Below are 140,359 nucleotides of genomic sequence, written 5' to 3'. Positions count from 1 at the left end.
GCTACAGGTGCATGCCACCATGTCTGGCTAATTTTATTTTATTTTACTTTATTTTTGTAGAGATAGAGTCTCACTTAGTTGTCCAGGCTGGTCTCAAACTGCTGGCCTCAAACAATCCTCCTGTCTTAGCCTCCCAAAATGCAGGGATTACAGGCCATTTCAACAATTTTTAAGTGTACAATTCAGTGGCAATAATTATATCACAATGTTGTGCAAACAGCACTACCATCTATTTCCAAAACTTTTCACCACCTCAAACAGAAACTAACTATTAAGCAATAACTCCTTCTATTAATTTCTTAGGTCCGTCATGACAAAGTATCAAAAACTGGGTGGCATAAACTGGTAGCAATTTATTATTGTTTGATAGAGTTGGAGGCTAGAAGTTCAAAATGAAACTGTGAACAGGGCCGTGCTCTCCCTGACAGCTCTGGGGGAGAGGACTTCCTTGTGTCTCCTAGCTTCTGGGGCTTGCCAGCACTCCTTGAATCTCCTCGGTTTGTGGATGCATTGCTCCAGTCACACGGCTGTCTCTTCCTGTGTGTCCTCACATCAGTGTCCCTCTATATATGTCCGTGTCTGAGTCCACATTTTTTTTTTTTTTTGAGATGGGGTCTCTCTCTGTCGCCCAGGTTGGGGTGCAGTGGTGTGATTTCCACTCACTGCAACCTCTCTGCCTACCAGGCTCAAGTGATCCTTCCACCTCAGCCTCCCAAGCAGTTGGGATTGCAAGCGTGCACCACCACGCCCGGCTAACTTTTGTATTTTTAGTAGAGACGGGGTTTTGCCATGCTGCCCGGGCTGGTCTCGAACTCCTGAGCTCAGGAGATCTACCTGCCTCAGCCTCCCAAAGTGCTGGGGTTACAGGTGTGAGCCACGGTGCCCGGCGTGTCCAGATTTTTATAAGGACACCAGTCATATTGAATTACGGATTATACTAACCTGGTTAAATCTGCAAGGACTCTATTTCCAAATAAGGTCACATTCTGAAGTACTGGGAGGTAGGACTTAAGCATATCTTTTGGATTTTTATACATATTGCAGGAAATTACACAATTCAATCCGTAACACTCCCCAGAAAAAGCTGGATCAAAGTAGAAAAGTAAAGAAGTGAGATAAAAAGTAAGTGTAAATGAACCTAACATAAATAAAAGTAAATGTAAATATACGTTTCTTCCTAAACCCCACTATGGAGACAATGATGTGCTACTCTTCCTGAAGGAATATATGTATTTGACAAACAGGCTTGCCTTACCCTACTGGTTAAGCTTTTTCTGGAGCCCACATTTCTTTGACAATCTGATGAAAGCTATAAGCACTCTCTCCAAAAACCTCCCCCTTAAGTAAATGTAGCATTTCCAATACAAGCTGGGGAGATTCCTGGACACCCCAGAAAGCCCCATTGAAGATTATTTGCCTTAATTAGAAGGACTGCTCCAGGGGTGGAAACTCAGGCATCTGTGGAGTGGTGTTGGGGATGGGAAGAGAGAACTGTATCCACCTCTGTGGTCCTGTTTCCAGTCTGTAGGTGTTTTATTATTATTTATTTATGTATTTATTTATTTTTTGAGACGGAGTCTCGCTCTGTCGTCCAGGCTGGAGTGCGGTGGCGCGATCTTGCTTCACTGCAAGCTCTGCCTCCCCGGTTCAAACGATTCTCCTGCCTCAGCCTCCCCAGCCTCCCCAGTCACTGGGATTACAGGTGCCTGCCACCATGCCCAGCTAATTTTTTTTTTTTTTTTTTTTGAGACAGAGTCTCTCTCTGTCGCCCAGGCTGGAGCGCAGTGGTGCGATCTCGCTTCACTGTAAGCTCTGCCTTCCAGGTTCACACCATTGTCCTGCCTCAGCCTCCCGAGTAGCTGGGACTACAGGTGCCTGCCACCACGCCTGGCTAATTTTTTTGTATTTTTAGTAGAGACGGGGTTTCACTGTGTTAGCCAGGATAGTCTTGATCTCCTGACCTCGAGATCTGCCCACCTCGGCCTCCTAAAGTGCTGGGATTACAGGTGTGAGCCACCGTGCCCAGCCTCAGGTCTATGGGTATTTTAGGGTAATCTAACGTTATTGAAGACAATAAATAAGGCAAAATCGATGGGAAGTATAGAAAGTGAATTGAGTCAGATAATCAGAAAGCACTTCCTAGTAGCCAAGAGAATAAGAGGACTGTGGGTGAGGAGGGAGGTGGAGAATGGAGGAGAGCGTTGGGTGGGTTTTTTTTGTGTATCCTGGTCTCTGAAGATGCCCATGAACTCTAGTTGGGGTGACAGGTGGCCTGGCCTAAAGCAGTCAAGCTGATGGGTGGAATGATATCAGATTTCCACTAAGGGGGAATCACTGAGAGTTTGGGTTTGGAGTTTCCTTTCTGCTCTGGCCCTTGCAATAAGAAGAAGCATATAAGTTTCACATTAATTACCCCATTTATTGCCCTCTATATCAATTAGAGCCCAATCAGAAAAATAGAAGGCAGTCTAGGCACCTCAAGGAGAAGACTGTTTAATTTAGGGAATTGGTTACAAATGGCTTGGAAAAATGAATGCGCAAAGGGAGAAGGCGATGCTCTTGAGTTGAGGGAGCTGCTACCGCCCGTGGGCTGGAACCAGAAGCGCACACTTGCTGGTGAGCAGCTGGAAGCACTGCCACTGCCAAGACAGGACGCTGCCACTGCCGCCACTGCCGCTGCCGAGACAGGACGCTGCCACTGAGCCACAACCAAGGAGCCTGCACTCCCAGGGATGCTGCTGCAACGCCTACCCTAGGGCCGCCATGGCTGCTGCCACTGCAGAAGTCCCTCCAGAAGCAGAGAAAGCTGCTTTTCCCTTCCTCATGCCTTCCCATCTCTCACCACTTTATCCCATTGGCTGAACCTAACTGGAGTTCAGGAGGTGTCATTTGCAGGCTCCCAGGCCCTGCAAAAGAAAGAAGGGAAAGAATGAATCTCAGAGCCAACAGGCAAAGAACCAGCACACCGTAGTAGCTAAAGCAGACCCCAGCCTCTTTCTCTCCTCCCTCCCCCAGATTATTGTCTTTCAACCTAACTGCTTCACAGCCTTTACACTAGAAGTAAGTGCATTGTTTGCAAGTGTGTTTTGTGTCTCCCCTCACTAGAATATGATCGCCTTGAGGACGGGATTCTATCTTGTCTTCTATACTTTCTCCAACACTTAGAACAGGTGCCTGAGCCAGTGCTCAAAGAAATGTTCTCCCTGACTACTTTTGTCCTCTCTCAAGTAGAGAGAAGACAGAGTCTAACCCTGTCACCCAGGCTAGAGTGCAGTGGCACGATCACAGCTCACTGCAGCCTCAACCTCCGAAGCTCAAGTGATCATCCTACCTTGACCTCGCAAGTAGCTGGGACTACAGGTGCACGCCACCATGCCCAGATAATTTTTTTTTTTTTTTTGTAGAGAGGGAGTTTCGCCATGTTGCCGAGGCTGATCGTGGACTCCTGAGCTCAAGCTCAGCCTCCCAAAGTGCTGGGATTACAGGAATGAGCCCATCCCACTCTCTACTTTTAATATACAAAGAAACCAAGGTCTAGAAAGCTCTGACTTGCCCAAAGGCATGCAGCTGCCATGACATGTCCTGCTGGCCAGCCTCAGAAAGGTCTTGGGTGAGGACAGGGCTGACTTGGCAGCTGCCCGCTCCCTGCCATACCTCTGGGATCTGGCTGCCCCAAGCAAGCTATGAGCCATGATGTTGATGCCTTTTTCATGTTTCCATGTGCTCTTGGAGCTGAGGGCAAGAAGGGGTGACTCAGCCGTGACCTCCTACGGGCTGGTAACTTCCTTCTCCCCCAAGAAATAGGGCATCCCGGTGGCTCTGCCAAAAGGGCCATAATGGAAGTCAGGGTGTAGCAACTGAGGCAGGGACTGAGAGACAGGCGCGAGGCCCGTGCTGGCGCCTCCCTCCTCAGTTCCCCAGGGTGGAGCGCTCAATGGCAGAGTCACTGCTATACATATACTTATGGCGACCGTATTTCCCAAACCAAAAATTCTTACATGTAGTTAGACACATATGACTGTCCCTATGAGGGAAACGGGAGAGAGAATTAGGCATAGGGTCTATCCTAGGGTTTTTCAACCTCAGCACTATTGACATTTTCGGGCTAGATGATTCTTTGTTGAGGGCTGTCCTGCTCATTGTAGGATATTTAGCAGCATTCATGGCTGCTACCCACCAGATGCCAGTAACATCGCCAACCCCCAGTCATGAAACCAAAAATGCCTCCACTAGACATTGCCAAATGTCACCTGGCCTTGGGGGAAGGCAGGGGTTCAAAAGCACTCCTGATTGAGAAGTACTGGTCTGTTCTTGAAACACAGTGTGTATTCTATTCTGGACTGTTTAGGGGCCTGGAGATGGTGCCCAGTCTGATAGAGAAATATGGCCCTTGTCCCTCAAGGGAGACAGGCACAGCCCTGTCCCTATTCTAAGGGTAGAGGTAGAGTCCTGCCCTTGGGGAACTCCTGGGCTAACGAGGGAGATTGGACAGTAGTCCCTAGACAGGTTGAAAACACAGTGGTCAAGAGCACGGACTTTGGTGCCAGAATGCCTGAATTCAAATCCTGGGTCTGCCATTTATAGCATAAGTTACCTCTTTGTGCCTCATTTTCCTTATCTGTAAAATGGGCATAGTGATAGCATCTTTTTTTATTTTTGAGCCGGAGTGTCTCTCTGTTGCCTGGGCTGGAGTGCAATGGCGTGATCTCGGCTCACTGCAACCTCCGCCTCCTGGGCTCAAGCGATTCTCCTGCCTCAACCTCCTGAGTAGCTGGGATTACAGGCGTGCGCCACCACGCCTGGCTAATTTTTGTATTTTTAGTAGAGACGGGGTTTCACCATGTTGGTCAGGCTGGTCTTGAACTCCTGACCTTGTGATCCGTCCACTTCGGCCTCCCAAAGTGCTGGGATTACAGGCGTGAGCCACCCTGCCCAGCCGATAGCATCTGTTTTTAGAATTTTATTACATTTAAAAGTTTTTGTAACAAACTTTATTTTTTAGGACACTTTTAGATTTACAGAAAAATTAAGAAGTACAGAGAGTTCCCATCTATGTCACCGCCAGTTTTCCCAATTATTGACATTTGTTGCAATTAATGAACCAATATTGATACATTATTAGTATTGTTTTAAAGCCCCTAGTTAATTCATATTTCCTTAGTTTTTACTTGATGTTCTTTTTCTGTGTCAGGCTCCCATTCAGGACATCACATCATATTTAGTTGTCATGTCTCCTTACGCTGCTGTTGGCTGTGACAGCTTCTTAGACTTTTCTTACTTTTGATGACCTTGAGAGCTTTGAGGAGCACTGGGCAAGTATACTTCAGGATGTCCTTCTGTTGGAATTTGCCTGATGCGTTTCTCATGATTAGACTGGGCTTATGGGTTTCTGGGAGGAAGACCACAGAGGTAAAGTGCAATAGTCATGGGCCAGGCACGGTGACTCACACCTGTAATCCCAGCACTTTGGGAGGCTGAGGCGGGCGGATCACGAGGTCAGGAGTTCGAGACCAGCCTGAACAACATAGCCGGGTGTGGTGGCATGGACCTGTAGTCCCAGCTACTTAGGAGGCTGAAGCGGGAGAATCGCTTGAACCGGGAGGCAGAGGTTGCAGTGAGCTGAGATTGCGCTACTGCACTCCAGCCTGGGTGACAGAGTGAGACTCTGCCTCAAAAACAGCAACAGAAAAGAATATTCATCAATAGCGCATCCTACGAACATTACTTATAACCACTGATGTTAACCTTGGTCACTTGGCTGAGATTGTGTTTATCAGGTTTCTCCACAGTCAAGTTACCCCTCTCCCCTCCAAACTGTACTCTTTGGAAGGAAGTCACTATGTGCAGCCTATGCTTAAGGAGTGGGGAGCTCAGAGGGTTTTGGGGCATGTTGAATAAGGTTAGAAATGTAAAGTCCTTAGGGCAGTGCCTGGCATGTGGCAAGCCCTATATAATGATTTACTGTTAGTGTGAGGATGCCGAGACAGTCTGGAGGGGAGATCAGTGTCCACATAGAAAACCTGCTTAGGACAACTTGATAGATAGTGGACTGCGTTAGGCCGAACAAGGGTCCCCCCAAAGCTGCCCCAGGAGTTTATGAGTCTGTTACCATATAATAGGGCAAGAGGGACTTTGTAGATGTGATGAAGGGCGTGGAACCTTGAAACGGGAAGATTAGCCTGGATTATCCAGGTAGGCCAATCTCATCACATAGATCTTTAAAAGTGGAGAGCCTTGCTGGGCATGGTGGCTCACGCCTGTAATCCCAGCACTTTGGGAGGCTGAAGCGGGCGGATCACGAGGTTAGGAGATCGAGACCATCCTGGCTAACATGGTGAAACCCCGTCTCTACCAAAAAATAGAAAAAATTAGCCAGGCGTGGTGGCGGGTGCCTGTAGTCCCAGCTACTCGGGAGGCTGAGGCAGGAGAATGGCGTGAACCCAGGAGGTGGAGCTTGCAGTGAGCCGAGATTGCTCCACTGAACTCCAGCCTGGGAGACAGAGCGAGACTCCATCTCAAAAAAGAAAAATAAAACAGTGGAGAGCGTTTTCTGGCAGAGATCAGAGAGAGTATGACAGCCTAGCAGAGGGCAGAGGCAGGCAGCAAGTGGGGGACTGTACCCCTCTTGGCCACCTTAGAGGGTGGAGAGAGGGAACCAGGCCCCAGAAAGGCAGGCACCCTGCCAACACTTCAGCGTAGCCCCATGAAACGTGTGATGGGCCTCTGACCTGCAGAACTGCGGTAAGACAGGAAACTCACATTGTTTAAAACCGCTGATGGAATGACGGCAGCGATAGGAAACGAATTCTTGTACTGACAAGCACAAGGCTGGAAGTGGAACCATAGTCCTAAAGCAAAAATGACTACTTACCAACTACGAATGAATCAGCCCTCCATCCCTGCAAGCTCAGTTCTTCCTAACAATAACAACCACCCCAAAAAATCAATGAGTCTACCATCTCTTGAGGGACAACTTCAGGCTAAGTGCTCCGCTAGGCGTTTTAAAATGTTGTGTCATTTGTTCTTCACACCATGTAATACGGTTTCTATATTAATAGTGTAGACAGAGGGAGAGACTTCTTGTCCTTCCTTCTTCTCTCCCAGGTTAGCTCCTTGCTGATAATTAACTCTCAACAAGTCAAAATAAGCTCTTCAGTAAGCCAAAGTCCCTTTAAATCCAAAGAATTAGTTAGAGAGGTGTTTTTACTATCTTAGAGGCGTCAGTTCAAGAGTATCTAAAAGACAGTCTCGTAGGTTTGACAGAAACATCACTAGAATATCTGGAATACCCTGGAACCATTCATTCATTCAATATGCATCTGTTGAGCACCGACTCTTGAGCTCCTGCCCTCAAGAAGCTCAGACTCTGTGGGGACAGTGAGGTGTGGACAGGCATAACCACAGCCTGGAGCAGTGTGGGTTGTAGCCGCCTTCAGGAAGCATACCATGATTGTTTAACTGGGGAGGAGGCATAAGGCTGTGGCAATCTGGGAAGGCTTCAAGGACGTGGTGCATTTAACTTGGGCCTTTAAGAACAGGTAGGCTTCACTAAGCAGAGATAGTGCCAGAGGCATTCCAGGTAGGACAAGCAAAGGCACAGAGGCAGGGGAAGAGAGGCCTATGGATCTTCTGTGTCTCATCCTTATTGAGTAGGTACCAGTATTATCCCCATTTTGCGGAAGAATAAACTGAGGCACAGAGCAGTTGAATGACCTGCCCTAGAGAACATTCAGCTGATAAATGGCGAGCTGGGTTTACAGCTGCAGTCTGACTACAGAACTCCCACTCTTAATCTTTTCTTCACATCTGCTGGGGAAATGCAAGTTTAGCAGGGTGAATTCAGATCATGGGTGCAAATAAGTGAAATGCATTTAACCATTCCCTTCGTCATTCAATAAATATTGATCACATACCCATTGGGTGCTAGCTCTGTGCTAGGGGACTTAGCAGTGCCCCTCCACCAGGAGCTCCCATCTGGAGGAGGAAGGAGATGTGTGGATGGAGACCTGCCTCACTATTCAGTGAGTGCCCCAAGAGAGGGGGACAGAGGAAGGAAATTGTGGATATGAAAAGCTGGCTCTGGAGGAATCCTTTTTTAGGAAGATACGCGAGGGAGCCAAGTCAGTGGAGTCAGGGAAAAGCAGTCCAAGAGCCAGAAGGCAAGCCAAGAGGGCAGAACCACGCCCATCTCTAACATCTGCAGGACCCAGGAAACCCCACGAACCACCCCTGGCTCACAGCTAGCCTCTTTCTGTTCACACTCCTGGCTTGTCTTGCAGAGTGAGGAGCATCATGTGAATGAGCATGCGAGTGCCAGCATTGCCTTCAAGCTCTGGCCTATAAACAGCTCCACCTATAAACAGCTGCCCCTGGTTACTCCCCAGGCCAGGGGACATGTACCAGAATCACACTTCAGCCTCATAAGGACAAAGTGAGGAAAAGGAGGAAAATAAAACAAAACCAAAAACAAAGGGGCATGAAGAAGCTTTTGGAGGTAATGGCTGTGTTTATTACCTTGATTGCAGTGATGTTTTCACAGGGTATATGCATATGTCCAAATGCATCAAATTGTATATAGGAGATGGGTGCAGTTTTTTGTATATCAACAACAAAGAAGAAAAAGGAGGAGCAAGAGGAGGAAGAAAAAAAGAAAACAGACATATAAAAAGAAAATAGATGACGGGGCTGGGGGAGGGGAGGAAGGGGAAGTGATGCTAATGGGTGCAGGATTTCTTTTTGGGGAGATGAAAAGGATCTAAACTTGACTGTGGGGATGGTTCACAATGCTGAATAAATGAAAAACCGTTGAGTAGTATTTAAATGGGTGAACTGTATGATACATAAATTACATCTCAATAAAGCTGTTACAAAAAATAGCTATATGCTGGGGCACATGGAAGCTTCAATAAGCTTCAAGGAATTGAGATAATTTTTTAGAAAATAAAAAGAATAATAGGCTAGGCACGGTGGCTCACGCCTGTAATCCCAGTACTTTGGGAGGCCGAAGTGGGTGGATCGCGAGGTCAAGAGATCGAGACCTTCCTGTCCAACATGGTGAAACCCCGACTCTACCAAAAATACAAAAATCAGCTGGGTGTGGTGGCGCCTACCTGTAGTCCCAGCTACTCGGGAGGCTGCGGGGGAATCGCTTGAACCTGGGAGGTGGAGGTTGCAGTGAGCCGAGATCACGCCACTGCACTCCAGCCTGGTGACAGAGCAAGACTCTGTCTCAAAAAAAAAAAAGAATAATAGGGCAGGCCAGGTTCAGTGGCTCACGCCTATAATCCCACACTTTGGGAGGCTGAGGCAGGTGGATCACTTGAGGTCAGGAGTTCGAGACCAGCCTGGCCAACATGGTGAAATCCTGTCTCTACTAAAAATACAAAAAATTAGCTGGGTGTGGTGGCACGTGCCTGTGGTCCCAGCGACTCAGGAGGCTGAGGCAGGAGAATCACTTGAGCCCAGGAGGCGGAGGTTGCAGCAGTGAGCCAAGATCGTACCACTGCACTCCAGCCTGGGTGACAGAGCAAGACTCCATCTCAAAAAAAAAAAAAAAAAAAGAAGAAGAATAGGACAAACTGAGGGAAGAAGCCCTTGCAGGCTCTAGAAGAGAGCCTAGGGCTATTGGGGCAAATAATGTCCAAACATTGGTTACCTGGCCCATGGCCCAGCGACAAGTTACACATTACAGGGAGGTGCGTTTCTTTGACCCTGTGAGCTCCCTGCTCTATCAGGGACCCTGGTTGTCCAGGTCTAAAGGCCATTTTGGATAGAATCATGGAAGCCCTAAGAACAGGTTTCAGCCTTTCTCCCTCTTCTCCAGGGAGGCTGAGTGGAGCAAGGATAAATAAGAGGCCACTGACTGGACGCGGTGGCTCACGCCTGTAATCCCATCACTTTGGGAGGCCAAGGCGGGTGGATCACCTGAGGTCAGGAATTCGAAACCAGCCTGACCAACATGGTGAAACACAGTCTCTACTAAAAATAGAAAATTAGCCGGGCGTGGTGGCGCATGCCTGTAATCCCAGCTACTAGGGAGGCTGAGGCAGGAGAATCGTTTGAACCCGGGAGGTGGAGGTTGTGGTTAGCTGAGATCATGCCACTGCACTCCAGCCTAGGCAACAAGACTGAAACTCTGTCTCAAAAAAAAAAAAAAAAGAGAGAGAGAGAGAGAGAGGCCACAAGGTGCCCGGGGCTTGGTGAGAGAGCAGTGTCTGTGTTGCAGGGGCTTGTGGAGACGTCCCAGGGCATTAGGTGGGGAGTGGAAGGTGGAAGGCACAGAGCACTCTTTCAAGAAATTTGGCAGTGAGAGGAAATAAAGCAAGAGGAAAAGAGCTGTAGAGGGAGGGAGGACAGAGGGAATGTTTTTGTTTGTTTGCATTTAGAGGGCAGTAGACAGGAGTATGTTTTCGTCTGAGGGAAAAGGAGTGTGGAGAGAGAGAGGGATTGAAAAATCAGAGGTAGAGGGAAGGGAATGAAAAGGAAATATGACCAAAAAGGATCTTTTTTTTTTTTTTGAGATGGAGTTTCGCTCTTGTTGCCCAGGCTGGAGTGCAATGGTGCGTTCTCGCCTTACCGCAACCTCCGCTTCCCAGGTTCAAGCAATTCTCCTGCCTCAGCTGGGATTACAGGCATGCGCCACCACGCCCGGCTAATTTTGTATTTTTAGTAGAGACTGTGTTTCACCATGTTGGTCAGGCTGGTTTCTAACTCCTGACCTCAGGTGATCTGCCTGCCTCAGCCTCCCAAAGTGCTAGGATTACAGGTGTGAGCCACCCTGCCCGGCCCCCCAAAAGTATCTTTTTACCTCATCAGCCAGGGGATTTGACAGCCTTATGAAAAAAGCAGGACTTCTCTTTCTCTGAGGGAAGGTAGGGGGTAGATTGCGGGAGCCCCAGCCAGGCGGTCTTGATTGTCCCTGAAATAATTACACGTATTGAACATTCACTCACTGTGTGCCAGGCACTGTTTTAGGTGTTAAGCATGTCATATCTTGCTCATTTCTCACAACCACCCTCAAGGTCAATACAATCATTGTTCCCTTCATTTGACAGTAGGGAAAACTCCGGCACAGAGAGGACTGGTAACTGGCCCAGAGTAATGCACTGAGTTAGCAATGCTCTTAGACATAGGCAGAGAGGCCTCTGACCTGAGGTCTGAATGTTTGAAGGCTCTGCACGTTATAGTCACCCAGAAAATAAACTTATTAACAAAGCAAGACTTCAGCTACTGGCCATAGTGAAGTTACAGAGACGAGATTTACTGTCCTGCCTTAAAAAACTAGGGCTCCAGATAAAGTAGATGAAACAATGATTTTTCAGACTTTGAACAAAGGCAACTCAGGACTATGATCTCCGAGAAAAGGGAAACAAAAATGGTGAGCCCTGTAATTACCTCCAGCTCACGGCCTGAGGCAGTTTGCAGGCTTCAGTACAGGGACAGGGAATCCAAACAGAGTTGGGAGTCTTGCTGATTGAGAAAACAGAGTTCAAGAGGCCAACGGGCTAGAATTTGCAGGGCGGAACACCAGAGAGGAGGGAGCTGAGCATATATCCAAAGATCTGCAGAGATGTCTTCTTAAATCTTTGGCTGAGTACTGATTTGCACATGCATGAAAGGAAAGGCCTGGGAAAGAACCACAGAAGGCAGAGCAGTGCCTGGAGCTCACACAGGGTTGGGATTAGTTTCTGTTCCCAAAAGGCAGGACGAAAAGACCTTGTAATACATGGGATATCAGATACAATTCTCAAATGGGTATTGCCTTAGTAGAGGTCTAAATTAACCTTAGACTAACAGCTCCTCTGTATCTGTCCTAACAAATCTTAAAAGTAAGCATCAGAAGTAAAAATATGATTCCAAATGTGTTAAGTGTGTGGCCAGAACCAAGTCTGACACTACTTAAAGGAATGCAACAAAATACAGCCCCAAACAATGTAAAGTTCACAATGTTCAGAGTCCTGTCAAACTACAGATCAATTACCTTATAAACATAAATGCAAAAATTCTAAACAAAATTTTAGCAAATCAAGTCCAACAACATACAAAAAGTATAATACATCATGGCTAAGTGGGGTTTATCTCAGGAACACAAAGTTGGTTTAATGTTTGAAAATCAATCAAATTTAATTCACTATATTAACAAACTAAAAATGAAAACCATGTGATCATTACAATATATGCAGAAAAAACATTTAGTAAATCCAATATTTATTCCTGATAAACACTCTCAGAAAACTAGGAATAGAAAGAAATTTCCTCAATCTGATAAAGAGCATCTAAAAACAAACAAAGAAACAAACAAACACAACAAAAGGCATACAAAGAAATAGAAAGTGTGACCCACAACCAATGGAAAAATCAATCAGTAGAAACAGACCCTGAAATGAAGAGATGAAGAAATTAGCAGAAAAGGACATTGAAAGAGATTACATAAATATGACTCATATATTCAAGAAGGTAGAGAAAATCATGAATATAGTAATGAAAATGTGATTTCCAGGAACAAAAATACAGCATCTCAAATAAATAAAAAAATACAGTATATTAAATAAAAAATACACTAGAGTGGATAAAAAGCAGGTTAGATACTATAAAATAAATTATTTTGAAGATATAGCAATAAAAAATCTAAATAAAATGCAGAGAGAAAATGAGAGCGGGGGGAATAAACAGAGCATCAGTAACATTTGAGGTAATATCAGACAATCTAACACATGTGTAACTGGAGACCCAGATAGGGTGAGGAGATAAAAAATTATATTTGAAGAAATAATGGTTAAAATTTTTCTAAATTTGCCGGACACAGTGGCTCATACTCATAATCCCAGCGCTTTGGAAGGCAGAGGTGGGCAGATCTCTTGAGGCCAGGAGTTCGAGGCCAGGCTGGCCAACATGGCAAAACTCTGTCTCCACTAAAAATACAAAAATTAGCTGGGTGTGGTGGCATGCGCCTATATTCCCAGCTACTTGGGAGGCTGAGGCAGGAGGATTGCTTGAACCTGGGAGGCAGAGGTTGCAGTGAGCCAAGATTTTGCCACTGCACTCTAGCCTGGGTGACAGAGTGAAACCCTGTCCTCCCACTGCCACCCCCCAAAAAGTCCAAATTTGACGGAAACTAAAAACAGCAGATTCAAGAGGCTCATGAACCCAGGCAGAAGAAACATGAAGAAAGCCACACAAAGACAAAGATACATCATAATCAAGTTGCTGAAAACCTGGCTGGGCACAGTGGCCTGTAATTCCAGCACTTTGGGAGGCCAAGGTGGGCGGATCGCTTGAGCTCAGGAGTTCTAGAGCAGCCTGGGCTACAAAGAAAAAAAATTCATCTCTACAAAGAAAAAAAATTCTGAAAACCAGTGTATTTGGTATTGAATTGTATTTGGAAAACCTCTGTATTTCAACTTGCATAAGGAGCCAAAGAGAAAAGAAGCATTTCACACAGAGAAACAAAGAAAAAGAATGACAATATATTTCTCACAAGAAACTATGCAAGACATAGGACGATGGGAAGATATCTTTAAAGTACCAAAAGAAAAAATAAATTCTCAAGCTATACTCAGTGAAAACACCTTTCAAAAATGGGCTGGGCACGGTTGCTGATGCTAATCCCAGCACTTTGGAAGGTGGAGGTGGGAGGATCACTTGAACCCAGGACTTTGAAATAAGGCAACATAGTGAGGCCCTGTTTCTATTAAATATATATATAGGAGGACTAATACTAACTGATTTCAGGACTTACCATAAAATTACAGTGTGGTATTCATGTACAGACAAATAATTAACTGGTATTCACCAATTATAATTTGTATTTTTTCCTTTTTAATTGTAATAGATAATGTTGAATATTTTAAAATAAAAAATTTAAATTTTAAAGTAAATGATTTTAATTTTTGATTTTATTACATTTACTTTAAATGCATTCATAATAATACATTTAAATGTATATTTTGAACACAATTATTTTATTTTTAATCTTTATATTATTACTATTAATAAATTACATGAAAATCTCGATTATAAAAACATACCTGATTTTATTGAAATGAGAGCATGAAAAAGAAATGTTACAGAATACAATATTATACCCCGTGAATTATAGATGTTTTATTGATTTTTTCATCCAAACATTGCCAGCCCATCAAGAGGACCCACAGACATGCAGTATTAATTAAATTCAGTGATTTTAGGCTAGGAACAGTGGCTTATACCTGTAATCCCAGCACTTTGGGAGACCAAGGCGGGCAGATCACTTGAGGCCAGGAGTTTGAGACCAGCCTGGCCAACATGATAAAACCCCATCTCTGTTAAAAATACAAAAATTAGCTGGGTGTGGGGGCACATGCCTGTAGTCCCAGCTACTTGGGAGGCTGAGGCACGAGAATTGCTTGAACCAAGGAGGCAGAGGTTGCAGTGAGCTGAGATCACACCACTGTACTCCAGCCTGGCACAACAGAGTGAGACCCTGTCTCAATAAATAAACAAATAAATAAATACATTCAATTACTGTTATATTTTGCTATCTTTTATCATATAAAAACCTAGCTCTGCAGGTGCATGTGAACACACACACGTATTTTTTGGTTACTAGGAAGATATGTTTGCCAGCTAGGAAACTGGGACATAGTTTATGTAATGGGTGGACAGCTTTATTTGTAACCCTTAACTATCAAGACACCTCCTTTGGGAGGCTCCTTTGCACTCTTGCCCTGGGCTGCAAATGTGAGGGGTGGGGTGTGTCTGGCAGGTGATAGACCCAGGACTTTACCCAGGTGATCTGGCCCCAGGACCCACTGCACCATCCTCCATGGGAAGAGAGAGTGGGGAGAGTGTTTGGGAAGAGTACAGCATGGAGAAGTTTCTGGAAGAGGCTTGCAAATATGCCACAAAAGCTCTGTGGGGCTGGAATTTAATATTGAGGAGGAAATGTTTGATGGGTGAGGGTGGTAAAGAGGACAGATTAAGGGTGTGAGGTCTGTGGGTATTGACTATTTCTCTGGGGACAAAGGGGTGTTATCAGAAGACAGCTTGTAGCCTGAAGCTGAGCAGCCCCTGGGCTCTGATGCCTGTGTTGAAATGGCTCTCTTTATTTAGCCAACTCCCTATTGCCTTCAGGAATGGAAAGCCAGTGTCACTTGGCAATCTCAAAAATACATGCTGGGGAAACAAAGCAAGGTGCTACATTTTAATACTGTTGCTGCCAGATGCTGCTAAATTCTGACCCAGCGATTCACTGGTGCTTGAGAGCCGTTGCAGACAGGTTGCACTAAGCTGAGATGATTCTCTTTGATGGTGTCAGAAGAACTGAAAGAGAATTCAAAATGCAAATTTGCTGCTTCCCAAGGTCCACCAAATCATCTTCAGGACCCCAGTGATACAGTCACCGTGGTCTGGGGAAGTCTGGGAGAGGGTGCCAGTCCAGTTGGGCAAGCCAGACTGCCACCACTTGTCCAAACTTACGTGCCAGGTACACTGTTTTCAAAGACAGCCACAATTTCTCCTATCCCTAGGTCGTGTCACTCCTCCTACCAGGAGGTAGAGGCTGTTTCCTCTCCCCTTGATTCTGGACTGGCCTTGGAATTGGCTTTGACCAACAGAATGCACCAGAAGTGTTGCAGTGTCAGTTCCAGCCTGGGCTTTAAGAGGCCTGGCTGCTTCTGCCTGCATTCTCTTGGAGCCTTGGGCCACCATACAAGAAGTCAGTCCACCCTGCTCGAGAAAGAAGATCAGCCAGCCTCCACCCCTTCCAGCCACCCCAGCTGAACGGCCAGCTGAATGCAAACAAATGAGCAATGCCAGCCAAAACATAATGGGTAGCTGCTGTTTTTTTTGTTTTTGTTTTTGTTTTTAGATGGATCTCCCTCTGTCATCCAGGCTGGAGTGCAGTGGCGCTATCTCGGCTTACTGCAGCCTCCGCCTCCCGGGTTCAAGGGATTCTCCTGCTTCAGCCTACTGAGTAGCTGGGATTACAGGCGCCCGCCACCACGCCCGGCTAATTTTTGTATTTTTAGTAGAGATGGGATTTCACCATGTTGGCCAGGCTGGTCTCAAACTCCTGGCCTCAGGTGATCCTCTCAACTTGTCCTCCCAAAGTGCTGGGATTACAAGCGTGAGCCACCACGCCGAGCCTAGCTGCTGTTTTAAGTCACCACATTTGAAAGTGATTTTTGCACTGTGTAGAGCTTTCCATGTGTCATTTTTTTTACAACACAGTGTTCCCCACAACATTCCTATGAGAGTGTTATCTTTTTTTAATATGAAAATTTTATAATAAAATTATTTTAAGCATCCCCCACCCCAGCAATTTGCTAAATTAAATCCATTGCCTCATTCTGCTCTAAAAATAAGGGAGACTGTTTGATATGATCATATAAAATTGGTCATGTTCTTGTTTGAAGTTTGAGGAGTTTTTGGCATAGAAACTGCACAAATAAACATTTCTTTGTTGTAGTTTTTTAATTTTAGTTTACGTGTAATAATTGTACATATTTACTGGATACAGAGTGATATTTTGATACATGCATATGATGTGTAGTGATCAAATCAGAATAATTAGCATATCCATCATCTCAATCATTTATCATTTCTTTGTGTTATGAGAGTGTTATCTCCAGCTCCACTTTACAGATGAGAAAACCAAGGCTCAGAAGGGTAACCGCTGGATTCCATGAGCTGAGGGATCACGTCAGATTCCCTTTGGGGAGAGCGTCATCTGCTTCCTTTCTCTTGAACTCTCGGCTCCCCTCAGCCTTATCCGTCTCAGACTCAGGCATCCTGCCCAACATTCTTCTCGGGTCACCAAGCTAACCCTGAAATCCCTCCTCCCTCTGGATTAGCTGGATGCTCTCTCTGGTGGGTGAGAGGGGAGGGATAAGTTTGACCGTGCAGCATGCTAATATGTCCCCAAGCAAGTCAAGCAGGGTGTCCTCGCTCAGCCACACTGGGACTCGAGTTGAGCTATATGCAGAGCTGGTTGACTAGGGGCCCCTCTGGGCATCTTTTTGCATGAGTTTACCAATGTGCTGGCGGGCATTCCTTTGGAGGCCTCAGAAGAAAAGGGAAGTTTCTGGAGCAGTTGCCTGGGACAGAGGTTCAGATGGAAGGGAAGGCATGAATACAACAGAGGGTGCGGTAGAATCTGAAGTGTCATTCAATCTCTGGTCCATACTTCCTTGGAAATGTTGGAACGCTGAAAGCAGCATTGTTCAAAACTTCCTTTCCATAAGGATTTAGGTGGAAACTAGTTTCCACCTAATGTCATACCTTTGGTGGTGTTTTGAAGGCAGAAGCGAGGCGGAGGCCACTTTCCTTGCCCCTTTGGCGGCTTTTTGTTCCCAGGTGAGGTGGTGGAGATGTGAAGTGTTTCTGCAACAACATTCCAGGATCCATTCTGGAGTTTGCTGGGTGCCAACAGGAGGGTTTGGGAGAGCAGTAGCAGCTTCCTGAGCCCTGGATTGCAGCCATGGGGTGTGTTCTTAAACTTTTAGCTCCAGTGGGGCCTCAGAGAGAGGAGTTCCCTGGTGGGCCCCAGGTGGCTACCTCCTCTTCCGTGGAATGCTGTTCTCTTGAGAGGCTTGGGCGATGTTACACAATTCCGCTAGGAGCCACCTGAGCCTCTCTAATACTTCCTCCTTCTGGATGGCTTTGTCTTCCCTCCTCTTGTTCCCTCTGTTCTCTCTCTTTAAGTCCTCTCCCCAAGAGAGCTGCTTGCCTAACTCACCACCTGAGCATTGGGGAACATGTCATTTCTACTCTGTGGCCTCAGTTTTCTAACCTGTAAAATGATAGGGTTGCAATGAAAGTTCTCTTCTAGCTTGAACCTGCAATGATTCATTCCACAAATGTGTAATTGCAGTCTGCCAGGTTCTGGGCTAGGTGGTGGGCCACAGGATGAAGGGGTCTGGTCCCTGTCCTAGTGGCTCTCACCTTCTGGAGGACACACAGATGAGTAAGCATGGAGTGACAAGACAGAGGGCTCCGGACCGGGGTTGAGAGTATCAGTTGGTTCCACTGGGCTTGCTAAGAAAGGCAGGAGTCTCCTGACTGCCCCTGCCTCTCCTGCCTGCTCCTTAGACACAGCCACTTTCAGTTCTTCTGGAGGATTCTTTTGATTTTCAGCATCATGTGAGTCGAAAAGAGACTTGCATTGCTACTTTTTGATTTTTCAGTTTCAGGTACTCATTAAGCCCACACTTTATGAGATGTGGATTCAATCCCTTTCACCCGCTCACCCCCTTGTAACCTTCCTCCAGCAATCCCTGCCTGTCTCCCCTTCTCCCAATATGGTTACACCATCCTTTTGGTTAGATTAGGATTCTGTGTTTTCATTATTAGGACTAACTGTCATGTACAGCTAAACCACGTAGTATGTTATTATTACTTTTCTTTCAACATTTTGCTTAGTTCTCTTTATTATCATATTAGGGGTTCAACCCCAAATCGTCCCCCATAGTACACTAGATCTCACCAGTGTGTTCACATGTCAGGCATTCTGTGAGTTTCATCTTCTGCGGGAACTCCCTTCCAGAGCCTTTGCCTTCTTTGATCTGGTCTGGTAGCTCTTTCCTCCCGGGATGTGGTCCTCTAACCTCTTCCTTATGCCTACCCTCTGCTTCTCTTTTCTTGTTTTTGGTGGAACACATCCTTCACCCTCCTATTGTGAGAAGTGGTGAGTGGAGCTGCATTTTGGGAATCTGCATGTCTTGACATGTTTTTATCCTGCACTTAATTAATAGTTTGGCAGAGCATGGCATTTTAGTTTGGAAACAGTTTTCTCTTAGAGCTTCAAAGGCAATGTTCCATTATTTTCTATGACAGTGTTGTACATTCCAATACTGTTTTTAATGTGCTCCAGGTGTTTGTAGGATCTTCTCTTGTCTGCCATGTTCTGAAATTCCGTGATGATGTGCTTTGGTGAAGGCACATTTTTACACACACTTTGACCCATTCAATTAGACATGATAGCAACTCATGTCGATCAATTCTGGGGCATGCTTTTAAGTTACTTATGAGTTTTCTCTTCCCTGATTCTCTCTTTCTAGGCCTCCTGTTATTTAGATGTTGGACCTCCTGAACTGGTCCTCTAATTTTATTTTTTCTCTTCTGTTTCCCTTTGCTGCTGTTTTATTTGCTATACTTTGTGGAAAATCTCTTTGACTTCCAGCCTTCCTGATGTAGTTTTCATTTCTGCTATCATGTTTTTAATTTCTAAGACCCATTTTGTTCTTGGAATGTACATTTTTGTAACATCTTAATCTTATTTCATGAATGCAATATCACATCTCCTTGAGAATAAATGATTTTTAAGTTTTCGTCTGTCTGCCTAGTAATATCCTCTGTGTTGCTTTTTGTCTGTTTTGATTTCTGTTTTTCATATTAGGTGTTCTACTCATATCTCTGTTGGTCCTTGCATTTTTACTGAAAAATAGGATTCTAAAAGCTCTGTGTCTGTGAGTGGGCCTTGCTGACCTGACCTTTGGGAACCCTTGATGTCTATGGCTCTCAATCCCCCTGGAGTGTCCCTGCTTCAACCACATCAGTGTCTCCCAGCCCAAAGACCCTCTATCCCTCCAGAAAATTCATCTCCCATCATCTGCCATGGTATGGGGAGGAGAAGAGGGCTGCCCATACAGAGTGGCAGAGTGGGGTAGGGGATCTGGAGGACTCACTACTCCCTAAACTGACTTTCAACCAGTTTGCCTGATTTTTCTTTTTTTCTTTAAAAAAATTGGCTTGTCAGGGCACGGTGGCTCACGCCTGTAATCCCAGCACTTTGGGAGGCTGAGGCAGGTGGATCACCTGAGGTCAGGAGTTTGAGACCAGCCTGACCAACATGGTGAAACCCCGTCTCTACTAAAAATACAAAAATCAGCCGGGCGTGGTGGTGCGTGACTGTAATCCCAGCTACTTGGGAGGCTGAGGCAGGAGAATCGCTTGAGCCCAGGAAGCGGAGGTTGCAGTGAGCCGAGATCACGCCACTGTACTCCAGCCTGGGTGACAGAGTGAGATTCTGTCTCAAAAAAAAAAAAAAAAAAAAAAAGACTTTTTTTTTTTTTTTTTTTTTTAAGAGCAGTTTTAGGTTCACAGCAAAATTGAGTGGAAAGTACAGAGAATTCCCATACACTCTCTACCCCACACATGCACAGCCTCTTCCATGATTAATGTCCCCACTGGAGTGGTACGTTTGTTACAATCTATCGGCCTACACTGACCATTGTTGTCACCCAAAGTCCACAGCGGTTCATTCTTGGTGTACATTCGGTGGGTGTGGACAAATGCATAATGGCAGGTACCCACCATTATAGTATCACCCAGGGTAGTTTCCCTGTCCTATAATCCTCTGTGCTCTGCCCATTCATCCCTCCCTCCCCTCCAGTCCCTGGCAACCACTTGTCATTTACTTGGTTACAGATTTGCCATTACTCCCACTTCTTTTCCTTTTTTTTCTTTTTGAGACAGAGTCTTGCTCTGTCACCCAGGCTGGAGTGCAGTGGCACGATTTTGGCTCACTGCAACCTCCACCTCTTGGGTTCAAGCGATTCTCTTGCCTCAGCCTCCCAAGTAGCTGGGACTATAGGCGTGCACCACCACACCCAACTAATGTTTGTAGTTTTAGTAGAGATGGGGTCTCACCATGTTGGACAGGCTGGTCTTGAACTCCTGACCTTAAGTGATCTGCCCGCCTTGGCCTCCCAAAGTGCTGGGATTACAGGTGTGAGCCACTGTGCCTGGCCATTACCTCCACTTCTAGAAGTACCCAGTGCTAGCCAACAGTCCCTGAGCCTTGGTGGGGAGGTCCACATGCAGGGTGGGCTGCCTCTCAGCTCTTCTCATGCTGCCTTAGGACTCAGCTGTCTCTGCCCATCCTCTCCAAGGGCTCTAAAACGTGTTGCTGTTGTCTCCTGTCTGGTTCTATTTGTCTCTTTGAGGCTATTCCTTAAAAGAAAAATCCATCTACTGTAGTTCAGCAGGGCTCCAGGAGGGCATGAAGGAAAGTGCATTAGCTCAATCCGCCATGTTTATTAGAGGCTGCTCCCATTGGGTTTTCTGATGTCACCTCAAATTCAACTTGACCCAGACCAATCCTCTCATCATGTACTACAAATCGAGCTCCTGCTCCATATATCCTGACTTCCGCCAGTGGCTTCTGCCACTCTGTTACCTAAGACTGAAAGCCATAGGGTCCCCGTATGTGTTTGCTTTTTTTGCCTCCCACTTGTGGAACCAGTCTCACCTCTTCTTTTCCTTTGTGGGTGGGGCGTCCCTTCCATTTCCCTTCCTCTCTGTTCACAGCCACCACCCCCATCCAGCTTCTCACACCCAGGTCTGAATGAATGGCCTGTTGATTTTCAAGCTTGTCTCCCTCATATCTAATCTACAAGTGCCTGTTATAAAAAAAAAAATGCCATGATTATATCATTCCTCCACTCAAAAATATAGTTTTTATTTTTATTTATTTATTTATTTATTTTTTGAGATGGAGTCTTGCTCTGTCGCCCAGGCTGGAGTACAGTGGCGTGATCTCAGTTCACTGCAAACTCTGTCTCCTGGGTTCAAGCGATTCTCCTACCCCAGCCTACCGAGTAACTAGGATTACAGGCACCCGCCACCATGCCCGGCTAGTTTTTGCATTTTTAGTAGAGACGGGGCTTTACCACGTTGGCCAGGCCAGTCTCGAACTCCTGACCTCGGGCAATCCACCCACCTTGATCCCTCAAAGTGTTGGGATTACAGGCGTGAGCCACTGTGCCCTGCCAAATATTGTATTTTGTCTAGAGTAAAAAGTCCAAAGTTCTGAGTCAGGCCAGTGATTTTCCATAATCTGACTCCAATCTACGTCTCCGGGCCTAATTCTCCTACCATGACTGCTGGGCACACTCTGAACAGATCAGCTCCTTTCAGACGCTGTGCCCTTCACGTGCTGTCCTCGCTGCTCAGGCACCTCTCAACACCCAGCTCAAGTGCTTCCCTGGTGTGAAGTTTCCCAGGTTACCCCAGGGAAGTTGCACATATCCTTTTCTGGGTTCCCAGCCCCAAACTGAATGTTGTATTGTCATTCTTCTGCTTATATATCTGTCTATATCTATAAGCTTCATATATATACGTCATTCTTCTGCTTATATACGTATCTGTTTGGAATTCTTTGAGGAGACAGACTGTGTCTTATTCATCTTGTACTTTCAGAGCTCAGCTTGATGCCTTGTACGCAGAAAGTTCTCAATAAATTTTGAATGTATGAATGATTAACCTCAGAGTTATACTTCATAATTTGTTGCTTTCTATTCTTTTCTGTGCAGCTGCCTTCTCTGTCACCATATTAATAACAATTTTTATAGGAAGGCCTTTTGTAAAATTAAACTCCTTGGAAGTGCCGTAAGAAGACCCTTTGCTATATGAGGAGTGCTTACAGCAGAAGGGAGTTGAGCATATTCTTTTGCCTGGGGCCTTATCTTGACTTATTTTACTTCTTTGCATATCGGTGTTATTTTCTTTCTTTCTTTCTTTTTTTAGTTTTTTAGACGGAGTCTTGCTCTGTCGGCCAGGCGATTCTCCTGCCTCAGCCTCCCCACTAGCTGGGATTACAGGTGTCTGCCACAACATCTAATTTTTTAAATTTTTTTTTTTTGTAGAGATAGGGTTTGGTCATGTTGGTCAGGCTGGTTTTGAACTCCTGACTTCAAGTGATCCGCCCGCCTCGGCCTCCCAGTGTGCTAGGATTACATGTGTGAGCCACTGCGCCTGGCCAACGTATCAGTGTTCTTTTTCCAGCTGCTCTGGGAGCCCCTCAGGGTAGGGCCTGTGCCTACTCATTGCTTTCCGTATTCCCTGTAATACCCAGCCCCGGGCTGGGTGTAGAATCGATGCTCAGTAAAGGTTTGTGGATTGACTGGGTGCGCTCTGGGATAAGGAAAGATACACACGTCAGTTTGGGGTGATTCTCCAATGCGGAAGCAAAGTCAGGAAGCTGGGGGTGGGTCATGGCAAAGGTGTGACAGCTGAGGACCAGAGCGGGTTGTGGGAGAGGGCACCTGGGAACAGCCAGTGACAGCTGAGCATTCTCTGCAAAGCAGGAGGCAAGAGAAGGATGAGGAAGGAATTCCACGGAAGAAGTAGGAGAGAAACTTGTGTGAATGGTGTAGTGGTTGGGTGGGGGTGGCGACTGCAATAGAGGAGGGGTGCAGGGAGGTGAGAAGGCTCCCGGGGTGAAGGCCTTAGCAGGTCTAACAGGCAGGCCCGCCCTGTCTTCCCTGCCACCTCCCTTGCCTCCTGTTCACACAGGTGCTCCACACTGCAGCCCATCTGCCAGAGCCGCCTTTGTCTTAACTATTGAGGAGCCCCTGAACCGCCCCACACCCTCCTTCAGTGTCATCAGGCCCAGGCCTCTGCTTGGGGATGGGATTCCCACCCGCTCTTGACTTCCCACTGCCAGCTGTGAGTCCCATGACTGTTTCTAGGCTGCCCTTCCCAGAAGGGGTCCCCACCCCTGTTCCTGAGTTCTCGGGGAGATAACAAGGAAGGAGACATGAGAACCAGGGGCACTGCTGAGTCTGCTGGAGAAGGGCCGGCTCATGTATGCACTCATAAAGAGGTATACAATCTGAGCCCATTCTGCCTTTTCCCTTGCTCCGTTTTTTTTTTTTTTTTTTTTAATTGAGACAGAGTCTCCCTCTGTCTGCAACCTATGCTGCCTGAGTTCAAGTTATTCTCATGCCTCAGCCTCCCGAGTAGCTGGGACTAGAGGCGCACGCCACCATGCCAGGCTTTTTTTTTTTGTATTTTTAGTAGAGACAGGGTTTCGCCATGTTGGCCAGACTGGTCTTGAACTCCTCAAGTGATCCACCCGCCTCAGCCTCCCAAAGTGCTGGGATTACAGGCATGAGCCATCATACCCGGCCCCATGCTCCTTAAAAATACACTGAGGCACATATAACCATCACTGCTGAGAAAATTAATAATAAAACATTTTCTTGACATTCCTTGGCTATGTCCCACCTCCTCTCAACCTCTGGGGGTCTCCTCTCTCTCTCCCTTTGCTACTTACTAAACTCATTGAAAGAGAGACCTACACCTGTGCCTCTACTTCCTCTCCACATACAGACTCCCTAACCCAGGGGTCCCCAACCCCCAGGCCGTGGACCTGGTCCGTGGCCTGTTAGGAACCGGGCTGCACAGCAGGAGAGGAGCTGCTGACAAGGGAGCATAACCACCCGAGCTCCGCCTCTGTCAGCTCAGCGGTGGCACTAGATTCTCACAGGAGTGTGAAATCTATTGTGACCTGTGCATGCAAGGCATCTAGATTGTGTGCTCCTTATGAGAATCTAATGGCTGATGATCCGAAGTGGAACAGTTTCATCCCGAAACTATCCCTCCACCCCCACCCTGGTCCATGGAAAAATTGTCTTCCACGAAACCAGTCCCTGGTGCCAAAAAGGTTGGGGACCGCCGCCCTAACCCACCATTCTGCCCTCACTTTTCTTAGAAACTATTCTGTTCTAGGGCATCAGAAGCTTCCAGTTGCCAAGTCCATGGAAGCAGCTCCCAGGCCTCCAATTTTGGGAACCCTTTGGCCTCTGTCACAGTGAACTCTCAGGACTGCCCTCTCTTGTGGTTCTCCTTCCTTGCCATCCCCAGACTATCCCCACCTTCCTTTGTGGCCACATCTCCTGCCCCACGACCAGATGTGGGCCCAGATGTGCTTTGCCAATTTCCATCTGTCCAGTCCTGGGCATGGGAACCACTTGATGTCCTGCCACCCCTGCAAACCCCTTTAACATTTTATCTTTTCCCTTGCTTGTGTTGCGCCCACAGGGGCTGAAAAGATAAGAATTCTTCCTGTGGCATGGACCCCAAACCTTGGAGCCATTCTTCTTTTATTTATTGATTGATTTATTAAATCCCCCTTTATTTATTTATTTATTTATTTATTTATTTATTTAAAGGCAGGGTCTCACTCTGTTGCCCAGGCTGGAGTGCAGTAGTGGCACAATCTCAGCTCACTGGAGCCTCCACCTCCCAGGTTCAAGCAATTCTCCCACCTCAGCCTCCCGAGTAGCTGGGATTACAGGTGCGCCCGGCTAATTTTTGCATTTTTAGTAGAGATGGGTTTCACCACGTTAGGCTGGGCAGTCTCGAGCTCCTGACCTCAGGTGATCTGCCCGCCTCAGCCTCCCAAAGTGCTGGGATTACAGGCATGAGCCACTGCACCTGGCCCATTCTTTTTTTATTTTTAAGTGAAATATTCCAGCCACAAAAAGGTACAGAGAGGAACAGATTTAACCTCTGTGTTCCTACCACCCAGCTCCAATACTAACCATTACCAACAGACTTGAAGCCCCTTGAATACTCCTCCCCATTGTATCCCCCTCCCCAGAGTGACAGCCACCATCTTGAATTTGTTATCATTCCTACAAATTATTTAAATGTTTGCTACATGTATGTGTGCCCATACATGATATATAGAATTATTACACGTTTTCAAACATTATACAAATGAGAACAGTCTCTATGTATCTTTCTTCAACTTACTTTTTTTTTTGCTCAAATTTACCCTGCTGATGGGAGCTCTTTATTTACTCTCTTTGCAGTATAATATTCTATTGTCAAATGTGCCACACTTGATTTCCCTCTCTCCTGTGAATAGAGATTTAGGAAGACCCTGTTGAGCTCATTCCTGACCTCCTTTCTCTCAGGTAGCCAACAGCCCCTCTTTTACTGTTGTTTTGCAAAAAGCCTCCTGACACTATTTTCCAAAGCAACCCCCCACCCTACTTAGGCCTTCGTCATCTGTCACCTGGACAATCCCAAGAGTCACCTAATTGGCTCCTGTCACCCTATATGGTTCCACCTGGCCTACTCCCCAAATCTCAGATCAATCCTGTTACTTCTCTGCTCTAAATGCCCCTGTGGGCACAGCTCCCCCAAGCCCCAGCTTGGTCCCCAGCTTGACCTGCGGGGCCCTCCCCTGTCTGGTGCCTGCCTTTCCACTATCACCTCCCAGTAACCCAGTCTCCCTGTCCGGCCTTCCTGGCTGTCCCCAGGTGTCCCGCCCAGTCCACCTGTGTGTTTTCAGCTATCCCCTGCCTTGCAAAGTTTTCTGCTAAGTCGAATCTGTATGGCTCTGCTCTGCACACCTCTGAAGGTCACAGCACCACTCACTGGTCCCTGCCACGCCTGTGAAGTACCCATTTAAGTCCAACGCAGTCCCTCTGTGGATGGAAACTCCCCAGTGGCATCAACAGCAGCAGCAGCAGCATCGCCACTTACTGGCGTCAGCAGGTGTGGGCATGCTCATGCCACCAAGCCGGGTAATTCTCCCCTTAACCTTCTGAGTAGTCAGGGAGTCTTAGAGCCACTTTATAGGAAACCACACCCCAATTCACCCGCCCAAAGCCCAGGGCCAGTCAGTTGATAATGACAGGGATGGGGCCAGGTTCCTTTTTTTTTTTTAGATGGAGTCTCTCTCTGTCGCCCAGGCTGGAGTGCAGTGGCACGATCTCGGCTCACTGCAAGCTCTGCCTCCCCGGTTCATGCCATTCGCCTGCCTCAGCCTCTGAGTAGCTGGGACTACAGGCGCCCGCCTAATTTTTTGTATTTTTTTGTATTTTTTGTATTTTGTATTTTTTGTATTTTTTGTATTTTTAGTAGAGACGGGGGTTTCACCGTATTAGCCAGGATGGTCTCGATCTCCTGACCTCGTGATCCGCCCCCCTCGGCCTCCCAAAGTGCTCGGATTACAGGCGTGAGCCACTGCGCCTGGCCCCGGGGCCAGGTTTCTAAGACCGTGTTGGCCTCCCTGCCTCGGCCTCTGTCTCTGCTGCCTCCATTTAATTTTTTGTTTTCTTCCACATTAACCTTCCCTAAGCTCCATCTCAGTTCCCCTGCAGGCCTAGAATGTTCTCTCTTCTCCCTTCTTTCTACCCAAATTTCCCCTCCTCAGCTCCAGAACTCTTCCAGGGAGTCTTCCAGAATACACTGGTCCCCAGTGAGCACTTGGGTTCCCCTGAGCCCCTATGGTGACTGGCACCCAGGACTCCATTTTATTAACAGCCATTATGTATTGAGGGCATATTATGCACCAGACATCTTTTCATATATCATTAGTCTTCTCAACAAGCCAGTGATGTAGAGATTATTACCCCACTCCATTCTACAAATGAGAACTCTGAGGCCCAGAGAGGTCCAGTGGCTTTCCCAACGCCACAGAGCTGGCAAGCAGCAGAGCCAGGATTCGAACCCTTGTGTTTACTCCCTCACAGCACATGACACTCGGCTGATCTCCATCTGTTTCCCAGCCAGAGAAGCAGCTCTCAGAGAACAGAGACCCACCCTATGTTTCTCTGGTGACCACCCACCCTTACCCCCTGCACCTGGCCCACTGCTGGAGCCCAAGCATGGTGGCCTTGTATAGACAGGCCTGCATTCCAGGTCCCAGAACAGGAGAGGCCCTCGTGGGAGGGCCAGGGCCAGAAGCCCAGAGTGCCGGCTTGGTTACCCAGCCCACCACTGCACTGTCCCTGTTAATTCAGCCAGTCTTCTGAAGGTTGCCAGCCCCCACGCCCTGTCCCTGGCCCCTCCTGGCTAGGACAGAGGGCCTTTCAGCCTGGGCTGCCACCATGACCGCCTTCTCAGGAGGGGCTGTTTTTCTAAACTTTTGATCCTGAGGCGGATGCAGACTGCAGGCCAGTGAGGTGTTGGGGGTTCTGTGTGGTGGGATGTCCCACCCTGGGGGTCCGTGGCTGGTCACCTAGAGATGACTGCAGATGGAAGGGACCTCTGGTGTCAGCATATTGGGTAGTAGCATGTGCATGTTTGTGTGAAGGTGTGTGCTGTGCGTGAGGGGTGTCATTTTAAACTCCCCACCACAGACAAGGGGATCTTTGTCTGCACTGCTCTGCCTCGCCGTCCCATCAGAAGGGCCCCGTCTGATTATTTTTATAGGGTAATTCAGACTTCTTTCTCTGCTTCACTCTGTCCTTCAGTGACTGCTACAAGATCAATTTACCTTATTCTGCTTAGAGGAGAATGGCAGCTGGGGAACTCAGAAGCCAGGGCCTAATTCCCGGCTTCGAGGTGCTCAGAGCCTCATTTCCCCACTCAGAGCCTCCAGAGAAGCAGGGAAGCAGCAAACACCAAAGTAAATCGTGTCACTAGAAAGCAGGGGCAAACCACAGGGTCTCCCTCTTCTCTTTCCCCACCGTCAGCCACAGGTTCATTTTTTTTTTTTTAAACCCAGAACCCGGATTGCTCATCTGCAAAGATTCTTTATTCTTATGCTTTATCTGCTCATCTCTTTGACTCTGCCTCAGTTTCTTCATCTATAAAATGGGGATAATAATACCTAACTCAGAGTTGTTTTGGGGATGAAATGAAATACAAAGCTTCTAGGATAGTGCCTGGCACATAATGAGGGCTCATTAAATGTTAATAATTATTACTATTAAAAACAGGTACTGAGCCCTCCGCTGTGCGGTGGCTGGCATTCTCAGGGAAGTTGTTCTGTGCCCCCGAGACAGGCAAGTTTGTCCAGAGGAGCCGGTCCGCTTTGTTTAAAGCGCCCTCTGCTGACCATCAGCAAGAAGGCCTTGGGCAAGGTGGTGAGTTCTCGGTGGGGGAGCCAAGTGCTGAGTGCCAAGGGGAAGGGGGACTTCTGTCGGATACAGAGCACAGAGCGCTACTTATCCCACCCCTAAAATGTCCGGCTTGGAGTATTTCTCTCTTTTTTTTTCCCCAGCCTGAAAACAGGTTCCAAAGATAGTTTCCCCAACACGGCTCAGCAATGCTAAGACCAGGACAGGGTGCCAGCCGCAGCTAACAACAGCCTGCTCCCTGTCTGTGAGTTAACAGTAGGAAGGAAAGAAGCTACATACCCAGCATGCAGGGCTTCCTGACGGCAAAGCGTGATGGGGGTTGGGGGGGTGGACGTGTTAGTTCTTACTTCGAATAAGGTAATAATTGTGGGAGGGCTGCCCCATGTAGGATGTCAGATCAGGAAGAAAATAAATTATTGTCTATAAGCCCAATGCACCCGGAAGGTGGTGGTTCATAACAGCTCTTGTTTCTTATATTGCAAGACCCTCTCCTGTACCAGTGTCCAAAACAGATCATCACCCCACCTGCAAATGCACTGACCATTCGCTATATCCCTGTGAGAGCAATAAAAAGAGGACTCTAGTTGAAGCAGGAGAAACTGAAGTTAGACTGCGGGAAGGATGGTCCTGAGAATAAAGCTAGGTGCAGTCTTGTCCCTCCAGAGTCTGGCATAGGAAGAATGTCCCCGGGGCTGGTCCACAGAACTGACCCTCTTCTTCAAGGGGGCAGAGTAAGGGGGCTGGGAGACTGGCAGCCAACACCTAAGGATTCTCTGGGGCATTCTGGTAGGTCCCGGCTGGGATGGGAAGAAGGGGAAGGGGGAAGCGGCCGCAGCAAAATCATGGGTAATCGTTTTTATTGCATTGTAGAGAATGCCATTGTCCACAGATTACATGCAGCTAGGTTTACCGTACAAGGCCCTGGCAACCTCCACGGAGGGCTGGGAGGGGCAGATTACAATACACATCAGTGCTACTTCTTTAAACAGTGTCCGGTAGGGAGACTCTGAGACCAAGCTGAGCTCCCCAGCCCCTCTCGAGGTACCATGGGGGACAGGGAATTCACCCCAGGCCCTACACAAGCATCCAGAGGATTAGGGCTGTGGTGGAGCAGGCCTGCAGAGTGGATGAAGGTGAGACAGAGAAAGCGGGGTGAGTGAGCGACAGACAGAAATAGATGGAGGAAAAGGACAAAAGACATGCCTGAGAGTAGAGAGAGGTCAGCAAAGACTCACCCTCCAGGTCCTTCTCCCAGCATTTGGCTGGAGAGTTCCAGCAGTTTGGTGATTTGTTGGAAGGGTGATTGACTCCAGTTCAGCTTTCTCAACACCCTCCCCTCCCCTGCTCCCCAAATACACTCTTCCCTGGGCCTTGTCCCTAGGGACAGGCCTGGGACTCCTTTCTGCCCTCAAGGAGGGAGTGTCCAGAAGGTGGCCTAAGACCAATGAGGGCCAGGTGCAGTGGCTCACGCCTGTAGTCCCAGCACTTTGGGAGGCCGAGGCTGGCGGATCACCTGAGGTCGGGAGTTCGAGATCAGCCTGACCAACATGGAGAAACCCCATCACTACTAAAAATACAAAAAAAAACCAGCCCGGCGTGGTGGTGCATGCCTGTAATCCCAGCTACTTGGGAGGCTGAGGCAGGAGAATCGCTTGAATCTGGGAGGCAAAGGTTGCAGTGAGCCGATATAGCATCACTGCATTCCAGTCTGGGCAACAAGAGTGAAACTCCATCTTAAAAAAAAAAAAAATAATAAAGAAGACCAATGAGACGGCTGAGGCCCTGGGGATGTGCACGGGGGTCTGAGGTGGCGGGAGGGGCTCTGTGTTGAGGAGGGGCAGCAGGTGGGGAACCAGGACTTAACACGGGATAAGAGGTGCAGGCTGGTGTGCTGGGGCTGGGGGAGGTGTCAGGGGCCATCTTTGGCTTAGCAGCATGGCCCTTGGCCTCTTTCCTTGCGGTCTATCCAGGGACCCCTTTGTACAGGTTGAATGATCCCGTTTCCGCCATGAGCCCACTATGACTATGATGACTATGGTCACCGCACAGTGTGCCACGTGGGTGTGCATGCACACTAATGGTCCTACTGCTTCAGGATGCCACCACACCTGGGCACGACTACACACACACGCCTATCCAGGCAGCCCCCTCGAAGATGTGGAAAATGGGCCCGGAAGGACACCTGGGCATGGGGGCGGACGTCTCCAGAGCTGGTGGCACAGGTAAAGGAACCCTGAGGCAGTGGTCCTCTCCATCCCTGCAGCAAATCAGCTGCCTTGCTCCAACACTCTGGCAAGAACTTGGATTTCAAACTAGTGAAAGAACTAGGGCAAAGGATTGGGACTCTGGAAGAAAACAGGAAAATGACAGAGAACCCTGTTTAACCGTGGAAGGGACAGGAGGCACAGGGGAACTGGAGGTGGGTGGGCCCTGTCCACAGTGAGGGCACATGCCCAGCGCCCCTGCAGGGCTGCTCATTCCATCCACTCACAGAAACCACCACCACCACAGCGACCCTCACGTTGCTGCTGCTCTGCCCAGGCTCCCTGAGCAGAGCGATCTTTCAGCTTTAATGCTCCTCCCCTCCCAAACCTCGGTGACACACACAGGGCCCGGTGAATAGAGGACGTTTAATATTTCAGCGCTGGTCAAACGGAACACAGGTGGGGAATACATAGGAAGGGGGCGGAGGGCCCCCTGCCTCTCAGGAGGGGTGGCTTGAGGGGTTCTTGGGAAATATCCAAGGAGTCTTCTCAGTAAAGGGGCCAGGCCAGGGGTGTTATGAGCATCCGATACGCCCAGTCCTTGGCCTTGAGTTGGGGTCCCCCATAGGGGGTCTGTGGAGAGTCTCACTTTTTTCCAGCTCTTTTGCTAGAATCCACACTCCCAGCATGACGGGTGACTTGGTCCTAGAGAGGGGTCTGGAGAGCCCCCAGGAAGCAGCCCAGGGTCGGGGAGGAGGGCTCCCCTGCCCACTCCTGAGGGGGTGAGAGCCCACTTCCTTCCCTCCTTTCTCCTTCCCCCAGGCTGGGCAGGAGCGGAGGGGAGGGGGGCAGGGCCCTGCCTCCACTGAGCCCCAGGGTCCTCGGGGTGGATGGAGGAGGGGTGGAGAGAGAGGGTCTTGGCCACCAACAGACACTGTAAACTTTGGTTTAAAACAATAACTTAAGTGGAGGGAGGGCTTCCAGCCTGGGGCCGGGGTGGGACACTGGGAGGGCAGGTGCTGGGGAGGCGACAAAGGAAAAAGCCAACAAAAAGTTTTGGTTTTTGCTTCCGGCATAAGAAAGGTCTTTGGTCATCCGTTTAACTGGGGGGGCGGCGGGGGCAAGGAAGGGGAGCTGAGGGTGACTGCAGAGGAAGGGGAGCTGAGAGAGGGTGAGGACTGCAGAGAGGCCTGCAGGCTGGATGTGGGTGTGGAGCTGGGGTCCAGCCTGGCCTTCCCCTGGGCTCCCGGCCCAGGCCCCGCCTCTGGCCTCATGGGGAGCTTGGCTCCACCTGCAGAAGTGCACCTGGCACAGACCTCTGTGGGTGAGGCAGTACCAGGCCTCTTCCCATGGGGGCGGCTGGAGGAGCCCCCAGCAAACGGGGGTGGGGGTGGAGGTGGAGGCCTGGCTCAGCCTGGTTCTGTCTCAGGTTGGGGGCGGGGCTGGAGCCAGGTGGGCCTGCTCACATGGACCCCCACAGGGCACACAGACAGTCCCACCCCAGCAGCAGAGGGGGCTGTTTCTTCTGGGGATGGAGGAACAGTTCCTCCACCCAGGCCAGGGCAGGGTGGGAGCTGGGGGTGGAGAGTTCTTTCTTCACAGTACGGAAAAGAAGGCAGAAGGGAGCACGAGTTAGGAAAGTGGGGGCCTCTGGCCAGAAAACATGGCCAGAGCCAGGTGCCAGGGGGCCCTGGGTTTGAGAGGGGTGGCTAAGCCCCGCCTGCGGGTCTCCATGGTGCTGAGGGGCCCTGTGGGGAGAGCTGGTGGGGGAGGAGGGCCCTGCTGCTGCTGGTGGTTGAGGGGAGGCGGTTTCAGATGTGGGGAGGGTCTGAGGAGGGGTCTGAACCCTCCGTGTCCTCTACTGGTCCAAGACCAGGGGTTGTATCCCTGGGGGTGGGGACCGTCCCTGCCCCTACGTGTTTTTGTCAGGTCACACTGGGAGCTGCTGGCCCGGGCCTCCCCCGTCTGAGTCCTGGACTTGCCTTGAGGCTCGGGAGGGGCTGTGGAGTAGGGGAAGATGGGGCCTGGATTCTGGAAGGGAGGGGTCTCACCCCAGCCCTGCCGGTCCCTACAGGCCCTTAGGACAGTTCTTCTCCCGGCAGCTCCTCCTCCAGGTCCCTGTCTTCCGGAGGCCCCGAGGCGCTGGGGTTAGGGGTGCCCAGGGGAGGCCCGGGCTGCCTGTCTTCCTCCGCCTCTGCTGGCTCCTCCTTCACCTGCACCTGGTGGCTGAGGCAAAAGTATGGCATGGGAACCAGGCGGCTGTCGTCCGATGCCCTCTGCCCCTGCCCCACAAACTCACCCAGAACTCTGGGGCACAGTGGGGAGCCCACAGCCCCCTCCCCAGGAACCCCTCAGACCTGAGGGCTGATCTCCCCTAGGGCTCTCTTTTAAGAAAAGCTGGTGCTGGGGCAGAGACTGCTCTGGGTTGGGGAGAAGAGGGGAGCAGAGGGGAGATGAGCGAACGGAGGAAGGAGAAGAAAGAGAGAAGAGAGGCCAGGTGAGGTGGCTCACACATGTAATCCCAGCATTTTGGGAGGGAGAGGCCAGTGGATCACCTGAAATCAGGAGTTCGAGACCAGCCTGGCCAGCATGGTAAAACCCCATTCTCTACTAAATACAAAATAATTAGTCGGGCGTGGTGGCAGGCGCCTGTAATTCCAGCTACTTGGGAGGCTGAGGCAGGAGAATCACGTGAACCCAGGAGGCAGAGGTTGCAGTGAGCCAAGATCTTGCCATTACACTCCAGCCTGGGTAATAGAGCGAGACTCCGTCTTAAGAAAAAAAAAAAAAAAAAGAAGAGAGGAGGAGGAAAAGTAAGAAAGGGGGAAAAGGGGAAAGAGAAGGTAGGGAGGTGGGGAGGGGTTGTAAGAAGAACAGGCAAGTGGGACAAGGGAGGGCTGAGAGGGCTGATGAAGGAAGGAAGAGAGAAGCCACTCGTCCTGGGGAGAGGTGTGGTGGGGGTGGGATGGGGAACCCCACCCAGGGTGGGGGATGACGCCTCCTCCCTGGTGGTTGAGGGGCACTGGGGTGGGTGGGGGTCCGTGTTATGTGCTCACCTGTACTGGGGTGGGGAGAGGCGAGGAGGGCTGCTGCTGCCGTTGCTGGGCAGCGGCTCTACGGGGGCACCCATGTCATCGTGGCTGAGGGGCAGCAGGCTGCTGGCGGAGCCAGGGTTCAGCATGCCAGGGCTGTTGAGGAGGGGGAAGCTGCTCTCGGCCAGGGCGGCCTGGAGGGGCACAGGGTTGGGCCTCGTCAGTGGCTCCACAGGACGGGGCACACTCAGTCAAGTGCTGGGCCTTCCCCACCCACTAGAGAGCCGCCTGTGTGTCTGCCTACTGGCCCCACGGGCGGATCTGTCTGGGCAACCCCCAAGCCCCAACTCAGCCTTTGAATGTATCACCCCTCCCCCATGGCTGGAACTCTGACTCCCTGACCTCCTCCTACCTCCCAGCTTTCCTGGAACCTGGGCCTGGCTTATCCCCTCTCCCAGGGAACAGAGAACCCCCAGATTGACAAACCAGGAAAGGGGATGCTATAGGTATGCCATCCTCCCAGCTGCCTGCCTTGTCTGAACCCAGCCTTGAAAGCAGAGGTGGAGGCTGGCCCCGAGTTGGGGTGGGGCAGAGAGGTGGGGTCTTGGAGAGTTTGGGTCTTCACCCTCCTTCCCTCCTCTGGTGAGTCCTCTGCAGGGGAGGATGGGGGTCTCTTGTATGAGAAAGCAAGGGAGCGGGAGGTAGAGGTGAGTGGGTGGGCTCTGGGCCAGTCACCTGGTAGCTGGCATTAAGTGCTCCATAGCTGAGGCCCGAGATCATGTTCTTCACCAGGGTGGGGCTCCTGGAGGACAGAGAAGGCCATCTTTGGCTCACTCATTCACTTAGCTCTTCATTCGCATCTCTTTACTAAGTAAGGGTCTGTGCTGGGAATGGGGCCCATTCCCTATTCCAGGAGGCCAGGGCGGATCAGCCACTGTCTTGGAGCAGCTGTGTGTGTACTTGGTCTGATTCGGTCTTCACACTCAACTGGCCCTGCAGGAGCAGCCCCTTCACAGGTGGGTGCAAGGGGCTTGGTTCAGGGACCTGTCCAGGTCTCGGAGCTGGGAAGTAGGAACTGGCATCCCCCCAGTGTCTGCCTTCACAGCATGCTGCCCCCCCCACCCGTTTTCTCTCTCTGGTCTAGATTTTCCAGTGATTGGCAAGGTCCAATCTATAGTCTCAGTAGTTACACACCTGGTCTGCCCACACTGTCTTGCCATCCTAGATTCTGGAACATGTCAGGCATATGCCCAGCCTGTCCCACATGCTCCATACAGAAGGCTTCTCTGCACGGGAAGGTGTTCGGGAGTTGGGACAGGAAAAGCAGTGGCTGGGGGCTGTCCCTCTTCCAGTGATGACACCATCACAGAGCTCTCACAGAGCTTAAGGGAACGGCCAAAGGTCACCAAACTGGTGAGAAGCAGAGGTGCAAGCGCAGCCAGGCCTGGAGACTGGCCCCTGGGCATTCACCGGGGATGGCTTCCTTCCATTCTCCAGGCTCCCACACTGCCTGGGGTGCAAAGGCTCCTGCCTGGACAGCAGGCATCTTTGAGGGGAGCAGACACCCCACACCTCAGAGACATCCATCTAACTTGCTCTCCTCTCCTTACCCAGGGGCTCTGGCCCAAGGGGCACAGCAAGCAGGTGGCTGGGGTGGGGGTGTTTGAGGTGGGGTGAAGGCCACTGCTGCTACGTGGAAGCCAAAGGGAGGTCCTGACCCTGTCCCAGGCTCCTCAGTTTCTGTTTAAACTGCCAGGTGGAGGCCAGGTGCGGTAGCTCACGCCTGTAATCCCAGCATCTTGGGAGGCTGATGCGGGCAGATCACCTGAGGTCAGGAGTTCGAGATCAGCCTGGTCAACAGGGTGAAACCCCGTCTCTACCAAAAGTAAAATAATTAGCTGGGTGTGGTGGCGGGTGCCTGTAATTCCAGCTTCTCAGGAGGCTGAGGCGGGAGAATCGCTTGAACCCAGGAGGTGGAGGTTGCAGTAAGCCAAAATCGTGCCACTGCACTCCAGCCTGGGCAACAGAGCAAGACTCCGTCTCAAAAAAATAATAGGCCGGCTGCGCTGGTGCACGCCTGTAATCCTAGCACTTTGGGAGGCCAAGGCAGGTGGATAACCTTAAGTTGGGAATTCGAGACCAGCCTGACCAATGTGGTGAAACCACATTTCTACTAAATACAAAAAAAATTAGCGGGGCGTGGTGGTGGGCACCTGTAATTCTAGTTACTCGAAAGGTTAGGGCAGGAGAATTGCTTGAACCCAGGAGGTGGAGGTTCCAGTTAGCTGAGATCGTGCCATTGCACTCTAGCCTGGGCAACAAGAATGAAACTCCTTCTCAAAAAATAAATAAATAAATAAATAAAATAATAAAATTTAAAAAATAATAAATAAATCAGTAAATAAATAAAATGCCAGGTGGTGAAGCTAAGCACAAAAGACCAGGAGGGCAGAGACCTGGTCCTGGAACCAGCTCTGCCACAAATCTGCTCTGGGGCCTCCTGCCAGCCCCTAGCCCTCACTGGCTCTCCTCTGCCGTAAGATGAATTGGTGGGGTCCCGGGACCTCAGAGGTCTAGTCATCCTGATAAGTTGAGAGAGCGGGTGCTCTGGGGGTGGCAGCCCCTCACCCATGGCCCGTTGGCCGGCATCTGCCTGTGTGCCAGCTCTGGCCAGAGCTACTTGGGGCCCCTGTTTCTCTTTGCTACCAGGCCTCCTGCTTGGCCCCTTCCCTCAGTCAGAGTGAGGACAGAAGAGGACATAAATGTCTGCCTTCTGATTATCCATCACTTCCAGATTCCAGCCCCCTGTCCCCAAGCACTATCTCCTCTGCTCCTTTCTCCCCACACCCCTTCCCCCAGCCAGGAAGGATCTGGTGCACATGTGTACCCTGGAGAGGTAGGGGGTGGCGGTGCGTTGGCTCCTGCCCCCTGGACAGGTACACCCCATCCAGCTCTGGACCCACATACCCTGTCATCTTTGGCGGTCTCCGCTTCTGATACTCCCGCTCGTCCACAGTCCACACGGCACCCTTGACGTTCTCCACGCGGACGAAGCACTTGTGCAGGCTGAGGTTGTGGCGCACGGCGTTCTGTGGGTGCAGTGAAGAGGAGCTCAGAGGCAGCTTGTTTGGCCAAGCACAAACATGATAGTCGTCATCCCATCCCACGTCCCATGCAGCAGCGGCCCACCTTCCCCAGCTCAGGGATGAGCAGGGGAGGGGGATGGGCTGGGAGGAGACCTAGCCTAAAGGGAAGGCGGGCCCCTACCCTTTCCTTAGAGCCAGGGGCTCCCAGCCTCTTCACCATGGATGACCCATTTTATTAGCTGCCTCCTCTCTCCCTGCCACATCTTGGAAAGTTCCATCTACTAACTAAATGCTAACTAGTTAGTAATAATCTGTTTCATCATCTTTGTTAATCAAAGACACATGTAATTGTTACTCAGGGCTTTGGATCAGCAGCAGATCACATTCCGGCCCCGGCATCTCTGCAAGCCCAGGATGCTTCATCTCAGGTGCATGCAGAATTTCCACTAAGCTTTTACAAGTTTGGGAAAGAGCTCATAAACCCTCACTGCCACCTCCACTGACCCACAGGAGCCTGGGAGCCATGCTTTGGGCTGTGGCTCAGAACAGGCAGCTTATATTTTGAGAGCACAAGGTATACAGTAAAGGCCTCATACATACTTGTTGAAATAAACAGGGAGAGAGGAGAGTGTGGGTTGACAGCTGAGAGGCAGAAAGAGGAGAGAAAGAAGATAAGTCACCTTGTCTGTCCCACCTCCTCTTGGCACGATAACTTCAATAATTGAGGTCATCTGGTTTGTAGGACGCTTGGGTGAGGGCGGGGTGCTTGGCCCAATTCCCCCCCTCACTACCATGGGAGCCCGGACTAGGGCCCTAGTCTGCCCCACCTCATCGTGTCCCTCAGTCCTGTCCCTGCACCCTCCTCTCTCAGCTGTGCTGCCCCCACGGCCAGCTCCCAGGTATCACCATCCCTGCCTGCATCCCTGTCCCTGTTACCTGTCCTCCCTTAGCCTCCCCCGCCTCGTCCCCATCCTTGTCTCCTCTTTACATTTCTAAACGGGGAAGAAAGCGGGTAGGGCAGGCAGCCCGTGCCCCTGGAGATCCCTCTCCCTCTCTCCCTTCCAACTCTTGCCACTTGCAACTGGCCCGATTTCATTACCAATTTTAATTTGCCTCTAATTAAATCCTGTGTATTTTTCCGACTCGCTTGCTAATCCACGAGGGAGGCGGGCGGCTGGAGTGGAATCTCTTGGAGCGATAATTACAAAGGGCCTAATCACGCCGGGGCTCCTGCCTTGGAATAAATTTGCCCGCATTACGGGGCTCCGATCCTCCGCTTTGCAAATGAGAATGACCCCAATTTCCGAGGATGGCCTCACCGGGGCTTTTTTCCCTCATTTCGAAGCCTGATTCGTGATGAGAGACTAATTCGTTACGCTGAAACATTAACGGCAATTTAAGGGGTCTGGCGGGGGCTTCGTAAACAAAAGGACGGGCCCACAACACCGGCCTTGGGAGGGGATGGACATGGGGAGGGCCAGCAAGGACCATCAGCTTGGCAGATGGCAGCTCTGTCCCCGGATGAACGGCAGCTGGCTGGGCCCACACCATGCCTGCTCCCAATCCTTCTGCCCTGGTCTGAGGTGGAAAGTATCTCAGGGTGGGAGCCAGCAAAGGTGAAGAAGGCAAAGAAGGAAGCACAAATAATTCGGGAGAGGAGCAGAGATGACCTGAGGGGCTGAGAAATGAGTGGAAAGTAGAGGTGGAAGGGAAGCAGAGTTAGGTGTAGACGGCATATTTCCCAAGTAACATGAATGGACTTGGCTGAAAAAAACCAGAAGGTCAAAGTGGACCTCAAGCTGGATGGATTCTGCTGTGCCACCATGAGGAAGGCTCAGGCAGTGGCCTCAGGCACAGAGGCAGCAGCAGAGCACTGCTAACTGGGAAAGTCACCCACTTAGTCGTTCACCTTCCCCAGCCCAGATGCTTCTTACTGGACCCTAGACTAGGTGAGGGGAGATGGGGGTGAAGAACTAGGAGGAACACACCACAGAGATGTCAAAGGCTGGGCTGGGCTGGGCAAGGGCGGCAGGGTTAGAATATCAGGGGGGTGGCTTCAGGATGGTCACTGAGTAGTTTAAGAAGTCACCTAAACCAGGTCACCTAACCTGACCTCAAGAGAAGAGAGAATTAGAAAACTGCAGCAAGGCATAACAGGTAAGAGAGAAGGAAGGAAGGAAGGTAGGTGGCTTAGCAGTACTTTGCCCCTAAAGAGGAGGCTGTCTTATGGAAAGGAAGCTCTATATTGCTACCCCTAAAGGCAAAGGATTAATATGCATTATTAAACATCAGGTAATAATTATAATCATCCCTTACGTTTGTAGGACTCTATCATTTATAAAAACCTGGTATCTGAACTGACTTGGAAGCTGGAGACTGGACCAGGTGGTCCCAAGCAAGCCCTGCTGGCTCAGAAAGAGGGCAGGAATGTGGTTGGCAGAAAATGACATCACTCACAGCCAATTAGAGCAGCTGTCCCAACAGCCTCCCAGCTTCTCTCCCAAGCTTTGGGAATTGGGTATGGGGATATGAAAGTCATGATGCAGTCCCTTCTGCTGCACTTAGCATAATCCCAGGGCAAAGGGTAGGCAGGCACTGTGCAGACCCCACCAAGTCCTGGGCGCCGGTGGGGAGGAGGGGCTCAGTAACACTTGTTGAAACCTAGTAGGATTGGGGGAGGTAGCCCGTTTAACTGCAGTTTCTTCAGTGGCCAGCAGGGGGACTCAAGAGCCAGGGATCCAATTAAGGTTCTGAGAGGGTGTCCTTCCCTGCGTCTAACCTTCCCTGCAGGGGCCAACACTCTCTCCTTCTTCCCCCCGCCCCGCCCACTCTCCCAATTTAGATATCGCCTTCCCACCTTGAGACAGACAGACAGACAGACACACACACACACACACCCCTTTTGGCTATAGAAAAATAAATGGCCTAGTGCCCCAGCATCTCTGTGTCCCATTTTTCTAGAGTCCCCCCTCTTGCCTGCTTCTGCTCTCCCAGGAAAACTTACGGCTGAAGGTGTTGAAATGACTAATTGGATGGAGACAATTATCTTCCTGCCAGGGATGGCAGAGCTGGGGAGGGCTGTGAGTGCCGTCAGTGCCCCAGTGTGTGGTCCATGGCTCTTGGTCCATCCGTGTGTCTACACCTGCACTTTCCTAGCCTCACCTCAGGCTTCAGAACATGTACCTTAAGCCAAGGTATCCAGACCCTTAGGGTCTCTGTGAAATTCGGCCCAGGCCTCTGTACCAAGCTTGGGCATTAGCAATTCCTAGGGGCCCTACCTCATGGGGCTGATGTCTTTGGGGCCCTTGGGGGTGTACCCTAGAGAAGAGAAGGATTGCTTCCCAGAAAGGAGGCAGCACCAGGCTGGAGGGAAGGGATCATTAAAAGGTTATGGAACAATCCACAGCTCCTGCTGAGGTGGGCGTGGGCACGCAGCCCTGGCTGGGCCCTTGGGTGGCTGTTTCTGCAGGACTAATGGTTTAGGGAACTAATTGTTAGGCAGCCTTGGTCTCCAAGGGATATGGCAGGTCCAAGGGTGACTGGGGCCCAGAAGGTGGAAGGGGCCTGCTTCACCTTCCAGGTGGCAGTGTTTCTGCGGAAATAGGCGAACATCCTGGTGAACCAGTTATAGATCTCATTCAGGGTCAGCTGCCTGTCAGGGGTTTCCAGGATGGCCTGCAGGGAAGGAACAAGCAAAGGGATCGTCAGCCTGGGCCTCGAAGGGTCACAGCCCTGGGTTCCCTCCCCCAGTATCTCTCTCTTCTGCCTAGCCCCGAGCTCACCTTGTGAGAAGACCTGCTCAGAAATGTGTGGATAACAAGATGGGTGGTGGCTGGTGGGTCCCCTCAGAGGGACAGGCTGGTTACAGCCCGGCCAAAGATAAAGAGGGCAGGAGCCTCCAAGGGCTATGTATTTGTACAAGGATTGGAGCTGCTTCTGGAGAGAAAATGCCTTTAGTACCGGCCCTGGACCGAGGGTGAAAGCAGTCAGTCCTGTCTTTCTTGGAAGAGATGTCCACGGGGTGGAGGCTGTTTGGAATTTATCCTGATTTTGGCAAAAGGCACCCTAAGCACAGTGTGTGTGTGACAGAAAACATGTGTGTGAGGGTGTACATGCCTGTGTGGGTATCAGGGAGGACATATGTGTCCATCTAAGTTCATGCTTGAGTGTGAATACTATGTGAACACTGGTGACATGAAGATCATGGGCTCAAGGGAAGAAAGAGGAAGGAGACAGACGAAGAGTGACCCTGAGTCTATTATGGGGGGCTGTGTATGTCGAAATGAGCACATGAATGCCACGCTGGTGTCAGTAGGAAGAGCAGTGTGTGCACCTCCAGAGACACATAACCCTATGCAGCAGGCTGACAGGGCCCAGCCTGCAGGAGAGCCCCGCACAGCAGAGAGGGAAGACTGCCATGTGAGAGGGAGCGGGACAGCTCCACTGCTTGGCCCCAGGACCTTCCCGGAGGCAGGGGTGTGGCGGGGGCTGAGGGAGCAGCCTGTGTGCCATTCCCCACCCTCCTCCTACCTGCCCTGCTCACCTGGCGGATGAGGGAGGCGTAGGTGAAGGGGGGCCGGACGTCGGCGTTCTTGTAGAACTCATGATTCTGGGCCAGCTCTGGGGAGACAGGCAGAGGATGAGGTAGCCAGATATGGGGCTCAGATGGGAAAAACAGCCTCACGCTGCTGTCGCCCTGCAGCCCCCAGCCCACCCTCACCTGAGGAGATGGGGGAGCAGAACTTGTCGCTGCTTCTCCGACGGGCTGGGCCCCCACCATGCAGGGAGGCAGAGCCCAGGCCAGGGGGCCGTAGGGGGGTGACAGGGGCTGCGGCCGAGGTCGGGGGGTGCACGAGACCATCTGGGAACGAGTCTGCTGCAGAGACGGTCACCTTGGAGAATGAGGAGGAGCCGGGGACCGGGTTCAGCTGTGAGCAACGGGGAGGGTACTGAGACCAGTGCCCGAGGGTGGGGGTCCCGAGGCTCCAGGGTCTGTGGAAGGCTCTGGGAGGGGCGGGGAGGGGAGCAGCACTCACTGGCTGGCTGAAGGGCTTGGGTTCCGAGGGCCGCATGTGCAGGTGGGCCATCATGGCCTGCAGCCGCTCGCTCTCCTTGGCGAGCTGTGGAGGGTGGCAAAGCAGGAGGTGAGTGGGAGGCTGAACCCTGGAGGCAGTATTGTCCCACCCCTCCACTGCCAGGCCCTTCAGAAGGCCGCAGATTCCCACCCCCATTCGCCTCCTTGCCTCAGCATCCACGCTCCCTCTGTGACCAGCTCCAGGGAGGCCTCAGCAATGCTCTACCCCTCAGGGGCTGCCAGCTCCACGAAGCCTCTCCCTTTCTCCCCCGGACAGTGACCATTTGAGCCCCCCCAGTGCGTCCTGGCTGGAGCTTCTCTCTGCCTCTACATGTTGGGGGGCTTCTTCCTACCCACCCACGGGGGGCGGCCACTGTGCCTTGCGCAGTGACACTTGTGTGTGAGGGCCTCGCATACTGAATGCAGATGCAGGAACGGATGAATGGCTCAGACACCCCGTTCATAAACTCAATGGGTCTCTCATGACCACCCTCTCACGGCAGGACGCTCTGCTAGGTGCTGGAGGGAGATGGGTAAGCACAGAGGAGCTGCCCTGAGTCACTTCCTGGGAACCCTGTGCTGCCGAGTGTCCCCTCTCAAGTAGCTGGGATACTCCCTTGGGAAAGCCAGGCTGCCTGGGTTCTAATCCCAGCTCTGCTGCTCACAGGTAAGTTACTTTAGCTCTGTGTGCCTGTTTTCTCTATCTGGAAAATGGGGAGAATAATGGTACCCACCACATAAGGTTGTTGAGAGGATTCCTTGAGCTATATAAAGTATTTAGTACAGCACAAAGTAAGTGCTCCATATGTTAGCTGCTAATGATTATTTTTGATGTTTCTATGTAGCATGAGTCTCTTCTGGACCTCCCAGCAGAGACGCCCCCAACCTTGGTTTACCCCTCAGAATCCAGCTGTCCTCACCTCACAACCATGGTCATTAGGACCTAGAAAGCATAAGATGGTGGCTTTGACCATAGGACCCTTCCATGAGACCCTCCCAACAGAGCCCACCTAGCAAGTCCCTGCTGTGGGTAGGCAGGGGCTGGAGCCCGCCATGTCCCTTCCCAGCATCTTCCGGGCCACACCTGGATCTCCAGCTGCTGCACCACCTGCATCTGTACCCGGCACTGGGCTGTACTCCGGTCATCCAGGGCGTGCTCTGTGTTGAGGTGTCTTCAAGGGGAAGAGAGGAGGAGAGAAAGTTGGCTCTGGTTTCCCTGCTGCCACCATCCTCCCATCCTATCCTCTAATCCCACCCATGGCCTGAAAAGCAGACAGACCAAGAGATACAAAGAAGAGAAAGAGGTGGAAAAACGGGGCAATGAAGGAAGGCTTCTCCCTTCTCGTCAGCCTCCTTTGATGTCTTTGCTAAAATCCCAGCTACAGAGAGATCTAATTGCAAATGAACTAATTAAGTAAACCTCTGACGAAGCGTGAAAACAATTTGTTTGACCCTGATGCTGCAAGGGTCTGGGAGACAGCGGAGTTAATCAGTCAGTGACAGAGCCTGGCACGGCTGTGGCAGCTGGCTGCCTGCTGCCAGCCGCCTGTCCACCTCCCGCCCTGCCTGTCTGCGGCCCTCAGCCTGTCACTCGCCATCACTCCCCGGGGCTGAGGCTGGAGGGGAGCTGGGTATGGTGGGGGGAGGAGAATGCTTATGTTTGTCCTCTCCTTCTCCTACTCGCACCCTGTGCTGGGGATGGAGTCGGGGGAATGCAGGCCCAGAAATATAGACAGGGTAGGGAGTGGGTGATCAGGGAGTCCGTGGGGGGCAGAGAAAGAACTAGAACCCTCTGGAGTGAGGACAGTAGTACAGCTAGTGAGGAGGGCTCCCAGAAGGGGCAAGCTAGTGGGCAGGGTTGGGGGAGGGGCCCTGTGGGGAAAGGCTGCTGGGGGAGGGGCTGGGGGTGACACCTACTTGATAAACTGGCCCAGGTCTTCACACAGGGTCTCACAGCCTGGCCACTTGCACTCTCCATGTCCGTACAGGGGGTGGGAGCTGGGGGTCTCCTCGTGGGAAGAGCTGGGAGGACAGCAGGGAGGTGGCCGATCAGGGACCCTGAAGACCCCAGCGGCCCTGTAGTCAGCTGAGCACCAGCTCCCCTGCTGGTGACATTTCTGCCCCAATACAGGTTTCCCAGCGGCCAAGCACCATCTGTACACCCCGGGAGAGGGAGTGGAGAGGGAGTGAACCTCCGGTCCCTGGGCTCCACCCCCTCCCTCACAGTCCCCATCACAGGGCCAGCCCTCGGGGGTGGGGGGCCAGGTCTACCCCCAGGCAGGCCTTTGATGCCCCTCCCAGCCTGGACCCCTGTACCTGTCTCTCCGAGATGTGAGCACAGTGGGCTGTCCGTTGGGCAGGGTATGGTGGGAGAGGGGGGGTGAGACCTTGGGGGGAACGGCGAACGAGGTAGCGGTGGCGGCCGTGCCAGTGAGGTCCAGCCCCTCCTGCTTGACGCTGTCCTCGGCAGGCTGCCCGGGGGCACCCTCGCCCTTCCACAGCTGGGGCAGGTCTGTTGGGCAAACAGCTGCTGTGGGAGAGACAGGGGAGGCTGGCAGGGCCCCACGAACACTCGGCTTTCTACCTGGCCCCAAGAACAGGGGCTGCCAGCTCTTGCGTACAGGCAGGGCTGTGGGGTTGGGGCTGGGAGGGGAGGAGTGGCGAGTGCTCACCTTGCGGAAGGGTCTGGAGGGGCCCCGAGGCTTGGTTGGGCTGCAGGCTGACCAGCCCCTGCCTCTGCAGGTTGAGCAGGTGCTGCTGCTGCAACTGTTGCATTTGCAGGAGCTGCTGCTGGAAGGCCAGCTGCTTGTTCCCCAGTGCCTGGTGAGGGGCCCGAGGGGGCGGGCAGAGAGGGGTGCCATCAGCTTCAGGCATGCCATCTGGCCCCCACCCTGCAGCCACCCCCTCCCAGGGCCTGTCAGCCCCTGGAGCTGTCGTTGTGGCGTCTGCAGCTGCAGTGTCTCTGCTCCCGGCCCAGCTTCCATAAGGCTGCATGCCTCCTCGCAGTAAACACACGCATGCACGCACGCACGCACGCGCGCAAACACACACAGCCAGACCTAGACACGCAGCACGACACCCTCCCTCCTCCCGCCTCCCTCCTTCCGCTGCTTCAGCTCCCTGCACCGCAGCTGTGCACGCCTGGGGGGGCCTCATCACAATGATCGATGAGCCTGTCAGTTTCTGGGGGCCACTCCTGCCTGGAGGGCACCCTTCCCACATGCCCGGGGTGCCCCCCTTCTGCTCTGGGGAGGGAGTTTTCTCTCCCCCAGCTCCTTTCCTCTCTTGCTTTTTAGATACAGAGAATCAAGGAGTCTGACGGGACTCACTGGGACTCAGGCTCGGAAAACAGTCACATCACCACTGCCCAGGCGCCCTGTACTCGCTGTACTCGCCCTGTACTCGCCACTCTACCTACCCCCACCCATTCAGTTCTTCACACAGGCACTGACAAGTCAGGCTGTCAGCAAGTCTCTTTTGAGCCCCAGGAGCCAAGCATGTCCTGGGTGGGTTGAGAGGCAGAGATGTCTCTGCCTGCCTGCTGGGGGTGGGAAGCATGGGGTAGGGTGGGGGCTGGCTATTCAATACAGAGACACAGGATAAACTTAGCCTAGAGATTTACCTGCCGATAACACAGCAATTACAAGACTGCTGAGGGGGAGACTGGGGGTGCTGGAGAATTCCTGGGTGTCAGGGCAGCCTTCTGGGAAGAGGAAACTTAAGAGCTTGGGGCTGCGGTTGGGCAGCAGGAGAGATGCACAGGTCTGGGACTGAGGGGAGAAGGGCCTCCAGGGCCTGGTATAGAAGCTCCGATGGGGTAGGGGATGTAGGCTGGGGAGCTCTGAGAGGAGACCAAGGGGTGGCTGGGCAAGTCATGACAAGAAGGGGAAGAAGCTGGGGGCAGGCTGAGGTAAGGGGAGGTGGTTTGCTGAGGGACTCAGAGATCTCAGGACAAGGAGGGGAGGGCTGAGGTGCTGGGTCACAAAGAGACAAGGGGGCAGGAAGATGGCACGACCACAAGGCACATGAGCATGGCCTGGCAGACACCACACACGGGGGTGACACGTACACGCCTGTCTACACCCATGTGCACAGAAACAACAACACGAGGCAAGGAGAGAAAGAATGAATGAGGATGAGGGGAGATGGAGACACGTAAGAACCACCATCCCCATTTCCCCCACACTGATCCTTGGTCCCCTTCCTCAACCTTTTCTAGATTTTTCTACTATTCCTACAAGGCAATTCCCTCCTGACCAGCTCTGGACACCCAGCCTCTGGGCAGGGGGTGAGGGCGGTGGTGGGCCCTGCTACGGCCCCTTACCTCTTTGGGCTGCGGCTTCCCAGCCTGCTGCTGGGTGAGGAGCTGCAGGTGGAGCTGCTCCTGCTGCTTCTTGTAGTACTCCTGCAGCTGGAGGAGTGGGGGAGGGTTACCACTGACAGGGTATTGCTATCCCCACAACCCCAGCCCTGTCCCATCTGGGCTCCTGGGGGCAGGAGAAGGGAGTTTCCCTAAAACATGGCCTGGCTTTCCCCAGTCAGCCTGGAGGGGCCCTGAGCAGGGTCTGGGTGGGGAGGGAGGGGGCAAGGGATGGAGGAGGTTCATTCCCACAGCTCTGAACCCTCCCTGCTTTTGGTGGATCTCCTGAACAGGTCACAGGGGACAAGGTGCCAGGATGTTCCAGTACTTTGCCCTTCCCTGTTCAGGAGATAGAAGTGGGGCCAGCATGCAGGGAGGGAGGACCGGGGAGTACTGTGGGGGCAGGGCCGCCATGAGAGACGCCTGACCTTTGACCTCTCCCCACTACCCTGGAGGAATGCAGATCAGTCTGGCCTGAGCAGTCTCTCTGGTTTCTGGGACAGCTTGGGCCCTTGGTGAGGTGTAAACAGGGTGGGAGGAGCCAGGCCAGGCAGAGGAGGAGGGACCAGCTGCCCTGGGGCCAGACTCACCTGCTGGAGCATGAGGGCTTGCTGCTGCTGGAGCAAGGCCTGCAGCTGCGGGGGCGACAGGATCTGCTGCATCTGTTGCGGGGTAAGCATCTGCGGCGACATCATGGCCACCGATACAGGCACCTGCAGGATTCGGCCCGTTAGCCCTGTCCCCTGGACCCCACCCCAGGAGGAGGCACCACCCAGGGCCCCACTCAATGTGGCAGAGTGGCTCCCAGGGAGGCTGCCTGGGTTCTAATTCTGGCTCTGCTGCCTGCTGGCTTTTCTCTCTCTTTGGACAGTGACTTACCTCCCTGGTGTCTGTTTTCTTTATCTCTAAAATGAAAACAGTGATAGTACCTACCTATTAAGGTCACCATGAGGACTAATCAGTGAATACTTAAAACAAGGCCTGGCACACAGCAAGTGCACATAAGGGTTGGCTATTATCATAGGACGTGCTGTCCTTAGAGCAGGAAGATTAGGCTCTAGTGACACTGGTCAGTAGAACCCATGCTTTGGCTGGTTCCCCCCAGTAATGGGGAGGGGCAGCACACCAGGCCACCCATAGTCTCACGCAGTCTATTTTGAGACCACTTCCTGCAAGGTGGGCCTGGCTGGGAGGGCAGTCTACAGCATGGGAAGGATTCAAAACGTGGCCCACCTTGCACAAGGACCTGCACTTTGTCTCCTCTCACACACCCCGGCACACCTGCCTGGATGGCACACACAGTGGCTAGAGGTGAAGCCCACGGAGCGCTCTTGGCGCCATCCTGGTCCTAATGTGTGTGCATGTGGTAGCTATGTCTAGGGTGGGGTGGGAAGAATGTCAGGCAGGGAGTTAGCAGGGCAGGCTTCTGCTCCTAGCTCTGCACTGAGCTGGCTGTGTGACTCTAGCAAGTCACTTGCCCTGTCTTATGTTTCGGTTTCCTCAAACACAAAACATAAGAGACTGGGCTGTCAGAGATGATTCCTTCTAGGCTGGAACTTTCAGGATTCTCAAAGTAGAACAGCTTTCTACCCCCTGCCCTGGGTCAGGCCTCTATAGAAGGCCCAAAGCATCCAGCTACAGGGAAAAGATTCAGAGAAAAGCAATGACATCATTCTCTTCCCAGCCTCACCTCCCCTGAACCCCCCAGGCTTGTGCAGTCATGGACAGGCAGGTCTCAGTTGCTATTCTGTCTTGTTCCTGTATTAGCAGGACAGGTGCTCTGATGGGGCTGTCTGCTGCCCCTCCACTCTGTGCCCCATGCATACAGGACTCCTCTCTAATTTCCTCTCTCACTCCCAAGCTGTGGCAGAGTGCCTGGCACACAGTAGGTACTCACTAAGTGTTAGCCCCCCTGAGCTGAAATGCCTTCCCTGGCACCTCAGAGGCCCCTCTGCCAGCCCGGGAGCAGGAAGGGAAGGTTACAGGGCTAGCCCAGTCAGAGAGGAGTGCTGTGCAGGGACTTGTCCTAGGCTGTGACAGGCTAGGTCCTCAGGGGACCCTCCCCCAAGCCTCAGCCTCACCTGTGGGGTAGGGGAGGAGGAGTTGGATCTCTTTTCAATGCCTGGCAGAGGCAGGACTCAGCCTTGAACCACCCCTTAAGCCATGGATTAGGAAATCCCCAGGCAGAGAAGCAACCAGGGAGGTACAGTGAATCCAAGGACATCGGGGAATCCCGTGGCTCCCAACACCTCTCGCTCACCCCATCATTGGCGGCTGTCCCTGCCCCTGGGCTTTACTCCCCTATCCCAGCCCATCTCTATCCACATGGGCCTGGGAGGGGTAACACCTAGCTCTTTAGTCATGGGCATACCATGTGAATGAAGGCTCCAAGGGACCTCCTAAGCCAGTGGGGGATGTGCCCTTAGGAGTGTTTTTTGTTCTTTTTTGTTGTTGTTGTTTTTTAACCTCATTTTTACCAATGAGGAGACCAGGAAAGTCTGGTGGCCTTAAGTGGCAGGGTTGGGATTTAAGCCCAGGTCTGCATACTCCATAGCTCCCAGGGTTTTCACATCCTATGCTGCCTGCCCCACCCCAGGGCAGGTCTTGGGAAGGGCTAGGGAGAGAATGTGGAGGTGGGACGTCCGGAGGCTGAGGGGGCTGATGAGGCTGAGATCCTAAAGGCTAACTTCCTACTCTACGGTTGTATCCCAGAAGGACTCTCTGAAAGCCAGGCTGCAGGGGTGGATGTGGGGGCCTGGGGTTCGAGGCAGACAACGGCATAGACCCAACTCCAGAGCCAGCCCCTAAGTCTGTTGTTGGGTGTTCCATAGGCAGCTGGGGAGGCTGCTCAAAGAAGGTGGGTTTTGCCATCCAAAGACATGGAACAAGTACCACTGTCCTTTCTTTCCTCCTCCCAAGGGGGTGCCCAACAAAGAGAGGCATCTTGGTGCGGGTGAGCTCAGAGCCCTAGATTTCCGGGTCAGGTGACCTTGGTTTTTGTCCCTGATATTTACTAGTCTTGAAATCACCAAGCCTCACTTTCCCTGTCGGCTAACTGGGATTTGGGGCACCTGCCCTCCCTTCATCATTAGCAGATGTTGCTGACTGCTTACTATGTGCCAGGCACGGCACTTGGCTAAGCCCTTTACACGTATATCTCATGGAATCTTCACGGCAACCCTGTGAGGATGGTGCCATCATCATTATCTCACAGATGAGATGGGAAAACTGAGGCCCAGAGAGGTTAAATAACCTGCCCTGAACCTGACCCGCAAGGGACAGTGGCAGCAGGGGTGAAAGTGACTTGTACGCCATTAAATTCTACGTAAATGTGAAGAAAATCACTTTTTAAAACATTCTGGATTTTCCCTTTCCCCTCCTTCTCTGTCTCCTCCCCTGGTGTGCCTTAGGGTGCTGCCTGACAAAGGTCACTGAGGACCAAGGCACTAGGCCACTCATTCTCACTGCTGTAAGAGCTGAACTAGAGACGAACGTGGCCCGCAACAGGAAAGACTGAGACCAGACACTCAGAAGATCTTTCCAGGCACCAGGACTGTGAGTCACTGACAGGAGCACGCGAAAAAAGGATGTGGCCTTTCCTTCCTCGGGCCTTTCTTACTTGGAAGCAGGGGAATGGACGAAATGACCTTGGAAGGCCTCCTTGGCACTTGCTTTTCCTGCCACTTGGCTGAGCAGCTGCCTGTGAAGGCTGCTACAGAGATCTGGATGGATTACATGGTGTGCACTCGTCTTGAGGTGGCCCACTGGGGTCACAAAGGTTCTGGGAAGTGGCTGCCGCATGCTGATCTCCTGAGTTGGTTGACCTCATCCACCTCTCCCTGTGCCCCTTGGGGGTCTGAGAACTGAGCTCCTCTGGTGTCCCGGCTGGCCCCTCGCCAGGCTCAGATGCCTCAGGATGGGCGCTCTGCAGCTAGCAGGCTCAACAGGGCCCATGAGTCACCATCTGGAGAGTAGCTGGGCAGCTAAGTGCTAACTTAAGCCCTGGCAGTGTGAGCCCTGGGCCAAACGCCGGCAGCTGCCTCCAGCCCCTCCCTCAGGGACCCTGCACCCACCCATGAATACAGTGTGCTCGGCTGGACGGTCTGACTGGAAGGAACAGGGACAGTGCGTGACACACAGGAAGCTTATTTGAGGGCTGAGAGTGGGAATGAATGCAATTTGGTGCCAGGGTCAAGGACCCAAATTGTCTCTTAAGTATGGGGTCCCTGTGAGTGGGGGGCAATGTGGGGAGATCAGGCCAGAGTTTGGTTTGGCTTAAACTCTCCTGCAAATGACCAGAAGTCCTCAAACTAATTCTGGGCTGTAGCTGCAGCAAGGAAAGATAGCAGTGAGATATAAAGAGGAACTTCTGGAAATGCCAGATGGGGATGGACAAAGCCAAGGCCCCAGCCACCTTTGCCCCCATCATGTCCTCAACTCTCGGCCACCTGTGCCGCCTTCTATGATAGGCCTCTCCCTGGTGGGGTCCAGGCCTGGAAGGAGGGCCCCTCACTAGGCTAGAGCTGGAGACCTGATAACACTTTTGGAAACTCTTCTGAAGCTGGCTCTGGAGGAGAGGGGTGGTGAACATGGCTGGGAGGTGCGTGGGCAGAAAATCCTGATGGGGAGCAGAGCAGTGTTCTGTGGGGAGCCCTGGGAAAGGAGCTGCCCTTGATCTCCCTTCATTATCCACTGCACTCAGGCTCAAGATGCACTCTTCTGCTCGGATGGGGAGCCCAGTCCTTGCTCTCCCCTATCCCCTCACCAGTCTTGAGCTCACAGAAGAGCATTTCAAGGCCATGGGCCCTACTTCAGGACAAGGATCTGACCTCCTTGGAGATAATAAACTTAGGAATAGGGGCAGAAGGCAAGGAAGGTATTCAGGGTTGGAGAAGAAATAGAGGGATCAATATAGGTGGGGAATCCAGGCTCCTGGGGAAGCATGGCTCCATGGCCCCAAGAACACCCATCTCCCTGAGACCCTGAGAACCATCTGGCCTAGGCTTCTACACCTGGGAAATATTGGCATTATTACCATGCCAAGCACAAGGGATGGTCACAATGCAGAGATTAAAAGTGTGAGTTCTACTGGCCGGGCACGATGGCTCACGCCTGTAATCCCAGCACTTTGGGAGGCAGAGGCACGCAAGACCACCTGAGGTTGGGGGTTTGAGACCAGCCTGACCAACATGGAGAAACCCTAAAAATACAACGCTACTAAAACCTACTAAAAATACAACCCTACTAAAAATACAAAATTAGCTGGCCGTGGTGGCGCATGCCCGTAATCCCAGCTACTCGGGAGATTGAGGCAGGAAAATTGCTTGAACCCGGGAGGCGGAGGTTGTGGTGAGCTGAAATCGCGGCTTTGCACTCCAGCCTGGGCAACAAGAGTGAGACTCCATCTCAAAAAAAAAAAAAAAAAAAAAAAGTGTGAGTTCTGGAGCTATTGGGTTCAAATCCTCACTCTGTCTTTTATTTGTTGTATAACTTTGGACAAGTTTCTTAACCTCTCTGGGCCTCAGTTTCCTCATCTGCAAGATGGGGCTAGAATAGCACCTCTCCCATAGGACTGTGAGGATAAATGAGATAGCTGTAAAGTGCTTAGTATTTACCCTTCATGGTAAGCACTCTGTATATGTCAGTTGTTAGTTTGGGATGTACTCAGTAAGTATTTGTTGAATGAATGAATGAATCAATCAATGAATTTTTGGAAGTAATGAGACAAGGAGAGAGAAGGCCTGAGAAAAAGATCATTTTATCTGTCTGACTCTGAAACCTCTAGGTCTCTATTTTGGAGGGAGGGAATTTCCTAAGGAAGATTCCATAGTCTCCCTTCAGCTCTCAATTATTTCAGATCTGTGACCCTTAATCCCCAGCCGAGCAGTCCTTCTGGATGTCTTACCCCAGTCCCTCCCACTACCATCAAGCTCCTACCCTCCTACCCCTGGGTCAGCAGCCCCTTTCTGGTTTGGGGGAATGTTTGCTGTTGTCCAGCCTACTCCTTCCTGTTCTAAGCTGGGTCCAGGGCGGGCAGGATTCAGAGTGGAAGCCCAAGGACCACTTCAAACCCTGGGATTGTATGTGGGGATCATTAATTTAAAGAGACCCAATCCTGACCAGCATGGGTATGAGAACCTTTTAGATCTCATTCTGATGAGATCTTTCTCTTCCTCTCTTTATTGACTTTCCAGATTGTGTCTTCCCCTCCTCCACCCCAGGCCACGCCCTGATCTTTGCCCAGCTCCTCCCCTTGGAGGGTTGTCTCCTTAGGGTCAAGAATTTTAAAAGAGGGTCACTGTTAAGGCTGCACATCTGTTGGGCACCTTGAACTTTTTCCAAACATAAACTTGTTTTACGTAAAACTCAGACTTTGTCAGAGCACTGGAATCTCCACCCAGGACAAAGCCTGGTCCTGGGTCCTTCTCTGAGCACCCTGCACCCACCCCACCCTCCTCTTCACTTCCCTCAGCACCCAGCCCCAGACTCCAGAGCACCTCCAGCTCAGAACCAACCATACTCACCCTTCTACCCTTAGATAAACTTCCTTTCAAAGCCCGGCTTAATCCCTTCCCCAATTCTGAGCCTCCCTCTGCTAGGGGAGGGGTGGGGGGAGCATGGATCCCCGGCTGCTGGGCAGAGGGGGAGGGGAGCGGCTGCCCGAGTAGTGACCCAACCCGGACTCAGACTGCAATTCTCCCAAATTCTTTGTGACACAAAAGGTAAACAGAAGGCCTGGCTCCCCCACCCCCCGCCCACCCCCCACAGATCTCCCCTCCCCCAGCCAGCCAGATGGGCTGGCAAGCTGGGGGGAAGGGAGAAGGGGAAAAAAGGGCAGATTGTGCAAAGGAAAACAAAAGAGACAGAGAGACATCAAGAGACAGGAAGCATGGAGAGACTGCGAGAGAGCTGGTGGATGAGGGATAAGGGGGGAGGATAAGGGAAGGGGGGGACTTGGTGACGTGACTGCAGCAACAGAGATGGCCTGGGAGGGGCTGAGACCCAGACACAGGAACAGAGAGGGACAGAGGGAGTGACCCACAGGGACGCAGAAACATGAGAAGTGACCGAGAGAGACCCTGAAGGGAAGAGGCAGGGGAGAAGAAACAGTGAGAGAGGTACAAAGAGACAGGGAGAGCTGCAGACAAACTCTGAGTGACAGGGACAAAGAGGCTAAGCTAGCGGAAGGTCTGGCTGATCAGGTGGAGACGAGAGAAAGTGGAAGCCTTTTTGCCCCACCCCTGCAGTGACTGTATTTCCTTTGAAAAGTTGCCCACTTTTTGGTGTTGGAACTGGCAAGAGCAGTTCTCCAACGGGTCTTTGCCCTCCCTCTGTGCCAGGCCCACACTCCAGCCCAACCCAGAGCCAGCGGGGTGCTCTCTTCCTCACCTGCACAGCAGAGGCAGACTGTTTGCTGTCATTGTTCCCTGGGGAGCTCAGGCCTGAGGCCTGCTGCAGCAGGAACTGCCGGGCCACTTGGAGAGCCTGCAAGACAGGGGCTGAGTCAGCAATGGCCTGGGAGGCTGGGTGGGATCCAGGGATTAGGGAGTGTTTGGGGCAGTAAGGAGAAGGAGCTCAGAGTAAGGTGGAAGGTCTTGGGGGTGAGAGGGTCATGGGTCCATAAGGGCTTGGGGTAAGGGCAGTAGGAGTCACTGAGAAGAGCTGTTGGGGTTCAGGAATCAGAGCCTCTACAGACTCAGCCTGGGACCCAGTGAAGTTTTGTTAGGACTCAATGGGGACAGCAAATGGAAGGGCCCATGGTCAAAAAGGGACTCTTAGAGGAAAATAAAGGGAGTTGACTCAGGGCATTAGTAAATCAGTACTATTTGTTGAGCATCTACTATGGGTCAGGCACTGTACAGGCAAGAGCTTATTTAATCTTCCTCCGTAAGGCTGTGAGATAGGGATTATTGCCCCATTTTGCAGATAAGAAAACGGAGTCTCCAAGAGGTTAAGTAACTTACCCAAGATCATACAGGTAGACGGCATCAGAGCCAAGATTTGAGCCCAGGAAGCCTGGCTCCAAGGCCAACTGCCTTACTGGGTGGTCAGTCTAGGGGCTAAAAAGTAGCATTCACTGTGGAGCCAGAACACACAGTTGGGAGGATGAGGGAAGAGCTCTGGGATCAGTGGCACAAGGTCTGAGTACCATGTGACTTTCTGAGTTCAAGGATTGTACATGCATGCTGCTGGAGGAATTAGATCAAGTTCTGAAAGGTATACTATCAGCAGAGATGCATGGACCATCGTGCTGTGGGCTTGGTGGCCACAGTGGCTTAGACTGAACTGAGCCAGAGGGGACATAGGAGTGGGAGGCATATGGAGATTGCTGGAGGAATCACTCTAGTGGGTCAGTGTGACAGTCAAGGAGTAGGAGGGGCCCGGAAGGTAAACTGATGGGCAGTGAGACGTCTGGTAGGAGTGAGGGGTCAGGAGGGCCCAGGAAATTATCTATGAGGCCAGTCAAGCCCTCTATGTCCTCACTCTGCTTCAGTGGGAGGTTTGAAGGCAAGTTCTGAATCCACATTTCAGGAGCACAAAACTTATCTGCTTCCAGATTGCCCCAGACCCCCTTGGGAGCCAGTGCAGGTGTGTCTAAGCCCTTGACACATGGCTCCAACCTTAGGCAGTCCTGGGTTTGAATCCCAGCTGTGCGGCCTGCCAGCTACGACCTTGGGCAAGTTATTCCAGTTCTCTGCACTTCAGTCTCCTTATCTGCAAAACTGGGAAACTACCCATCTCCAAATTACTAGGGGGATTAAAGGACCAATGTTTGGCATCCAGTTGGCATTCGGGAAGTAGTCACTCCCTTCAACTCTCATTAATCTCTCAACAATTCTCCACTTCACCACCTCCAGCCTCTCCCCAAGATAGCCTCGTGCCCTGAGCACTTATTAGACGAAACGCGCCCGCTTGTGGCTCACTCTCACATCTGTCCACACACGCACTTGTTTTTTCCGTATGGGCCCCTATTCTCCTACCCCACCATAAGCACCTTCAAGGCAAAACCTTTTAAGGTGGGATATGGCTGCAACACCCATCGCTCAACAAGCAAAGAGAGTGACCACTGTATACCAAACATATACACACAACCACCTTCGTGTCCGTTCATCATCAGTACAAACAGCTGAGCCTCCCGAGGCTTTAAATCTAGTTTGCCCTAGGATGGCAACTAAATATGCACTGGCCTATTGACGGGAAGGTGTCCTGCAGCAAACCTGGAGCTCAGATTGGTGTGCTCCTCACAGGCCACCCCCACCCCACCTCCTTCCCTGGATGTCACACCCAGAGAAGTGCCCTGGGCTTCCAGAGGGGGACAGGATGTTTCTCCTCTTCCAGATTCACTTCAGAAAGCAGAAATCTGACCTTTCTAAGTCAAAAGCTCTGCGGAAAGAGGAGGAAGGGTGGCGGGGTTGTGGGTGAGGAAGGGCAGGGAGTCAGGTGGTCATTAGGAAGGAGCCGCTGCCTCTACTACCTTGCTTTTACAAACTCCTCCAGGTCTACTGACAAGTGCTCTTTGTCCTCCAAAGGTGGAGGTAGAGTAGGGTTGAGGGGGTACAGGGGTCAGAGGCCAGGGGGACAAGGGTAGGGGAAGAAGATGGCTCAGAGAGGCTGGCCAGCTCAGGCGACTCAAAAGGGACACTGGTTGGGGTGGGGAGATGACGCACTCCAGATCCCCGGGAGACAGGAGGGAACAGCAGGGAGGGGCTTCTGGGGGAAGTTGGGGGCAGAGCCCTGCTCAGTCTCCTGGGGTGGGATGGGGGGTGGCCAGGGGAGTTGAATTCACTCCCCACTGACTCTCTTACTTTGTGGTCCCCTGGAGCATGAAATTACACGATTTACAGGAAAAAAATGGCAAGGCCTTGCAGTCTCATTCCTGAGACCTCCCCCTCCCTGTGACAGGCCCTTCCTCCCCCCACACCCCCTACCCACAACCCCTTTCCTTCTTCCCGCCAAGGCCAGGCCAGATGAGAGCCAGGTAAGACCTTAGGTCTGGCAAAGGCTCCCCTCCCTCAGCTTCCCACCATTCCTTCTCATACATAGGTCCTCACTCACCACTCCTCTCACATCTATGAAGTACCTGCTGCGCGCCAGGGACCAGGCTAGGGGCTGGGGATACAGAGAAACAGAACGTGGCCTCTGCCCTACCAGGGCTCACAGCTCAGGTTCTGTGATGATAGCCTCTAATATAAAGAATGATAGGCCGGGCGCAGTGGCTCATGCCTGTAATCTCAGCACTTTGGGAAGCCAAGGCAGGTGGATCATGAGGTCAGGAGATCAAGACAATCCTGGCTAACACGGTGAAACCCCATCTCTACTAAAAATACAAAAAATTAGCCAGGCGTGGTGGCGGGAGCCCGCAGTCCCAGCTACTCCGGAGGCTGAGGCAGAATGATGGCGTGAACCCGGGAGGCGGAGCTTGCAGTGAGCCGAGGTGGCACCACTGCACTCCAGCCTGGGCAACAGAGCAAGACTCCATCTCAAAAAACAAAACAAAACAAAACAAAACAAAACACGAATGATAAGAAACTAGTCAGCCTGAAGTGGGGGTGAGTGCCAGGGCTCAGAGAAGGCTTTCTACCTGGGGAAGTCTGGGAAGGCTTCCCAGAGGTGGTGGCAGCACTAACTGGAGTCTCGCCATCTGAAGGGCGAGTTAACATGGTGAACGAGGAGGGTCACATCTACCACGCTGCTGCACCAGATGTGTTCACACTGCCTGCCGGCACTGCGGCCTGGAGATCACTAGACTGCCCACCTCAGAGAGACGTGGGAAATAATGGGTCCTAACTCCAGCAGATCCCCAGCCCCACTTTCTTTGCATATGCCAGCCAGATTGGGGCCTCCTTGAAAGCATAGATGTTGTCAACTGTAGCTGTGAACCCCCATCTCCAACCACCAGCACACAGCAGACATGCGATACCCACTCACAAAACTCATTTTAGTCTAGGCTGAATATGGGAGGCTGGCACAGGCTGACACTAAGCTTAACAGCTAACATTTGCCTTGCAGTTTTCAAAGCACTTTTTCAAACATTTAATTGAAGCTTCACAACACTGAGCTAGGTGGAGCAGGTACTGATGTCCCTATTTTACAGACAAGGAAACTGAGGCCTGAGGTTCCACAGCTAGGAAGTGGGAGAGTCCAAACACCTCTGACTGCTCAGGGCTTACCCCACTGAGAGGTCTCCATGATCCCATGCAGTCCAGTGAGGCCTTCAAATCTGCCTTCCCCCAATCTGCATGTGTTCAGCCCTCCAGTGAGAAGGGGAAGTGAAAATGGTGGAGGTGGAGGAAGAAGACCAAGAAAGGAAACTCCAGGGGAAAAGTGGGCTCAGTTTCCCTTCCCTAAGGACAAGAGATACCCAAACACAGCCCTGGGTGAGAAAGGTGTTCAGATACCCACATCAGGAAGAAGCCATTATGGAAAACCTAGGGAAGGAGGAAGAGGGGGCTTAGGCAGAGTGGAAAACTGGAAGCCATTTGGCCTCTCAAACCTCATTTTTTTCCTCCTCCTAACCCTTGGACTGAAAACCAAATGCCCAGCTCTGTGGTTTGGGGATGATGTCCAGTTTTCCTCTAAGGGAGGTGTACTGTCCATTCATGCATGGACTTCAAGAGAGATCTGGATCCAAGTTCTGGCTCCACCATATACTGGGTAACCTTGAGCAAGTCACCATCTTTTTGAGCCTCCGTTTCTTCCTCTGCAAAACTGGAACAACCCCATACTTTCTTCATGGGGTTCCTGGGCACAGCACGTGGGACTGTGCACATGGAGTACTTAGCACACTGCCAGGCACCCAGTAGGTCCTGGATGAACACTATTATGATGATTGATCTTTCACCAGCAGCTCCTGGTCATTTGCCTGGTGCCACCCAGAAGGCCTTGCTAACCAAACCCTCTTCCAGTCCAGCCCCCATTCCCCCTCAAGCTTAAGCACTCAGTCTCGCTAATGAAGCTGAACTCTCCTCCCCCCATCCCCCATTCAGAAGTCATTAGCAGGATCTCCGCAATTAGGAACAAATGGCTTATAACGGATGGCATCCAGGGAGGGCGGTTGGGATGGTGGAGAATGAAGCTGTAGCTTTGAGGACAACAGGGAGCTGCTATGAATAGAAAAACAAGTCTTGGTGCTGTGGGGTCTCTCTCCCCTCCAGGATAGGACCACACTCCCATTTCTGGTTCTGGGAATTCGGGGTTGGTGGAGTGGGGGGTGGGAGAGGGGTCATTCTCTCTCAGGAAGCCAGGTGCGGGGCTATTTACCAGTCCTTTCAGCAGGCTGGAGGATCCCAGATCTGTGTTGGGGTGCCAGCCTTATTCTGTGTGTGTGCAGGAGGGCAGGGACATGATAATCAGGGAGACAAGCTTGAAGGGCTGTTGAAAATGAGAAGTTGAAGAGCTTGGGCCACAGCCCCTGGAGAGCTGCAAGTGTTAGAGGGTATCTAGTCCAGTATTTTTCAAATTGCTGCTCATGGCCCAGTAGTGGGTCATAATATCAATTTAGTGGGTCAAAAAATAGGTATGTTCTAGTTCACTGATAGATGGAGAAACAGAGATCCAGAGATGGGCAATGATTTGCCCAACGGGACACAGTGGCAAAAGCAGAACCTGAATGTACCAGACCTGAAACTGGGCTCTGCACAGGGAAGAGAAACCAAGCGCTGGCTGGGCAGGATGGAGGAGGTACTAGCAAATTCTGGTTTAATTTGGATTGTGGTGAGGGGCAGCCAAAACAAACAAACTCCAAACTTCCTTTGTCTGCCTCTGGCTGGTTTTGGCAACATTGGGATTCAGTCTTATCTAAATTGTCTCCATAATTAATTTTCACTGGGAACTGGCTGGATTTAGGAAAAGAAGGGACTAGAAGGGTATTTGAGGGTGCTGGCCCACCTCGCCCCATTCTGAGCCAGAAAAGCATCCCCAGGAAAGCCTATACCTTTACCTCCAGAACCACAGCATGACTATTAATTTAACAATTTAATGAGTGGTTATTAAGCCCCACAGGGCACTCACAGTATCCTCAGTAGTGGGGACTCAGTGTCTTTAACGGGGCTCACGTTCTAACGGGCCGAGACAGACACTACACAAAGAGACATGCAAACTCTGAGCTGGTGGCGAGTGTCCCACAGAGGCTGGCTGGGTGGCTGGCTGCCTTTAGGGTGTGTGGCCAGGGAAGGCCTCTCTGAGGAGACACAACATCAGGAGGAGGCAACTCTTCCAAGGGAGAGTATCTGAGGTGGAGGGAACAGATGGTGCAAGGCCCTGCCGTGGGAAAAGCTGGGTGCATTATGAATTGAAAAGCCAGTGTGGCCAAGAGAAGAGTGGCCTGAGAAGAAGTCCCAGAGGTGTGCATGGGCCAGATTACACAGGGACAATGATTTTTTATTTCATTATACGCTTGAAAAATCGCTGAAGGATTTTGAGTAGGAAGTGATACAGTCTTTCAGGGTAGATACTTACTGCTGGTAAACAATGGATGCCTAATAAGCACTCACTGGTTCAAAGTAAAGAAGGAATATCGCTTCATCTACCCCTCAAAATGCAACTCCTCAGGGACCAGAGGGTGGAAGAAAGGGGTACAAGAAGGAGGAGTTAGAGATTAGTGGTCCTGACCACTGAGGGAACTGACCTGGGGAGAGGAAAGTTCTCGACCAGCCAGGCTTTGTCCTCCAGCAAAGAGACATAAAAATGAAATTACACAGAGAAGGGGGACAAGGAAGGTGGGGAGAGGAGACCATAAAACCCTTGAAGTTATTCTGCACCTTTTTCCCTTGGAAAAAAAAAGCTTTTTGGAAAAGGCTGTAAATTTTTTTTACACCAACCTCGTAAAAATGACATTGGCGCATTCTCAAATTAGAACCATTAAAATGAAAACCAGCAATGCACAGACAGAGACAGGCCCACGTGGGTGGGAGACTACTCACATCCTGGGTGTACAGCCCCGGTTTCAGGACCCCTTCCCTACCAAGTGCCTTGAAAATGCCTCCTCTCTACAAGGAACTAGTCTCTGGCCTCAGAGATGAGAATTTACAGCTGAACTCAACAGTGTGGATGAGGAACTGCGATCCTTCAAAAGGCTCCTTCATTCTCTTCATTCCCCGCACCACCGCTCTCAAACTCAGGCAGGCTTCGCACCAGCAGTGCTCGGCCTCTGCCTGCTTCTAGCAATGATGCAGCCCAGGGCTCATCCAGCTTCGGCAGCCAAAACCAGCTCTGCAGGGTGTCATGAGGGGGAGAGTCTTCAGTGCCTGGAAGGAACTCTCTGACCTCCAGCAAGGAGGTGAAATCACCAAGGTGGTGGTGGGTGGCCGAGTGGCAGTGATGCAGAAGTTCCCGTGATCATTTTCTTCATTCTTGGTGGCATTTGGAGGTGGCTACCAGACATACATCCCTCCCACCAGTATCTGTGGAGTTCTCTGGAAGTGGGTCTGTGCTGGGGTCTGGGTTCTGAGCTGCTTCACTCTAGCCACCTCTGCAGGGTAGGGTTGGAGTGGGGGCAATGGTGGTGGGGGATACAGTTCTCGTCCTGAAGATTCCTACTGGGCCTTCTCAGAATAAAGGTGCTCCCCCAGGGGAAAGGCCAGCTCTCCCACTGAGGGTTCCAGGCCAAGTTCTGCCCTGATGAGGTGACCCTAGGATGCAGCCTTCCCCACTTCAGTCCTCAAGATAAACCCTTTCTCAGAAGGAACATTCATCTCCCTTCCCCAAATTCTCCTCTGTATCCCCAGTTCTAATCAGCAGGAACAAGAATTCTGCCATGAAGGGGAGGTGAGGGAGGGAAGAAGAGGGATTTCAGAATTCCATATTAGGAGGGAAGCTGGGGGCTCTCCTGCTGGTAGAGTGGGCTGGCTCCTTTTAGTCCCAAGAAAGCAGGGGTCTGCAGATCCCTCCTCCAGGCTCCAGCCCCACCCTCTGCCCTCCTAGCACTACTCCCTCCTAGGGGAATTTTCCAACATAGGAAACAGGGCGGTCTTTGGCTCTCAGGGACCTAGGAGGGGTACAACAAGGGGGATGGTTAAGGCCCTCTCCCAGCCACAGCACTCCCCAGCTCCTCCCACCTCCCACCTGCCCTTCTCTCACTGTGTCCAGGCCAAGGAGGAAAGGGCAGTTTCTGAGCATTCCCCAGCAGCTGGTATGAACTGGTGTGATGTCCCTAAGCCTCCCCTCTGGAAAGTGCAGGCCCCAACTCTCCCTCCATGCCATGGCTCCTCCACAGGAGGGACTCATTCTCCAGAAGAAAAAGGAGAATGCAGAAGGTGTGGGACCAGACAGGAAACAGCAGAATCTGGGGCACACAGCCAGCAGTCCTGAAGAGAAATGGGCCCCGGACCTGCAGACCAAAGACAACCGTTGACTGCGTGTGTGTGTGTGTGTGTGTGTGTGTGTGTGTGTGTGTGTGTGTGTGTGTGTGTGTGTGTGTGTGTGTGTGTGTGTGTGTGTGTGTGTGTGTGTGTGTGTGTGTGTGTGTGTGTGTGTGTGTGTGTGTGTGTGTGTGTGTGTGTCGGGGGGTGGTGGGGGGCAAATTCACCCTCTGAATCCTCCCCTTCCCCTGCTGTCATCCCTCTAAGTAGTTTGGGCAGAGGAGGGCCAGATGGGGGAGGAAAAGGAAAGGAAAGTCTCTCCCATTCTTCTTCTCCCTTCCCCCAACTGCCTGACATCCCCCCATCTCTTTGAAGGGGGGTGAGTTAAAAGCCCATTAATGTGCAGAGCCCCCCAACCCTTTTGAATCTCCTCACAGGATGTGAACGGGGTGGGATTTGGCCCAGTTGCCACGGCAACTGCAGTGGGAGTTCCCAGACGCTAGGCAACCCTCCCGTGACCCTCGCTGACCTGTCACCCCCGCAACCCATGAACAATGGGAGTGCGCGCTCCAGAGGCCCAGGACGCCTTTCAGCACGGCCTCAGCACTGCCGCCAGTGGCTCTGCCTGCCCCCACCCCACCAGCTTGGCCCTCCTGGCCCCAACTTGGCCAGCGCACCCAGACCAGCCCCCAAGACCTCCCCTCCCAAAATCTGGCACATACTTCTCCTAGGCTCCATGGCCCCTATCAGAGAGAGTCCTAAGGGTATTTGTGGGGTCCCTGAGAAAATCCCCACACTGGGAACATTTTCATACAAGTGAAATCAGATTAGGATAAAACACAAGGGCAACTTTCAAAGAAAAGAGCCATCCCATAGGGTAAAAATGCAGGGAAGGGCAATGGGGTAGAAGCATTTGCCTTGGCGAGGGAGGGGACGGATGGGCCGCGGGTGTGTCTACAGTCTAGGGTATTCTTTAACAGCAGCTGGGGATCACCAATGCCAGCTGGCCGGCACGGTGCCCAGTGCAAAATAAGACTGAAGGTGTGTTTGCAGCTTGACTGACTGCTCCAGAGACTACTGTACTTCCTGCACCTTCTCCTCAGGGTAGACAGGTTCCCCATAGGGCATAAGACTGCAGACTTGGTGAAAGCCCCAAAGACAGCGTGGAGGTGGTATGGCTCTGTCACTCACCAATGACCAGGCTGGGATGAAGGAGGTGGAAGCTGGGGCCTTGAGGGCTGAAATGGGGCAGCCAGCCAAGGACCCTCTCCCTCTAGTCAGACCTGGCCTGGCAGCCAAGCCAGGTCACCCCCCAGCCTCTGTTTAAACAAGCTCCCAGCCTGCTCGTTGCATGGAAACAAGCGCCTGCTCTTGTTCCAAAGTGACGTGGCCAACCTCTTCAGCACTGTTTGTTTCAGCCTAAAGTCCTGTCACAGGTCTGACTTCTGACTCGCCCTGTTTATCTCTCTCCTCTTTGTCAACTCATTACTCCCAAAGGCCAAGATTGCATTTCCAGGGCTTGTTTACTGAGAGCAGAGGGACAAGGACCAACAGACGGACAAAGGCAGAGGAGCCTGGAGGGCCACAGAGGGTACGAGGAGAATGGGACCAGCGTGTGGTCCACAGACCCTCTCCTACCCCACCTCCTATCGAGTTTGGAGATGGCACTAGAGTGGCTACTTAGGGCCAGCAAGCAGCGTTGCTTTTCTATCACAGAACGCTTTCAGGTTGGAAATGAAATGCTCTCATTTACTCATCAACAGACATTTCCTTAGCACCCACTATGCTCGAGGCCTCGCTGCCTCCACTTCCCACAGTGACTGAGTGATGGAGAAGCAGCAAAGGGGCAGGTGTGCTAAGCCCTGAACTAGGAACTGGGAGAATGAGGTCTATGCAGACTTTACTGTGCCATCTTGACAAGTCAGTGCCTACCTCTGGCTGTCTCATCTGTGAAACTGGAATAATAATATCCACCTTGCAGGGATGGTGAGATAACGACATAGCGTACGTGACGACCCCAAAGCACCAAAGAGACGAAAGGCATTGGTTTGTCCTCTAAGTCCTTTCAGGTTGGGGTTGAGAAGCAGCAGGAACCCAAATGGCCAGACTCTCTTTCTCATACTTGTTTATCCTACAAGTAGGAACATTTGTTGTTGGGGACGAGAAAATGTTACCCTTGAAGCTCCCCCAAAAGCCTCGTTCACACATTCAGGGTAGAGGAATAGCCCATGGACTATTTCATTTTAACTGGAAATCTTGTAATTTCAATTTTGCAAGGTTCTTTTCATAGTTTGGAGCCAACAAAACCTTTTTTAAGTCTCAAATATGTTCCTTGGCCCTGGGCACTCTGCCCATAGTGAGCCCAAATGGATAAAACAGCCCTCTGCCTGCCTCCAACTCCCCACCCCAGTTTATTTGTGAAACAGATATAGGATTTTCCAGGACTGTGGGATATTCCCCAAAACAAACAGGAATAACTGGAATGTGGAATATAGATGGGAAAACATGGCTCATGTGCAACGCAGAACCAAGAAACCTGATCAGTACAGACAGTTCTGTCTTTCCCCACCCTAAACATTTCCCCAGTTATCCAGAGAACTGTGTTCGTTCTTCACTTTCAGAAACTTTTTATAAGAAACCTTCCAGTTTCAGTACTCCCCAACCCCTACCACATTTAAAATTCTTCATAACTCTGTCTGCACAGTCACAGAGATGGAAGAGCTGGCCATACAAAATGGGTGGCCTTGGAGATTTCTGCTGGGATGTGTCTTGCTATTACGTTGGTAAAGGGTAGGATACTGCCTTTTAACCTTCTGTCCCCAGCAAACGGCACAGACTCTGTGGGTCTCTTCCCCAGAGAATGTGCTTAGGAAGGCTTGGGAGATGCCAGCAAACTCCTGAAGAATATCTCCCTAGGGAAGGGAGTCAGGCCCTTCCCTGCTCCAGTCTCCACTGCTGGCAAGAGAAAGTGATTTTTGAAGTCCTCCGTTCCGCTCACATCCACATCGACAAGTGAGCTGCATGTGCTGCACACCAAATTGCACCTGATCCTAACACCGCTGTACTTTAGGTGCCAAGGAGGCCAGGGCTCAGGCAGGCTCATGACTTGGTCAAGGTGATGCCACTGGTTAAGGGGCTGGCTGGGACTTCAACCAGGTTTCTTCAATTCCTGCTTTAGCGCTGGCTGACCAGCTCTGTGCAGGGGAGTCAGGCTTCTGATGGTGTTGCTTCCAGTCTGACTTCTGGCTCCAAGGAATATGATGGGAAAAGGCCCCTTAAGGGTTATGAAGTTGGGCTGTGGGAGAAGGAGTGCAGAGTCCCAGGGTGAACTTGGGAGAGACAGCAGGGCCATGGAGGAGCACATGAGGGCACTGTGGTACATACATGTGTGCACGCATGAGGCAGGAGTGGGGTACTGAGCAGGGAGGTACACGCAGAGCCCTGCTTCTCCATGTTCCTAGCATACCCCCCCGCCCCACCCAAGGGCCGGCATCACCAGGAGTGATTCCAGGAGCAGAGTCAAATCAGAGAAAGAGAATCCCAAGGCCAGGGCTGTTGGCTGGGCAGGTTCTCCTCAACTTGTTGAGCATGACTCTCCCTTTTTCCCCAGGTGGGACCAGGACATGAGGCCCCTGCTGTCATCACCCAACCAGATCTAGACCCATCCTAGTGCCTCTGGATCCTCAGAGAGGCTGGTCTTAAACTCCCGAACTCTGCACTTTAGGGTGGAAGAGGAAATAGAAGACACAGACGGGGGTTCCCAGTTTGAGCCCTAAAAAGGGAGGCCTGTCTTTGCCTACCTCTCTTGGCCTTTACCCAGCTGCCTGGGCCTCTCTTCACTGCTTGAAATGGAGGCCCAGGCTGACTCGGAGGCAGACAATGTTTTGCAACAGAAATAATGTGAAGATCCCCCTGTGTGCACAGCACCCTCTTAACCCTGTTCATTTAGCCAGTTTCCTAGCCAGTGTGCAGGTGAAGAGTGGAGTCCCCACCAATCCAACATGCCAATCTCAAGCCTGCTGCCCAGGTGTGTGTCTGTCTCCTCTTATTGGCATTTCTGGGACAGTTTCAAGCTTCACGATCTCAGACCTCCGAGTCCCACTTCTCTCTCTTGAAAATGCTGTGGTAGCCCAGGCTCAAGGTGGCCACCAGAATAGGTGGGTGGACAGGGAGTCCTTGGAGGCTGGAGTGTCTTAAGAATGGTAAAGTGAGGCTGCCTGGCAAAGAGTGGTGCTCCAGCAGCCAGGATGAAGTAGAATGCGGCCTAGTGTCCCCTCTCCCGCTCCCAGATACCCCGAGGCGCACCAGTTCCTACCTGTTGCTGCTGGAAGTGCAGCAGCTCCGCGGGGCTCATCTCACCATTGCTGTCTGCACCCGTGGTCACTTCCCTGCCCGTGCCACTTGCAGTTGTCCCTGTGGCCCCACCGCTGCTGCCATCGGCTTGCCCAGAGAGGCTGCCCACGCCATTCTGACCAGATGGAGCCGACCTGATTGTCTCCGAGGCAGATTCCACCATCATGTCGCTCTAGCGGTACCTGGAGGAGGAAGAGAGACACGGGGGAGAGGCTGAGGCTGAAGGCTGAAAGGGCAGTGACTGCTGACCCCCAAAAACATAACCATCGCCACAGGAGTAGTTGGGCATCTACTCCTCCTTGACTTCCCAGAGGCTGCTCCTGGGATGCCTGATGGAGTGTGGCTCCTCCCGATGTCCCCCCAGGTGAGGGGTGGCTCCACACCCCCAACCATGTTTTCTTGACCTCTAGGAGACCTCGTGCTGGGGTGGGGAAGGGAGGAGACAAAGCCCTTGCATTGCCCCTCTAGGTGAGGATTTTTTGCCCCAGTTGAGGTTTCGCACTATTTATAATAATGACATGAAGAAGGGCTTTTTTAGGTTTTTTTGTTTGTTTGTTTGTTTTTGAGACAGAGTCTCGCTCTATTGCCCAGGCTGGAGTGCAGTGGTGCGATCTCGGCTCACTGAAGCCTCCGCCTCCCGAGTTTGAGCGATTCTTCTACCTCAGCCTCCTGAGTAGCTAGGATTACAGGCGCCTGCCACCACGACCAGCTAAATTTGTGTGTGTGTATTTTTAATAGAGAAGGGGTTTCACCATGTCGGCCAGGCTGGTCTCGAACTCCTGACCTCAGGTGATCTACCTGCCTCAGCCTCCCAAAATGCTGCAATTACAGGCATGAGTCACAGTGCCCAGCCCCCGTCTGGGTCTTAAACCTACACCAACAAAGCAAAGACAAAAGTTATTCACTAGGAACTTGCCATATTACTGCCTTCCTACCCCCATCTGAAATGGACTTTGTGTTTGCTCCCATCCCAGGGCAAACGACCTTCCCCAGGCCACAGAAGGTCCAAAGCAACAATTATTCTTCTATAAAAAAGGCTGCCACTTGCCCAGCACCTACTGGGAGCCAGACACTGGGCTTCGGCATGGAGGTGTGCAGTGAAGGAAGCCCTGGTTCCACTTTCCATCTTCCATTTTAAAGCCCTCAGCCTAGCACCTGGTCAAAAGTAGACACTCAGGTTAACTCACTCTCCATAGGAACCATGATTTCTCCTCATGAGAACTGTGGGAGAGAGTTATCATGCCAATTTTACAGATGGAAAAACCGAAGGTCCAGAGAGTTAGGTTACATACCCAAGGCAAAGAGTCAAGGTCTGGATCCCCTGACCCCGGAAATGCCTCTCAAGGAGTGGCTGAAACATACCCCCAGAAAGAGAGGGTATGTGTTTGGGATGGTCAGGGCAGTAAGGAGGAGGTGGAGGCCTGAGCTTCTTCTTATAACTCATAGAGGTTCCAATAGCTTTTAAAATTTAATTAATTAATTTATTCATTTTATTTTATTTTTTTGAGACAAGAGTCTCGCTCTGTCACCCAGGCCGGAGTGCAGTGGCACGATCTCGGCTCCCTGCAACCTCCGTCTCCCGGGTTCAAGCGATTATCCTGCCTCAGCCTCCCAAGCAGCTGGTACTATAGGCACGCAACACCATGCCTGGCTAATTTTAGTAGAGATATTAGCCAGGCTGGTCTCCAACTCCTGGCCTCAACTGATCCACTTGCCTCGGCCTCCGAAAGTGCTGGGATTATAGGCATGAACCACTGTACCTGACAAGGTTCCAACATCTTTAGTATGAAAAGCTGTTCTCAAATTCTGGGGGCTCCCCAACTACCCCCGAGTCACAGTCCCTTGAGAGGAACATGGATTTCAGTCAAACAGGTCAGATCATGGTTGGTATCCACTACTGATTTTTGATCCATCTCAAACTCCCCAACCCTCAGATTCCTTGTCTGTGGTAGGACAATGTTTCTTGGCACCTATGGGGGATTGGTTCCAGGATCCCTGTGGATACCGTAATTTCCAGATGCTCAAGCCTCCCAGTTTGTCCTGCAGGACCTGTGGATACAAAAGTTGGCCCTCCCTATCTGTGGGTCCTGCACACTGCAAATACTGTACGGTATTTTCCATCTGTGGTGGATTGAATCCACGGATGTGGAACCTGCGGATAAAGAGAGCCAAGTATATTTCATCCCAGCCTCCAAGTCTTTTGAGGAGAAAATAAACATGCACATGGCACCTGACAGAGCAAGCCCCCAATATTGATCAGTGCCTTCTCCACCCACTACAATTGTAAGGGTGAGGACATTGAGACCCAAAGAGGTCAAGGACTTGGCCCAGATGGCACAGAGATCATCGAGGGATAGAAGCCACATGAGCATTTAGCAAGGCCCATGGAAGCCAGCCAGTTTCTTTCCTCCCGATTCGATCTCTTTTGGCCTAGGCAGACCCTATAACCACATGGTCTCCCTGACCCAACTGACAGATGAGGGCCTTGTAGGTAACAATGAGAAATTGCAGAAAGAGACTGGACTGTGATTTCTCTAGTTCCTTCCCCAAGGCAGCAGCTCCCCAGAGCATTTCCCTCCCACTCCCAAATTCTCTCCTTTCACTCCAGAAGAACTCTTCTCCCTCACTCTACCAAGCCATTTGCTCAGCTTTCATCCTGGCTGGAAGCAGAGTGGGGAGGACACAGAGAACTGCAAGGGGTCCCCAGAAGCCACATCCCTGTTCCTGTGGCTCTTCATCTGTGACTCTCGGTGTCACTGTCCCAGTAAGTCTGAGTGGCCTCCTGGGTGCCCTGTATTTGTGAATTTCTCTGTATGCTCCCAAGGGCTTGCTCTTCCTCCAACCCAGCTGCTGCTCCACTCCTAAGTTCTGAGAGGAGCTGGGCTGGAATAAGGGCAGGATGGGAGTGATGGTTCAGAAGAGATTGAGCACTCGGTCTCAGGCCTTAATGGCCATGTCAGCCTGAGGGCTAGTGGCGGTGAAATGATGGATGGGGTGGGCACCATCCTCCCCTTGCCACAGCACAGGGCTCCATCACCCTTCCCTGAAACCACCCAGCCAGCAGCACCTTCCCCCACTTGGGCCTGGGCCTCAGTTAAATGAGGAGGATGGGGAGACAGGAGGGAGGGGGGCCTCTCCCCCAACCCTGGCTCTGCTGGTGGTGGAAAGCAGCTGCCTGCTCTGATTCCAAGTCTAGCTTCTCTGAGATCTGAGAACTCCTGGGCCCCAGGGGACAAAGACCAGAGCCTCAGGGGTGTATGCATGCAAAGGAGAAAGGAAAGAGAATCTGGCAGTTACTTCCCTGGGGTTAGGGAGAGTGGCTCCCTTCCAACACTCAAGGAGTATCATAAAGTTGCAGATCAGACAGTAAGTTTGGAAAATGAGAAAAAAGGAAGGAGGAGGATGCAGACAGAGGTGCTCCTTTCTTTTCTTTTTATGGCGGGGGGGGGGGGGGCATACAGAGCAACACCCAGTGAACAACATAATTGCTGCAATGTGGTGTATAATAATAGCTATTCAGGGGCCGATCATTCATATTAAACAGGGTGAAGCAAGCCTCTCATTTGCATGCTTGAGATTATATGCATTTGAAAAGTCATTTCCGCAGGGTGTGTGAATAGCATTAATTCCCATGTGGCATGCTCTGCCCCCTCCAGGGTCTTTACCCCACTGACACACACCCATACACCTCCTTCCATGCTCCTGCCCACCTACCAACATACCCCCCAAACCTGCATGACAGGCACTCCCAAGTGCTTTCCGAATTCTCACCTCTGCCCTGGGATACCTGCCTGCCAAGGATGAGCACACCAGCAGCCTCATGTCTCCTGCCCACCTCTCCACAGGGCACCGAGACAGCACCGGGGTGCTCCTTGCACTGTGGGTGAGCAGGCTCTGGGTACCTGGGACCCAGTCAGCTAGAGACAGGATGGGGAAGGGTGCTGGTGGGAGGCCTTGAATATCAGTCCCCTGTAACTACAAGGGTGTGGAGTATGGAGAAGTCAGTCAGTGTCCACAGGAGCCTGAGCCCTGGCTAGGGGAGTAGGCAGGGGCCTGGGCTCAGCCACACACCATTGTGAATCCTCTGCCTTCCCTTTTCTCTGAGCCTCTATTTCCCCGTCTCTATACGAATAGGTGGTCCTGAAGGTCTCTTCTCACTCTCAGTCTGGTATGTGGACATGAAACCACAGTATTTCAGTGAATACTGGTAGGCACTGACGGTCGGTCTGCTGGAGTCACAGCCGGGTCCCTTTCACAGTGGACTCCACCCAGTGTAGATCTGAGCTGCTTCCTCTGGTAATGAGGGGCAAGCTCCGAGAGGTCCTCCTTTCTTCTCCACACACCCCTATCTTCCCAATCCATGCTCCTCCCCCAGCCACCAAGGTCCTCAGCAAGCAGCAGCTGAACACCGGCGGAACAGGAAGGCAGAGGCTCTGAGAATTAGACCATCTGGTTTCTAGGCTCAGCTGTGTGACCTTGGGCAAGTCACTGGGGTGCTCTTTCTGCCTCCATACAATAAGGTAGGGGTTAGCCAGGGGTCTAAGGTTCGCTAATACTGGGCTTTTATCCCCCACCCCAGACTTTCCATATCCCTCTCCTACCACATGTTGGGGGCAAATGGAGATAGCACCGGAGGCCGAGTTATTTTGGCAGGTCCAGGATTTGTCTGAGGCTCAGGTCCTGCACTTAGGCAGGACCTAGTGGCCCAACCCTCAGCGTTCCCCGTGGGGGAGCCACGGCACCTCGGAGCCTATGTCAGGCCTAAAGGCTCCTGCAGATGCCGTCGGAAGGAAGCTGGGTCAAAGCCGCGGCTGCCTCTTCCGCTCTGAGGCAGTCTGCGGGCCGCTGGGGGCTCCCACTTCCCCGGAGGCTCCTGGCTCTTCAAAGAACCTGGGCGGGCGAGTGCGCAACGAGGGACGCCCTTGGAACTCGCAGGAGACCGCCCCGTCCCCTCCCTGGCCGGAAGTGACGAGTTCCACCTACCTTGGGGCCAAAGGGGGGGACCCACGGGCTGGGGTGCTTTCGGGGAAGGAGAAAAGAGACGGGGAGCCCCACATGCGGAGAAACCTTTTGTGCCTTTTCGCGGGCCCATATGGCGTAGCGAGTATTAATTACCGTCACTTTTTAATTAACAATCGCTTAATCTGAGCCGTAACATTTGCCATGACACCCTGCGCCTCGCCGCGAACCCGCACCGCCCGCCCTGCCAACTCATCAATTAATTTTTATTGACGTTTTCTTCCCCCAAACAGGCACAATACCAGGGTTTTCCAATTAACACCTCTGCGATCTCTAATTAGTGCAATTAACAGACTGATGGATGCCCGTTTACCCGCGGGGGAGGGAGAGAGGGGCGGGGCAGCCCCCAGCGCGCTCCTGGGCGCGCGTCCTGCCGGGAGCACACGTGCACGCGCAGCTGGAGTGGAGATGAGGCTACAGATCTTAAGGAAGACACAGGTGGGGAATGACCACAGGTAGCCCGTACCCAGAGCAATGGTGGCGGTTGGAATTTAAATAAGATATCGTTTCCAGTTCTCCAGAAACCTATAATATGGTCTGGGAGATAGCAGGACGTGGCCCAGCTGACAGCCTGACCCTGTAAGTTGGTGTCTAGCCCCAGCGCTAACACCAATTTACTACTGAATGACTTGTTTTTTTCAGAGTGGTGGTGGTGGTGTGTGTTTGTGGGGGGTCTCACTTTGTTGCCCAGGCTGGTCTCCAACTCCTGGGCTCAAGTGATCCTCCCTCCTCAGTCTCCCAAAGTGCTGGGATTAATGGCCTGAACCACCGCACCTGGCCTACTAAAGCGACTTGGAGCAAGTTGATTCTCCTCTTTACTTCTCTGTATAATGGGGAGAACTGGACTAGATGTAGCCATCTATTTTATAATTTATAATTCCAACAAAGATTAGGAAGCAGATTGCAATAAGAGGTAAGATTTCTTAAAATACAATAGCATGGAGTAGAAGATGAGAATGATGGACCACAATGTTAAATCGGGGGTTGCAGACCTGAGTGTATCAGAGTCACCTTGGAGAGCTTGTTAAAACACAGATTACTGGGCCCCAACAGAAGCTGCTAACCCAATAGGTCTGGAGTGGGCCTGGGAATCTGTGTTTCTAAGAAGTTCCTAGGTGATGCTGATGGTGGTTGTCCCAGGCAATGGGGCTCCAATGATGAACACTAACTTTAGTTATGAGTTTCCTGCTGGGCAAAACTAGGTGATATATCTGCAAAAGCCATTCAATCATTCAACATGTATTTAGGGCCCCATTAAGCTAAGCACTGGGGATCTACCTGAAGGAAAATGAAATGTGGACCCTACTGAACAAGGCAGTGCAGCAATGTCCTTAGATGCTCTGAGAGCTGCAGGTAAAGGACTCAGCAAGGGCAACTGGTAATAACGGAGGTCCTGGCCCCTTCTCTTTTTTTCTAGATAAACCTGGCACTTGTTTTTCCTCAAAACAAGTTTCCTAAAAACCAGTGGGGCTTTAGCCATGAACAAAGTCATGCTTCTCTCTCCTCCAGTGGTTGGCCAGAAGCATGTTTCACCAGCAATGACCCTTCATCCATTCATTGGTGCGACCAATGTTTAAGTACCTACAGTGTGCCAGGCTCTGTGTATGCAGACTCCAGCAGAGCAGGACACAGGCCTTGCTCTTGCAGAGCTTACGTTCCCATGAAGAGGATACAAATGTTAACTAAAGACACAAGTAAATGGAGAAGCCCAAGTCAGATACATTCTATCAAGTGTGAGCACAGGAAATAAATGGGCAGCTAAGGTAAGTGGAGAGGGGCAGGGAAAGCCTCCCTTTTCCAGGAAAGGGCATTTATGCTTAGATATGAAGGCTGAGTAGGTATTGGCCAGGCAAACTATACAATGAATGCAGGGCAAACAACATATGCAAAGGCCTTTATTTTACAAAAGAAGGGTCGTCAGTTTCAGACTTTTCCAGAATTAAAAATCTTTGAAATACATACATTTCTAGATTATATAAAAAGTTACACATGTGGATACCAGAGCACAAGGATGTCTTCTAGTTCCTTCTTTCTCTGTTTCTTTCTAGCTATCCTGCTATATCTTACTTGTGTCAAGAGATATAAAACAGAGGGCTTTTCAGAGCAATGAGCCCCGGCCCTACAAGTAACTGCAGGACGCTTCCCCAATCCAAAGTCCCAAGGACCAGCCTCCCCCATTCAGCCCTGGCCCCAGAGGCCCACTGGCTTCTGGCTTTAGGCTCCAGGTAAGGGGAGGGCTCCAGAGCAGTGGCCACTTTGGGCCTCTGGCTTACTTAGCCAGCCACTCATTTGCCAGATGACCTGCTAACCCTTCCTGGCCTCTTATTACCTTTGTGACATTGAGGAATGAGGTCACCAATCTGAGCCTTGGTTTCCTTATCTGTAATGCAGGGCTAATGCCAATACACCTTCCTTCCAGGGTTGCAGTGGTATCAAATAAGACACACTGCATGAGGAAGACGTTTAGAGAAGGGTAGTTACTATAATTACAGGAGTCCAGAAAGTCCTGCTACAACCCACCTGAGTGGGCTATGGTTTAAAAATTGATCCCACCCCCCTCTCCCAGCCCTTGGTTCAGCACTTGAAGAAAGTAAGTCAAGACCCATGGGTTAGAATGTGGCTATAGCTCCAAAATAGGTCCTGAAGCCAGAGCTGGGTGATGTGAGTCACGCACTGCTTGGCTCCCTGATCATGCCAGCAGTTTCTCTCCCCAAGCACATGGGGCTCTGTGAGTTCCAGAGTAGGCTTAATCCCTCTCCAAGCCCCTGCCCTCCTTGGGCACTCCTCATTGTGTGGGTCAGAGGCTGGCACACTGGACTTCCCTCTGTACCCCCACCTCTGCCTGAGTTCCTGCCCTGGGAGTCTCCTTAAATGACTGTGACATCCTAGAAGCTACCGACCCCAACTCTAGGGACCATTCAAAAGGCCTCTTAGCACAACACTTTGGTGCTCGGAGGAGCTCAGTACAAGTGGCAGGGCAAAGACATTCCTATCTGAAAGGCTCCAACAAAGCCTTCGATTTGTAAGGTGAATCTGCCATCCTGTGCTGTCTGTTCCAGGTCCTCTCCCAAGTTCCAAATAACTTTATTTCTGAATCCTGAAAGTAAGAGACATCCTGGTAGAAAATTTTGAAAAAAGGAAAAAAAAAAAAAAAATAGAGTACTCACAATCCTACCCTGCAGAGATCTAGCCCTTTGGGATATATAGCCTTTCTGGTCAATCCATTCTCACTCTCTCGGCATATAAACATTTAAAAAGTGAAATTTGGGTCATAATCCATACATGGTTTGAATTTTCCTCTTTTTCCACTCACCACTTACTATCATAAGCATTTCCACATGCTATCAAATATTTTAAGCAACAGTTTCTAATGGTCACACAGTTGCTTGAATGGGCCGCATGTTCCAGAATGCGTTGAGCCAATCCCTTAAAGTTGGACATCTAGGCCGTTAGCTATGTTATACTGTGACTCTGCAGTAAACACCTTTATGGGAACAGGATACTCTACATTTTTGACTAGTTGTATAGGATACATGTTTAGAAGGTGGAACTGCATATTTTTAAGGTTCTTGATATATGCATTCCCAAACTGATGCCCATAAAATTCATACCAATTTTGCCCAGTTCTTCTTTAGCAAGGCAGTCACATCTCATAAGACTCTCGGGCCCTAACCTCTTTAGTGATTTCCCTCAATTCTCCTCAGCTCCTTCTCCAGGAGATTCTCAGAGCCTGAATAAGGCATTTGCAACTCAACACTACAGGCCCTGTCAAATCTGGGTGAGTTCCCTAAGGTCCGAGTGGGGCAGGGAGCCTTCACCTGCAGCTGATACTGAGCACAGTGGACACTGGGGTTGGGGCAAATGAAGGTGAGCAAAACGCAATCCTTGCTTTTGCCGTGCTTGAAATGGAGAGAGGAGAAAGACTAATGGGCAGGTAAGTTTTCCTTCTAAACACTGGAATCATCTGGGGAGCTTTAAAAAAACAAACAAACAAACCCATACCTACGGCCCACCCTAAGTCAATTAAATTGCACTCTTCAGGGAATTGGACCCAGGCGTGGATATTTTAAAAAGCTTTCCAAGCATTCTAAATTCCCAGTGTAGCCAGGATTGAGAACTTCTGTCTTACACAACACACACAGCTTTACAAATGTTATGTTAGACACTGGGGACCATGGAGCCTGGAGGGAGTAAGGGGTGCTCTGGAAAGGTTTTCTGTAGGAGGTGGCTTCTGAGCTGAGCCATGATGCAGCAACGCTTCAGCACACAATTTGTGAATAGATTTTATTGTTAAAAACCATTTGCTTGCCGGGCGCGGTGGCTCACACCTGTAATCCCAGCACTTTGGGAGGCCAAGGCGGGCAGATCACAAGGTCAGGAGATCGAGACCATCCTGGCTAACATGGTGAAACCCCATCTCTACTAAAAATACAAAAAATTAGCCGGGCGTGTTGGCGGGTGCCTGTAGTCCCAGCTACTCAGGAGGCTGAGGCAGGAGAATGGTGTGAACCCGGGAGGTGGAGCTTGCAGTGAGCCGAGATCGCGCCACTGCACTCCAGCCTGGGCAACAGAGCGAGACTCCATTTCAAAAAAAAAAAAAAAAAAAAATTCACAGAGTCCCCAAGAGTGCTTTCCTATAGCCTCTCCCTTCTCTCTCCCCCATGCAATTTTGCGCTCATTTTGACAGAGGATGGAACCACACTTCAAAGATGCCAAAGACTTGACAAGGTTACTTGACTGCTAAATGGCTGAGCCAAACTGAAACCAGGTGGCTCTTCTGACTCCTAAACCAGTGCTCCTCCCCACGTCCTAACTCCCCAAGTCACTCCGGAATCCAAGCCTTCCCTTACCCCTACCACCACCCTCCACCTTACCTTTTACTGGCTCCATCCCTGAAACGCTCCCACAGGCCCTGGCAAGGTGGCCTCCCTCAATACCCTTTCCTACTACACAGACCAAAAAAAAGAATTAACAATACAGGGGGAAAAAAAAGAAAGAGAACCAAAGATCCCACTCCATCTCATTAAGAAAGTAAACATAAGAGCCATCTAAGTGTCTAATTAAGCTTCTAATTAGTCCCTGCTTGTTACTAATGCAAATTAGATTACTCCGCTTAACTACAGCATGTCCACAACACCCTTGTTAATTGCGGCCTTTTGAAATTAAATTACTCCCTAATTAGCATATCAAAGCCATTGATTCGGAGCTGGGAAAGATGAGGGCAAGAGGAGCCGAATGCCAAGTTTGGTTAATCAGAGACGGCTAATTAAATAGTGACGTCTTATGTGGGGGGCCTGCTGGTTAAGGGGTAGGGGCAACTCGCCCAGGGCCTGAATGGCCATCTGGAGCCTGGTTCTGGTAGTGCCTTTGACACCAGGGTTTCCTTTGGGCACAGGAGGGGCTCTAGCGGGCCTGGGACAAACCACTGAGTATGGCCATTTCTGGGCCCCTGGCTGTTCTGCCCAGCCTGCCCCTGACATGCCTTGGCCCCTCCCTTGATTTCCCCAGATGTAGGGGGCAAGTGATGACTTTATCATAGAGGGGCTCACCCTGGCAGGGATGGGCTGATTTCATCTTGAAACAGGCCCCCGGAGACACAAGGCCTTATGGTACAAAGACCTAACCTCTATGGTAGAAAGAAGGGAAAAAGAATCACCCACCACCATCAGTTCTTTTTTTTTGAGACAGGGTCTCACTCTGTGTCACTCAGACTGGAGTGCAGTGGCGCGATCTCGGCTCACTCACTGCAACCTTGCCTCCTTGGCTTAAGTGATCCTCTGGTCTCAGCCTCCCGAGTAGCTGGGACTACAGTCACATGCCACCACACCCTAATTTTTGTATTTTTTGTAGAGAGGGGGTTTCACCATATTGCCCACGCTGGTCTCAAACTCCTGAGCTCAACTGATCCTCCCACTTTGGCCTCCCAAGTGCTGGGATTACAGGCATGAGCCACTGTGCCCATCCCACCATCAGTTATTAAGTAGCTGTGCAGGAATTAGATTTGGGTCAGGGTGTCCTTATAGGTCCTCTCTCTGAGATCTTCTTGTACAGACCCTGCAGTCTTTTTTTTTTTTTTTTTTTTTTGGAGACAGTCTCATTCTGTTGCCCAGGCTAGAGTGCAGTGGCACAATCTCGGCTCACTGCAACCTCCGCCTCCCGGGTTCAAGCAATTCTCCTGCCTCAGCCTCCTGAGTAGCTGGGACTACAGGTGCCTGCCACCATGCCCGGCTAACTTTTGTATTTTTAGTAGAGATGGGGTTTCGCCATGTTGGCCAGGATGGTCTTGAACCACTGACCTCAGGTGATTCACCTGCCTTGGCCTCCCAAAGTGCTGGGATTACAGGCGTGAGCCACCGTGCCTGGCCAGACCCTTCAGAGTCTTTCAGGCACTGTCCCACACTAGATTTTCTTTGAGGAATACTGGGGACAGGTGAATCTCCATGTCAAAGCTGCTAACCAAAATGCCCTCAGGGGCTAGGCCGGTCACTTAGGAGGCCAGGTGAGGAGGGCACAAGGAGGCAGCTGCCACTCAATCCCAGTCCATCCTTTCCACACAGAAATGCAGGCTCAGTGTTGACAGGGCTTGGGTTTTTCAAAAGGAGCAGAAATGGGGATATTTATGTGAAATTTACCATTGTAATGAACTGTGTGTGGGTCAACAAAACTCAGCAGGGATGAAGTTAGTCCACTTGTGACCTCAGCCCTTATGGCCAGCATTTCAGAAAAGCAAGTTCCAGTTAACTGTGACTCGGGGCAAGTCAGGTAACCTCTCTGGGACTGGGTACTTCACCTATCAAATGAGAGTGATAATTACCACTGCCTGGAGAATCTTTCAGGGTTGTTGTGGGGATAAGAACAAGGAGGTATGTGAAACTGCAAAGCACAGTTCCTCAGTCAGGGCCTGGTGACTACCTAGCTCTACCTGCCACAACAACCTCCCAGGTTTCCTAACAGGATGTCCTATTAGAACTTTCTTCCCCCACCTTCCATGCAGGGGGCAGAGCAAGGGCTTCCAAGTGTCCTTGAAAATGCTGAGGGCTTGTTCCTGCAGATATCTGACCTGACTGTTGGGAAGCTTGGAGGTACCACACACCTATGCCCTCTGCCCTGCATTTAATGGATCAGCTCTGGCAGGGGCAGCAGCTTCCGAATGACAAAATCCTGAGGGTTAAAAGGTCCCTAGCTTGGTCCTTCTATACCTCCCCTGTCCCCAACTAGGGTGGAGTCTGTTCCCAGCTCTTCCTCCCTCCCCTAGTCCTCTTAAGTTTCTCACCAGTAGCCCCTGGAGCACACAGGATCACGGCCAAATTCCCAAAGGGCGAGATTCTGTTTACTTAAGGAGAGATCAGACAGGGTCCAGGGGAGGGGAAGTCCTCCGGCCCCCACCTCAGAAAGGGCAAATCCCAGCCAGTACCCAGTCCATGGGTATCCATCCAAGCCAAACTGGGCAAAGGGGCACAGAGCAGTGGTTTTATTTCAGAAAATAAGTGCAATTAAAAGAAAGGCAGAAAAAAAGGAATGGAGGAGGGGAAGGCTGCCCTGGTGTGAGGGGGAGGGGGGACGGCAGCGCACAAGGGCCAAGCTGAAGCTCGCCTCGCCTCGCGGAGCTCTCTCCCAACGAGATTCAATTAATTGATAACATGAGGCATCAAATTAATTTCTGGAGAATGTGAGATTCTGATGAAGGGAAATCTTGTCGATGGGGATCGGGTGGGAGGGGGCAGGCAGCACCCCTTTTAATCAGGCTCCACTGCCTAATTGGGAAGGAGGAGACTTGCATGGGTCGTAGTGTCCCCTGCCCCGAGCTCCACAGCACCCCTTTCAAGAAGGACCCATGGAAGCAGTAGGCTCCCGATGCCCTTGGAACAAAGAGGGTGTGCGTTGAGACCTTCAGGTCTCTTCTTGCCTGGCTCCCAACCCGCAGCTTCAGGATGGTGAGCCCAAGGACGTGGGGCTGCAGGTTCCCTCTTCACCCACTGTACAGTTAGGAAAACTGAGGCCCAGAGAGAAGATGGGTCATGCCTAAGGCCGAAGAGTGAGTTAGGAAGTTGGCAGCAGTGGGCTTACTGGGGCCCCTCATCATGTACCCGTGTGGGTCCAGACCGTTGAGGCCTAGACCCACAAAATCAGCTCTGAGCACAATGGGTGGGCAGCCTTCTCTGTGGCTAAAAACTGCCATGCTGCCTGAGCCGTCCCCTCTTCCAGTGTTTCCGGATCCCCAGCTGCCGGCCCGAGCTGGCCCAGCTGCAGTTATTTTCTCTGCGTCTGGTGAGTGCCGAAAACCCCTTGTGTTATCCCTGGGCTCAGGTCTCAGACATGCAGGAGCTTCCAGCAACTGGAACTGATGTGCTCAGTTAAAAAGGTAAAAGCTCACTGGGGGAACAATCCAAAGCGAGTGCTCAGCTGGGGAGGGGAAACAGGTAGCCCTGGCTCTCTGGGAAAGAAAGCTCAGAGGCTTCCTGAAGGAGGGACTCTCTCAGTGGACCAACTCTACACCCTCAGCATGGCCTGACCATCCAGCTTCTCCAGCTCCCATCCAGAGACGCAGCCTCAAAAAGCCTGGCGCTTTGCTTCCTGAGTGTTTACAGCCGCAGCCTCTCGCTGGGTCTCCCACAAATCCTGATGTTTCATATCTCCCCAAAACTCTCCCCAGTGCACCCCTTCCTTCCAGGATGCGGATGTGCATCTGCGGGGGAACCCTGAAGGAAAGGAGGAAGTACACCACCTCTTTTGGAGCAACTTCTTCAGGCCTGGGTCTCCACAGAAATGTTCTCCTAGAAATGTAAAGCCAGCCGGGAATGGAATCCAAGGAAGCCCCCCTGAGGAGATGAGAAGGGAAGCCACACCAACCTCCCACCCCCTGATTTCATTTCACACAGGGAGGCCCTCCTAAGGGCTCTCTGGGTGGCACACATGTCCTGTCTCAGCTGGGGGTTTCAGGACCCACGCTGGCTCAGGTGGCCAGTGCCCACAGATCTGTGCTCCGGCCCTTGTTCTATTTCTGATTTTCCAAGTTGCACGTGAGCCACCCCTTCTCCGGATCCCTCCTGCTGCCCTTCACCAGCCTGGCCTCCAGCACACAGTAGGCGCTCCACAGTGTTTGCAGAATGGATACAACTACTGAGTCCCTGGCTCCATTCCCTAAGCCACCCTACCTTCAAGTCGCCATCATTTTGCCACCCCTTTCCTGCTATTTGAGTAACTTCTGCTCCCACCAGTCCTGCCTACCTTGAACAAATGCCGGATGGTCTCTATTCTACATACTGTTAGTCTGAGGAAAACCCACCATGTCACCCCACTTTCCATTTACATGGTAGCCTGGGTCACAGACCATCAGAACTGCAGCAGGAAAGGAAACACCATTTACCTCTATCTTGCACTATCAACTGGCTCCACCCACCATCAGGCCTGGCTGTGGAGGCTCCAGTTGGCAAGAGGATGGGGCCCAGGGAGGTGGGCAGAGCAGCTGGGATTCAGGGAACAGGCGGCTGTATGGCTACCATCCAGACGGGAGAGAAGGAAGGTGCAGGGCTGTGCCAGAGGGACAGCCGGGAAAATACCTTGGTCTCAGGAGGGATCCTGGGACCAGGATCAAGGCAACGAGGGCATTCGCCAGGCCCAGGCCTGCCCAGCCCGGGCGACACACCACAGCAACAGTGACTCCACGGTCCAACACCTGCGGCCCTGTCCAGATGTGTACCTTTTGTGCCAGGAGCTCTTGTTTTCTAGCTCAGGCAGGTGTGCCCTGCGTCCAGGCTCTGCAAGGGCCCAGGAGCAACATCTCACAAGACCACAGCATCCGAAGTGGCAGAATTCGGAGGAAAGAGGGTTCCCGCTGTGATCCTGGCTTGGTGGAACTGGCAGCGGACTGAAGGTGTGTATTTCCACAGAGAATCCTGGGAGGCAACGCTGAAGGGAGCCAATAACTTCAGGCTCAAGGGGAGTTTCCTTTTGCTTCTCTGAGATGATCCATTCAGTGATAGGTCCCAAACTGGTCTGAGACTTGCTGCCAAAATCTTCCATAAGGACGTGCAGGCTAGGGTTTCCAAACCCTAGAAGTCTCCCTTTCTGGAGAGAGGGGTTATCAGTCATTCTTCCTCCCCTGCATTCTGGGGAATTCTCTCTCCCATGTATGTGTGTCTCACAAGAAACTTAGGAGTGCCTGGGGAATGCTCCAGGGTTGTGTGCAGATGGAAACACCAGATTCTGCACCTACAGTCCCCCTCCCCACTTAAAGGGAAAAGAGAAAGAATTCACACTAGAAGGCAGGCGGCCTAGTCCAAGCTTATGGAGGAGGGAGGGAGGAGTGGCAGCTCCTCTCATCCCTTCCTTTCTCCCTTCACCACAGCACAAGCTCAAGCCCTACTGGTTATACTGGGAGTCGAGGGCCCCATATTTTAGTTCCAGCTCTGCTAGCATGTAGCTGTGTAACCTTGGACAAGTTGCCTCTTCTCTCTGGACTTCATTTTCCCAACCCATACAATGAAGATTAATACTTCAGTATTTCCATATTCAACCAACATGTGGCCTGGCAGTGCTAGTAAATTAATAATAAAAGCCATCCCTTGATCAGTACTGCCATGCACCCGGCACCGTGCTAGGTACTTGACATCTGCTCTCTCATCCAACTCCCAAACGGAATCTCTAAGGTGGGTATTATGACCTACTTTACAATGTAAGAAAATTGAGGTTCGAAGAGCTTAATTAAGTTCTCCAGAGTCTCATCTCTAATGCTGAGTTCCAAAGCCTTTTCCACTCTGACACATGTTCTGCCCTGGGGAGGCCTCAGTTCCTTGCTCTGGGTTCCAGAGTTCTGGAACCAAATCTGAGGAGGTCATTCCAGCCAAAGGAGCCTCAGAGTCCCGTCAAAAATAGTACCTGCCCTGCCTTGGTCTGGGGAAGCTGGAGCGTGGTAAGATCTGCGAGAAGGGAAACTGTGAGGAGTTTCTTGGATGGAAGAAATTATTATTTCACACAGTTTAGGCTATTCAAAAAGTGAAGACATTGTGCCTGCTTAGGATGGGACTGGGGGGCTTGCACTGTGGCTGGAGAGACAAGAAACCGCCAAGGCAGTGGGGTAGGAAGGGTTAAGATGCAGGGAAGGCTTCTTGGGGAGACGACCCTTCCCTCCCCTTGCACCTCACACCTCTCCTCTGAAACAGACACCCTGTTCCCATTCTTCTCCCCCCCCCCCACCATGTGATATCTTATCTGTCTCTCCTACCCCAACAATCTGAGGTCCAGAGAGCAGGCCCCAGCCTTCATTGCTTGGGTACCCCAGTACTCAGCCTCGGACCTGCCCAGGCAGAGTAGGGGCTCAGCAAACATTTGGGGGAATTACTGGATCAAAAGCAAGCCTTCCTCTTCCAGTCCCTCTGCTTCCCTCCCACCAAGGAAGAGGTATGTTTGGGGTAGGGGCCCAGCAGGATATGCACATTCCTGGCAAGAAGGGACCTACCTGCCTACAGCCAGAAAGGAAGTTTTCAGCTCTAAAGGGAGAGGAAGGGCGCTGGGGGCGTCTAGGTGTGAGGAAGATCCCTACACAGAAAGGGACAGGAGCAAGTCCCTTTGCAAGTGGGACCCTTTGCAAGTGCTCTGGCCCTGGCATTCTCCAGCACTGGGGTCAGGTCTTTCTCTCCCCAGGGCTCAGGGGTTCCTCAACTCTGTAACCCCTGGGAAACCTGTCCAGGACAGGGAGAAAGACAGAAAACCCCACCCAGGCGCCCAGCCCTTGGTGCCAGGAGAGAAGGCTCCCATGGTCTCCCAAACTTAGTAGCAAGGCTGGAGCCAGGATAAAGTGGGTCCTGAGGGTCCCGCAGGAGACATTCAGTGCTCACCCTGGCCCTGGGTGTGGAGGCTGAGAGGGGGCAACCACAAAACCACCTCTTCCCCGTGCCACCTTGCCCCACTGACTAGAGTGTGAGTGACTCCCCCAACTCACAGTTTTCTGAGGGTTTCAGATCGAAAGGGCACCATGGGAGCCAACAAGCTGTCTAGGTACCAAGAGCAGAGCCCCAGTATCCTCCCTCCAGCCACCAGGTAACAGAGCCCCAAAACCCCGAGGCAAAAGTTTCTCAAGTTTAAAAAAAAAAAAAAAAAAAAGGCCTTCAGACTTCCCCACAGCGGTTTTCCGCGGGGGCGGGCAGAGGTTTTCTGAGGCCGTGGCTCCCCTTCAGGCGGCTGGGTCCACTGGGCCCGGCCTTCGGCCCCTGCAACCTACCAGCTGGTTCGCAGCAGGGCGGGGGGTGGGTAGGGGGAGAGCTCAAAATGCCCGGTGCCCGCAGGGCATGGCGGTCAGGGGGCCGTTCAGCCCTGGTTCTCTGTGGAAAGTGAGCTTCTGGGTTCGACGGTGGGACCGGCACAGACCTTCCCGCAGCTACAGGCCATACGACAACCCCGCTGCTCTTTCTTTCTGCGGGCACTCGGGCCAGTCCTAACAATTGCCCTTCAAGCTGTGTGTGCTGCCCTAACCCTCAATCCCAGACCCGAAACAGTGCGTGCTGGGACGAATCTAGGCGGGTCTCCGAAACCGGGGTGAAGATGCTGAAGTTCAGGTAAAAACCCGCATTGGCCAAAATGCTCCCGGGCTTTCTCGGGAGTCACCCGAATGGCAACTTCAGACTCGGGTTTGCTTCTCCGGACTCCCCACCCCTGTTCCCGGCTCCAGGCGCCGCGGTCAACCTGCGGGGAGACTAGGCGTTGGGGTGCCAGACACGCGGTGATCTCCAGACGCCCGAAACGCCAGGCGCCGAGTGAGCGAGGAAACCAGCCGGGAGGGGGCTGGCCAGGGAAGCCGGGGAGCAAAGGAAAGAGCGGGGCGCGCTCTGGGCTCAGGGTTCCCATACCCTTTCCCCCTAACCTAGGATCGGGGTGGGACGCAGGTGTGTTCACGAGATCGCCCCAGTTGGGGGGGCACAGGGAATCCGCCGCCGTCTGGGCCTGTCTCAAAATCCGCATTCCGCGAAATTACCCGGTCCTTTACGGGGGCGGCCGGGACCCCAGGTCGCATTCTAGCGCCACTGACTCTGCTCTGACGCAGCCCAAGAAGTTTGTTTGGCGTGGATGAGGAGCCCGAGGCTGAAGCGCCGCCGGTCAGAGAGGTGCTGGGGTTGTCCAGGGCAGATACCAGACTCCTCAGTTGGGGCGAGGGGGTCCTGCTCGGTCACTCCGGGCTCCTTTCCTGGTGGCCTCCGGGCCCCCGTGGCCGCCCTCTCTTCTCCCCTTACGTGGTGAAGCGGGAGCTCTCTCCACAGCGGGTGAGTAGAGGTGTCAGCCCGATCGTTTCCCCACCCTCCACCTCCGGCGCACAAATCACAGGGGCCATTTCCAGACGCTCTCAAGTCCCCAAGAAGTTTTCCGCTCTATCCCCGAGCTGACTGAGCGATGGGAAAGGGGCTGACTGGCCCTGGCAATTCCGAGGTGCGACCTCAGCAAGACAAGTCCCCTCTTCACCAGAGACGACACGGCGGGTAGGACCGCGATCCCCCGCTCTCTTGCCCCCACTTTCATCTGCCTCCGGCGCGTCCTGGGGAGTCCAGTACCGACTAGAGTTGGGGGGAGCTACTTCCCTTCCCAGCTCTGGAAAGTCTGGGCCGGGAAGTATTCTTTGTCTGACTCGGGGCGGGGAGGGGGTCGCGCCCCCGTACACCCCATTCCCAGCGGCCCGGCAGGGAGGGGGCGGGGCCCAGATTCTTGGGGAAGGGCGGGCCTCGGTGGCCTCTCCGGCCGCCCCCCTCCCCGCCTCGGCCTCCGGCTGCCCCCACTCCCGCCGCGCCACAGCCCCCACCTGTTCCCGAGGCAGCTCCGGCCCGCGGGGGCCCGGGCCAGGGGCGGAATGTCGCGGCTGCGCGGGGTCAGTGCGCCACGGCCGGCCCTGGCTGGAACAAAGTGCGCCGGCCCGGGCCCGGCTCCTCCCGGCGCCCGGCGCCCAGCGCGTCTCGGGCGGGCAGTTTGCAAACACAAAGTGAGCCAGCGAGCGGGCGAGAGAGTGCGCGAGCGAGGGAGTTGGTCTGGTCGCCCGCCCAGCCCCCACCCGCGTCCCTGGGCCCGGCCCGCCACCTACCTGTCCCGCCCGGCCGCTCCGTGCGGGCTCCGGCCCGTCAGCCCGCGCGGGGCATGGGGCTCGCTCCGGTCGCAGCCCGGGCCCGCCGCCGCCCGCCGGGGCTGCCCTTCCGCGCCGCCCCGCGCCGCGCAGCTCCCGGGCGTCCTCCCAGCGCGCCGCGCCGACCGCCGCGCGCCTCAACCCCGCCGGGGCATCGCACTTTGTGGGCTGCTTGGCTCGCTCCGGCTCCGCTCCTCCTTCCCGGTCCTTCCGCGACGCTCGTCAGCTCGCTCCGGCTCCCGGGCTCCCGGACCCCGGCGTCCCCGCCCCCGGCCCAGCCCTGGTTCCGGCCCGGGCTCCTCCCCGCCGCGCCGCCGCCGCCTGCGCCGCGCCCTCCTCGCGGGCTGGGGGCTCCGTCCCGGCCGCCGGCCGCACTGTCCGGTCCGCAGGGGCGGCGGGCTCCGGACTCCGAGGGGCTGCGACTGAGCCTGGGCTGCGAGTGGCTGCGAGCGGGCGGCGCGCGGGCGGGGCGGGAGGGGGCGGGGGAGGAGGAGAGTGGAGAGGGAAGGAGGGAGCGCGCGGAGAGCGAGGGAGGAGGGAGCGAGAGAGCAAGCGGCGGAGGGAGGGGAGACCAACTTCTAGTGCTACCATAATTCGCCTAAAGCAGGTGCAGCAACTTTCACCCCGCCTGGCAGCCCGCTGAGAGCGAGAGAAGACCACGTGCACCAAACTTTAGGGGAGGAAAAATGGGAACGTGGGAAGACGTGGGGCGGCAGATCTGAAAAAGATGGTAGGTGGAGGGACCCCAGGGATTCACCCTGGCCTCGGACTAATCCTATGGCGCGCTTGCAAACCCGGCCATCCCCTGGAGTCTGGAGGTACGGCCAAGTCCTGCTCCCACACGGTTCACTGGTTCCCGGCGGGCTGCGCTCGGCGCGGGGAGTGGCCGGGGGCCCAGAGACGGAGCCAGTGTCAGGCCCCGGCCCTGCCTGGCCTCCCTCCTGCTCCCCACTGCGTGGGGGCTGAGGGTGGGCTTTATGAGCCGAGGGTAGAGGGTGGGGAGGCCCCTTCAGGGCTTTGTGAACGGTCACCCCCGGGCGCGCACTGCCTCCCTCTGCAGAAAGGGAATTTCCCATAAAGTGCTCTGCGAACCAGTGAAGAAGAGGCCCAAGGCCAGAGCCATGCGGGCAAAGTGAAGTGCAAAGTTGAGGCAATTATCCGGACAAATTAGATTGTAAACAAAACCCCGCGTCTCTGAACATCGCTTTTGCCCAGGGGAACTGGAGGGATTGTGGTGGTGGCGGCGATGGTGTGTTTAGGTTGGGAGGGGGAGGTCTGGGTGAGGAAATGCCCACGGCCCAAGGGGGAGGGCTGTGTTGGTAGCAGACGCACCACTCAGAGTCCCGTGGAAATCTGAATACCCGTCCCCCTCCCCGCCCCACACACGCCGGAAACATCTCCCATCTGTCTGCGTGTGTTGGGGGTGGGGAGAAGTGAAGGAGGCCTCAGGGGTCCTCATGAAGTACCCCAACCCAGCTCAGTGATGCCGGGTCCCCATGACCAAGGGAGGATCCTGTTGTGGGATCAGGACAGGAAGACAATGGCTCTTGAAGCCTCTCCTGGCCCTAAATCCTCAGGCAGGTGGACAAGGGGCCGGCATAGTATGTGAGCCCCTGTGGAGTGGGAGCTGGAAGCCTGAGGGGTGGGGGCGGAGCTGCAAGGATTGATGCTTAGTTGCCTGGGGGGAGGGGATTTCTTGGCCCTTCCAGTGGTCCTTGAAAGGGGACCTCAGAGAGGAGGCACCCTCTTGGGTTGTTTTTCATCACTTCTGTCCCTTTTCTGCAATGTTAGTGACACCTGCACAGGTCCACATTTTATGTATTTGCCCTGTTGGGCAAGTGTGACAGGCATACTTAGGTCCTGCTGGAGCGTTTTAGATTTCTAGGTGTGAAATTGTGCAGGGAAGACTCTAAGTGCCATTTATGTGGCTATCTCGGTGTCCTTTCCAGTGTGGCAACTGAGATAACCATAGCCGTAAGAATAAAATAACAGCTAACATCTGAGTCGTACCACCCACCAGCCATTTAATCTTCACAGTAACCCCAGGAGGGAGATATTTCTATTATCTCCATTTTATAGAAGAGGAAACTGAGGCACAAAGAGATCAAGTCACTTGCCCGGGCTTACACAGCTGCTGGTCAGTGATGAGCCAGATTCCAACTAGAGCCACTTCAGTGAGGACAAAAAAGAAGCTCATGGTAGTCTCTGAAACGACACTGCCTGCTTGTGGGTTAGCTGAGGGGAAGGATATTCTGGGAGAAAGAAAGCCCTTGGTAGTACTGTCTGATTTACCTTCTGTCGAGGGCCAGCTCTGGTGGAAATCATGGTGTGTGGACAGCCCTAGGCCAAGCCTAGAGTGGCAAGTCCTTGTGTCAGACCAGCTGGGCCGGTGACTATGTCCTCAGTTCTCCTTCCTATCCTTCTTGCAGCAAAGGCTGAGGGTGGGGTGAGAACTAGGGGCTTTGGAGACAAAAGAGAGAATTTCTGTAGTTGTTTATTGAATGAGGTGACCTCCGAGGGGCTTCTCCAGCCCTTTTCTGGCTGGTTTACTGAATGTTTTTCCCATCCCCTTCCTGCAGCAGCCCTTGTACCTCACACATGGGCTCACTTGCCCAGAGGGATTGCCCTGGGAAATGCTTCGCTTTCGGTTCAATTTACCCCTCATCTCCAGGGCAGTTCAGTTCCCAGCTCCCTGTGAGCTACAGTGGGGGCTCAAGGCATCAAAAGACCCTGTCTTGTCTTCACCTAAAGGGCATTTTAGTGAGGAAGACAAAGCCTCCCCAAAGAAAGATACAGAACAAATGCCCCCCAATCAAAGAAGCCAGTCCAAAGCCCTTCTTCCTGGTGCAAGAGCTTCGTTAAGAAGGTTAGAAAGAGTAGCCGTTGGCTCCAAAGTGGGAGTGACTGGGAGCAGGCAGGAGGGTCCTCTTTCTGTCCTTGTTCCTTCACAGGACTCAGGGCAGGTGCAGGTGCTTTGGCGGTGGCCGGAACCAAGGCTCATGGCTTGGCCCCTCCAGGGGGGCCATAGTTAAGAGCACAGGGGCTAGAGTCAGGCAGCCTTGGGTTGAACTTCAGCCTCTGTCACTTAACCGGTGTGTGACCGAGGCAAGTTACATGATGTTTGAGTCTCAGTTAACTCACTCATCACCTCACTCATCAATTGGGAGGTTGGGAGGCCTCCTTGGGTGGTTGGGAGGGAGGATGGGCAAAACTTGTAGCCTGGTAATGTGTTCCTCACATGCTTTCCATAATTACTTATTTTCCTTTTGATGAGCTCCAGGGTCCTCACTTACAATGACGAATGCTGACCTCACAAAACTGCAAATCATGAGTTGCCACTTATTAAATGCTTGCCAGGCAGTCGAATAACGTGCTGTTCAGCTGATCACTCCAGCAATGGTGACTCTTCTCCAGGTGAAGCTAAGCGAGGTCAGATGACTTGCGCGGTTCACATAGCTAGGAAGTAGTGTGGTGAGGTCTTGCTCCCAGGTCTCCTGCTCTGAAGCAGATGCCCTTTCCCAAGGTCAGCCGCCACCCTATCGTGGAGGTGAAGTGGGCTGATGGATGAGCTTGTTCCTAGCAGCAGGCTTGATAGGAGTAGGTTGGGGTGGTAGTGGTGTGTACATCTAGAAACATTTGCTTCATTCCCATGGTCCCAACAAACCTAAGCCCAGATATTTTATGTTTCTTTTATTATTATTATTATTATTGAGACAGAGTCTCACTCTGTTGCCCAGGCTGGAGTGCAATCTCGGCTCACTGCAACCTCTGCCTTCTGAGTTGAAGCAATTCTCCTGCCTCAGCCTCCCGAGTAGCTGGGACTACAGGCTCATGCCACCATGCCCTGCTAATTTTTGTATTTTTAGTAGAGATGGGGTTTTGCCATATTGGCCAGGCTGGTCTCGAACTCCTGACCTTAAGTGATCTGCCCGCCTTGGCCTCCCAAAGTACTGGGATTACAGGCATGAGCCACTACACCTGGCCAAAAACTATTTTTTAGTTATTGAGGAATAAAACTTTATCAGCATAGGCCGGGTGTGGTGGCTTATGCCTGTAATCCCAGCACTTTGGGAGGCCGAGGCAGGTGGGTGGATTACCTGAGGTTGGGAGTTTGAGACCAGCCTGACCAACATGGAGAAACCCCATCTCTACTAAAAATACAAAATTAGCCAGGTGTGGTAGCACATGCCTGTAATCCCAGCTGCTCAGGGGGCTGAGGCAGGAGAATTGCTTGAACCTGGGAGGCGGAGGTTGCAGTGAGCTGAGATCGTGCCATTGCACTCTAGCCTGGGCAACAAGAGCGAAACTCTGTCTCAAAAAACAAAACAAAAAACAAAAATAAAACCCACTTTATCAGCATAATACAGTAACTCCACTCCACTCCACTCCTAAGTATATGCCGATAAAAATGCATATGTACATATGTTCACCAAAAGGCATACCAGAATGCTATGCCATCTATTTGCATGTGCTCACTATTCACAACAGCCGTCAACAATGGAATAGGTGACTAAACCACGGTCTTCTCATCCGTGGGCTAGTCCTTGGCAATGAGAATGAGCAAACCATTGCCACGTGCAACAACATGGAGGAATCTCACAAATATAACGTTAAGCATAAAAGCCAGACACAAAAGAAAACACAGTTTGATTCCATTGATAGGAAATTCAAAACCCAATCCAATGAATTGATGGCATTAGGAGCATGGCTGTTTTAGGTGGAGGTGTGATGGAGGGGCATGAGGGGATTTCTGGGGGTCTTTTTGAATTTGGGAGTTGGTTACATGCATGTGTTCACTTTGTAAACATTAATTGAGCTATAAATTTTATGCTTAAAAGTGAAAAATGTAAAAATCATTGCGAATATAGGCCTTTCCGTGACTCTCCTTCTTTCCCATTCTCCATCCTTCCCTTGTGGTTTCCTGAAGTTGGCCTTCCCAAGTAAGTTTTGTACGCTTACTCCTTTGGTATTGCTTGGGTATCTCAAAATTTTCTTTTGTTTTAGTTATTTATTTTTATTCACTTTTGGGGCATAGTAAAGTATCAAGCAATTAAAATTTTAAATGAAAGGTAGCCTGTTCCTTGTTTTTACTTGTGTTTTGCTGAACTTCATGCTGCCGAGATGAATGTCTACATGTTTGTTGCATGTGTTGTGTTTGTCTCTAGGTCACTTACTTAAGAGGCCGCTGGAGAGGATTCTACCATATCGGTGTGTGCCATCTTGTTTTGTTACCCAGCCTCCCACTGATGGGACAGTTCGATTGTAGTGGATGTTTGGGTATTATGGTCTCCTTGCTGTGGTAGGCTTCCTTCTGTGTGCCTCTCCTTCCCCCCTGTGCTTCTTCTACTCCGGAATATTTTCCCTTTCCCATCTCCCCACTGTTCCTCCATTCCCTGCTTCCCAATCTTTCTGACTGGGAAAGACCTAGGATCTGTGCCAATTGGAGGTGAGGGAGGGATAGGAGAGGGACAGCCTTTTCCTTTTCCACAAAGGCTTCTCTTCCCCAAGATCAATGATGATTTAAAGAAAGAAATATTTCATTAGGGGTTGACATCTTAATGAACCGTGCCAGGAACCTTCAAGGCACTCTCTCTAGGCTTCCTCGGTTTTAAGCGGGGCTCCTACCTCTGGGGGAGGCTTATCAGTTTACCATATTGCCCCAAGTAGATGACCATCGTAGTGTGGGTAGCTGTGCCAAGGGCTGTGGAGGAGAGGGCCCCCAGGACTAGGGTGAGGCTGGCTTGTCCCTCTAGGTGCCAGGCTGACCGGGTGCCTGGGCCCTTGGAGATATTTGCAGTTCTTTTTGGGACTTTTAGGGAGTCAGAGGCTCAGGCCTTGTCCAAAAGGTGGTGGGCATGGGACTTTGGGCCGATTGGTGGAAAATCAGTCATTAAAGATCAGGAAATAAACGATAGCTTGACAAGCAGTGAGCAATTTTCCACTAATTGGAACACAGCATCTTTAGGTCAAATGAGATCCCTACATGGAGGGATTTCTGTACAGGAAGAGAGCAGGACACACAGGGAGGGGCCAAGAGAGCAGACTCAGTGCCTTATCCCTCCCCCATGTACCCCACCCACGGGGGTGGGAATGGGGTGGAGGATGCATGAGGGTAGCAGAAGCCCCAGGAGTGGGCACAGAGAAAAGAATTCCTTTTTCCTTCATTTAGTTCTTCCTCATCTTTTTTTTTTTTTTTTTGGACACGGAGCTTCCACTCTGTTGCCCAGGCTGGAGTGCAGTGGTGCAATCACAGCTCACTGTGATCAACCTCCTGGGCTCAAGTGATCCTCCCACCTCAGCCTTCCGATTAACTGTGACCACAACAGGTGTGAGCTACCACGCCCGGGTAGAGAAGGGGTCTCTGTCGCGCAAGTTCGTCTCAAACTCCTGGACTCATAATTCTCCTGCCTCAGCCTCCCAAAGTGCTGGGATTGCAGGTGCAAGCCACCTCGTCCGGCCCTTCCTTATTTTTTAAGAGCTATCCCACATTTTCCATCCACTTGAAGACTTTTGGATTTAAGTCTCAATTCTGTCACTTTTCTAGCCCCAAATCCTGAAACAAGGGGCTTAACCTCGGTTTATGCAACCGCAAGATGGGAAGAAAGATGAGAGTCTGGCAGAGCGGTTGTGAGGACAAGTATGGCTCATGTAGGATTCTTCTCAGTTTAGGCATTGGATAGACTATTGCTACTGTTATTCTTTCTTGATTAATCCAGCCCACTTCTGCCTCTTTCCAGGTGCTCTTTAGCACTCCCATGTCATTAATGTTAGGATGTGTTGTTAGCTAACTTATTTAATAAGCTCCCAGTAACTTTTAACAAACCCTATTGTTTGTTAACTGTTTAGCCATTTTATGCCTCATTTCTCCAACTAGATAATAAACTCCTTAGTTTAGGGACCCACAATTTCAGTCATTTGGGGATTTCTCATTGCATCCAGCTTAATTTCTTTTGCAAGGTAGCTGCACAGTACATGCATATTGATTTGATTATGATTTGATACTTTAGAGCAAAGTTTAAGAAACAAAAAATAGCCTAACATTTTAGGGCAAGTTGGTGTCCTGCAGGTATCAGCTGCATGTTGTAGGACATATGTAATAACTGTGTCTTCAGTGATTGCAAGGAAAGAGCTAGTTAGGGTCAAGGGGGAAACTTGGGTAGAAAATGGGACAAGGAAGACTCTCATTCCCTCACAGCCACCCCCTTCTCTCAGAGGGCTGTGCTCCCCATTCTTCTCATCTCTCCTTTGGCTCCCTTTCTGCTTGTTGACTTAGGATGTCTTCAGAACTCTGTTCTTAGCAGAGGATGCATTCCTTCCCCATGTAACCTGGAAGACCTGGGGCTTAGAGTCTCAGCTGCTGGCACTGGAGGGTGAGGTGGGATATGAAGGAGGAAAGTTAAAGCCCAGGTAGACTTACATTGAAAATAGCTGCTACCTGTTGAGCATCGACTGTTCACCAGGCACTTTTAATATATATCTCTGATTCCCACAACAGTCCTATTTTTTTTAAGAGAAAGCAGTGCTCCAAATGTCAGAGGCAATGAATGTAGAGTAGAAATAAGGCAAGATAAGAGTCTTTATACATCCCTTATTGTGTGTGGCATCTGGCTGGGTCCATGGAGTGGGGCTCACACACTTCCTCATCCTTGTAATTCTATGCCAGGCCTGGGCCCCCGGCCCCACCTCCTTCCTGGTTCTCCTGCACCCCCTCTTCTTTCTGGTCTTCACCATGTCCCCCAGGGTCTTCTCTCCTCCAGTCCCCTCTGCTCTTGACCCATGGCTCTCCAGCCCCCAGGACCCTTCTCAAGGTTGTTAGGAAGGAAGTCCAGGGACTTCCAGCAGGAAGTCCCTGGAGCCAGGCAGCTGAAGGCAAACTGAAGCTGGGTCTTGCTTAAAGAAGAACCACCCATGCATCAGACACTGTGCTAAGCACGCTCCACACATGACCTCATTTCACCTCCCAACAGTCCTCTAAGATGATGCAACAGATACTTGTTGGTGCCCTGTCTGGTGTACTGTGACTTTTCACCCCTAAGGCTTCCAATCACTAGTGCCTGCCTTTCCTAGCCTAAGGGTTTCCTTTGGGCATTAGAGCCCACTTTTCCACTGTGTGGGAGACCAGAAGTGCCAGGAAACTAACACTTCCTGGGGGAGCCCTCCACCCATAACTGATGGGAATTGGTATATAAATACCCCTACTCCCTCACTCCCCTTGTGGGATAACTCCGAGTCATGTGTGCCATGCATACTCCCAGGGTTTCCTCTGTGGGACTGAGCCCATCCTGTAGCTGACTTGGTAACATATACTTTGTTGCCTCCTTTCCTTGTCTTACTTCCCCACTTTTCTACTGGTATTTCCTTCACCTCCTAAATCAACCATTTGCAATGGAATAGTGTCTCAGGGGCTGCTTCTGTGGGAACCCAGCCTAAATCAGGTTGATACTATTATTATCTTCATTCTATAAATGACAAGACTAAAGCTCAGAAAGGTTGAAATTCATACACGGTTCCACAATTATGTAAGTACAGCACCTGCCTTCATACCCTGGCTTGTTACACACCAGAGTGATCACCTCATTGCTCTAGTATACGGCTTCTTGAGGGCCCTTTCTCTCTCAAGAAGACTGGTTCAAGGCAATTCCCCTTGGCCTCCTGCCTTGAGAGGTAGGAGGTGGGGAGCAGGGTGGGTCAGGGGTACACTGGGAGTATTTCCAGCCCACCTAGCCCCCATCTCCCTGTGGGACACTGGCCAGCAGTCATAGCCAGTCTCTGGATTGCAGGCAGAAAGAGAAGCAGAGAACACCTACAGGGCTGGAGATATGATGAATCCAAAGAAGTGAAAGCCACCTGGAGTGCTGGAAAAGAAGAGGACTGAATCAGGGGGGTACAAGGAGAGGGCAGGCTCTGGGCTGAGGAATCTTTCTGAGCACTTGCAGTACACAGCAGCTCCTGCAAAAACAGAAGGAATGAGATGAGAGACAGGAAAGGATTTATTTTTTTCTGTTTTATTTTAGAGTCAGGATCTCACTTTGACACCCAGGCTAGAGTGCAGTGACATGACCATAGCTCGCTGCAGCCTCGAATTCCTGGGCTCAAGAGATCCTCCTGCCTTAGCCTCTGAGTAGCTGGGACTACAGAAGGATTTCTTGATGTTAGAGTTTGCTCAGCCAGGGAATGTGGAAAGTCCCCTGCTGAGAACCTTTGGACCAGACAAGAAATTGGCCTGCCTCTTTTATGAGAGTGGAGGTGGGCCCCTTGGGACAGGAAAGACCTGATCCCTCCAGAGACAAAAGTTACCTGGTGAGAACACCTTCATGTTTTCTATTTGTTTGGTTTTCATGACACCTTTGTCTTAGTTTAGGTTCTCCCTGAAGCAGACTCTGACAGTGATTCGAGCATAAGTGGTTTATTTGGGAGGTGGTCCCAGAAATACCAGTGGGGGAGCAGGGCAGGGAGAATGAAGGGAAGGCAGCCAATAAAGGGAGTGTTATCCCACTGTCAGCAAGAGGAGTGGAGTCCCACTGGGGACTTGAGCATGCGTAACACACACCGCACACAAGCCAGCCCACGGACGCAGGCCTTAGGATACTCATCCACCAACTTCCCCTTCATCATGGGCTGTGTCCTCCTTCTAGGCGCATTCACTCTCCAGCACTTCCAGCTTGCTCTGGGCTGGAGCCAAGGGTGTTTCCACTGCCAGGAAAAAACCCTCAGGCAAAGAGCAGGTGTTGGCAGTAAGCAGGCTTCTACCTTTAGAGGCGAACACTGAGAGAGATGGGCAGGGCGCCAGTGCCTGCCACACTCTGCCCTTCTGTTCTCCTGCTTAACTTTTCCTTCTCATGAGTCTTTGTGGGCTCATCTCATCTCCCACTGTCCTGTCTGGAGCACTGGGCGTTGCCCCACTCTCCTTGTCGTCTGTGCTCTCGGACAAGCCCATCTACTCTCATGGTTTTACCTACCACTTTTGAGATGGTGGTTCCCACTACTATCCTGTGCGGGATCTGGATCCCATGCGCATGTTTGTGGGCCTCCAGGGATGGCACACTCAACATGTCCCCAGCCCAAGCCATCTTCTATATCCATAACATGCTCCACCTCTGCATTTTCTCCCCGTTGGTGGCACCATAATCTACCCAGTCACTCTAGAAACTAGAATCATCCCTTGGTTCTCTTTATCCCTTCCTCTTCACATCCAGTCACCAAGTCCTGTGGCTTCCAAGGCATTTCTCAGAGTCATTCCCTCCTCTTTACCTCCACTTCCCCTACTATTGGTCAGGGCAGGACCCTCATCATCTCCCATCTGGAGTATTCCAATAGCCTCCTAGCTGGCCTCCCCACTTCCAGCCTTATCCTCTTCTGGAGCCTCCCTTCAGTGCATCCTCCACAGTGGTGAAAAAGTTCTATCTAACATGCCAGCCCAGGCCGGGTGTGGTAGCTCATGCCTGTAATCTCAGCACTTTGGGAGGCTGAGGCAGACGGATTGCTTGAGGCCAGGAGTTCAAGACCAGCCTGGACGACATGGCAAAACCCCATCTTTAATAAAAATTAAATAAATAAAATTCTAGCCTGAACTTGTCATGCCCTGCTTAAGATGCATTCAAAATTCAAGCACCTTGGCTGGGTGCACAGGGTACAATGTATCCTTTCTTGAACTTCTGGTTCTATCCCTGGCCACTCCCAGCTCTGCCACCTGGGACTTGTGTCATGTACTATGCTCTTCCATGTAGCTAGGCTTCCTCTCAGACTGTGTCCTCTGTTTGGGATATCTTTTCTCCCATATGCTTTCACTGCTAAGACCCAGCTCAGATGGCACCTCTTCTTGGAAGTCTTCCCTGAATGCCCCAGGCTGGATTAGACAGTCTTCTTTTGTGCTCTTGTATCAGTGCAAACATCAGAAAATCCACTTCAGATGGGCTTAAATAACAATGAAAATTGACTGACTCTTGTACCTGAAAGTCAAGGGAGCAGAACTCGCTGCAGATGATGTGTGATCCAGGGGCTTAAAACAATGCCCTTGGGTGCTCCCATTGCTTAACTCTGCCTTTTCCTGGGTGGGCTTTATTCTTGGAGTCCTTGGAGGGAGTCCCATCAGCTTCAGACTCACATCCAGCCCACTTCAGTCCAGTGAATTGTTCAAGCCAACACTTAGCTTATTTGGACTTGACTAGGGATTGACTTGCCCTTCTCCAAACCCATCAAAATGGCCAAGGGCTTACAGTGTTCTACTTCAGGGGTTGGTGGATGATGGCCAAATCCTGCTTACCACTTGTTTCTGGAAATAAAGTTGTATTGGAGCACAGTCATACTCATTTGCTTATGTATCATCTGTGGCTGTTTTTGTGTGACAGGGGCAGAGTTGGGCAGTGGAGGCAAAGACCAGCAAACTTTTGTTGTATTTTAACCTCTGCAGGCTATGAGGCAAAATCGAGAATATGATGCAGGGATTTACATAACAAGAGAGAAAACAAATTTCCACAAAACTTTTATTGATGAAATTAGAATGACAATAATAATTGAGTCCTTTTTTTGTACTACAGGTCTACTAATAAAAATAATGAAATTTGGGGAAAGGGGATAACATTTTGCTTGGTTGGGGTTCAAAGTTAATGCTCCCTATTATCAAATCGACCACCAATGTTCATCTGTGAAAACCACTTAGCTAACAGACCATACAAAACCAGGCAGGATTTTGTCTGTGAGCCACAGTTTGCAGACTCCTGAATTAAATCAAAGCATTACAGAGCTAAGGGAAGGGACAGTGGGAAGCTGATGCTGGAGATGATACTGACCCCATAGGTCTGTGGGAGGCATCTTATAAGGTATTTCTTTATAAGGCAAGTTCATGTCCATTGAGCTCCTTAATCCTGACAACAATTCCATGAGGGTAGGCAGGGCAAGGATGGTTGTACACTCTTCAGAGAGGAGACTGAGGCTCAGAGAGAAGTGGCTTGTCTGAAGTTTCATAGCAAAGCCTCTCTGGGACACCTTTGAGGACGTTAAGACATGGGCCTTGGAACATGTGCTTTGTTGAGTAATTGAACAATTATGGTGTCTCCTGGTTGGAAGACAGGCTGAGCCTGCAGAGGGACAGGCTGATCTGAACATGGCCTGGAAGGCTAAGTTTCCAGCTGGCTCTGTGACATCCAGTGGTCTCCAGGAATGGGGCTGGTTAGCATGGTGCCTAGGAACCCAGTGTGGCTTCAAGACTCTCTGAACATAGGCCTGTCTCCCTATGCAGGACTGGGGATAGCAGCGTAGCAGCTAGAAAGAAATCGGGGCTGGGCATGGTGGCTCACACCTGTAATCCCAGCACTTTGGGAGGCCAAGGCAGGATGATTGGTTGAGACCAGCCTGGGCAACATAACGAGACCCCTTCTCTCTCTTTTGTTTTTTTTTGAGATGGAGTCTCTCTATGTCGCCCAGGCTGGAGTTCAATGGCGCGATCATGGCTCACTGCAACCTCCACCTCCCAGGCTCAAGCGATTCTCCTACTTCAGCCTTCCCAGTAGCTAGGATTACAGGCACCCACCATCATGCCCGGCTAATTTTTGTATTTTTGTAGAGACAGGTGTTTTGTAGAGATAGGTGTTTCATGTTCGCCAGGCTGGTCTTGAACTCCTTACCTCGGGTGATCCACCTGCTTCGGCTTCCCAAAGTGCTGGGATTACGGGTGTGAGCCACCATGCCTGGCCATGAGACCCCTTCTCTACAAAAAATACAGTAATTAGCCAGGCATGATGGCGTGTGCTTATAGTCCCAGATACTCAGGTGGCTGAGGTAGGAAAATAATTTGAGCTCAGGAGGCGGAGATTGTTGTGAACCAAGATCTCACTACTGCATTTCAGCCTGGGCAACAGAGCAAGACTCTGTCTCAAAAAATAAACAAAAAAATAGAAATCAGACTTCAGGCAATAATGGCCAGCCCCAAAAACAAAGATTTTGACCCTCTATCTCACTGCCTGCAGCCTTCAATGCCTGGCCTCATCTGGGTCCCTGAGGAGCAAGCCTGCATCTTGTGTCCTGTGGGCAGGCTGTGGGCAGCCCTCCTCCAGGTTTACCTCGCCTCAGGTAGGGCTGCCCAAGGTCAGGGAGGGTGGGTGGAGGCAATCAGATGTGAAGGACAGATGCTGAGTTCCTTTCCAGGATGATGATTTGTAGATACTGAGCATGTGTGTTCTGGTACATACAAACACACACACAGACGCTTCACACATTCCCTGTCTCACACACATTTTCACACTCCCATAGTCACCTCCATCTTCACTACCACCATCTCATACTCACATACATGCACAGTCTCGTGGTTTCTCACTTTTTTTTTTTTTTTTTTTTTGAGATGGAGTCTGGCTCTGTCGCCCAGGCTGGAGTGCAGTGGTACGATCTCAGCTCACTGCAACCTCTCCCTCCCTGGTTCCGGCAATTCTCCTGCCTCAGCCTCCCAAGTAGCTGGGATTACAACCATGCACCACCATGACCAGCTAATTTTTGTACTTTTTTAGTAGAGACGGGGTTTCACCATGTTGGCCAGGCTGGTCTTGAACTCCTGACCTCAGGTGATCTGCCCGCCTTGGCCTCCCAAAGTGCTAGGATTACAGGTGTGAGCCACTGCGTCAGCTGGCTTCTCACATTTTTTCATGCACTCTCAAGCTCGCACAACATATTCATATGCACAACATGTTCATACATACCTCTGTTAGTTTCCTGGGACTGCCACAACAAAGTATCACACACTGGGTACCTTAAAACCACAGGAATTTATTGTATCACAGTTTTGGAGGCCAGAAGTCCAAAAGCAAGGTTCCTTCTGAGACTTGTGGGGAAGGGCCTTTCCTTGCCTTTGCTGGCTTCTGGTAGCCCCAGGTATTCTTTGGTTTGGAGGTGCATCACTCCAGCCTCTGCCTCCATCTGTCTCTGTGTCTTCACATGGACATCTTATAAGGACACTAGTCATAATGCATGAGGGCCACTCTATTCCAGCAGGGACTCATCCTAACTGATTACATCTGCAATGATACTGGTTCCAAATAAAATCATATTCGGAGGTTCTGGGGTTAGGACTTCAATATATCTTTTTTGGGGAGGAGCACAATTCAACCCAAAATACCACCTACAGCCATAAAATCTCACATACATAGGCCATACTGCCATAGTGACACAGATATAAACACACATTCCCGTAGTCACAAAAATCACACACTCCCACATACACTTTCAGGATCAGACACTCCCATGGTCCCCCCACATGCACGCATACACACACATGGCGAGGTCATCACATACGCACTTCTTTAGTTTCCCAGTCTTACATACAGCCCTACACACCCCCTACAGTCACACCCCTTCGCATACCCTCCTGCCCCCGCCTCACTCCCAGAGGCCACCCTGCGGAGGTCACGCTCAGAGACCCGGCACATTTGCAGCCTCGCACTTGGCTCATACATCTCACATCCTCTCCCACCCACACAGTCTCTCCCCTCTGACTCCTCCGCCCAGCTCACCAGTTCCCCCACCAACCCTCATGGCGAGGAGGAAACAGACTGGCTCTGTCCCACTCCAGCGGGGGCACCAGGTGGCTCCCTCCTTGTCCTCTGGAATCTGGTGCCCCCACAAGCCTGCTTTTCAGGCTCCCATGCTTCCCTCTCAGGGGCAGACAGACAGACAGACACATCCACACACTGTCATGCTCACACACGCACCCCTCCGGCAGCCCCACGGCAGCAGTCTGTTCCTCATTATGGGCCAATGCGCCTGTTTACTCACCCAGCTGGAGATGGTTAGAGAGTGATAAATAATGAAAGAGAAAACAGGCTTTTCCCCTCTGTGGCTTCTATTTATGTAACATGTGTCACTGTGCATTCACAGAGTTTGTTTCGGAGCTGGTTGCAGGAAATAGTTTATTTTTTCCGGACGGTGGCTTAAGGGGTGGGGAGGTGGGGAGCAGGGTTTGGGTTTCTGATCTCACGCCCATAGGAGTTTCGGAATCTGGCTCCCAGAGTTCTCTTCCCCTGGTGCCTCCTCTCCTCGCCTCCCCTGACATCCCCGGGGTGGGCATCATGGCTAGAGGCTGCCTCAGAACCAGATTCTCCCACTCCACCTATTTGGAATGGGCTGGGGTGGTTGGGAGCCCCTCCCAGCTGCCTCTGAAACCTCCCAGACAGATGGGCTTGTTTTAAGAGCCAGACAACTTGAGGCTGGGACTCCCAGAGAGGAGGCAGTTGGACAGGGTCTTCCTAGGTAGCCTGCACCTGTTGTTGGGGGAGGATGCAAAAGGATTAATTCTATAAAATAAGAAAAAAAAAGATCCATACCTCATGTTCACTTAGCACTTTCATCCCCGTGGTCTCTCTGAGGCCTCACAACTTTTAATGGCTGCTTCCCAGGTGAGAGAACTGGAGGAGGGCTTGCCGTGGTCTGTGCAACTGGCTGATGAGGAGCCAGAACTTCACACTCAGGCCTCTGAGTCCAGAAGAGCCTCACACACGCTGCCTCCTCCTCCCAAGGGTGCCTCCCTTGGTAAAGTTCTGGTCGCCTTCACTCATTCTAAGGTGGATGGGAGTAGTTATAAGGGTGTGGGGGTTGGAATTTGGGGAATAGTGAGTCATCAGAGGTCTGAGAAGTGTCCCCTTCTCCACCCTTTCCTAAACACTAAGGTGAGCCTCCTTTGGGTGACAAGCCAGGGAAGGAAGAAGCAACAGAAGGCTGCCCTGCTCCCCAACCCCCAGTGTGGGGAGGCTTTTGGGAAGCTGGAAGGGCACCTGCCCCCACCTGAGCCTGTCTTTTTGAATGCCAGGGTAGGGAGACAATGTCTTTGTTTGACATGGAGCCCCGGTTGTATCCCAGGCCACCTGCTGGGGGGACCCAGAGGTTCCGACCTTGGAGGAATATAGCATCCACTATGGAAAATGGGCCCAGAAGCCCCCAACTCCTGCAGACTGTGGGGGATGAATATATACAGGTGCCATGGGATTAAGGTGCAGGGCAGAATCCTGCCCAGTGACCTCGGGGTTCTTGCAGGGAACATCCCACAGGAATCTCCTGGCTGGGGGGTGAAGCAGCCACCTTCCCAAGACAACGACTTTAAACACGGTCTGAAAAACAAGAGCACATATGGGCCAAGGGCAAAAGAGAAAAAGTGCTAAGGGGTGGTTTTCAAATTTAGTGGGTATCAGATTCACAGGGGAGCTTATTAAATGCGGATCCCTGGGATCGTTTCCCGGCGTTGATTCAGCAGGTCGGGGGGAGGCCAGGAATCAGCATGGTTAGCAAGTTCCTGAGAGTTCTCGGACTGGTGGTTTCCCAAAGACTGGGAGACAACAGTGCCCTATGTGGGCCCTGGAGGCAACCCCCATACCCAACGCACGAAGATGAGATGCAAGCATCATGGTTAGGTCGGGAGGGAATTTGACTTCCCCCAAAGAGTGAGAATGATTTGGTTAGAGAATGATAAGATTTATTTGGTCCGAAGGAAGGGAGGGAGGAAGAGAGGAAGGAAAATAGAATTTACCAATACCTATATGTGCCAAGCTGTTACATGACGCTTTTCGTTTTGCTTTGTGCTTTTGTTTTTCAGAGACAGGGTCTTGCTATGTGGCCCAGGCTGGAGTGCAGTGGCACAATCAAATCATAGCGCACTGCAGCCTCGAATTCCTGGGCTCAAGCGATTCTCCTGCCTCAGCCTTCCGAGTAGCTGGGACTACAGGTGCATGCCACCATGCCTGGCTGTTACACGACATTTTTACCTGGCTGCTTTGACTTTTTGACATTCATATCCATTTTTGGAACCTAAAACGCTGTCAACATTCTATTTCTTATTACCAAGTAATGCTCATACAGACATACCCGCCACAGCCCGAGTCAAAACTTTGTGTCAGCTGGGATGTTGTGCACACCTTGGAGCATCTACCACATGCCAGGCATTGTGCTTTGCACGTACCGCTTTGTTTTTTACTGCACCGCAACACTGACAGGCAATACTATTCCCATTTTACTGATGCGGACAGCAAGGGTCAGAGAGGTTTAGTGACTTGCCTAAGGCCACCCGGCTACGTCAACCCTGGGAACAGGAAGAGCTGGTGCTTTTGTTTTTTTACTGATCCAGGGAGAGGCCCTATTGGGGAGGTAGACCGACTGAATCCAGATCCTGCTTTATAGCCCCCTCTCCAGGACTCCCTCCCTCCCACTCTGGAATGGAGAGGTGGATGGAGAGGCACCCTCTCTGCCACTCACTCAACCCCTCTGCCTTTGGGACCCTATGGACTCTCACACAGCCCACCCAGCTTGCACCCTGAGCTCTCTCCCAAGAAGCTGAGCACCTGGGGTCTCAGGCACTCCCTTCCAATTCAGTCCCTGGAGCGCTTATGGCTCTGAGGGAGTCCCCGGAGAGGGGGCCGAAAGAGGTGGGGGAGCTTAAGGAGCACCTTTCCTGGGCTTCCAGGAGCCTCTTACATCCCTATCCCCTTGGCAGAATGGGTGTGTCACAACTGGAGGGTGGGTAGGTGTATGGGGACGGCAGAACTGGCCAGACCTATGGTCCCAGATGTTTGTTCAGGCTGCGGGCTGAGCCTGATTTCAGATGTAGGGACTCACAGCAGCTTCATGGGGGTCCTGCCCAGATCCCCACATGGACACTCACTTGCTCACTTGCACACACGCGTGCCCTCCTGCGACTCCCCTCCACACAGAGTTCCACTTGTGAAAACCCAGACAAAGCTCCAGACTAATGTCCCTGTGGACAGTGACATGAATGGTTAAAATCATCCTCAACCCCAGGTGCTCTGCACACGCTGACTCTAAACTTCACATTGATCCTGCAAGGATGCTTTTCCTGATTACCTCCCCCTACCCACCACACATCTTATAGATGAGAAAAATGGGCTTCAGAAAAGCCAAGTGACCGGTCTGAGGCCACACAGCGACTCCATGGCAGAGCGGGGACAGGGGTCCGTCTGTTGCGGAGCTCACCCGCGTCCCTCTCACCAGGCTGCTTTTCCCGTCTGGCTCTCAGGACCCAGCAGGTGTTCAGCACGTCCACTGATGAATGTGTATGTCTGTGTTTTCTTTCACACACAGTGCAGGCTCCAGCTGCCCCTCTCTCCAAACCCACTCTGAGCTGTGATCTCCCTGCAGTCTCAGAAACTTGCAGACCGCTTGGCTTCCTCTACAGCCAGAACTAGCGCCAGCCTGAATTCCCTGGGCTCCAGCCTCAGTTTCCCCTGAGTTTCTCAGGCCTGCACACCTGAGCAAGTTCCTCCCTGCTTTGAGCAGACCCACAGCACTGGTTGGGCTCCTGCTCCAGGCCTGACCCCCACTGTGGAAGCCTCTGGGGTCCAGCCACCTCCATTCTCCTCTCTTCTTCCGAAACGTCAGGCCTGGCACTGCCCCCGCTCAGCCCCCTCTCCCTACAGCCCCCTGGGAGCCCAGGCTTTGCTTGAGGGCAGCGAGTGAAGCCGGCTGTAACAGAGAAACCTCAGGCTCCTCTTTAGAAGTCCCCGGAGGAGGCAGATCTGAGGAAAGGCTGCCGAGAAGGCGCCTGCAGCAATGTCAGCTTGAGAACAACCCAGCTGACAGGATGCTGAGCGGGGATTAAGGTCGGGATCAGGGAAGCCGGGGAAATGAAGGCAAGTTCCCTGCTCCCCTTGCTGCCACCGCTGCCGCTGCGGCTGGGTTTGTCTTCTTGTTTGTTCTGGCTCTGGGAAAGTGGGCGGGGAGGGAAATGGGCAGGGGTGAGGTGGGGAGGTGGAGGGAAGGACAGTGGGGAGGTGGAGAAGGGCTGGTATGGGGGTGGAGGGAGGTGGAGGGAAGAGAAAGTCAGGCCTCCTCTGGGTCTTGGGGCTCAGCCAGGGATGGGGCAGAGGCACAGATGGCCCTTACCTGGGACCCTTCCCCTATACCTGTCCCTATAGCCGGTCCGCCAGCCAGTGGAGCAGCCAGTCGCCCCCCGACCCCCACCCCGGAACCCTCCCTCATGTCCTGAGTGGGGTGGCAGAACCAGTGAGAACAGAATTGACCTTGCCCTGAGAGGCTCCCAGATCAATGAAGCAGATGCAGTCTAACTCCAGAGAGGAGGTGAGCCTGTTTCCACCTGTCTACACATGCAAGATCCCCTGTTCTGGGGAAAGACCATTACCCCAACCTTCCTCATCATTGGCATGTCACAAGAGTCCAACCAAATGGGCTACTGATTTCCAGGTCATCCAGTGCACCACAATTCCAGTGAAACCGCATATCCTTGCATTGCCATTGGTGTGGTAGTGAAGAACGTGGCTTCTGGTTTCAGACTGCACAGGGTCACCTTTTGGCTCTGCCACTGATTTGCTATGTCACATTGGGCAAGCTGGCTAACTTTCTATGCCTCAGTGGGATAAAATCATAGCACCTCCTTATAAACTTGTCAGGAAGATGGAGTGGACACGTGCGAAGTGCTTGGCATAGGGCCTGCCATGGAGGACAGAGGACATACGCCATAGGGTAGCTTTATTTATTATTGGGGCAGAGTACAGGAATAAGTGTGGCAATTTGAAGTGACTTGGCTGAAAGCTTCCTGGGGGAAGGGGTGTGGAAATCTGATTTTGGAGGCAGAGACTGGGCAGGGGTAGAGAAGTGAATTGGGGGTATGGAACAGAGCTCCCATTTGCCACGTGAGTGAGTTAAGGATGTATCTGGTGAGAGGCAGAGAGGATGCATTTTCTAGGAGTCCCCATCCCAGCCAGGCTTTCTCCAAAGTTCCCACTTTAACTAGGGGTAACTCTTCCAGCCCTGCCAAGGGCAGGCCAGTGGTGCCAAGACCATGAAAAGATGCAGTTTTTCATGGTGACCTTCCCAGAATGGAGTCTATTCCAGAAACCCTAGCCATTCAGGGAGACTCCACTCGTACCTGGGTTTTCTGGACCTGGCAAGGGAAGAAACAGGCACAGAGAGTACAAACCTGAAGGCAGATCGTCCCTGGGGTTGGGTTCCAGCTCTGTGACTGATCATCTATGTGCCTTGGAGCCAGTCAATTAGCCTCTCTGGACCTTAGCTGCCAGGTCTGTGAAATGAGATAGTAATATGTACCTTAGAGTTGTAATGATGAGTAGTTACTCCATAACTATCCACTGTTGATATTCAGCTTAGCAAAGAGTTGCTGAGGTCCAGCCAGCTACTGGGGCCCTAATGAATGAGAGACCCTTTCCTAGCCCTCGAGTAGCTGGTGGCCTGTATATGAGTCCAAATATGATGCTGAAGGCAGTGATGCTACCTTAAAGGTCCACCTGGGAACCAAAGAGAAGGAGTTCCTGGCATCCACGTCCCAGGCTTCAGGGCCTGCTCCCCTGGCCCACCCTGCAGCCCTGCTTGGGTGTCCCTATCTCTGGACACCCTGGCCAGCAGGCTGGGGGTGGGGAGAGTGTTGTGGGGGGAGGGGAATGACAGCCTAGGATGGGGTTCTGGGGTTCTGGTAATTGGGGAAAAGCTCTGCTGGGTCTGATTTCTGGGGGAAAGCCTGGGGCAAGGAGGCCCAGTCCCTGCAGAAGTGTGTGAGGAACACCTTATTGGGGATTTTATCTCTAGGGGCCTGGTTCTAGAATTTTAAAAACACCTTTTCTTTTCTTTTTGTTCTGTTAATAAAAGTTATGTATATTTATTGTTTAAAAAAATGGAAAATACAGGCCAGGCATGGTGGCTCATGCCTGTAATCCCAGCACTTTGGGAGGCTGAGGTGCGTGGATCACGAGGTCAGGAGTTCAAAACTAGCCTGGCCAAGATGGTGAAACCCCATCTCTGCTAAAGCTACAAAAATTAGCCAGGCGCTGTGGCAGGTGCTTGTAATTCCAGCTACTTGGAAGGCTGAGCATGAGAATCGCTTGAACCTGGGCGGCAGAGGTTGCAGTGAGCCAAGATCCAGCCACTGCACTCCAGCCTAGGTGACAGAGTGAGAATCCATCTCAAAAAAAAAAAAGGAACATACAGAAAAGCATAAAAAAGGAAATAAAGATCAGCCATAATCTTCCCACCCAGAGATAACGATGGTACGACTTTAGTGTATCTCCTAGTTTTCTTTAAGCTGACTCTCATACACACATTTACACACACTCACATGGACACACACATTCACACACACACATATTCACAAATATACACTCACACGCACTCACACATTTACATACACATATATGTAACTTTTTGTTACATATTTGATGTACACATGTCTTTAAAAGTTTAGAAACAAGATCATGGAATCATGAATACATCACCATTTTGTCAACTAATATTTTTATTAAATAAAATATTGATAACTTTTCCCCCAGGTCATTACATATTCTTCTCCAACATAATTTAAAATGACTGTATAGTGCTCTGTCTTTGGGCATAAGGCATATAATTTTATCAGTCATCACCTGTTGGTCATCCATCCATTTCTAGATTTTTGCTATTTTAAATAACACTGAGGTGAACATCCTTGCAGAGAAATCTTCGAGGGGGTCGCTAACTTTCCAATTGTCTATTCATGTCCGTCTACTCCCAGCTTCGATTTTGAGCCTTTCTAGGCAGGATCTGTGTCTGGTTTGTTGTGACCCCAAAGTCTAGCTTGGCTGCTGGTTCACTGTAGGCATCCAATAATGGTTGAATTGAGTTGCTTTTCTAGAGCATGTGCCTTGGGCTGAGGAATTGGGAAGGTGGGCTGATGAGGAAAGAGCCTACCTTTCCTGCTAGAACACTCAGGGGTCCCCAGTGCCTCTATGCTGGACCTGCTAACTTCTCCTAGGAAAACACCTTCCCAAGCACAGAGCCACTGGCCATTCCCAGAGGCTCACTGAATGGCCCTCCTGTATCTCTTGTCTTCCCAGGCAAACTGAACCTTGCCTGGACCCTCCCTCTTCATCCCCTACCCCCCCATCTCTGACTCTTTTGAGTTCTTTTGTTGTGTTTTCAAGCTGAAGGCCCAGCAGACAGAGCCCTCTCACCTGCCCATGTCTGCTGGAGCAATGTTGCGGCAGCTCCCAGCTCCCCATGCAGTGGCCTCCTCCATGGCCCCCACTTTTGACAGCACAGCCCGCTTGGCTCCTGAGAAGTGCCCACGTGGCACACCTCACCCCTGCCCCTGCTCTGCCTGCCACCTCTCATGGCACCGAAGGAGCCTTTGTCTCTTCCTCATGGGGGCTCTCAGCAGAAGCTGACGTTCTGACTGAAGCAGATTTGTAGAATCATGGATTTTGAAGTGGGGACCCAGGTCCCAGTGTTTCAGTGGGTCTTTAAAAAAGAGAGAAAGAGAGAGAGAGATGGAGAGAGAGAGAGGGAAAGTGAGCAAGAGCACGAGAAGTAAGAGAGGCAAAAGCTGAGAGGTAAAACTTACTAACTTAATTTCCCTTCACCAGTATCCACACTTCCAACCTCCTGGAATTTCTTCTCTTCTTTTCAATTTTTAATCTCTTCTTTTTCTCTCTTTTCTCTCCCTCTTCCCCCTTTTCACTCCTTTCCTTCTCCTCTTTCTCTGTCTCTCTCTCAGTTCTGACACGAACACCCCCCCACCCTCCTGTCCTCCTCTCCCCTCCTCTCCCCTTCTTTTTTAAGTTTTTTTTTTTCTTTTAACTTTCAAGGTCATTCCGGACTCCTGATGCCGCCAGTCCCGCGGTGAGACGTGAGCGCCATTGGCGTCCGTAGCCTCTGTTTCCGTGGCAACCTAGTAACCATTAATTTTCAATTAAAGGAGACAAAAAGCTCGATGACAGCTCCAGGTCTGCTGAAGATGTCAAGAATCTGTATTAATATACAGCAAGAGAGCATAATTGTGTGTCCATCTTCCAGAGCAGCGAAAAATGGAGGGATAATTACCAGCTCGAAAGCCACTCTGTAATTTAGTTCTTACTGTCACCACAGCCCTACACATTAGCATAAATTAAAAGCAGAGTTTATTGTTATCAAAGTGCATTGATATCGCCAGACCTGCTTTCTTCCTTTTAACTGTTTGTTGTGGGTGAGTGACTCCCCAACTCTTGCCAGGGTCTCCCCAGGGTGGGGAGAGTGGAAGTGTGGCTGCTAGACCTGAAAGGTCTAGCTGCCAGCCTCCTTCAGGGCAGGTGGGGACAAGGGTCAGCGTGTTGCCCCTCTGATAGGGTCTGGGGATGATGCGGGGGATGGAGGAGGCTTAGATATTTATTCACCTTTCACATGTAAGTGCTTTGTTTTGCCAACGAGTGCTCCAGCTCTTTGCAGAGGGGGCTGCTGCCCCATCGCGGGTCCCCCTTTAGTGCCTAGTACAGTGCAGGGCAGGTGATGAGTGCTCTAAGGCAACGTGTTAAACAAAGGAATGAGTGCATGTGTAGGGGTATTCTCCTGGGGTGAATGTCAGTGGAGAGACATTGCATTCCCTGTTCAGGGCGTGGCCAGCTCAGGTGGAGATGCTCCTGTCTGTGGCCCAGTTCCTGCTTGGCTACCCAGGACCCCAGCTCCCCAGAGGGGTCCCTCTGGACCCCACACCCCTAATCTTGCCACTTGGCCACCCACCTCCATGGCCTGGGTCCTACCACAGCCACCGCCTTCATACTCACCTCCGAGTGGTTGGAGAACCTCGAAGTGTCTCGCTGCCAGAGTGCCAGTGACAGCCACAGAAATCATGAATTTCCGTGAATGGGGGATGCGGAGTTTTCTTGTATTCTATCCAGAGAGAGCTGTCCTTCAGAGGGGAATTTAGTGTAATTACCCTTAAGGGAGCGATCCTTACACAGTCAGTCACAACACTGACCTCCTGGCTGAGATTTGACAGCAAAATTGCAGGCTGTGTACTCAACAGAAGGGGCATCCTCCTTTTTTGGGTGTTGAGGGGGGAGGCGGGAAGGAAGGAGGAGGAGGGAAAGGAGACTCAGAGGCTTTGAAAAGAAAAGTGCTGGCTTACAGCTGCCAGGCGAGTGGGTTCTCCTTGGCAAGGCGTCTACGGGGCAAGGAGAAGGTGTCCAGAGATCCCCTGGAACTTCACCTGGCTCATGAAGAGGGGCCAAGGTAGGCACTCCAGCCCTTCAGATCTTTGAGCTCTGGTTTGTGATCTTAGCTAAAGTTAATCTTATTGTAAGAAGGATTTGGAGGGTACTAGGCACTATTTGATAAACTTCTCAGGCATGTTTTCCCAAACATATCTGTCCCTCGGTCCCTCCCCGGTGCTAGAAGTTCCACCGTTCCTTTTACCTTTAAGTTGACAGATCCAAGACCCTGTAAACCTGCATCTGGGTTACCTGGAAGGACTAATGTGTTAATCTGTGACCACTTGAAATTTAGCATGGATGATGCATCTCTCAGATGTGCTGGCCCATCACATGACTGAATCCAAAGAACACAGGGGTCAGGCAAGTTTCCGTGAAGGATTGGAAAAAAACTGTTGTATGGGTAGATCTTGATGGACTGTGAAGCCTGGCAAGGAATGGAGGTAAATCTCCAAATCTCAAAGCTGGAAGGGACTCCAGAAGCCAACAGGTCCAAACTTCGCAGAGAAGGAGTCCCCACCTCTCTGTTCTACCTCTATCCAAAACTCAGGGCTGGGCGCGGTGACTCACGCCTGTAATCCCAGCACTTTGGGAGGCCAAGGCGGGCAGATCACCTGAGGTTAGGAGTTCGAGACCAGCCTGGCCAACATGGCAAAACCCCGTCTCTACTAAAAATACAAAAATTAGCCAGGCATGGTGGCACGCACCTGTAATCCCAGCTACTCGAGAGGCTGAGGCAGAAGAATCACGTGAACCTGGGAGGCGGAGGTTGCAGTGAGCCGAGATAGTGCCATTGTGCTCCAGCCTGGGTGACAAGAGTGAAATTCTGTCTCAAAACAAAACACAAACAAAAAACAAAACAAAACAAACAAACAAAAAACAACTCAGCCACCTCTGCCCGCACAATTCCTAATAGCAGGAGCTAGCTGTCTCTATAGAGGTCCATCCTCTGTTAAATAGCCTGGACCATTGCCAAATTCCTCCTGAGTGCAAATGAAAATCTATGTCCGTGAAATTTCTTCCTTCCTTTTGGAGCCCCTTTGGAACAAATCTAGGCTTTCTTTGGAGGGACAGCCCTTCAGCTACGTGGGGAGCATGCTCAGCTATTCATCATCTTCTCTTCCAAGTCTGGGACCCAGTAGATTCATCACCATCTGGCTCATCCTTTCAGGAAAGTGCCCAAAAGGAGTCTGAAAGGGCACAGGACAGCCCAAAATGCAAACCCAATGTTTATTGAGAATCTGCTATGTTCCAGGCAGAAACACCCACCATATCTCTTTTCTTTTTTTTCTTTTTTGGAGACGAAGTCTCGCTCTGTCACCCAGGCTGGAGTGCAGTGGCACGATCTCAGCTCACTGCAGCCTCCACCTCCCGGGTTCAAACAATTCTCCTGCCTCAGCCTCCCGAATAGCTGGGACTACAGGCTCATGCCGCCACGCTCGGCTAATTTTTTGTATTTTAGTAGAGATGGGATTTCACTGTGTTGCCCAGGCTGGTCTCAAACTCCTGAGCTTAGGCAATCCGCCCGCCTTGGCCTCCCAAAGTGCTGGGATTACAGGTGTGCACCACTGCGCCTGGCCCCATATCTCTTTTCATCCTCTCAATCAGTTCAATGAAGGGAGGATATATTATTCCCATTTTACCGTAGAGAAAAGAAGGACCCAAGAAGCTTCAAATCACTTGCCCCAAATCACTTGCCAGCAAGGGGCAGAGCCAGAACTGGGAGCCCAGACTCCTGACCCAGGCCAAGGACTTTCCTTGAGAATCCAGCTGCAGGGACCAGGATCCAACCCTGGGGACCACTGGGTTTGGGGAATGAGCTCTGCCATCATTCTTCTGTCTCTCTACCTCCATGATGCTTTTCTGCAGAGCCTTTCTCTCCACTTGGCAGGGAGAAGGAATTCCAGGGGAAACCCAGCTTAAGTCCTGCATTCTCTCTGAAGGCTTCCCTGCCCATCCCAGGCCTCAGTAACTGCTTCAGTGTAATGACAACATTGGACGTTATTTACTGACCACAGGACTATGCTTCAGCACCTACCCTAATGTATTTGATTCAATCCTCCAGGCATTTGCCCTGGCTGAGGGTTCTGCCTGAGCTTCTCTCCCCTCAGATACCTGCATCTCCTTCAAGGACCACCTTCTTTGGGAGGTCCAACCTAACCATCCTTTCCCAGGTCTTTGTACCCGCTTTATTTCTTTCTATAGCTCATGTCACCTTCCGAAGAGTATTTAATTTACTGATTATTGTGCTCATTGCCTATCTTCCTCCTCTTTAAGTTCCAAAAGGACAGAGGCTGTATTTTGTTTACTGTTGCATCCCAAGCACCTAGAATAGTGCCTGACATATGGTAGGTATACAAGCCATATTTGTCAAATGACAGGAGGAAGACTCAAAACCCTTTGAGGCAGGTGTGTTGTTTTCACAGCAGAGAGGAACTAGGGCTCTAGTTCTGGGTTAGGTGGCTTGTCCAAGGTCACAGAGCTGGCCATACCCAGCTGTGTTTTGGGCTGCTGAGTATGAGGCCGTTTGGGGTGGGCCTTGAGCCTGAGCGTGTTCTGAACTTTGAGTGTGTGTGTGTGTGTGTGTGTGTGTGTGTGTGTGTGTGTTTGGTGGCTTCCTAGGGGATTTCTGCCTGCATTCCAACCAGCAGGTCCTTCCGGGCACCCCTCCCCTCCTTTACAGGGCTTCTTCCCTTCCTGTAGCTCCTTTCAGCCCCTGCTTTCTTGCCCCAAGCCTGGAGAGGCCTGTGAGTGCAGTCCAGCTCACCTCCCTCCCCTGAGCTCATGGGTCCCTGCCTGGGCTGAAGTCCACACCGGGAGCCCAAGGTGCCCCTGGAAGGCCCCCACCCTGGCCTCCGAGTGGCTCCTCTCCCCAGAGATGTAAATCCGGGCCCCAGAGTGGCCACACAGAACATACATCTTAAACAAACACTTCTCCTTGCTGTTTATCTCCCTGGCCTTTAAACAAACTCTTTCAAAGGTTTCTGCTGATAGGAGAGATTTACTGAAAACCATTCCTTGCTTAAAAGCCCTGGGTTTATGCTGCTGGGGTGGGGGCAGTGGGGCCTTCAGGCCTGGGGTTTCTCTGCCTCCGGACCACATGTTTATCCTCCAGGCCTTGATAGAGGAGCAACACAGACTAATCTTTATGGAAAAGAAAATAATAAAAGCAGGAAAGGGGAGGAGTGGAGGCTGGGGTACGTTTGGTTCTTGTCACTGACTCCAAGAGGTTGTGGCAGGTCCGGGTGTGGCAGTGCCCACCACACTGTAGCCCTGCCTGTGGGGGGTGGGGTGAGCTGAGCATCCGGGAGGGGTGGGGCTCCCTTGAACTTTGGACGGAAGGCCTTTGGGCAGGTGAGCCTCTTCTCGGGCTTCCAGAGGCCAGAGTAGGCCTCTCCCTGCTGGATGGGGGTTGGAGGGAGGGCAGCAGTCACATGATCATGTCTATTCCTGCATCAACCAACACTCAGAAGGCACCTAGCCTGTGCCAGGACCTGGGGTTGGAGAGAGGAATAGTTGTTAACATTTACTTTAGCATTTCTGTGGGCCTGGTACTGTTCTAAATCACTTACATGAATCAACTCATTTAATGGCCCCAGAAGTAGATTCTATAATTATCTCAGTTTTGCATATGGGGAAACCAAGTCACAGAAAGATTACTGGCTGTACTCCAGAGGTTTTGGTTTAACTGGGATGCAGGCTGGGCTTTGGATTCCAGGATGCATCTCAAGTGGAAAAAGATTGACATTCCCATTTCCCACCCACTCCCCACTTGTCCTCCCAATAATACAGTATCTCATCCATTTCGAGGTGTCTCACAATTCATTGACAGTGGTATTTCTTTCTTAGTGGATTGTAAAATAATGGTGCATCTTACAGTCTTAGGCTCAACAAAATATAGTAATAGAAAACTAACCTCTACCAACTGTGGGGACTGAGCTGGATGATTTGCATCCATTATCTCATTTAATACACCTCCCAAAGCTGTAAGATAGGTTACAGGAGCACCTCTGATGAGAAAACTGAGGCACCAAGAATTCAATAACCTGCCCAAGATCACCCAGCTGTTGGGAGGTGGAGGCAGGATTTGAACCCACAGTTAAACGGCCTAATATTTATCCCTGACCCTTAGAGAGCACCTTATATGTTTCAAACTGTCTTCCCACCTGTTTTGTCCATTGAGGAAGACGCTGAAATCCAGAAAAGTTAAGTGACCTGCTCTAAGTTACACATCTGACTCCTCAACCTATAACTGTGGGAGAACCATGGGAAGTGGGTTTTGTTGTTACTGTTGTTGTTTGCTTGTCTTAAGCCTACCTGGGCTTTTGTAGCTAGAAGCCACTTCTAAGAGAACACGACCAGGAAAGTGGGCCAGGGCAGGGGCCCCTGAGAGTATGGGCCATCCTGGGGTCTTGGGTGCTGAAGGTTGGAGCCAAGGCCAGTCGTGGGACCTCCCAAGGGCGGAGGACTTGGGCAGGGGCAGATGTCATTGCAAAGACTCCACTGGCTTCCGTCTTGTTTTGTTTGTGAAGCGAAGTTGCTGCAGTGGCAGGTGGGGAGGCAGCAGAAGGCCGGGTAGGAATTTCCAGTCCTTCCCTGGGCCCATAGCTCAGGCCGGAAGCCACTCCCTTCCTCCATGTTTACATGCAGCGGGCCACACCCCTTGAGATGGCACAGACTGACACCCCCTTCCGGTCCCCCTGCTCCAGGCCAAATACTTTTTCACTCATGTTAAAGCACCTTTCAGCACCTGGGCCCTGAGCTGGGGAGCATTTCCAGGGAGGAAAGAAGGGAGAGGGTATGAGGAGGAGGCTGGGGATGGGTTGAGGGAAGATGAGGAGCTGGGGGTAGTTGAGACTAGGACAAAGTTATGTGGGTGATTGTCTTGCACCCATAATCTTTCTTTTTGTATTATTCTTTCCTTATATAGTGACATCCAGTTTCCAAAACCTTTCCTTCCTCCTAGCAACTCTTACCCTAAGATATTTAATTCACACCAAGGTAAACATGACTGATAACAGCTTCCAAAGTGATCCTTTCAAGGGCATTTTGGCAGTGGCCTCTTTATTTGTTCATTCATTCTTTGATTTACTCAACAATTTCCTTTGGCATTCCTGGAGACCCTCCATCCTATCTTGAAGGCTTAGCTGGGACACCTCTAAGCTGTTTGGTGGGCTGCTGTCCAAACTCTGAGCTTTGTGGGTAATGGCATCCACACCCTCTGACAGCATGTAGGTATATTGGCAGCAACCCAAGCTGTCTTTTTTGCACCTTCAATGGAAGGAAAGGTAATTTCTCCTCATGTAAAAAGTTTGGGAGACTTTGCCTAAATGAAAAGGGAGGTGCTTTAATGATAGATCTCCAGGCATCAAACCCATCAGTCCATCTGAGTTTGGTCATGGGCTGAGCTCCCCAGGGCAGCTGGGCAGGAGCCCATCCAGGACATTAGACCTTGGGGTAGAATTTCCACCCCGCTGGCCCTCAGGGCTCTGCATAGATTTCTCTCTCTGTCCTTCTTGGTAGGGAAGTGGCTGATGATGAGGAAGACCCTGAGCTCAGAGCTGGAAGATATCCAGGGAATCATCCACCCAGTAGTTTGCAGAGGACAAAATGACTCAAAAGTATACCGAAATCCAAAATATAAAACAGCTAAGAGTTAAAGCTCCAGTTGAAGGCAAAGGTCTAGACCCTGCCACCTCTGCTCTCCCACTTGGCCCATAAGTGGTCCAAAGCTTCTCTGTGGACCTCCAAAGCTCAGGAGAACACGAATAGAATCCACTGAGCCAGTCTAGTGATCCATTTTATAGACAAAGAAACTGAGTCAGAGCATGATGGGATGGATAAAAGTCCTTAGGGACCTCCACCCTCCCATGATCGCTTCTGGTTCATGTTCATTCCCTGGACTCATAATGTACCCTTCTTTCTAACTTGACCTGCACAATTCTACAGACTCTTCAGGCTCAGCTCAAATGTCACCCTCCACCATGGAGTGTTCCTCAATTCTCTCCTCCAGTTCTGGCCCTACTCCCACCCAGTTCGGTGTTCCTGGAGCTCACTGCTTTTGCATCTCTCTTAAGTTCAACCTCTCATTTCTGCTCGTTTGAAGCAGCTCTTTTCTCCCTTGTCAGGCTGTTGGTCTCCTTGAGGTCAGGAGCTTTTTAAAAAAATCCCAAGCCTCCAGCCCATGAGTAGGTGTGCAATCACAGTGAGGCTGCTGACATGTTTTCTTGGGTGATGGTGAGATGCTTTGCCCACTGGGGTCAGGGTCTCCCTACTGGACGGCCCTAGTTCTCATCAATTTGGTGGGGAGGGCATTGAGTTTGATTAAACAGTTACTTGGATACCTGAAGTAGGACAAGGAAGGGGATACAGAACCTTCAGAGCCTGGGGAGGAGGGACTCTTCTGCTCTGAATGGTCCACTCGCTTCATCGTCAAGAAGATGGAGAGCAGAAACAGGGGTAGGGGAAGAGAGCTGGGCCCCCACACACTTCCCACCATCACTGATTTCCCTCTTCTCTGGCATTTTAAAAGCTCAGACTCAAACCCTTCAAGGGCTTTTGAAACAATTAGATTTGAAAGTGCCCAGTGCTTGGTCTAATTGCTTAAAAGCCACTTCAGGCTCCAACTGACCCAGAGTAAACCGTGGGGGGTGGGTAGGGGGGAGGGGAGACCCGAGACACTCTGTCGCCCTATTTCCCAGGCCTTCCTGGACAACCAAGGCCTAGGTGAGTGGTGATGCCAAATAAGGGCCTTCAACTGTTCCCAGGGAGGGGCAGAGCCACCATACTCTTCCTGCCCCTTTCCCAGCCCTTGCCCCAGGGCTAAGAGCCTCCAGGGCTCACATCTAACCTTTCTCTAAGATACCTTCTCATGCAAATTCCAGCATTCCTAGGGGTGATTGGAGCACTTATGTCCAGAACCAATTTTCAGTGTCAGAAAGTGGACTGAGCCAGTGTAAAAAGGCCCAGAAGTATCAGGAGACAAGCCTTGGTGTGTCCAACTCAAGATGATGCTTTGCTTCTGGGATATTCTGAGATTGAGGATTTTGCAATCTCTAAGTCAGTTCCATCTCTAAATGCTTTCCTGATTACTCTTCTCCAAACTTCTTTTTTTTTTTGAGACAGAGTCTTGCTCTGTCACCCAGGCTGGAGTGCAGTGGCGCGATCTCGGCTCACTGCAAGCTCCGCCTCCCAGGTTCACACCATTCTCCTGCCTCAGCCTCCCGAATAGAGTAGCTGGGACTACAGGCACCCGCCACCACGTCCAGCTAATTTTTTTGTATTTTTAGTAGAGACAGGGTTTCACCGTGTTAGCCAGGATGGTCTCGATCTCCTGACCTCGTGATCCGTCCGTCTTGGCCTCCCAAAGTGCTGGGATTACAGGCATAATCCCACCACGCCTGGCTCCCAAGTTTTTTTTTTAAAAGAAAAAAAAAAAAAATATATATATATATATATATATATTTTGTTGTTGTTGTTGTTGGAGACAGGGTCTTGCTCTGTCATCCAGGCTGGGGAGCAGTGGCAATGATTATGGCACACTGCAAGCTTGACGTCTCAGGTTCAATTGATCCTCCTGCCTGAGCCTCCCCATAGCTGGGACTACAGGAATGTGCCATCACATCCAGCTAATTTTTAAATTTTTCATAGAGATGGGGTCTCACTATATTGCTTAGGCTGGTCTCAAACTCCTAGCCTCAAGTGATTCTCGTGTGTTGGCTTCCCAAAGTGCTGGGATTATAGGCATGAGCCACTGTGCCCAGCTTTAAATATAGTTGCTCTGTAAAATTCTTCTCTCTGGCTTAAGATCTTGCAATGGCTCCATGTTAGGAGCCATTGCAATGTTAAGTTACAGAGAAGCCCCCCCAGCCTTCCAGCCCCTCTGTAATTTGCTCCCACCTCACCTTTCCAGCTCCATCTGCGCTGTGTGCTCTCGGCTCCAGCCCACTGTGGTGCCTTTTCATAGGCCATGCTCTTGGCCTCCATTCCTTCACCATCTGAATGAAGTCATCTGTTTATGTGCCCAGCAACAGGCCAAGCAGAGGGGACACTGAGATAAATGAGCCACGGGCCCTGCTCTCAGGGGGACACATTCTAGCTGGGACATGAAAACATAAACAGATGATTCCTTTGCCAAATTCTTCTTGAGCACCTCTATGTGCCAGACCTGAGGACACTGAGGTGGACAAAACAGATAAAGTCCCCGCTCTTGTGGAGCTTAGATGGTTGAAGCAGAAACAGAAACACGTAAGCAAAGAGATATACAGTCTGCCATAGGGAGATGAATGTGTGAAGTAAAACAAAGTAGGGGGGAAGAGAAGGACCTTGGAGGTGAGGATATTTGAGCAGAAACCTGAGTAAACGGAAGGAATTTCTTGTGCAATGGTCCTGAGGCAGCAGTGCCTTTGGGTTTAACGAGGAGCAAGGAAAGAGACCAGTGTGATTGGGGGAAGAGTGAGTGAGGGAAGAAAGAAGGGAGAAGAGTAGAGGGAGCAGGGGGCAAATCATGAACGATACTATAGCCCCAGCAGGCCTTCAGATCCTATAGTGAGATGAGAGCCACTGGGGATATTCAGCAGGGGGTGAGGTCAGTAAACACACACTTTTTTTGTTTTGTTTTGTTTTTTGTTTTTTTGAGACGGAATTTTGCTGTTGTTGCCCAGGCTGGAGTGCAATGGCACAATCTTGGCTCACTGCAACCTCCGCCTCCTGGGTTCAAGCGATTCTCCTTCCTCAGCCTCCCGAGTAGCTGGGATTACAGGCACGTGCCACCACACCCGGCTAACTTTGTATCTTTAGTAGAGACGGGGTTTCGCCATGTTGGTCAGACTCATCTCAAACTCCTGACCTCAGGTGATCTGCCCGCCTCGGCCTCCCAAAGTGCTGGGATTACAAGCGTGAGCCACTGCGCCCAGCCCAAACACATGTCTTAAAAGGCTCACTTTGGCTGCTGGTGGAGGACAGCCTGGAGGAAGGGGCAAGAGTGGAAGCAGGGAGAATAGTTAGGGAGTCACTGCAATAGTCCAAGCAAGAGATGGCAATGGTCAGGGTATTGGGAAGTGGTTAAATTAGTGATAGTTATAATAGAGTGTAGATACTAGTATGAGAGCACAAGCCGGGGACTCCCTGCCAGACCTGGAGGTGGGAGTGGGCTGTTGACAAGAAAGGATTGCTGCAGGTTTGACCATGAAGCCAAATCTTCAAGAAGAAGGAATTCGTAGAGACAGGAGGTGAGAAAGTGGGGCAGAGGAGCAGCACACACTGCAGTGTGTACTTTATGTCTCGCAGGGACCTGGGGCCAGTGTAAACAGGCCAGAGCATCATTTAGAGGCAGGGAGTAGGGCAGGCTGAGGCTGGAGGGCTTGAGAGGGGCTGGACACCAAGGTCAATGGCCAAGTTGAATTTGGGTCTTCTGTGCGAAGCAGGGAACCACGGAAGAGTGTTAAGCGTGGCTGCATCACGATCCAGTTTGTGTTCAAAAAAGATCACTGGCTGTGGAGGGGTAGGCAAAAGACTGGGGCCTGGAGGACCAGTTAGGAAGCTGTTGTGGTGACCCGGTGATAGATGAGAGTGGCCTGGACTAGAGGGGCTGTGATGGGGCTTGGCGAACTGTTTAGAAAGGAAAGTTGCTAGGATGTTCAGATGTTGGCTGATCAGTCAAAGGGATTAGCAGAAGGAATAAAGAGTGACCCACCTTCAGCTCCAGTGCCTGTAGACAAGGGGCCCTCCTCCTTTGGCCCTCCTCACGGGGTAGGAGTCTGTTCAGAAGGAGGGAGCCACCCCCGCTCCTGAACCATGCTCCAGATGCCCAGGGCCCTAGAAATCCCTGCCCTAAGGGCCCGTACCCTGCATCCAGGACCTCTGCAGGCCACCTCCCCAGGTTCAACCTCCAGAGGGTAGCCTGTGTCTTGGCTGTGAGTTGAGTGTGGGGCATGCAGTCAGCAGTTGTGTGTGCGGATTGGAGTATCTACACACGTGCTCAAAGCCCTAGTTTAAGGTGAAGGTGGGGATGGGAAGGGAAGAGGCGGGCTGAGGGCAGGGCTGGGGGAGAGCAGAGGGAGTTTCTCCCTGCGCCGTGTCCCTGTGCAGAACTCCAAGAAACCTGAGAACTCTAAATTCAAATCTGGCCTTCCAGATCTTTAGGTGTACGTGTCAGCCTAGGAGAATAGAACATATTTTATTAAACAGTTTGTTAACTTGATTTTTAACTTTTAAATATTTAGACATATGGAACGTGGGTCTCCATTTGTACTTTCGCTTGGTCTAAGAGGGGTGAGTGGAAAACTCCCAAGGGCCAGGATTATGTCTTATTTGTCTTGTTCACCCTCTCCCTTCCCCCCAACCTTGGACCCCTGGACCTTGGTAATTTCCATCGAACTGGAAAGAGAATCAGATCCCAGCCTGATAGTGAGAAATGCAGACTTGATGAGACCCCAGGAGGGAAAAGAAAGGTTGGTCAGGCAACTGACTGTAGAGGGCTTTGGAGGTGTGGCCAGTGGCTGGTGAGGAAGCTGACACAGTGTCCAGGGTGTTAAGAGCAGGCAGACCACCTGGGTTCAAAGCCCAGTTCTGCTCTTTAGGACTGTGTGGCCCCAGCAGGTTGCTAGCTCCTGGTGCATCGGCCACCTTCTTGTAAGACAGGGTAACGATAATAATCCCTAATGGCCCCAACCGCCTAGTTTACTGGGGGAAGATGTAGTGTTTGGCATGTAGTGAGTTCTATGAAAGTTTGTTATCACGTGAAATGACCCCTTGGAAGGAACTCTTAAACTCAGCTAAGGGGCAGCTCCTGGCAAATCAGAGAAGGAGATGTTGGTTTTGGTGGCAGACTTTTCTCCTCCCACTTTCAAGATTCCCCATAGCAGATGGGGGCTCAGTGACTAGGCTGTTCCCCCTCCTCTACCAGGGCTGTCTGTGGCCTGGGGTAACTCCCTCTGTTCTCTGTGTCTTCAAGCTCCACCAGCTCCATCCTCTCGTTCCCTGGGGACTTTGTCAAGCAATGCACTTGCTAATCCTGGAGGACCTCATTCACAGGAAGATAGTGGGCCCAGCGCTGTGTTGAGTGTCCCAACAGGTTAATCTCATTCAATCCTTTTTTTTTCCATCAGGGAAGTTGAGACAAATTGTTCACTTCTTTTAATAATCCTCTGAGCACTGTTCCAGATATTCTTATCCCTATTTCCCAGAGGAGACCAGAGCAGAGAGAGGTTAAGTATTTCAGTATTTCTCAGCCGCAGAGCTTGGACTAGAATCCAAGACTGTGTGGCTCCAGAGCCCACTCTTGACTTCGATAAGTCCTGCCTTAGTCAGAACTAGTGGGACACTCCTGCTTAGGAAAGAGGTGGGACTTTCTAGAGCCAAGGCCGTGTCCCACAGGAGACACTCTGATGGGACGGCAGACACTGAGGCAGGCTGATGGTGGGTTGATGTTCTAGTTCGTTGGGGAGAGGAAGTTCTTTTGGTTTCCTTCAGATTATTGCTAAGGGCCTTCCAGGCAACCAACCAACCAACCAACCAACCCATCAACCGTTTCTTTATGAGGGACATGACTATGGGTGGGTCTGGAAAGACAGGTGCTTCGTGCATTGAAAATCCTGAGGCAGAGAGCTCTGTTTGGCAGTGAGTGTTCCAGACAGAGGCGATTCTATAGGGACAAGGAACTCCCCCTTCCACACTCCAGCCCTGCCTCAACCCTACAGTCTGTCACTACCTGGGGGCTGTGGAGGCAAGTTGATAACATGGACCCTCTGACAGCTGCCAGTCTTGGGGATCAAATGCCTGTGAAATAACACTCAGGCATCACATGTTTGTTGAGTGGAGACAGAGATGCCGCGTCCTGGTCCTTGCTCTCTAGAGCTTCCAGTCTCCTAGCAGGATGGGCATACACACTGGGGAAACTATCCCATGGAAAGAGCATCGGGGAGCCTGGCCCTGTGACCCTGATGAGAACTCTGTGTGACTTGGACAAGTTACTCACCCTCTCTGATCTTGGTTTCTCAACTGTGAAATGAGAAAGTTAGAATTGATCACTGGGTTAAACCTTGTTTTTCCTCTTAAAATTAGCTCTAATGAAATCCAACACAGAACTCTGCTATAAAAAGTAGAGCCGCTCTGCTTGTGAGAGGGGGGAGCCAACCTTCTCTGGTTTCCTCCTCTTCTTTCAGGATGATCCCCAAGGGCGGCTTTTAGTGTCTTTCACTGAAGGCATGAACCTCATGGAACAGCTCAGGAATGGCCTCACGGAGGCAGTCCCCGAGGGCTTGAAGGCTAGAAGGATTTTGATGAGTGAAGGTGTGGGGAGGGCACACCGGGCAGGAGGCACTGTGTGAGAAAAGATGCAGACAGGGAAGAGCCAGCTTGGCTGGGGGTGGGAAGTGCTGGAGGAGAGGGAGTGCAAAGAACCCAAGAAGGAGTCCTCAGGGGATGCCCATGGGAACTTCACAGGAGCACCAAGGGAGAAAATGATATCTACAACTTGGAACTCAAGTCCAGGCCCCTTCTTACAGAGATGGGTGGGGTGTATACCCTGCTGTGAGGGGAGGGAAAGAACCAGCACCAAGGAAATGATACAGTGTCCACTTTGGAAGGTTGCTTTAATGGTGAAATTAGTGAAGCTAACTAAAGCCTCAGGACAGAAGGAATGCTACACAGGCATTTGTTAAATATGGTCAGACCATAGTGGACCCTGAGCTTGCCAAAGGTCTGCATCCCTCCTGGCCTTGGGCCCAGTGCTGGCGGTGATAGCTTAGAATTTCAGCAGCTTCTATGCTCAACAGTTACAGTGATGATGAGATGTATGTATATGTGTGTGTTGCGGGGATGTGGCTACAGGTGTCTTTCAGCCACCTTCTAACATGCATGCTAGTGTGCACACACACACACACCCTCTCTTAGTCTTTTCTCTGGAGCTGGTGCACTCCTCACCACCCCCACCCCTTCATCCTCCAAATCCCCACCCCATCCCCTTTGCTTCAAGTCCATACCTTGCTCGGCCTTCTTCCTTCCCTCTCTCTGAGTCCCTGGTCCTCCCACCCACCATCAATCTGTAACTCGGGAGTGTGTGTGTAGGGGGGAGGGGGTGGAAAAGCAGCAAACCAAACCAACCCCAGCTAATGAAAACGGCGATAAATCTCTGTCTATCAGGTTTGTTGTGAGCACAAACATTGCCAAACAAGGGCCCAGATGGCCTGCAGGCCCTCCTCCCTACGGTCTGCAGAGCTTTAAATGGAAACGGTTGCTTTATACATCTATTTACTACTTGGAAATGGAGGATGACTGAGACCAGGGGTGCCTGGCCAGGAAATGGGGTGCAGACCAGGTGTGAGTTCTCTGCCCTCCATGCCTGAGCAGGACTGCTGTCTAGTCCCCAGCCTTCACCATTCCTGTTCCTGGTGAGCTCTCTCTGACATAGGTCACTGGGCTGGAGTGGGGAAGAGGCTACCTTGCTGGCCGACATTCTGGTCTCTACAGCCTGGCCTCAACCTGCTCCAACACACACTCCTGGCTAGCTGGACCTAACTCCTCACTGTTGTTTTTAAAGTTCTTCATGTTTTGCCTAGAAGCTTTCCCTGTTTTCCATATGGCCTGCCCTGGATGCGTAGAAGTGGAAGCCTACCTTGTCTTTCAAGGCCAAGCCAAACCCCACCTCCTCCAGGAAGTCTCCCCATCCCTAGTCCTCTCTGGGCTCCATTCCTGTAGCATCAGCCACAAACAGCCTAGGCAGTCTTTACAAGACAACTGCTTGGGAGGTGGACAGGTCTGGGCACACAGCCAGGCTTTACCACTTAGTTAAGGGACCTTGACAGGTTATTCTCTCAACCTCAGTTTCTTACTCTATATAATAGGTATAATTATGATGCCTGCTTCTCACCTGCCAAATAAAAAAAAATAAATAAAAATAAATAAATGAAGCAAGTGTAGAATGTACTTAGCAAAGTGAGGAGCACAGTCTTAGAGCTTTGGACGTGTCAGCCTTTATTATTGGTGCCACCCAGTCATGACTGGGAATGATTCTTCTCCGTGCCTTGTCTTTTCACAGAGATGTGTGTGTGTGTGTCTGTGTGTGTGCACGTGTGTCTCTGCATGTCCTAGTTTGGTTTCCCCTGAAATCAGACCCTGAGACAAGAACTTGGGTGCAGGTAGTTTACTGAGGAGATGATCCCTGGAGGCTGGAGGGAGGGAAAGGGGAAGTGAGATAGGGATGGGATAGGAGAAAAACCAGTGAAGAGTGGTTAATGATCGAGTTTCATTGTGGGCAATGGGGGCCCACTGAGGAACTGTGAGAACACACCATGGAATTGTCCCACGGAGTCCCAAGGCAGCCAGGTTTCTTATCTACCCATTCTTATCTCTTATTAATAACTGGAGGGTTGCCCCTGCAGTGTTAAATCCCAGCTGTATTGTGGGCTGAGTAAAGCTCTCTTGGCCCCTGCACTGGAGAAACTCTGCAGGTGAGAAGCAGAAAGGCTGCTTAGGGTGCACAATTCCTGGGCTTGCTGACACCTTCCCATCACAGTGGCAGATGAGTGGAGAAGTGGGCTGGAAGACACGAGGTAAGGCACGAACAGCATCCTCTGCTGAATCATCACCTTTCAAGCCCTGACAGCCTCCAGCATGGCATTTTGCACACAGTAGGCATGCTGTAAGTATCTGTGGACCAAAACGAGGTTTGACATTAGAGCTGGGAAAACCTGGACTCTCCCCATTTCTCAGTTTTTAATTGATTGTGTGATGCTAAGAAAGATATAGGACGACTCTGGGCCACATCGTCTATAAAATTAAGACCTTTCTACCTTCTCTGCTTATGCCATACACGGGTTGGAACAAGCTAGAATGATGTTTGGGGAGTGCTCAGAACAGGTAAGAAGTGGCTGTGATGATGATGATGATGATGATGATGATGATGATGATGATGTGTGTAGGGGATGATCCAAGCGGGATCTAGGCATGATCCAAGCTTGAGGTACCTGGTTATGTTATTCACTCTGTGGTCAAAACACAAAGGTGTGTTCCCCCGGCCCTGGTGGGATGACTCCTGCCTCTTCCTATTCCAAGACAACCCCAAAGGTAAAAGATGGAAAAAGAAAAGGCCATGGGGTTAAGATCTGCTGACTCCTCAGTGAAAAGGATCCCACATTTCCCTGCCTACTAGGGATAGCCTGTGGTTCCTTTTACCTAGGTCAGTAGTGGGTTTTACGGACGTCTGATGAGTGTAGAAACCATTTTGTACAGCAATCCCAAACTTGGCAGTGGGAGGAGTGGGGGTCGGGGGGGAGGATCTTGGAATCCCTAGGGAGCCCATGGATAACCCTTAAGAGTCCCTAAGTCCCTAAAAAATATAAGTAAAAAATGGCCAGGCATGGTGGCTCACACCTGTAATCCCAGACTTTGGGAGGCCGAGGTGGGCCGATCACCTGAGGTCAGGAGTTTGAGACCAGCCTGGCCAACATGGTGAAACTCTGTTTCTACTAAAAATACAAAAATTAGCCTGGTGTGGTGGTGGGCACCTGTAATCCCAGCTACTCAGGAGGCTAAGGCACGAGAATGGCTTGAACCTGGGAGGCGGAGGTTGCAGTGAGCCAAGATGGCGCCACTGCACTCCAGTCTGGGAGACAGAGCAAGACACCATCTCAAAAAAAAAAAAAAAAAAGTGTATATATATATACATATATATGTGTATATATATGTATATATATATGTAAAAATGGAGTGCTTGAGTATACGTGTACACATAAGCCACTCTAAATTGGTGACCTGAAGCTTCCAGCAAATTCTCAAAGGATTTTGTGACCCAAGAAAAGTAGATTTGCTCTATCCCAAATCTCCCATCTCAAAGAGGAGGACACTGAAGTCCAGAGAGGGTAAGCGACCTGCTGGGTCACACAGTAGAGGCCGGATAGAACCAGAAAAGCAGGCTGGTTCACCAGGACGCTGTGCTGAGAGTCCATGGCACATTACAAAGTCTCTACTTGCTCCCCGGAGGGAAACATCTCACAGGCATGATATAGTCACTGTTTTCTGGGGATGAGGTTGAGCACTGAGCTCTATTTCCATGGAAAACAGAACAAGGAAAAACTAGACCAAATGTGGAAAGAAATGGAGCCCTCTGTTACTGAGAAAGAGCGCTTGGGGCAGGGAGTGCTCTTAAAACTCAAGTGAAGCTTGGGCACACTGGCAGGCCTTAGTTTCCAGAGGCAGAGATGGAAATGATAATCATACTTACCCCTCTAAGTTGTGAAGCTTAAAGAAGATGATGCAAGTCAAAATGGCTTATAAATAGGAAAGCAGTACACAAATGCTAGTAATGATCTTTACAGCAGCGGCCTGGTAAATACTTGTTTTGCTGCTGGGAATAAATTGTATACCACCTAGACGTCATTACCCAATTCCGGACAATTATACCATTGTCCTTCAAGCCCTTGCAGCCTACTGTTGGAGCGAGAGCCCTGGTTTTGAAGTCAAACCTGAATCTGCACCTCAGCTCCACCACCTGTGCACGTGTGTGACTTTGGATAAATCATGTAACTCTCTCAGCCTCGAATTGTCCATCTGCAAAACAGGGACACATGCCTACCTCATGAGGACATAATGAAGATTTGATGAGTTGGTAAAAATGAAAGTATCTATCATGGTGACTGGCACACAATAGTTACTCAATAAACATTAGTAATTTTGTTCCTGTTCCTCAACAGTTTCTAACTTTGGATAGTTTGTTTGCTGCGTAGTTTCTGTCTCTCTTCTCCACTAAAATGTAAGCTCTGCAGCACAAGGACGTGCCTGTCTTGTTTACCGCTGTGTTCCCCAGGCCGGGCACACAGTGTGCTACAGATATTTGTGAAATGAATGAGTGGAAGTGCAAAAGCACGTTTTTAAAGGATGGGAGGGAACTCTGACAATGTGAGAATGCTCACATTGGATCAGCCCCAAGGGGGACCCGGAGCTGTGCCAAAAACCCTATTAGGGGTCAAGAGAGTTGGCCTCTGGTCCTAGCTCTGCCGCTTAACTGCTGAGCCACCTCCGGGCAATTTGTTGGCCTTCTCTGGCCCTCTTTGTGTTTCCTCCAGAGCGTGGGAGCCCTAAGACTCCAGGGCTTCCCTCTTAGAGGCTGACCTCCAAGGAGCTCTGGCCAGCTGGGAAGTGTGGGATTTCGGGATAATTCAGGGACTAAATAAAGAGAAAGGAGAAGTGGGAGAGGATAAAGACCGGGAAGGAAGAAAAGTCAACGCGTGGCTGCGGCGCTGGGCAGCTACGGGTGGGGGTAGATTGGGGGAAGGCGGGCTGGGCCAAAGCACGGAGCTGCTGTGCGCGCCCCCGAGCATGTCTCCGCCGCGGCTGATGCCCCGGAGCCTCCGCCTGGCCCTCCCTTCCTTGAGCTCCTCGCCAGTTCCCGCCGCCACTGACTTTCTGACTTCTTAACTTGTCAGCAAATCCCAGAGTTAAAAATGCACACGCACCCCGGCCAGCCGCCAGCAGGGCCGTCTGGCCGAGGCTCCAGATGTGGGGCCACCGCGCGGGCCGCCCGCCCCGCCGCGCAGACTAAACAATCGGCCTTGGCCGTGAGCGCAGCGCAATTCCAGATGCCGCGTCCCTCGCGCCGCGCGCTAATTGGGCCGCGGGCGCGAGGCTCTGTCAGCGCCAGCAAGGCCCTGCCCAGGGCGGCCTTGGCCCGGCGCCCGCCCGCTGGGCTACCTAAGGCGGGGGCAGGGTGGAGAGATGGAGGGGAATGGTGGGGGGGACGAAGGGGGGAGAGAGAGGAGAGAGGAGAGGAAGAGGAAGAGGAGGAGGAGGAGAGAAGAAGACACAGTGAGACAGGCCACGAGACAGCGTCAGCTTGAGACAGAGAAACACGAAGAGGGGCAGACAGAAAGGGACAGAGACATTCTCAGAGAGATAGCTTCAGAGACAAAGAGAAAGCCAGAAGCACTGAGCCATATTCAGATTCAGAAGGAGACAGAGAAGGTAGAGAGGGAGAGAGACCACAGAGAGTTGGAGAAACAGAGGCAGGGCAGACTGACACGAGAACAGAATCAGGAGAGACCAAGACAACGAGAAGGAAACCAACGTGGACTCGGCCGGGAAGAACGCAGGCGGTGGGAGCACAGGAGACCCGCATGTTTACCACTGGGTCGCTGCTGCCTGATGGGTGTCTAACCCCTTTTGTTTTATAGTACCTCCTCCCTTTACATTCTCACTTTTTATCATTCTTCCTAGACCTGGGCGAAGCCGGGAACTGAGCCCACCCGCGCGGTGATCCATTCCTAGTCTGGCTGGGGGACTGCGTAGAGAAGGAACCTGAGCCGTCGAGATTTCACTCCTAAGCCTGGGCTTGGAGACAGGGGTTCGCCCTGGACGCTGCGGGAGGGCGCGGGATGGGGCTCCGTGGGGATTTGCCTAGAGGCAGGGGATGCCCCGAATGACCCCTGTAGGGCCCGCCCCCAGGCAGCCACCTCGGCAGCACCCTCCTTTCCCATGCGCCCTGGGGCCTCTTCAGCTCTAGAGACAGGAGGATGACTCAACACAGGTTAGTCAAGACCCAGGGCAGGGAAGCCCACCGGGGACCACCCGGGGGAGCCCCCCAGCCTCGCGTTCCGCCCCCGCCGGGAGGCCCGGGCGCCCCGGGGGTGAGGGCGGAGGGCAGTGCGGCGGCCCGGCGGCTCTTGGCGGCCCCTCTCTGACAATCTTTCCTTTGTTTGTTTTCTTAAATCTGGGAGGCCCGAATTCCTGCCGGATTCCGTAGGTTTCACTCAGGAAGGAGGCGCCCCCACCCCCACCCCCTCTCACGTCGGGCTCGGCTGCAGGGGGAATGGCAGGTTCTTCCCGGAGGCCAGCGGCGCGCAGCCCCACGGCCCGGGCAGGGCGAGCGGGCGCCCGGCGCGGCGGAGAGTCCCGGGCGCCCTGCCCGCGCGCGCCACCGCGCAGCCCCGCCGGAGGCCCGCGGGCAGCCTCGGCAGAGAAAATTAAAAGAAAAAAAAAATCAAACCAGGAGCGCTTTAAAAGACGCAAAGAGTAGCCCTCTCTCCACCCAGCTTCATTCCACATCCCATCCACCTCTCACACTCCCCCACCCCTTTTTTATTTTGGTCTCCAAACTTGAGCCTCATTAATTTCCAAAAAAAATTTCCCCCAATAAAAGGCAAACATGGAAAGAAAAACAAACTATTAGAAAATAGAGGAGGGAGGAAATGTTATTTAAAAGGTTAGCAGACCGCATCATTTTCCAATGATATTATATACTCCCAGCAGTATCCAAAATATATATGGGCCCTGGGCCAAGAATGTAAAAAAACTTTTTTTGAAAAAACCCTTACTTAGACACAACATCTGGACCGGAGAGCGAACAAACCCCCCATTTATCACACTTAATCCTCCAATGAAGCAATCGACAGTTGACTTCTGTTTTGCTAATTTAGTTGCTTTCAAGCGCCGGCCCAGTCCAGACCGGGAATTAAGTGTCACTTGCGGAGGGCCTGCCCTTCCCCCGCCCGTCTTCGCTCCCTCCGGCGCCCAGGCTCTCGGATTGGGAAAAAAGGCCATTAATGAAGAAAGAAACTTTTTACGAATTCCCTTTACCCCCGCCCACTCGGGTCAGTGAAAACCTCGACTGTGACCTAGCTCTGTCCCCTCGCCCAGTACCCGACACCCACTTCCTTGGCAGCCACGCCCCCACCCGCCAGCTGCCTCCCGCCAAGACTCGGTGGAGCAACGCATCAGCCGGCACAAACTCTTGCAGCTCCAGGAGGTCACCCAGCTCACCGCCTTCTCCGCGGGTTGGCTAGGTGTTGTCATCCTCGTACCTGGCACTGCCTGGTGGCCTGGCAGCTTGACCCTTGGGCCTGGAGAGGGCAGGGGAGGGTCGTGGTGCTTGGCGGTAGGGAGCTTCCATTCCCCCCCCCCGGAAGTGGATGAGAGGCAGCAGCTCCCGAGGTGGAGGCCCTTAGCCAGCAGTGTCCAGAGACAATGGGATCTTGTGAGATTGCAAGCGGGAGAGAGAATAAATCAGGGAAAGTGTATCATTTGAGGATTAGTCAATAAATCCCTGGGACCCTGGCCCAGTGGGGCTGGTGCCAGAGGCAGGGCTGGCCCCAAGTGCAGACTTCCTTCCTCAGCAACCTTCCCTTCCCTTCCCAGAGGCCTCCTGGGTCTCTCTCTCCTCACCTCTCTCTGTCCATCTCCATGGCTCCTCTCCTAAACTTTGGAGTCCAAGGCATAGCCTTTTGTCCTTCCTCACCCCCTTGCTGGAAAAAGTTCTACAATGGAGCAGAGAAGGTTTGAAGGTGTCCTCAGGCACCTGCAAACAGAAGAGGCTAGAGAATATGTCCCAACTCCAGCCTGCCCGCTCCTGTTCACTCTGATCCAGCCCACCCCCCAGTCCGCAGCTTTGAGCCCTGGCAGAGTCCACAGGAACAGCCTGCCCTCCTAAAAGAGGCCCCCAGTACCCTGAACCCCAGTCCTCTGCAGGCTCTCATGGTGGTCTGGCTGGGCCTCAAACTTCTTGGGGAGGGGCCCTGAGTTCTGGCCGCAATCCAAATGCAGTCTCAAACCTCCTGAGTCCATCCCCTAGGCCCATGGAAGCCTCGTATCTGTAGCACCCTCCATACTCACTCCAAAGGGCACTTATGAGTGCACTTAGTATATTCCAGGCAGTGTGCTAGACTCAGGACATTTGGAGACTAATGAAACTCTCTTCCTGCCCCTCCCTTGGACCTAAGCCTCTACTGGGCTTTATTTTCTGTTCATATGAGGATACCATATTACCCAGCTATACTCCTTCCATAACCAGTCATTGAGCACCTGCCATATGCCAGACACTGTTCTAGGCACTGGGGGTTCAGAGCTGAGCAAAGGCCATTTCTGCCCTCCAACTTGCCAGGGAGACAGACATGCTGACAATTAATTCCAAGACAAGGCCAAAAATAAGGGGCCAAGGGAGGCATTTATAAAAGCCTCAGAGGAGGGACTGACTCACCTTGGCTGGGATAGAAGGAGGGGTGTTGGCTGGGTGCAGTGGCTCATACCTGTAATCCCAACACTCTGGGAGGCCGAGGTGGGCAGATCACGAGGTCAGGAGTTCAAGACCAGCCTGGCCAAGATGGTGAAACCCCACCTCTACTAAAAATACAAAAATTAGCCGGGTGTGGTGGCGGGTGCCTGTAATTCCAGCTACTCGGGAGGCTGAGGCAGAGAATTGCTTGAACCCAGGAGGAGGAGGTTGCAGTGAGCCGAGATTGCGCCACTGCACTCCAGCCTGGGTGACAGAGTGAGACTCTGTCTCAAAAAAAAAAAAAAAGGGGGTGTGATGGATCACAGGGTGGTGGGGGTAACCTCATCACTCTAGCTCTTAAAGCCCATCCCGGGGGACCATACAGCCTAATGGTTAAGAGCAAATGGTGTGGTTTAACTTCCTGCTCTGCCACATCAGTTGTAGGACCTAGGGCCTCTTAGTCTCTCTGAGCCTCAGTGTCATCATCTGAAAAAGTGGGACTAACAATAGGAACTGCCTTGTGAGTCTCTGACACAGTAACATGGGGCAAGCAGCTGGCATACAGCAACCTCTGAATGAATGTCCACTTAATTAGCTTTCTTTCAAAGTATTCGAATAGACTAGCTTGTAGCCTCCTTGCCACCCTCTTCTTGTCCTCCTCCTCAACTTGAGGGCCTGGCACAGTGCTGGGCACATAGAGTAAGTGGTGGAATAAATCAATGGGTACAATAGAAAGCCCATCAAACCTTGGCTCAAGTGCCGCTGGGTAGACAAGGCTGTGGGCAGTGGGCCTGAATGTTCCATTTCTTTGTTCTGATACCTGGCCTGGCCATAGGCTGGATGGGCCATGATGGCTGTTCTTCTTGCTCCCACATTTCCAAAAGTCAAGCAGAGTATGACCCTCTGAAGCCCCCTTTTCTCTGCTCAGTAGAAAGTCAAGAAATGTCTTCTAGCCTGGAGCCATCATTCTGTGACTCTGGTTTGGGCTGAGTCTTGACTTGCTGTGTGACCTCGGGCAAGACATGTCCCTTTCTGGGCCTTGGACTCCTTATAGGTAAAATGAGTAGGTTGGACTGGATGCTCTCCAAGCTCCTCTGCAGCCTTTGTGGTTGATGTCTGCTTCTTCTTTCAGCTGGGGGAACCTCATCTTCCTTGCCAGAGCCTGCTTACCTGGAGGTGTGGTTTTCTGCTCTCCCATTTCCCATCTGCTTCTTGGCTTTTCTTTTCTTTCTTCCTTTTTTTTTTTTGAGATGGAGTCTCATTCTTGCCCAGGCTGGAGTGCAGCTGAGTGATCTCAGCTCACTGCAACGTCTGCTTCCTGAGTTCAAGTGATTCTCCTGCCTCAGCCTCCCGAGTAGCTGGGATTACAGGCACATGCCACCACGCCCAGCTAATTTTTTGTATTTTTAGTAGAAATGAGTTTTCACCATGTTGGCCAGGCTGGTCTTGAACTGCTGACCTCCAGTGATCCGCCCACCTTGGCCTCCCAAAGTGCTGGGATTACAGGCTTGAGCCACCACGCATGGCCTCGCCTCTTGGCTTTTCTCTGTGGTGTCCCTGTCTTTCTCCCTTCTTGCTCCCCTCAGCTATCTTCCTCTCTTTCTCTCTCCTCTTCTTCTGTCCCAGGGTGTGAATATCATGTGGATGAACTGCTGATGCTTAACTTTCTCCCGGGCAGCTTTCCCCTCCCACCTCTACCCAGCTTCTTGACCCCCAAACACAATCTGGGCCTGAGGAGCAGACCTCTCCATCTGTCCTCTTGCCTGGGCTTCTGTCCCTGAAGACCTTGGTGGTGCCCTGACCCTTGACTTCTGACTTCTGAGAGAATGGGAGAATGGCATCCCAGCTGGACCAAGACAGTGCCTAATATGGGTCTTCTGTCCCTAGAGATGGACAGGCTTTATATTCCCTCGCTGCCCTCCCCCCAAAGTCAGGGAAGGGGACAGAAAACTTTTTCTAAGTCTAGCTGACACTCAGCCCTGGAACCCACCTCCTTCACAATGCCATCACCCACCTCGGAAGCTGGGAGAACCTCTTGACGGATGGGCCTGAGGTTATGATCATCACTAAGGAACCACTTACTGTCAGGAACCATTTCCAGAGAACTACTGTGTGCCAGGTACTGTGCTATGAGCCAAGAGGAGGGGTCTGTGTTGGGGTAGAAGGGACTGGGGGTGGGACAAAAGCTGGGGGAAATCCCCAAGAAGGGCATCACTGCCAATCCTAGGGCTCGTGGGCAGAGGGTTTGGCAATGCCTGCGCGTGGGCCCAGTTGGAGTGGCACCTGAGATGGAGCCAGGCCTTGGAGGCAGGTAAACAGGACACTATGTGCTGGGTGTGGTGAAGGGAAGGGGGATACAGGGGCACAATGGACCATTGTGTGCTCTGGAGTTGCCTTCACTTCTGGACTCTCTACAACCCTCCCACTAGGCTGTACAAATATTGAGACATGTGGAAGATGTGGTCATAGATACCAAGACAAATGGAAGATGATAGTCATCTGCTTTTGGACTCTTCTGCTCTTGCCTAGACCACAGTGGACCAAGGGGTTGTGGTGTGTGCTGCATGGCCCCGCAGGAGGGCAAAAGGAGGGAGCATTTGGCTGCTGGGATGTGGCTGACAGAGATCTAATCAAGTCTGGTGACGGGGCTGTGGCCTCAGCTGGGCCACTAGCTAGCTGTGTCTGTCTTTAGGAAAGTCACCTTACTGCTCTAACCCTCAGTTTACTCATTTGTAAGATGGGATAAGGATTACCCTTGCTCTGTCTACCTCACAGTGATGTGTGGCATTGTGACAGAGCCTTGGATGTTGTTAAGGGGTGTACACAGGGCAGAGCTGGTTGTTCTTGCTTCTGTTGTTACTCTGCTGCAAGATCCTTTTTGCCTGACAAACCTCCCCTCTGGGCTCAGATGTAGGCAGAATTGATGTGTACCCATGTGGGACTATTGAGAGACCTAAGGACAGGAATCAGGACTTAAATTCTCTAAGTGTTCAGCCAACCAATCTTCATTCATTCACCATTCACTCAGTCAACATACATTTTTTTTTGAGCTTCCTCTCTTATGTCAAGCGCTTTGATGCCCTGGGCCTTTGAAGATGAATAAAGTATGTTTCTTGTCCTCAGGGAACTCCCAATCAGCTGGGAAAGGGGCTGAACACACACACACAGCATTAACATATAATAATAACGAATATTTATTGAGCACTTACTATGTGCCAGGAATGGTTCTAGGTACTCTATATACATTAACTCATATAATCATTTTCATTTTGAAGATGAGGAAACCAAAGCACAGAGAAGGTAAGCAACTTGCCAAAAGTCTTACAGCTAGGAAGGAACAGAACCAGGATTGACCCCAGGCAGTCTGTCTAGAGCCTGTGTTCTTAGCCAGTACCTAGTACGCACAACATGCATGAACCTACACTAACTAACAAGGGCAAAAGAATAGCAAAGAGAAGAGTGGGCCGAGCCTCCGAAGAAATGGAAAAGGAGAGGAGGGTTTGGCTATAGTCCAGCTTCCACTAGGGCAGGAGAAGGTGAAACAGGCTTGACTAAGCTGGACAGATTTGCCATGTCTCAGACAGCAGGTCCTGGGATGGGTTTCCAAGGCAGGAGGCTGAGTCAGGCTTCTTTGAAGGCGGCAGAGAGCTAGTTGGGATAGATTCCCTGCCAGCCCTCTGCTTGACGTCCTTTCCAGCCCAAAGCTCTGTGAGGAAGAACTTTGGAAGGTTCCTGGTAGGAGAATGTGACACCTACTTCACATATAACTTGAGTTTCCCAATTCCAAACCCCATTGGGCCCTTGCTCCTTCTCTGGGCTGTAGTGTGCTGGGAGCTGGGAGATATTAAGTAGGACTGAGTGTGCCAGGAGATATTGCTCAGGGAGCAAGTGATGGAAATTCACCTCCAACTAGTTTAAGCAAAAGGAAGGGACTTATTGGCTCAAATAACCAGGAAGGATAGGAGTGTGTGTGTGTGTGTGTGTGTGTGTGTGTGCGCACATGCATGCACATGCATTGGGGCAGCGGGCAAAGTTTAGGGACTGCCATGCCTCAAAAGATATGTTCAGCTTTCTCTCTTGCATTCTTTCTTGATCTCATTCATATGGTGGCTATGCTTTTTGGTGTGTGATAGCCTCATCTTTTTTTTTGTTTTGTTTTTCCTGTCGCAATTGATCTTCCTCTCTAACTGCAGTGGGGGCGTGGAGAGGGAGAGGGATGTCAAGACTTCTCTCATCCGCTGGAAGGCAGAGAGAGGTGGGTAGAAGAGCCTGGCAGCAATTTCATGCTCACATCTCAGAAGAAAGAGAGGATTTGCTATTCCCAGCACCCTCCATCTATAACATTTTAGCGAAGAGCTCCTTTTGGCCTAGCTTGGGTCATGTGCCCACCTTTTGGACAAATCAGGTGTCTAAGAAAGTTATGTTTGACAATTGGCTAGACCTGGCTGGCTCATGGGCCCACCCTGAGGCCAGAGGAGCTGGGGAGTTGTAATTGGCAGCCCCACAGAACTGCATGGAAGAGAGAAGCAGGGGTTCAGTGAAGAAAGGGTTGTAGTTACCAAAAGTAGACAAGGCTGTCCACAACAACACCCTCTCTCTCCCTCCCTGGCCCCTACCACAGAGGACAGAGGAAGCAGTAGAATAAACTTAGCACACCTTCTTGGAGCTTCCATTTTATCTCAAGATTTTGGGGGAACATTTTAAAATGACATTTAAAACATTATTTTAATTTATAATACACATAGTTATACTATGGAGTAAAATTCAAAGCTCATAGGCTTTTAAGATAAGACGCAAGGTGTCAAAAAAGTTTTGGACTTGTAGGAGGCTGTTTTTCTTATAGAATCTCCCCCTCCTCCTCCGTCTATATTTGTTCAAGCTCCCCTGATGTTAAGGATACTTGGGCAGTGATGGATTTGGGGCTGGAAAGTTGGAGATGCACTAGAAATGGAAATAACATGGATTTTGGTGCCAGAGAGATGAAGCTTAGAATCTTGCTCTACCATTTTCTAGCAGTGTGATCTTAGGAGAGTCACATCCTCTCTCTGAGCCTATTTGCTCCCCTGTAAAATGGGTACAATGATGCTTGGTTGGTAGAGAAGTGGTGAGAAGGAGTATGTGACCTAATGCTGAAACACACAGCCTGGTGCCTGGCTTGAAGGAGACACTTTGTAAATGTGAGCCCTCATTTCCCTCCTTCCTGTGTCTGCAGGTTCTGCAGGCCAGCCCTGGCAGTCCAGAGCCCTAGGAGCTGAGGAAGGGGGCCCCTCACATGGCCCCAGCTAAACCTCTACCAGTCTTGGAAGAAGACTTATGAGTTGCTCCTCTTGCGAGCTATAACTGTAGATATGGACATGGTGATAGCTGGCCTTGCCACCTTGTAGATACTGAATAGGCAATTAGTGCTTTACTGGTGTAACATTAGCCACTGAGGAGCAGTTCATTGTCCCATTTCCCCAGAGCTCCTGTAATAACTTCTTTTGTGGTATATATTACCCAGCACCACAGTGGTGCGTTTACCTGTTTATAAGTCTCTTGCTGCCACCAGTTTGTGAATTCTTGGGGGCAAGAATTGTTTTCTCTACCTCTGTTTCTCTAGCGCTCAACACAGAAGTTGGCACGGAGTAGGGGCCCAGTGATGGACTGAAGAAGGAATGAGTGGACACACCTGCTGTACTGAGGTGCTTTTTGTCCAGGTAACAACAGTTACTACCACTGTTTATTGAGCCATTACAATATATCAGGTATGTCCTGGGAACTCTTTCATTTTTGAACAATAATCCTTAAAACAACCCTATGTCTTAGGAACTATAATTTGCCTCCATTTGATTTATTTATTTATTTATTTATTTATTTATTTATTTATTTATTTAAGACAGAGTCTCTCTCTGTCACCCAGGCTGGAGTGCAGTGGTGCGGATCTCGGCTCACTGCAACCTCTGCTTCCCAGGTTCAAGCGATGCTCCTACTTCCGCCTCCCGAGTAGCTGGGATTACATGCATGCACCACTACGCCCGGCTAATTTTTGTATTGTTAGTAGAGACGAGGTTTCACCATGTTGGCCAGGCTGGTCTTGAACTCCTGACCTCAGATGATCTACTCTCCTAGGCCTCCCAAAGTGCTGGGATTACAGGCGTGAGCTACTGCACCGGGCCCTGCCCTGCCCCCATTTTAGAGGTGAGAACCTGAGGCCCAAAAGGGGTTAAGGAAATTGACCATGGTCACCCGGCCTGAATGTGGCAGCATCAGAATGCAAGTCCACTTCTGTTAGATGTCAAAGCCAGGGAACCAAACATCTATGTGCTTCTGCCTTCCATTTCAGGTTATACGGAGGGGCGGAGAGAAGAGAGCTAGGGTAAAGAGAAATTCTTAGGAATAAAGCTGAAATGGGGGGTCCACTAGAGACAGAAAGGCTTGGTGATCAGAGAGGATTCAGGGTGGGGCTTGGGGGGAAAGTGGAGGGGGACTCTCGGGGCTGAAGGTCATGGGGAAGTTCAAGGGGACTTTGGGTTTGGGGAAACTGGGTTGGTGGTCAAGTACTGTGGGGGGAGGTGTCAGGGCAGTGGCTTCCCCTTGGAACTGGCTGGAGACAGAAGCAGCCCCTTCAGGTTGTTTTCAAACGGGATTGGGGGTGTTTAATATTAATAGTAATGACTGTGGCGGGAAGATAATAGGCCTCAGTCAGATGAGAAGGGGGTAAGCGCTTATCTATGGCTGCTGAAGACACATGTCTTTCACCTGCTCCTTTAATATCCCCCTTCTTTCATTCCACCGCCCACCCCCTCCCACCAGCCTAGAACAAAAGGGGTATTATGGGCCGGGGTGTTTTCAGGCTGCAGCCAAGGAGACCTCCCCTTCCCCCTCTGCCTCCCCCCCGCCCAGTTTGAATGAGGCTTTTTCCTCCCGCAGGAGATTAGCTCCGTTTGACAAGGCAGTGAACTTTGGGAGGGGTGAGTGGGGGTCTCCTCCGGGAGCCTCCGGAGTGCAGCCCTGATGAACGAATGCTGCCGGAGAGAGACCCCGAGAGACAGCCATGAAGACAGATGCACGGAATCAGCAGCAGACAGACAGACACACACAGAGCAGGGAGGCATCGAGGTAGAGTTAGATTCTTAGATACAGGGACACACACACACACGCACACACACACATGCACACATTCTTCAGGATGTTGGAATAAGCAGGGAGAGACAGGGAGAGAGACACACATGGAGAGACAGACAGACACACAGACATCCACAAAGAACAAAGGGACAGAGAAACACACATACATGCACTCTTGCCACCAAATAGACTGACCCAGAGAGAAAGAGACAAAGGCAGAGAGACAGTTGAGGGGATAGAAGACATAAAGAAGGAGACACCAAAGAGACAAATAGGATGAGAAGAAAGGAAATGCAAGGAGAAGAAGGAAGTGAGAAAGTGAAATTGGCAAGAGGCAGGGAAAAAAAAGGAGACCCAGAAGGAAAGTTGTAAGAAGGCTGCTGAGCCCTTGACCTTCCCGTCTGCCCCTACTGACCCTGGCCTTGGACCCTGAGGAGTCAGGCCGCCCTAGAGTGGGCATTTGCATAGCTTTGGAGGACTAGGGGTGGACATGGAGCTTGGTGTGAGAGAAGGAAAGAGACTGGGAGTCTCCCAGTCTCCAGACTGAGAGACTGACCCGGAGACAAAGGTAGTGTGTTAGACAAGAGGTGAGTAGAAAATGCCCACAGGAAATGTGGATTTCCTTGATAAGATAGCCCCAGCCTCTGAAGGGACTGTCTGATGGGCATGAGCAGGTATGGAGGGGATGTGTTGGGGAACAGGGTTCTTTTGGGAGCCATATAGAAAGAAGGCTCATCACTTCTGCTGGTGGCCAGATGGAGAGAAGAGGAAAACCAAAGGCCACTTCTGCTATCATTATGACTTCCAACACTATCCTCCTGGTGGAGAGATACAATGGCATGGACCATTGGCATGAGGGAGCTGGGCTGTTAGACCCAGACACTCCTGGGTTCAAATCCCAGCTCTGCCACTATGTGACTTCAGGTAAGGGACCTAACACATGTTAATCCCACTTTCCCTATCTATACAATGGGAATAACATAAGTGTTTTCCATATGGGTGGCTGTAAGACTCAAATTACAATAAAGTATTTAGCGCTATCAGAGACTCAGAGTAAGGATGAACATCTATTGGCTACTTATGTTTGCAGACCCTGTTCCAAAGCATCTTTCAGGTATTATTTCTTTTAAATTTTAGAACAATCCCTCCAATCATAGACTAAAGAACAATGTAAATCACAAACTGTTAAATGGTGGAGATATGATTTGAATGTGGACAGTTGAAGCTTAATCACCACTGCCTCTCACACTGGATACTACCCTTATTAATAAGAGACAGACAGTCCCAGTCTTCACCATTCAGAAGGAGCTCCCCAGCCTTTTTGGGCGGAAAAGTGGAGTTTTATGTACCTGAAGGGGCTTGCAGTTCTTACGGGTGGAAGAGCAGGTGAGGCAGTGGTGTGCTGGTAAATGTTCAATAGCTAGCTCTTCAGGAGGAAAAAAAAGCATTTGCCAATTTCTGTGCTGTAAATACTCCACCATGGCCAACTTCAAGCTACTAACGTGGCATTCGCTGGGCCAGGAGTTGGGAAAAGATGCCTGCAGTCTGCCCTGGCGAGCCCATGTGAACTGGCTCCCGCACGGCCCTGAGTAAGGGGGGCCCAACTTGCCTGTGTGGAGAGATGACTTCAGTGTGCCCATCTTTCCTGGCTGCCGGGAGCTTCAAACCTCATTCAAGAGAGAAGGGGCACCTGGTACCTGCATTTTGTGCCAATGCCTGGGGCTGCACAGAAGGTTACAGACCAATGACACGTGCTATGGAGTCCGTAGAAATTCAGAGGTGGCAGAGAGTGCTGGGGGCTGGCTGGTGGGATTGGTGTCTGTTTTGTGTAACCCTGTGTCCTCTGCAGTTGGAACTCCTAGACACAGGAGTGGCCTCTTCTCCCCCGACCCCATCGTTTCTCCCCAGCCTTGGCCAGTCCTTGTACTCCCTTGTCCTCCGCAATGCCCAGAACACCCCTCTAGGTGCTGTGAACTCCCAGTGTGTGGTAACAACAGTGCTGGGGGAGGCGTGGCACCAAAGACCTGTACCCCCTTCTTCTTTGGGGCCCCAAGTGCCTTCTGTGAAACTAAATACTCCCCGTAGTTGCCCACCCGGACACCTGACTCCCTCCTGAGGCCCACTCAGGGTGAAAGCCGTTTCCTGTCTGGGTCTTGGTAACCCCCTGAAATCCCGGCCTCCCTCCCCCGATCCCTTCCAAATGCTTATTAAGCCGTTTGCAAATCCAGGGCTGAGCCGCGGCGTGAGTTTAATAAAGCAGAAGACAGATGCCATCCATCACGGGGCCGGGTGGGGCGAAGTGGGCTGATGGGCTCACACCCTTCTGGCTGCTTGTAGGTCAGCCAGCCACACATCCACACAGACCCTTCTCCTTGTCCAGGACCGCCTGGCTGTAACCACTCTTCAGCTCACCTCCCTGTCACAGATCCTGATCAGAAGATCACTGGCCCATGGTGGACAGAGAATGGCCGGGAATCGGGAGGTCAGCCCAACCCCCGCATTCCACATGGTTGTCTGCAGCAGGCAGGACTGCAACTCGGGTGCAAAATTTAAAGGGAGGCAGGAACAAAACTTCAGTAACCAAGATAAATCATATGTTAATGCAATATTTTAAGAAACCAAACAATGCAACAAAAAATTCATGATGAGCAAAACCTTATGATTTTAAACAGACACAGGATCAGTCTCCTGGATTGTTCCTGTAATATTACTCATCAGGCACTGATAACGGCCCCCTCAAATTCAGCGGGTTCGATGTTCAGATGAACCTGGTCTGTTCCCAAGCCTGTTCCTTCTGTAGTCTTCCCACTTCAGGAAAGGAGATTCCTGACCAAAAAAACCAGAGTCATACCTGACTGCTCTCTTTCTCCCGTACCCCACATGCAACTCTTAAGCCATCTTGTTGGCTCTACTTTCAAAATATATCCAGAATCTGACCACTTCTCACCCTCTCTATGGTGGGCCCCTGGTTCCTGTCTTCACCTCCTCACCCTGGGAAGACTGTGGCGCCCTCCTCCCTGGTCTTCCTGCATCCCTTTCCCCCATGGGGTACTCTTTCTATAGAGTGGCAGGAAGATACTGTAGAATTCAGACGGTGCCAGTCTTCTGCTTAAACTGCACCCCCACCCCTGCTTCCCCATTGCACTGGGAGGAAGAGCCAGGCTCTTACAACAGCTGTAGGGTCCCACATGATCTGCGCCTACCTTCTCTAAC

At 51.4% G+C, this 140,359-nt stretch overlaps 2 protein-coding genes and 1 long non-coding RNA gene across 19 annotated transcripts; 1 reads left to right on the top strand and 2 right to left on the bottom strand.

Annotated features, from left to right (window-relative positions):
- Positions 1-31,199: 31,199 nt before the first annotated feature.
- Positions 31,200-85,554, bottom strand: FOXP4 (forkhead box P4). Of its 11 annotated transcripts, none has more exons than XM_063724780.1 (17): positions 85,073-85,554; positions 65,954-66,173; positions 53,729-53,824; positions 46,930-47,052; positions 46,304-46,384; positions 44,652-44,799; positions 44,296-44,509; positions 43,897-44,001; positions 43,064-43,151; positions 41,942-42,025; positions 41,626-41,833; positions 41,449-41,525; positions 40,479-40,580; positions 36,787-36,908; positions 34,555-34,621; positions 33,844-34,013; positions 31,200-33,013 (listed from the first exon to the last, which is right to left on the bottom strand). In XM_063724780.1, exons 2-17 carry the CDS (start codon positions 66,155-66,157, stop codon positions 32,866-32,868), a joined length of 2,037 nt encoding a protein of 678 aa, XP_063580850.1. In that variant the 5' UTR covers positions 66,158-66,173; positions 85,073-85,554; the 3' UTR covers positions 31,200-32,865. The 11 variants fall into 11 exon arrangements, with proteins under 11 accessions (XP_063580850.1, XP_002816913.2, XP_009240133.2 ...); XM_002816867.6 differs by having other exon boundaries at positions 46,304-46,390; positions 85,073-85,553; XM_009241858.4 differs by having other exon boundaries at positions 41,626-41,797; positions 46,304-46,390; positions 85,073-85,553.
- A 63-nt stretch (positions 85,555-85,617) lies between these two features.
- On the top strand, positions 85,618-108,016 carry LOC100937564 (uncharacterized). 2 transcript variants are annotated; one of them, XR_010140210.1, is made up of 3 exons: positions 85,618-85,929; positions 90,277-90,410; positions 107,686-108,016. It is a non-coding gene; the product is annotated as an uncharacterized LOC100937564 (long non-coding RNA). The 2 variants fall into 2 exon arrangements; XR_010140209.1 differs by lacking the exon at positions 90,277-90,410.
- A 4,035-nt stretch (positions 108,017-112,051) lies between these two features.
- LOC103890895 (uncharacterized) lies at positions 112,052-132,783 on the bottom strand. Of its 6 annotated transcripts, none has more exons than XR_002915529.2 (3): positions 129,217-129,464; positions 128,856-129,025; positions 112,052-112,556 (listed from the first exon to the last, which is right to left on the bottom strand). XR_002915529.2 is itself a non-coding variant. In XM_054557465.2 (3 exons), the coding sequence occupies exons 1-3, from the start codon at positions 132,252-132,254 to the stop codon at positions 123,654-123,656; spliced, it is 348 nt and encodes a 115-aa protein (XP_054413440.2). In that variant the 5' UTR covers positions 132,255-132,783; the 3' UTR covers positions 123,122-123,653. The 6 variants fall into 6 exon arrangements, 2 of the variants coding, with proteins under 2 accessions (XP_054413440.2, XP_054413438.2); XR_008526164.2 differs by lacking the exons at positions 112,052-112,556; positions 128,856-129,025 and adding exons at positions 123,122-123,711; positions 132,057-132,783 and having other exon boundaries at positions 129,217-129,349; XM_054557465.2 differs by lacking the exons at positions 112,052-112,556; positions 128,856-129,025 and adding exons at positions 123,122-123,711; positions 132,057-132,783 and having other exon boundaries at positions 129,217-129,308.
- Between the last annotated feature and the right edge of the window lie 7,576 nt (positions 132,784-140,359).

Source organism: Pongo abelii, chromosome 5 (assembly GCF_028885655.2).
Source record: "Pongo abelii isolate AG06213 chromosome 5, NHGRI_mPonAbe1-v2.0_pri, whole genome shotgun sequence".
NCBI lineage: Eukaryota > Metazoa > Chordata > Mammalia > Primates > Hominidae > Pongo > Pongo abelii.
Note: the sequence above shows the minus strand (reverse complement) of the source record. Positions and strands in the feature narration are given on the sequence as shown.

What these genes read in the sequence shown, in the direction of transcription:
- FOXP4 (XM_063724778.1), bottom strand. Translation starts at nt 66,157, where the DNA reads ATGATGGTGGAATCTGCCTCGGAGACAATCAGGTCGGCTCCATCTGGT. An exon ending in TGCACTTCCAGCAGCAACAG is followed by an intron (nt 53,825 to 65,953) that starts GTAGGAACTGGT and finishes CCTGTCTTGCAG; the next exon opens with GCTCTCCAAGTGGCCCGGCA. An exon ending in AGACCGCCAAAGATGACAGG is followed by an intron (nt 34,622 to 36,786) that starts GTATGTGGGTCC and finishes TCTGTCCTCCAG; the next exon opens with GAGCCCCACCCTGGTGAAGA.
- LOC103890895 (XM_054557463.2), bottom strand. Translation starts at nt 132,254, where the DNA reads ATGCCCTTCTTGGGGATTTCCCCCAGCTTTTGTCCCACCCCCAGTCCC. An exon ending in AGGTTCTCCCAGCTTCCGAG is followed by an intron (nt 129,309 to 132,056) that starts GTGGGTGATGGC and finishes GCTCCATTGTAG; the next exon opens with AACTTTTTCCAGCAAGGGGG. An exon ending in ATGGAGATGGACAGAGAGAG is followed by an intron (nt 129,026 to 129,216) that starts GTGAGGAGAGAG and finishes CAATCTCACAAG; the next exon opens with ATCCCATTGTCTCTGGACAC.